This window comes from Loxodonta africana, chromosome 13 (genome assembly GCF_030014295.1).
Source record: "Loxodonta africana isolate mLoxAfr1 chromosome 13, mLoxAfr1.hap2, whole genome shotgun sequence".
NCBI lineage: Eukaryota > Metazoa > Chordata > Mammalia > Proboscidea > Elephantidae > Loxodonta > Loxodonta africana.
The window spans coordinates 36,135,887-36,280,065 of NC_087354.1; the positions used below are offsets into that span (position 1 = coordinate 36,135,887).

Genomic DNA, 144,179 nt, shown 5'->3' on the forward strand with positions numbered 1-144,179 from the left:
ACCAAAGACACAAAGTCAATTTGAGTCCAAGAGACAGAAAGGGCCACATAAACCAGAGACTACATCAGCCTGAGACTGGAAGAACTAGATGGTGCCTGGCTACAACCAATGACTGTCCTGACAGGGAACACAATAGAAAATTCCCGATGGAGCAAAACAGTGGGATGCAGACCTCAAATTCTCGTAAGACCAGACTTAATGGTCTGAGACTAGAGGGACCCCAAAGGTCATGATCCCCAGACCTTCTGTTAGCCCAGGACTGGAACCATTCCCGAGGTCAACTCTTCAGATGGGGATTGGACTGGACTGTGAGACAGAAACGATACTGGTGAACAGTGGGCTTCTTGGGTCAAGTAGACACATGAGACTATAGGGCAGCTCCTGTCTGGAGGCAAGATGAGAAGGCAGAGAGGGACAGGAGCTGGTTGAACAGACATGGGGAATATGGGGTGGAGAGAAGGAACATCCTGCCTCATTGGGGGAAGAGCAGCTAGGAGTACACAGCAAGGTGGTTGTGGGTTTTTGTGTGAGCGACTGACTTGATTGGTAAGCTTTCACTTAGAACACACACAAAAAAAAAAGTGCTCCACCTCTAATTACTGAACAGTTCCCCTTCCCCTGATGTGACATGCCACCTCTCCCCTAGGCCAAAGTTCAATCCATGCATTGGTCTGTTTCTGGGAACCCTAGTATATCCCATCAAGAAATCTGTCCATTGGCTAACGACACGGTATTTTAATTAACACGGCTTCATTATGAGTCCTAACATCTGACAGAGCAAGCCCTCTCCTCCCTGCTCCTTTTCTGAAGTGTCTTAGTCCTTTATTCTGTACCATTTAGATTCATCTCATCAAGTTCCATGAAAAACCTGATGGGATCCTGATTGGAACTGCTTTGAATCTATCTGAGGAGAAATGACATCTTTATGACATTGACTTCCTGTCCATAAACATGTCTCTCTCTCCATTTACTGAGGTCATATTATCTCTTAATTTTTTTTTCTTAGGTAACACACACTGTTAATTTCTTAGGTAACTTGGTATTCTGATACTCTTATAAATGTTGTCTTGTGGTATTCTAGTTGTTATTGGAGCAAAGAAATGCAACTGACTTCTGAACATTAACATTTAGCTACCTAACTAAATCCTACTGTTTCTAGTAATTTTTCTCTAGATTCACATAATTTGCAAATAATTCATGTTGTTCTTTCCTTTCTACTTCCTATTCCTTTGTCCTGTCTTACTCCACTGGCTAGGACCTTCAACACAAGTGTGAACCTAAGCAGTGATAAGGGGCTGATAACAGGCAGCCAGCCTTTCGTTCTGACTTTAAAAAGGAATTAGTCTTCTCTTTTCGGAAGATGTTTACTTTTTATTATTATAATTTACATAGACATTATCAGCTTAAGGAAATGCCTTCTAGTCCTCATTTATGGAGAGTTTTTATCACAAATGGGTGTTGAATTCTAATACTTTATATGAATCTACTGAGATGGATAAGTAAAGTAACAAGTAAATAAATTTAAATCTAAAATATGTATTATAATATACTGCTTTCATCTGCTTTACATAATTTATCATGTTTAGAAAGGGTTGGCTGCTGGGTACATTTGAAAACCTCAAGACAAAATGATCTCTTAAGGGTCTTTCTACTCTACAGTTCTCCAAATGCCTGTTTCAATTATGCACTTTCAGTTGCTCTAATCAAGAGGGGGAAAAAAAAGCTTCTACTAGACGCTAATTCAGTGTGGCAGAGTATAGAACAGGGATTCAGACAAGGGCTAGAAAAGATGGCAGAAAGAAGTTCTTGGCTTTGACAAAATGCTGACATCTTCAATTTACAGGAACATAAGACTACCTTTTATCATCATTAGTCATAAACAGAAATGAGACAGACAGTGAATAGTAGTACTCTCACAAAATTAGGCAAGTACAAAACTAAAAGACTAAAAGTTAAAACAAACTACCCAAAAAGAATCACTGGGAAAACAAACAAAAAAATCATACAAGGAGTATTCTGGTTTTCCTTTTTATTTAATCAAAGACTGGTGGATAAACATAAATACAGCACAATTACTTCAGATCATTCTTCATACTGTATACACGTAGACTGATGAACGTATTCTGAAAGAAACCTGCAGTCAGCAATGAAATGCAAACAGCTTTTCCTTCCCTTGCTCAAAAAAAAAAAAAAAAAAAAAAAAATTAAACCACACAAACTTAGAATCTCATCAGCACACACTTTCTTGTGACAAATGATTCAGACATAAATAGTGGGTGCAAAGAAACTATATGCTAACATATGTATAACCTTTGTTAATGAAAAAACAGAAGCAGCCATAATGATTAAGATACATTCAGTTACTGATAACTAGTTGTGCCCTAAGGGGCATTATCAAAAGAGAAATCGTGCTGCAGAGAAAAGCTATATATACATACACAATGAGAAAATAAACTGCAAGATTAACGCATGCATGTTTAATACTGAAAAAATCACAGCCCTCCAAAATTTCTCCACGTTTGTTATAAAAAGCCCTCTGCACTCAACTAAAATTAAAATGATCTTAAAAGGATAATACTTGTAAAGTTTACTTAAGTCTTTTTAGCCACAGAAACTGCAATGGAAATAAAAGTTCAGAGTCATTTTCAAAACAAAAAGAAAAATCTATTCTTCTGATGACATGCATGATTAAAGGTCTATGCAAGATACATTGCTCTACATTCCCAATGACTAGGAAAAAAAGCTCAAGTCAATTTTTAGTTTGCAGATGGTCAAAGGATTTTGTATTCCAGCAGGAGTTCAAATCTTCTGGATCTTTTCACCAACAACTACTGGGTTTTCTTTTCTGATTTTCTCAGCAGCATCAGCTTTGTAATTGTAAGAGCAATTGTGCACATCTGAGTAACGGTGTACACCACAGTAAACATTTCCACACCGGCATTCAAACCCTGAAAGTGGATTAATATACATATGTGAGTTGCATGGAAGGTGTAATTAGCATAATTAAAGTTAAACAAAATCACGTACTTAGGGGAGCAACCTAAAGAATCACTCTAAGCTAACAAACAGCCTCACGACCTAGTAATGTTCTCAAAATTCACTAGCTGGTAGCTTCATTTCTCATTCGTATCTATAAAGGTAGGTCTTTAACCACATCTTTTTTTCTGAGCTCACTTCTTCACCTGTGACATGGCCATAATTACTTCTTATCAAAAACAGGGTTGTTAAACTGAAAACGCAAAATATTTTTCAAATCCAAATATCACAATGTGAAAAAAAGCATACTATCAGAAAACATAAAATGTAATTAAGACCAAATAAAATCTGTGCAAGAACTGTGAAAAAATAACACTTTGCCCATATTAGCTTTCCTTTGCCAGCCCCCAATGGAGATGCGAATTCTACTTTGGCTGAGTTAATAGCAGAGCACAGGACTTAGAGGCAGGTTGCCTAAGTTTGAATTCACTTACTAATGAAGGCAAATTACTTAGCCTCTCTGTGCCTTGGATTCCGCAACTGTATAGCTGGAAGGATTAAAATGAGTACTGTATTAAGTGCTTCACATACAGTAAGCACACAATAAATGCTACTTATTTTGGGGAAATGTCCAAAGAGTTGAAGCCAAGAGAGATACATAATGAGTGTAGATAGTTTCTGTGTAAAACAAGTCCTGCTCTTCCAAAATTAGGTTTCTATGGAAGGGTGGAAATGTTGGAAAATGCAGCCTAGAAACCAGTATTTCAAAACAATGACGTCTGGTGTCAACTTCCTGTACCACATTTTTTAAATGTGGTAAACATATTCAATAACTTCAAAATATATTCTATAACTTCTTAATAATGAATAAAGAAATGAAGCCAATAATAACACTAATAAAATTAGACAGACGAGTTGGACGATATGAAGAGGATTAGGTCTCAGCCTTCTAATTGTGAATTCCAAGAGGTTATGAGACTATATTTGATACTAAATATGGCTATTTAAAAAAATTCTTATTTGCTCATGTTTGTATTCTTTAATTAAACAAATTCGCCAAAGTTTGGGTTACAGTCTGGGACAGTTTTAAACATCTTTATATGTTGCTGCTGGTGCTGTCAGGTGCTGTCGCATCAGTTCTGAGTACAACAGAACGAAACACTGCCAGGACCTGCACCATCCACACAATCATTGCTATGCTTGAGCCCAGTGTTGCAGCCACTCTAACTCCTTTCTCTCCTCATGTCCAATCCATTCCTGAGCCAGAATAATCTTCCTAAAGCATAGTTCTACTCAAAATCGTATTTTCTCTTCAATGCCCATAAGTCAAATTTTTATGCGAAGTATTCAGTATAATGCCTGGCAAAGTAAACACTCAGTACAAGGTAGCTATCTATGGCTATCTACATGTTGTCAGGAGGGACCGGTCCCTGGAGAAGGACATCATGCTTGGTAGAGGATCAGTGAAAAGGAGGAAGACCCTCAATGAGATGGACTGACACAGTGACTGCAGCAATGGGCTCAAGCGTGACAACAATTGTGAGGATGGCGCAAGACTGGGCAGCGTTTTGTTCTGTTATACATAGGGTCGCTATGAGCCAGAACCAACTCGACAGCACCTAACAACCACCACCAACATCTACAGCTGCAGTATCCCTAAGTGGTACAAATTTAACACACTCGGCTGCTAACCGAAAGGTGGGAGGTTTGAGCTGCTGGTCTGCCTCAAAAGGTTGCCAGTACCCAGAGGCATCTTGGAAGAAAGGCCTAGCAATCTACTTCTGAAAAATTAGCCACTGAAAACCCTGTGGAGCACAGTTCTACTCTGACACACACAGGGTCACCATGAGTCAGGATAGGCTCGATGGCAACTGTGTGTGTTTTTTTCATCTACAGCTGCAACTGCGCTCACCAATTAACCACAGTACTCTTCATTAGCCTTATCTCTTGTTTCCTGACTGACTGCAGCACACAACCACCTTCTTCACACACTCTGTACTGCAGCTAAATGCCCCATCCGTAGTCCCTGAACGTGCCCTATTTTCTCCTTTCTTTAAATTTTTATTCATGTTATTCCTTCTGCCTGAATACTATTTCTATCAGTTGTAAGTCCTACCCGTCACTCAAGACGCTGCTGAAACATTCTACCTTCAAGATACTCCCCTTCCTTTTACGTAACTCCGTAGCCCCTTCCTTTTAACTCTGTTCCTAGAATTCCATTAATACTTAATAATCTTTCTTTACTAAATACTTCCCAATATATTTTTTTCTTCCTCTCCTAACAACACTGCCATCTGGCAGCTATTTTATAATAGCCAACACGCACTGATATTATGTGGCAGCCCTGGGCTAATCCTTAAAATGCATTAGCTCACTGACTCTTCACAACCATATAATTACAGAATTATAATGTAAAATTAGCACTATTCTACGTACAGTAACTACTTCATAGCTTTCCTTGTACCTTAAAATATTCTCTCTCATACCTAATTTCTGGCTCCTTGAAGGCAGGAGCCATTCCTTTGTACCCTCATAGCACCTGGTAGGGTGACCTTACTTATCTAATATTCTCAAACTCAGATGAAATGAGTTTTTAAAAGAAAGGTTACTCATTTCACTTTAAGACATATAATTCAAGCTGTTTTTATTTCTTTAAGAAAACACAGAAATTGAAGTGCCCACAATATTCTCTCTCATGGGTACAAAAACTATTTTAATTGAAGTCAGTGACAGTAAAGGATGCATTACTGTAAAATATAATCCTAATTTTAAACCATTTGATTTGAGTCCTTACCAGTAAGTCCCACTTTCTTCCTGCACATGAAACAGCGATTCTTTTTTTGTTTTGGTTTCTCAAGTGACTTGTTTTGCTCTTCGGATGGCTGCTGTGCGGTATCTGGTACTGAAGCTGACAAAAACAGGAAGGTGGTAAAATTTAACTATTCAGTAAGATTTTAATATCTGGGTGATTCTTGGCCCCTACCTCATCCCCACTGATCCTTGTTATTCAGAGGACATGTGAGGAATTACTCATTTAATAGCATGGAAAGATGATCACATTAAATTACAAAGTAGTTTAGATAATATGGCCCCCTTTTTATAAACTATATTTATGTATACACATGCAGAAAATAATCTAAGAGAATATATACTGACATGCTAATAGTGGCTCTAAGCAGTGGATTTTCTAGACTAATTTCTTTTGGTTTAACTGTATTTTCTAATTTTCCTAATAATTATGTATTAAATCAATAAAAGGTACACACACACACAAATACTAGTTGAGTATTCTAAGGGAGTGTGCAAAAAAGTGGCCATATGCATACTTCTAAATATTGTCCAGGGTCAGAACTATGTAGGTTTCTCAGAGAACAAGAAAACAAAGGTGAAATCAAGAATCCATAGAGTACTAAGTATGTTTAAAGTTCTCAGAATGTTTCACATAAAAGGTTTAAGATGTTACGTATAAGATAAATTGATGTATTTTTAGTGCTGAAACCAAGGCCGGCTGCACCAAGATTCAGGTCAAATTACTGTCCCGAAGTAGTGTGTCCCCTCCTGTCACTAGCCTGGCTCTCCTACTGCTGTCACCAGACCTTGCAGGCATCATATCTTGCACCAAAACAGTCAGTGGCTTGCCATCAATCAAGTTCTTAACCTCTCCGAGTTTATCACCAGCTAGGCTTTCCTCAGGAACCCACTGCTGACCCACTCTACACTGGGAATATGTCACGCACCTTTGCTTACACCTTTTATAACCTGTTCAAAAGGACTTCCCTTCTCTCCTTTATTGATCTAGTTCCTCCTTCTTTAAGGGCTGGCTCAAAAACCCCTTCTTCCAAGAAGTCTTCCCTCAGTCCTCTACAGCTTCTTACTCTAATTACCCTTAAGACTCTTAATACCTGAAACTAAAAAACCAAACTCGTTGCCATCAGGCCGATTCCAACTCATAGCGACCCTAAAGGAGAGAGAAGAACTGCCCCGTTGGGTTTCTAAAGAGCAGCTGGTAGATTTGAACTGCCAATCTCTTGGTTAGCAGCCAAGCTGAGCTCTTACCCATTATGCCCCCAGGGCTCCAAGACTCTTAATAGTCTCTACCAGTACTGAGCACTTCACATGTGACCCGTCACACATTGCATCCCATCATCAGTGAAAATTTAATGATGTCTTCTCCATTGTTTAAAAATTTTTGATGGCTCCCCACTAGCCCCAGGATAAAGCCCAGAGGACCCTCATGATTATCTTTCTTTCTCCAGCCTCATCTCTCACCATTCCTCAATGACATTCTATGTTTCAGCCATGCTACCTGAATTTTCCCTGAACACATCAAACGGTCTCTCACCTCTGGGCTTTTGTACAAGTTTTCCTTTCTACATGGAATACTCTTTCCATGTGCTTCTCTCATCCCTCTCTTTATCTGGCTAACTCCAGTGTAATGTGTCTTCTTGTTTAAGCTTATATCATCAATTCTCACACTATTCCCCTCACCCCCAAACCTTGGGATGGGAAATCCTAACTATGTGTCCCAAGAGTACTTTATACACTGTATACTTCCCTGTTTGACTTACTCTGACTTAACTGTGAATTCTTTGTGGGCAGGAGCCTGTCCTTTTCAGCCCTATTAACAGTTTCTATACCACTGCCTGCTACCACATAGCAGACACTCAATAAATATCTGCTGAATTGAATTAACCGAGCTACTTACCTATTTTATTTACATGCCTTGTTGCCCCAACTACACTGTAAGCCCACTGAGAAGAAGAGTGGTATCTTACTCCCTGTTTCAATCTCCAGTACCTGGCACAGTGAACTACACATAGTAAATACTCAAACATTTTATGTAATGGAGGCTAAGTTGCTTATGTTAACACATGATCTCATATGTTAATAAAATATGATGAATGGCAAAATACTACAAACTAACAAGTAAATATGTACTATCAAAAGACTCCATAGTATGACTACTCAGGCATGCTGAGGCTAGAAGGCAGATAGTTCTACAAATATAAACATTTTATTTTTTGAATGAGAACACAAATAAACCCTTTTCTTTTCAATAAATATTTCTAGAATATAAGCTCTGTGTTTTATCCCCAGCCCCTTTCTGCTATGCGTTCAAATCCTACTGCATATTTCAACAAAGACAATTCACGATAATAACCCTAAGGATCTGTGTAAGGCAAAATGGTCTCTTTTTAAAATGTAAACACACAATCTCTAAAGGTAAGGATCAGCAGATAATCTAAAAGCTGATAAACTAGGGCTCAAATTTGGAACCAATGAATATTAATTATATACCCATGAGAAGCAGGTAAATCCAGCTTATCTAAAACTAGTGGGTGACAGCCTTAATTTAAACATTCACCAAATGAATTATGGCAAGATGATAGATAGCTCTGTAAAAGTCAATGATTCACAGGTATTATCCCCATTTCCTCAGTTTATAGATGAAATCTCAGATCAAAGCACGCCCTATTAAATCCCAGTTATAGAAAGTTAATTTGGTTTTTTAAAAAGGGCCACACAGTGGACTAAAGGCCAAAGGACCATAATCTTACTGGGCCTGAAACATATAAGTCAGTTGGCTTAGAACGAGGTAGTTTTTCATATTCTGAAATGAGAATTGAAAACAGAGATAGGTGACTGCTACGTTGCATCCATTGGTCCTAATGGACTATTTGGGAAGCCTGTGGGATAGCATAAAGGCTGTGATACAAGCTGTACAGCACTCGCTAACTTAATTTTTATGGGAATCCCAATGAGACAGTCTACTGGCCATTACTGTTAAGATACTTCGAAAAGCACCGGACAGGTTAAAATTAGTTTAACTACCCACATGGAGGATCACATTCAAGAGGAACAAGGCCCTCTGCTCTGGGTCCTGTAAGGAAAAAAAAAAAAAAAAGAAAAAAGTGCACAAATATAACAGTAAGTATGCAACTATTTAGCACTATGTGTTTGGAGGCATATTTATATACATGAAGAAAAATAAAACTGAAGGTAACATTCATAGGCAAACCCCAAACATCATCTTAGTATGTACCTGCTTGGTCTCAGCAGTTAGACACAGTATCTATGTAATATATATACCCCTTCCCTCAAAGAGTCAAAGCATTTTGAGGTCAGGGACTATTTCTGTTCACTAGTATACATCCAGTGTCCACAAAGAGCAGGTGCTCAATAGATACTTATTGAATGAATGTATACTTTTACAGTGAAGGCTGAGATAAAATTCATTTCTGCTCTCTGGACCTTATTTTCTTATATGCAAAATGAGGAATCGGATCAAATGATCTTTAAGTTATTCCTAGTTCAAAAATTCTGTACAAGAATATTTTAAATGCTCAAGAGAAAAAGAGCCCTCTGTAGTAGCAGTGTCCAATAGAAACATGAGTCACATATGTAATTTGGTATTTTCTAGTAGACACATTAAAAAGTAAAAAGAAACAGGTAAAATTAATTTTAATAAATATATTTCATTAAATTAATAATGTAATTAATATATCAAAATATTGTCATTTTAAAATGTGACCAATACAAAAATTCTTTTACTTTTTATTGGACAGAGCAGCTCCATAGAGGAGATATTTCTATTAACTATCCGGGGGCAAAAGCTGTTACATTCATTCCTAAAACCCAACTTTGTATCATCTTAAAAAGAAAATCTTCAAACTGGTTCTCTCTCCTATCTATCAACTGGATCCAAACACAGTAATTTTCATTATCTGGTTCCAAGTAGCCTTTCCAGCTTTAGTTCCAACACACACTTGCCTGAACCAGGCAGCTCCAACAACTGATCTTCTATTTCCCAAATTTCATGTTTTCCTGCCTGAATGTTTTTGCTCTCACAATTTCTCTTCCAGGAAAATCCCTGTTCACTTTCCCATGCCTATTTTTTTCTTTTCTTTTCTTAGATATAATTCACATACCATAAAATTCACCCTTCACCACGAATTTCAGGACATTTTCATTCCCCCCAAAAGAAACCCCTAGTCCCCCATCCTCCTCAGCCCTTGGCAAACACTCATCTACTTTGTCTCTATGGATATGCCTATTGTGGATATTTCATATAAACAGAATCATGGGACTTTTTGTACCCTGCTTCTTTCACTTAGAATAATGTTTCCAGGATTCATTCATGTTGCAGCATGTATCAGTATTTCATTCCTTTATCTGGCTGAATATTATTCCATCACATGGACATACCACATTTTGTTTATCCATTCATTAGTTAATGGACCTCTGGATTATTTCCACTTTTTAGTTATTATGAATGATGCTGCTACAAGCATTTTTGTACAAGTTTTTGTGAAAACACATGCCTTCAATTCTCTTGGATACATACCTAGAAGAAGAATTGCAAGGTCATATGGTAACTCTGTTTAGCTTTTTGAGGAACTGCCAAACTGTTTTTCCAAGTTTTTCATTCCCACCAGCAACATATGAGGTCCCAATTTGTCCACATCTCTGCCAGCCCTTGTTGTTATTGATTACTGCCATCCTAATGGCTACAAAGTGGTACCTTACAGTTTTGATTTGCAGTTCCCTGATGGTTAATGATGTTGAACATCTTTTCATTTGCTTATTGGTGAGGAGATATATCTATTCAAATCCTTTGGCCACTGGGTTGTCTTTTTATTATTGAGCTGTAAGAGTTCTTTATATATTCTGGATACTAGATCCTTATCGGATATGAATTTGCAAGTAGTTTCTCCCATTCTGTAGGTTATCTTTTCACTCTATCGATAGTGTCCTTCGAAGCAAAAAATTTTTAATTCTGATGCAGTTCTACTCATCTATTTTTTCCCTAGGTGCTTATGCTTTAGGTGTCAGATAATAGCTAAGAAACCACTGCCTAATTCAATTTGTGAAAATTTACCCCTACATTTTCTTCTAAGAGTATAGTTTTAACACTTACTTTTAGATCTTCGATCCGTGTTGAATTAGTTTTTGTGTATGGTCTGAGGTAGGGATCCACTTCTGCATGGGAATCTGAGAGGCTGTCCCAGCATCATTTGTTGAAAAGACGATTCTTTCCCCATTCAATGGTATTAGCACCATTGTTGAAAATCAATTCCCCATAAATGTAAGGATTTATTTTTGGACTCTCAATTCTATTTCATTCATCTATATGCCTATTCTTAAGCTAGTACCACAAAATCTTGATTACTATAGCTTCTAGTAAATTTTGAAATTAGAAATTGTGAATTCCCTTTGTTCTTTTTTTTTCAAGATTGTTTTGGCTATTCTCATTAGCCTATTTTCCATTCTTCAAAGCCAGACGAAATCTCTGACTTTTAATCCACACAGCTTTCTTAAATTAGTCCAAGGAGACTGCATCCCTCTGATTGCTCTGAATCACTAGTTTGACAATTTGGCTTTATATGAAGTCAGGAACCCTCAGAGTTTAAAGAGCCTGAAAATTTCAGTTCAACCTGCACCCAGTGCAGTGATCCCCTCTACACTGTCCCTGACAACACCTCAGCTTTGTTAGAATGCTTTGCTGAGGGAGAGCTTACTACCTCAGAAATTATTTCTCTCTGCTACTGGAGAGAAATAATGTTCTGAGAATAGCTTCACAATTCTTATTCTAAGCCTCCTGTAACTCCAAAATCATTATAAAGAATAAGCATATTCTTTGCAGTTTACAAAACTCATCTCACCTTCATTATCTCACTGACTTTTCATACCCTATATAAAGACAGACATGATTATTAGTCTCCTTCAAAAGTAATGAAGGCTAAGGGAAGTTAAGTGGGAGTATCAAGTACTTACACATCTGCTGTATGAATGCAGAACCTCTGAATCAAAATTCCACACTCTTTTTGCTATGACTCAAGATCTGGGGTACTAAGAGGTTAATCAAAGTTAAGCATATTGTTCAATAAAGCGGGCAAATATATATATTAAAAAAATATTAGAGTACACCAAAATGCTTTAAAGTTTTTTTTTTTTAAGCTAGCTTTTCTAAACTAGAAACCTGAATTACATTCCTAAGTGACACTGTGTGAGCTACTGCTATTTTTTAAATTAAAAAGCATAATTAAATGAGAACCACGCAGCAGCAATCCGTTAAATTCTCAGCTAACTAGAGAAACATTCTTCAGAGTCATGAGGTCAAAATGAAAGCAGTACCACCCACCTGGTGGCAGCATATCTTAATTATAAGCAGAATACCTACAGAGAAAAAAAGGCTACTTCAGGGACACTATCCTGAAAATTCCAATAAAAATGTTAGGAAATTCTGGTTTAGGTACACAGATACTGCTCATATACATGCTTCCATTTGGGATGGTCTTTCTAGCTAAATAAATGTCCTCTGAGGGATGTACATGCAGTGATAATAGAAGAAAAGAGATACCTGGCTAGCTCACCAAACCAGCTGAACTTATCCCAGGATCTGAGGTGAGCTGGACGTGGCATTAGGAACACACACATCCATGACCCTATCCAACTGTCTAATGGAAAGAATACTAGCCTAGAGTCAGATGACTCGGTTTCAGTTCCAGCACAAACGACCACATGACTTGAGTCAAGAGACTTTTTCTCTTTATGTCTCTTTTCATCCTTCTATTAAATAAATTTAAAAAGAAATTCTGTGTTTGTGCCTGTCCAACAGGGAAATCATAAGCATGTGTGTGTGTATGTGCAATAAATGAAGAACACATTCTATATTCAACAGTGTAAGCTAAAACTTTTTTTTAAACTAAAGCTGTTAGAGATTTTACACATTGAAAACTAATACTCTCAAATTCAAATGAAACTTATAACTGGTTTTCAAAGACTACTAAGCTGAAATTATGAATGCTTTTTTTCCCAGGCCTTTAAAAGTTAATACTTATTTAATCTAAAAGTAGTTCAAACTATACATGGAAACGGAGTCTATAAATTTTTAAAACCTTCTGTAAATTCTTCCAAAATGGTCTCATGACCACCTTTTGCATCCATGTACTCAGGGCTAAGAGAGGACTATATTGTTTTCCGTGTACCATAAATGGTACAAAAGTACTTCGTATTATGATAGTTCACCAACCTACCATGTTCACTGTAAAACAACTGATACTGTATCCTTCATCTTTATACTTTTTTTCCACTGTCAACATTCTAAAACTTATTTCCCAAGACAAAAACATTTTCATAATTAAGAGACTGTTTTCATTCCTCCTAACTTATCTCTCAACACTGCTAAGCAACCTCCGCCTATAGATACTCTCTTTTGGCACTGTGACCAAAAAAACTAACCAGTTAGCTCCACAGACACATTCAAACTTCCTGAGGCATCAAATTGCTGGGCTGAGAGCTGTGGGAACTATGGTATCAGGGAACATCTAGCTCAACTGGCCAGAAGAAAGGTTATAAAATGTTCTACATTCTACTTTGGTAAGTAGGTCTGGGGTCTTAAAAGCCTGTAAGTGGCCATCTAGGATACACCACTGGCCTCACCCCTTTGGGAGCAAGGAAGAATGAAGAAAACTAAACATATAAGGGAAAGACTGGTCCAAAGGACTAACGGACCACATCTACCACAGCCTCCAACAGGCTGAGCTAGTACAACTAGATGGTGCCTGGCTACCACCACTGACTGCTCTGACAAGGACCACAACAGAGGGTCCTAGACAGAGCTGGAGAAAAATGTAGAACAAAATTCTAACCCAAAAACAAAGACCCAACTTCCTAGCCTGACACAGACTGGAAAAACCCCAAGAGTATGGCCCTTTCAGCTCAGTAATGAGGCCACTCCGGAGGTTCACCTTTCGGCCAAAGATTGAACATGCAATAAAACAAGACTAAAGGGGCACACCAGCCATGGGACAGGGACTGGAAGGCAGGAGGGAACAGGAAAGCCGGTAATAAGGAAACGAGGGTTGAGAAGGGAGAGTGTTGACATGTAGGGGGCTTGTTAGCCAATGTCATACCACAATGCATGTACTGTTTGATGAGAAACTGGTTTGTTCTGTAAACCTTCATCTAATAATTAAAAAAAAAAAAAAAAAACTAACCAGAATCTAGATAACTAATTCCTCTGCAACTTTGCCGGCCCCTTGTTGCTCCTCTTGTTTTTAACCTCTCATTTTTTAACCTATGTCATAGACTTCCAAACCTCAGGCATAATCCTGACCACTCCACACATTTAAACGCTTACTATCCTATCTACAACCTCCAACTGAGCCCTCTCCCTTTGAAATTTGATCACTTATAACCCACTGTATCTAAAATGAAGAAGCCCTGGTGACGCAGTGGTTAAAAATGCTCGGCTGCTAACCAAAAGGTTGGCAGTTAAAGCCCACCGGCGGTCCATGGGATAAGGATGTGGCAGTTGGCTTCTGTAAAGATGCACAGCCTTGGAAACCCTGTGGAGCAGTTCTACTCTGTCCTATAGGGCTGCTACGGGTTGGAATTGCCTCAATGGCAATGGGTTTGGTTTTTTTTCTTTTTTTTTTAACATCTAAAATTTTGTCTAACCACACTGCCACTACAGGTAGTTCCTGACTTACAACAGGATTCCACTCCAACAACTACTCCATTATAAGTTAGTTCTGACGTACGCTGAATACTTTTTTAGTTTAGTTTTCATTATTTCCCCCAGTGCCGTCGAGTTGCCTTTTATTGTCAGTATCTTTATAAATCCAATCTTTGTCTTTGGGTGTTGGAAACATTACATCTGAGAATAATATCAGCTAATTACGTGCTGCAACACTGCATGTTCTCCATATTACTAACGCTAAAAAAAAAAAAAAAGTACACGCACACCCTAAAAGCGGATAGTCATTAAGTGTGGTGTGTCATAACTCAAATACATCACAAGTCAGGGACTACTTGTATCATAAAACTGAAAGCTTTAGCATCACCCTTGAGTTCTCATTTCCTATGCCCAATGAATATCTAAATTTTGTGACATCTTCTGTTTCTGCCCTTCCTTAAGCTTTTCTATTAAAAAAAAAAAAAAAATTACTCACTTTAGTATTTATAAATTTATGATAATATGCTAGGTGGACTAGAATATTATGTTACCTACAGAAATAGGCAAATTATGCCAGGCACTTGTTGAATCTGAAATCAGAACAAACGGTGTTAGCTAGTTTGGCTAAATTAAAAATTAAACAAATTTAAGCTAAAACTGTCTGATGTATCTACTGCCAGCATGTAAACACCATGCACAATGGGAGGTTTCACTGGTCAGGGTATCTTCTCTCTTTAAACCGTGCCACAGACAGAATGACATATTGCTTATCCTTGGGGGCTTGTTTTCCAAAGTATTCCTCTTCTGTTAATACACAGTTTCCACATACTGGCAGACTATAACTGATTAAACATAGGTTATTTAACAGCCTCCTGAATGGTGTCCTCTGCACTGTCTCTGCCCACTAAGAAAGCTTACCACCACTTTGATCCATACAATGGGGACATAAAAAGCATGGGCAACAAGATTGGAACCATTCCCGAAGCCAGCTCTCCAGACAGGGACTGGACTGGACTATAATATAGGTAATGATACTGGTGAGGAGCTTCTTGACTCAAGTAAACACCTGAGACTATGTGGGCAACTCCTGTCTGAAAGCGAGATGAGAAGGAAGACGGGGCCAGGAGCTGGTTGAATGGACATGGGGCATACAGGGTGGAGAGGAGGCGTGTGCTGTCTCACTGGTGGGAGAGCAGCTAGGAGTACACAGTAAGGTGTATATAACTTTTTGTATAAGAGACTGACTTATTTGTAAACTTTCACTTAAAGCACAATAAATAAACTAAAAAAAAAAAAATTACAGGTAAGAACATGAGGTACCGTGCTATGAATCTAAGTAACTGAATGGGACTATTACACTCTAAGTCACAGAACGGGCAAGTGGAGTGACTGCCAGCCAAGTTACAGTGTCTCCGACAATTTAAGTAAAAAAACAGGAGAAACAGATTTCCTTCAAATCAGCAGTCCCACTTTGCCTGGAGACAAAATAGTTTTTGGATTAAACTGGCCAAAATAACAAGACAGAATAGTATACCACCACTACCTGTTCATTTAATTATATTTCTCAAACACATTTTGAATTTTCTATGTTTGATGCTGATGATATGTATGTAAGTAGGAAATGGCTCTCAACATTTCAGTCAATTAAATTCTTCAGGATATAAAATACTCTCTTCATAAAGAAAATAAACACAAAAATATGCCTTTAAAAAAAGTACATGGCCTAAAATACTCAAACGTTGGGACAGATGACAAAATACACGCTAGTTCATATACAAACCTTGGAGATCTTCTGTTTCAGGTGCTGCTTTGTCCAGAGATGTGCTGTCCACTTGGGAAGATGCTACAGATTCTGATAAAAGGGACTGATTTGATACAGGGCTAGAAAACCAAAAATATTTAGATTTAAAAGATGATCTCCACAAGTGAATACTAACTAAAGCGATACTATATAAGAAGAGTTCAACATATCTAAACAGACCATTAAGACAAGAATAAACAGGTATTTTTTTAATAACTTAAGCATAACCATAAAGCTTTGAAACTAGAGACCAATTTGGATCAAAAGTCTACTGCTTTAGAAACAAAGCAATAGTGTGTGCTTTTGGTATTTCAAGTACCACGTGAATTCATTAAATGAAAACCAGCACGATGAAGACATGCTTAAGGAATCTCAAGACAAAGTTTTAAATGATATACTGGTAGTGGAATTGAACATCTACTATCATGAATTGGGGGGGGGCAGAAGAGGGGGGAAACAAAAAACCCCACAGAATAGAAACTTGGTATTTGCTTACTAAGATAATAAAAACAAAACAAATATTTCTACACTTTCAGGCTTTTTAATGATATAACTTCAAAATTAAAAAGAAAAAAATGTACTATGATACAAACCAACATGGTTACAACATCACAGTATTTAACAGAACCTGTGATAAAATTGTATTTTTTAATACAAAGTACTAATAATTGCAGAATAAGATTAAAATTTTAAGAACTAACTTAACATGCTTCAAAAGGACTTCGGGGGCAGGTCAGAATATATGATGAGGAAAAATGAGGGAAAAGAAGTCTGAAAAGGAAATCTGACATAACAGACAAACTGCCCTTAATAAAAACAATAAAAACCCTTTTTAACCAGTCAGTAAAAATCAGATAGAAAAAACTGCTCCGCAAGTGGCATTACTATAGTTTTCCTTAATAGAACTCATCAAATGTGAAAATATCCTTTATTTTTCATTAGCTTTCCAATTACAGTTCAGAGACTACAGCTTACCTTGGCTGCATAGATGAAGACGTAAAGTCTAATGATGACTGGGCTTCTGGGACACTGCCATCTGTGCACTGAACTGGTAAAGACTCAGACAGACTACTGACAGAAGTTGCTGTAAGAGTACCACACTTCATATTAGCGATTCCGTACTCTGGGCAGTCTAAGACCTTATCTAAAAAATCAAGATAGATTTTCCAAAAATACAGTATACAGGTTTTGTTTTACTTACTATATAATGCTGGTTTCATTATTTTTAAAAAAATTTCAAGAGTTTGCCAATAAAAAATGTGACTATTAATGAGGAAGGGAACCATGTATAAACTGTATATAATTTATAAACTTAACTCCTACTTCTCACTACTGAGTATCACCCAAACCCAAAACGTTAACTCACCAACACCTTCCGAGAACTAGCGTACAAGTGAGATATTTAAAACAAAAAATAATTTAGAAGTGGACATAGATTCAGAATTAATATCTGTGCTTAGCACATTAGGTTATATCATTTTCCCTGTACTTCATATAGCAGAAATGCAGATGGCCATTTAATTAAAGAACAACTATTTGTATTCATTTGAAAAAAGGAATACTAAAATTTGGAGACATTTCAATGAAATAGTTCTAGTTTCTGGCTTGAAAATGAAACAAGACCTCATACAAAATTTTAAATGAACTAATAACAGTCTATACTTCCATTAACCACAAAAATCTATACACTCAACCATTAACCTACAAAAGAACTTAGATGAATACTTCTGACATTTTCCTTTTGCAAATCTTATACTCAAAATCCTCGTGATCCTTCTTCCACAACTACTGAAACAAAAAACCCGTTGCCATCAAGTCTGACTCATAGAGACCCTACAGCACAGAGCAGAACTGCCCCATAGGGTTTCCAAAACTGTAATCTTTACAGAAGTAGGCTGTGACATCTTTCTCCCATGGAGTGGCTAGTGGGTTTGAACCGCTGACCATCTGATTAGCAGTCGAGAGCCTAACCAATACACCACTAGGGCTCCTTCATGGAAACAAAAGCCCACCTCAATTCTAAGAAAAGCCTTTGATTCAAAAGGCACGAAGAACCCAAATGAACTGGGTTGAATATCCTTACTTTGAGTCACCCCACTAGACTCCTTCCTTCCAAATGGAGTAGGGCTTTCTCTAAAGTTAGCTGTGGCTATCTATAATCCACTCTTTTGTTCCGCAACTACCCTGGCTGCAAGTCTCCTAAAGAAAAGAACCAAGGTCGTCTTATAGCCCTCGGTATCTTACTTTACAAGACAGCTATATATGTATTTGAGGTTTGTCTATTTTAATCAGGTGAAAAGAGTTCTGCAGCACAGTAAAAAGAAAAGACTATGGAAAGGATTTATAGTATACCTACTCCTCACCTATCAACTATCTCGTTATCCGACATTTCACATTTACAACAATAGTAAAAAAATTATCTATTTTGCGCCTTAATGTCGTATGTCTAGCAGTAACGAATGCTGAAGTGTAACGCTGGCTGTGATGGTTAAGGTTATGTGTCAACTTGGCTGGGCCATGATTGTCAGTAGTTTGGTGCTTATGTAGTGATGTAATTTGGCAGTTATCTAATGATGCAGTCATCCTAAATTTTGTGATCTCATGTGATCATGCTCCATTTTTGCATAACGCCGATTTTCACCTAACGACTTGGTCTTTGGAACCTAACTGTGTCAATAAGTGAGGGGTGTAGGTACTTTCCATAGGCAAAGGTACTCTTGTCCCTGTCTCCCCACTGCTGATAATCACAATATATAATGAGAAATTTTACAGATATAAATGTGGTACTATAAGTACAATACTCATAACCTAGCCCTCAACGAGAGCTAATAGGGTCGCTATGAGTTGGAATCGACTGGACGGCACTCGATGGGTGGGTTTATAGGTACAATATGAGGAGGAAAATGTATTAAGAAGCACCAGTCTACTAACCAAGTACATTTCAGTACAGTGTCTTAACCGACTTACTTACCAGGTGGGCTTATTCTACCATTACTACTATTCTGCCTTTGAAGATGTTCTTTATAGCATACGGAACACATGCCATTTGTACGAGGATTTCCATAAAATCCGCAGCCAGTGGAACAAAGCATAGGCACTTGGCTGTGATTAGTTTCTTGAGCCATGTTCCTCTGTTGCACACCTGAAATTTATACAGAATTAGCAAAGAATTCAGACACAAAACTGTAATCATACATTATCCAAATCTGCTTTATATAATAAAGGAAAACCCCACATATACTTCCCCTAAACCACTCTATATAGCTGTCCCAAGAACTAAGGGTAGGGCTAAGAGAGAAAAACTTAGGATCAAAAGAACACACACTGAACTTTCATCTCATACCAACTCTAAACAAGCAGATCTGTGCTGAGTCAGAAAGAATAAAGAACTCTAGAGAAAGGTATCTGTTCTGAAGACTGTACCACCAGAATGTTTTAGAAAATCCTTTTAAGTCTAGTTAAGTTTGGAGCCTCCTAAAGAGAAATACACATTTTAAGTTTCACTATATATTGCACTACTTAATTTCTAAGCATTTAAACTTTTGCTCCAAGTTCAAGCATTACCTTAAGTAATTTATTTCTTAAAAAACCATTTAACATAATATCCGTGCTGGTGAGGATATGAAGAACTGGGTAGAAGACTAGTAAAATGAGAAACTGGTATAACTTTTCTGGAAAGCAATTTAGAAATTCATCTCAAGAGCCTTGTAAAAGATTGCCCTCTGAACCAATCACTCTCCTCTAAGGGTCTTATTCTAGGGTATAATCAGAAAAAGAACAAAGAATAATATACAAAATGTGCTTTTACAGCATATTTATAATGTTGACAAATTGAAAATAACCTCTATGTCCAACACTGGGAAAACAGATTTTTTTAAAGCATAGTACATATTTCGTATGCAGGCATTAGAACTATTTTAGAATACTTTTTGATAAAGGAGTAAAATGCTGATAATGAATGAAAAGTATATAAAATATGTCGCTAGTTAGGACAAAAGGAGCATCTATCAATCATTACAAAGGATAGGAAAGAAAGTATCAAAGGGTGGCAAAGCTAACGGTGATTTTTTCAGATTCATGCCTTTCTGTACTTTTTGGGTTTTCTTAAAATACAGATAATGCCGTTTAATTGGAAAAAAAAAAAATACATTGTTTAAGTATTTAAAAATACAACACAAAACTAGGTAGCCAGAGAAGTCAAGTCAACCAGTAAAGTGATGCTGTGACTGAGGAACCAGTATGACGGCAATCATCAACTTTAGATGGAAGAGCCCTACATTCCATTTTCCCCCACAGAGCGCATGAATAACATGACAGAAGGTAATAACAGGCTTTTCTTCTTATTTAAAAAAGAAAACAAAACCCCCTAAAGGTTACTCCAAAATGAGTGTATGTGTATGTACAGATGAGTTTATGCACAAAGATCATGAAGAATGAGACTAATGAAAAGAGGAAATGTTGTTTTGATATGGAAATTTCCTTGAATTGTTAAACACTGAAGGGAAGCATTCACTGTTACTGTTACCAGATTTTTACCTCACCAAAACTATGTGAAAAGACAGTTTATTGGGGGAGTTTTAACAAAGCAGCAGGGTTAGCATTTGCCTTTAAAAAATGCTAACACTGCTGCTTTAGAAAGCATTTTTTCTTTAGCCTAGGAATACAATTTGGCATCCTGCATTTGTTCAGGATTTTTCCACTCATGTTCCTAAGGGATGTCGGTCTGTAGTTTTATTTCATAGGGTCTTTTTCTGGTTTTGATTATCAGGTTAATTGTTCAAGGTCAGCAGCATGGATGGAGCTGCGATTCAACCCAGGTAGTCTGGCTCCAGAGTCCATGCTCGCAATCAGTGGTCTGTGGATCCCTGGGAAGGTCAAAGCTATTTTCATGATAACACTAGTTATCTGCCACGTTGACATTTACACTGATAATGTAAAAGCAAAGACAGGTAAACTATTGGCACTATATCAAGGAGTCAGATCAAGATAGTGCCACCAAACTGTACTAGCCATTACTGTATTTTTCATCACCTCATCCTCAGAGTAAAAACCGTTCATTTGATTAAATCTTGACCCAGAGTACATGTCTTCTTAACATTCTTCATGATAAACTAGAAAGTATACATAAAAGCATTCTTGCTTTATGATGATTTTCTTTAAAAAGTATTTGTGCAACTGTTCAAGTTGAGAGTTGAAATAGTTGCTTTCTTCAAGGAACACAATTTTTATTTGAAAAAAACTGACAAATTCTGGTTATTCAGACTTGGGTATATGGCAGACATTTTCCTGAAAAATGAAGTCAGCCTATCATTTCAAGGAAAACAACTACAGTAAAACCTGTGAAAGCCGGAAACTGTGTAAGGCAGAAACCTGTCAGAGAAGGAAAACTCAAAACTAAAACGAGGTAGGTTTCTTAATAGAGAATGCTAGTAAGCACCCTGTCAAAGGCCAAAACCTTGTGAGACCCGGAAAAAGAAGACAGATCCGGCTAGTTCTGGCTTTCACAGGTTTCACTGTAATAGTATTTACTGCCAAGGACAGAACTCAAGCATTCGAGTTGAAAAAAGTTTCAACAAGTGTCTCCAATCTGGATTACCTGATACTATACCAACATTCGCAAGATCAGCATAAATCAGTGAACAAGTAGTTTCCAGGTGAGCAAGCTATGACGGTACAAAATTTTTCATGAACAAGAGATTCATTCAAAGTGAAAGGAAACAACAAATTTTAAAATAACAAAGGACAAAAAGTCTTTTACATGGTTTGGGATTCCACATTGCAACTATCCCTTTAAGAAACTACCAATTGTCCTGAGGGACTGAGTTCCTGGACTGAGGGCTGGGGACCATGGTCTGGAGGGACATCTAGCTCAACTGGCATAACTTAGTTTATAAAGAAAATGTTCTACATCCTACTTTGAGTAGCATCTGGGGTCTTAAAAGCTTGTGAGTGGCCATCTAAGATACTCCACTGGTCCCACACCATCTGGAGCAAGGGAGAATAAAAAAAACCAAAGACACAAAAGAAAGATTAGTCCAAATGACTAATGGACCACAACTACCACAGCTGCCACCAGACTGAGTCCAGCACACCTAGATGGTGCCCCGCTACCACCACCAACTACTCTAACAGGGATCACAATAGAGGGTTCCGAACAGAGCTACAGAAAAATGTAGAATAAAATTCTAACTCACAAAAAAAGACTAGACTTACTGACCTGACAGAGACTGGAGAAACCCCAAGAGTATGGTCTCCAGACAACCTTTTAACTCAGTAATGAAGTCACTCCTGAGGTATACCCTTCAGCCAAAGATTAGACGGGCCCATAAAACAACACTAAATGGACACACCAGCCCAGGGGCACGGACGAGGAGGCAGGAGGGGACCGGAAAGCTGGTAACGGGAAAATCAAGGTGGAGAAGTGGAGAGTATTGATACGTCGTGGGGTTGGCAGCCAATGTCACAAAACAATATCGTGTATTAACTGTTTAATGAGAAATGAATTTGCTCTGTAAACCTTCATCTAAAGTTCAATTAAAAAAAACAAACAAACTACCAATTGTCAAGTTTTGGTGCAGTACCAAAGGAGAATACCCCCTATTATCTGAAAAGGTTGTGAGAATACTTCTCCTGTTTCAGCTATCTATCTGTGTGACCCAGAATTTACAACACTGTAACAAATTGAATGCAGAGGCAGATATGAGAATTTTGCTATGTTCTATGAAGCCAAACCATAAAGAGATATGCAAAAATGGCAACAATGCCTGCCACTCATCTCACTAAACCATTTGGGGGGTGGTGGTGATTTTTTGTAAAGTATTTTTAAATAAATAAACAAATATTTTTAAAAATTTCTCAGTTTTAATTTCTAATATAAATACTGTTAGATATAACCCACATAAACAAAAGTTCTACAGAGTCCTCAATAATTTTAAAGACTGTAAAGGTCCTGAGACTAAAAAGTTTGAGAATCAATGGCTGTAAACCATGGATTCTCCATGCAGGTGATATTGTCTGCAAAAGGCAAATAGAGATTCTTGGGGGAAGGGGCAGAAAAAAACTTTTTATGTATAAAGCACAGATATACATGCAATACATAAACAGATACACAGTATATTTGTGGAATTAAAATTTTAAAGAGATGGGGGGCCAATTAGAAAAAAAATCTAAAAAGGCTTCTTAGGGGAGCAATAATGAAAAAAAGATAAACACTGATCTAAGCTACCAACGGAAGCCTTGGTGGCGTAGTGGTTAAGTGCTACGGCTGCTAACCAAAAGATCAGTAGTTCGAATCCACCAGGCACTCCCTGGAAACTCTACTACAGGGCAGTTCTACTCTGTCATATAGGGTCGCTATGAGTCAGAATCAACTTGATGGGCAACGGGTTTGGTTTTGGTTTTAAGCCACCAAATATGCTGTACTGCTATTAATGATACTAACATAAAAATTAAAGGAAATTTCCCCTCTGACACTGATACATTGTTTAGTATATGGCTAAGAAATCACAAGTATCCAAGAGAGATAGTAAATATCCTATTTCTATTAAAAACTCAAGTAAATGGTCATAGGTAAAAAGCAAAATATGACCACCAATCTTTTATACTACACTTAATACCTAGTTTTTTTAATACCTGCTTTAGAAGAACAAGGCTAAAATTCAAAACATGTAACACTAGCAATTTCCCAAAGTCAAACTGCCCTGCACAAAAATAAATGAACAATGATTTTCATAGTCAAGAGCTTTCTTGTGAAAAATTATCATCTCTAGCAGATAAAAAGCACAAAGGATTTCACAGGTTACTTAAGAACAACAACAACAACCCTTTATTTACTAATCTTTAGGCTACAAAATGTACCTTTACATAAGATTCAGAAAGATCATAAACCACAAAAGGATATCTTAGTTTACCTCTGGGTGTGGTGACATGCATGGAGTAGCTTTGGAGAAGCTAGAAGACCTGCTTCCCACTGCTACTGCACCTTTTGGGTAGGTACACGATTTGCAGGGTACATCAGTCTGGCACTCAAATGCTCAGGGAGAAAATGAGATAAGAGAAGGGAACGAGAAGGCAGAACAATTCCTTAACTGCTGTACTGTGGAATTTATAAAGCTACAAATCCAAGGAGGTGAAGAGTGAGAATACAGAAAAATTGATTGGTATGGTCCACGGATTGGAGAGAATTCATAAAATGTGAATTCTGACCCTTAATAACATTCATAATCAAAACCACAACCATGATCCTCTCTAAGCCTCCAAACAATACTTAATATTTATTGAGAGTTTACTATGGGCCAAGAACTATTTTATTTATATTATTTAATTTAATTCTCTCAAGAACCCTATGATGTTGGTACTACTGGCATCTCCATTTTAAAAATGAGGAAACTGATATTCAATATGACTTAGTAACGTGCGCAAGGTCACATATCTAGTAAGTAGCTAAGTCAGCAACTTTATCTAAAAAAACGAGGAGAAAAACTGCCAAAGTCCATCCTATCCCCACAAACCTATAATTTTGTGATCATCCATGTATTTTTATTCTTTTCATTTAAAGATAATTTAAAATGTCACTCATTTATTCACCCTTAAGATATTATGCCATCTTAATTAGCTAATTAAACCAATTTCTTGACAAAATTTGTTTTTCCTTTAAGTCTTTTTACCTAAGAAATCCTCATCAGCATAAAAAAATTGAAGATCAAAATTGTAAGACTGCAAACAAAATGTATTATAAGAATTCGGACAAAAGAACAGCAAATAAATGAATGCAACAGAGTCCATTAAACTTCCCGTGCTTTATTACCTAGAGTTAAGTCACCAAGTTCCAATAATTTTCATTCTGAAATGTCTTGTGCTCATTTCTTTTCAATTCCTATACAGGTTTTTCATTAGTTCACACCAGTGTTATCTTAACAGTTTTTGCTTTCTGTTTTACTGCCTCTCCTCCGAATCGATTTAATTAAATTCCTCTAAGACATCCAGTTCATCATATTCTCTTATTTTATAATTGCCCCAGAGAAGAACACCTGACCTAGCATTCACACTCTACATAATATTGCCCCACAACCAACTAAAGGGCTTTCCACAATGTGACCTCTGCAAAAATTCTCGCATGCCCTTTCCACCCCAGGACATATGTATATTGCCCATATGAGAGCTGGTAGATTCCATGCTCTGAACTCTACGGCAAATCACTGTATGCCACCAGGAAATACTAGTCTCAAATACCTGATGTGTTATTAAACTTCTGGAGGTCTCAGCTCCCTAAGAGGGAGCTAATATCTATATAACCAGATCAAATAAGAGAATACATATAGAAAACATCTAAATAGTGCCTTGCACAGAGGAGAAGTTCAATAACTGCTTTTACTCTGCTTTTCTTAAAAGTAGAGTCCTTTGCTCCCAGATGTTTGAGATGATGTTCATTTCTGGAAACAAGCTTCTAGCTCAAACTGCTTCATTCTTAGTAAATGCTGTCCACTTCAGCACTTCGCCTATAATAATCCTATCTCAAGAAACGGCTTAAATTCTATTTCTTCTGGGTACATTTCTGCCTACCTCAATACTTGTTTCTCTGCTCTGTATTCCTAAAGAAGCCACCCCTACCACCCTTTTGGGGAATTAATCAACTGCTTCATGGGTATATAATTCATTTACCCAACTAAACTCTTAAGGTTCTTCTTCAAACCCCTGTTAATACCTAATACGAACTGCCACAAAATATTTTGTTGAATAGATTTCATTATTGCTAAAAAGTATTCATGTCAACTAAAAGATGGTTATTTTCAGTTGAAAAGGAGACAAAACAGGTTGACGAAAAATGTTTCATGCTTCAGTACTTGTATCTTACATACTGAAACAGTCAACAGCAAGACTACTACTGCCTACTCAACTAGAACGACGAACAACCTAAGCCAGTTAAAGAATGCATACATGTACTTTTTCACTGTATTGTTTTTTTCTCTCCTCCTGAACTAGGAGTTAATCCAGAGATGTTGCAAACCTGGTTAAATCTAGCCCACAAGCATGTTTGGTTGGCTGGAACATATTAATGTTTTCAAAAAATTGTTAGCATTAGAAAATTGGGGAAACCTCACATAAAAATCCAGATTTCTAGCTTCTCTTGAAAAACCGGGAGGCCTAACAACAGTGGGCTGATGTTCACACAATTAAACTCATCAACTAAGGTGCCTTTTAGACTGGGCCTGTACTTTCCAGTTCAAGGTTATCTTCAACTTTCAGTTACCTGACTGATCTAATGTATTAACATCTAAGTTTTCAATCTCTATGCTAACACTTAAGACCTTTCCAATCTGGGATCTCTACTGTTAATTTTCGGAAAATAAACACATACACACATCGTATTTTTACGCAAATAACATACGACTTCTAGAGTAGCACATAAAATACATTGGTATAGCAGTGCTTACGAAAATACCTCGTGGGGCGAGGGCATGGATGGCAAATATAGAAGGCATGTGTTATTTTAGTAAAAACACAGCACATAACATGTTGAGTTAAACAAGGATGCACACGAAACCTCAAAGCAGTACTGCAGGCACAAAGTTGTTGTTAGGCGCCCTCTAGTTGATTCCGACTCAGAGCAACCCTATACACAACAGAACAAAACACTGCATGGTCCCACGCCATCCTCACAATTGTTGCTGCCAGTGTGTCAATCCATCTTGTTGAGGGTCTTCCTCTTTTTTGCTGACCCTCCACCTTACCAAGCATGATGTCCCTCTCCAGGGACTGATCCCTCCTGACAACATGTCCAAGTCTATGTGAGATGCAGTCTCACCATTCTTGATTCCAAGTACAGCAATCTGGTTGTACTTCTTCTAAGACAGATTTGTTCATTTGCACAAAGTGGTAAGTCCAATTTTATTTATTTTTTAATCACTGGGGAAATAACTATTCAGAATTGGTTAATTCAGAGACTTCTCTTTGTGATTATATCACATGGAGATACTGAGAGAGCAAGGAAGTACAGTACAGTGGTATACCCTACTATAATTTTAAAAAATAACAATTGATCAAAAGAGGAAGACAGTTCTGAACATTGGAACCTACCAGCTATCATATGGGCATTATACATAGGTCGGTGGTTAGGAGGGCATGCAAGAACCTTTGCAGAGATCACAAAAAAGTCCAGTAAAGTTCGTAAAGCAACTAGATCAGAAAGTATGACTTGATATCAAACACCGGGAAGAATGTTACTCACTTTCATAAAAGTATAGGGGCTTTGGATTAGGGTTCCTACTGTACTGAGGATACTTTGTAGTTCTCTCTCTCTGTATAGCAGTCCCCAGTTCCCTACGTCAGACTGTCTTTCCTGCTGTTGCTTGGGCTGAAAGACAAAAAGGGGCGAGTCTGGCTAACATGAGGATAATATCTTTGGAACATCACATATTCTTTCCCAGTCAATAATTAATTCATCACTTTTAACACATTATATAAAAAGATTAAAAATATATATAAGAGACCCCAAAGCTAATTCTAGTAAACACAAACCTCATTTTCCCAGTTACTGCTGCAAGGAAAGTTTCCACTGACTAGTGTGATAAATCTCACACTTGTTTACAGCTGAAGACAGGTAGAAGAACTCTTAGATGGCTCGCATTTACTACTTGTCTAACAATGTTTAAAACAGGGGTTGTTTTCTGTAGATGTTCAGACAGCAAATATTTTAGACAATTCAACTCTATCACTGGAGCACAAAAGCAGCCACAGACAATATGTAAACAAATAAGCATGGCTGTACTGGAACAAAACTATTTATGGCCACTAAGGGAGTTCTTGCATAGTGGTTAAGTGCTACAGCTGCTAACCAAAGGGTCGGCAGTTCGAATCCACCAGGCGCCCCTTGGAAACTCTATGGGGCAGTTCTACTCTGTCCTATAGCGTCGTTATGAGTCGGAATTGACTCAACGGCACTGGGTTTGGTTTTTTTAAGGGAGTTCTTGGGTGGTATAAATGGTTAAGTGCTTGACTACTAGCCTAAAGGTTGGTGGTTTGAACATGCCCAGAGGTGTCTTGAAAGAGAGGGGTCACAGTCTCGAAACCCCTATGCAGCAAGTTCTATTCTGCACACAGGGGATAGGCTCGAGGACAACTAACACGGACACTAAAATTTGAATTTCATATAATTTTCAAAAATGTCACAAGATCTTATTTTAAAAAAACTTTGTTTTTGTTTGACTCATAGGCTAAACTAAAACAGGCAGAGGGCCAGAAGTTTGCCAATCCCTGGATTAAATAAACAAATGACTTTAATGTAATCATCACTACAGATGATGCTGGGGGGCTAGGGAGAAATGAAACTCAAGTATAGGTACTATTAACTGTGGGATTCCCTAAATTAAGGCTGAATGTAAAATTTAAGTATTATTTGCTCCTGCTAAGGCTCATCTGCCGTAGTTAAGTATATACTATCACCCTGGTGGTGTAGTGGTTAAGTGCTATCGCTACTAACCAAAAGTTCAGCAGTTCGAATCCGCCAGGCGCTCCTTGGAAACTCTATGGGGCAGTTCTACTTTGTTCTATAGGGTCGCTATGAGGCGGGATGGACTCGACGGCAGTGGTGGGTTATCACTCAATAAAGGGGAAGGAACTTATTAAAGGCATTATCTCATCTAAATCTGTGTTCTCAGACATGGCTTATATGGAGAGCTGCGGCTATAACGTGATACATGGCAATAATGCTTTTGATATAAACCCACCTCTATTTAGCATACTGTTTTCTACTTATAGAGTCTAAATAAATCTGTGGTTTCTTAATAACTACAAAGCTATTAAACAATTGAGCCTGAAGAGTATCTGTATTTCTGAAGCAGACAGCTTTTGTCTGCCTAGCATGTTTTCCCTCCATACCCCTTCAGGTAACAAAACCTCTCTTTCATGTGGCAAGACCATTACTTCATTTGGTTTGGATAGGCCTGGACCCTTCTCCCCAGACCCAGACCTGCCTAAGGGATGGAACACATGAACCAAGCCTGGGCATATGATTCAAGCTAGGCCAACCAGTCGTCCTCTGGATTTTACAGGCACAAATGGGAAAGATGCACACTATTCTCTGGGACCACCAATTGTGTAAGCCTGGTGCTGCTGGTCGCCATCACTGACACAAAGCAGAAACAGCTTGCTTAAGAGTTAAAAGGACAATAAAGTAAGCAAAGTTGAAATGGGGCTGGGAAAGAGAATCAAGGGAGAGATGGTTGAACTCCTGTATCTACCTTGCTGAAGCAACTCTACAGCTTAGACTTTCCAGTAATATGAGATAAAGTCTGTTTTTGCTTCAATTTGATTTGGTTTTCTGACACTTGCTACTGAAACTCTCCAACCTAAGAGAACAATCAATGCATATCAAAATGGATGATGCTGCACTAGTTCAGTCAAGAGATATCTTGCCATAAAGTAAAAGAAGTTACTTTAAAAATAGGAAGTAACAAACTCCCACTCTCATTTTCCTTTTAGCATATAAAAAAGTACACAAGTCCCAAGTCTAAAGCTTGATGAATTTTCACAAATTGAACACAACTGTGTAATTGAACACAACTGTGTAACTAGCACCCAGATCAAGAAAGAGAATATCATCAGTACTCCAAAAGCCCTCTCATGCCCCTTTTATTACTACCTCCTCCACCACTACGCTGGCTTCTAACACTCAGATGAGTTTTGTCTATTCTTCAGGTTTTATAAATGGAATTATACGGTGTCTATTTTTTTTTTATCTTCATCTCACATACTTTGGACAGGTACTCAGGAGGGACTAGTCCCTGGAGGACATCATGCTTGGTAGAGGGTCACTGAAAAAGAGGAAGACCCTCAATGAGACAGGTTGACACAGCTGCTGCAACAATGGGCTCAAGTATAACAATGATTGTGAGGATGGTACAGGACCAGGCAGTGTTTCGTTCTGTTGTTCACAGGGTTGAAAATGGTCAGAGCCGACTCGTCATCACCTACCACCACCACCACCACACACTGTGTCTGGCTTCTCTCAACATGTTTGTGAAATTCACCCATGCTGCTGCATCTAAATATAGTTCATTCATTTCCATTGCTTTATAGTATATTCCATTTTATGCATTTACTCATTCTAAAGTTGATAGGGATTTGGGAACTTTCCAATTTTGGACTATTACAAAAACTGCAGTTAAAAGTATTATCGTATGTATCTTTTGATTGGTATATATACGTATTTCTGTTGGATGCTGGGTATATATCTAGGAGTGAAATTGCTGGGTAATAGGGTATATGTATGTTCAACTTTAACAGACATTGCCAAATAGTGCCCTAAAGTGATTATACAAACTTACACTACCCTGGCAATGCAGTTATTTCACATCTTACCGGTACTTAGCATTGCCTGCTGTATTGGGCTGTATGATGGCCCCAAGGATATGTCCACGTCCTAATCCCTGGAATCTGTATTACCTTATATGGCAAAAGACGTGGTTAACGACTGAGTGGAGCTTATCCTGGATCATCCAGGTAGGTCCTAAATGCAATCAATGTATCCTTATGAGAGAGAAGCAGAGGTAGCTTTGAGACATACACAGAGAGGAGACACACAGATGGCAAAGTGTAACTGGAAGTACAGACTGGGGTGATGCAGCCACAAGCAAAGGAATGCTGGAAAAGACAAGGAATGGATTCTATCCTAGTGACTCCAGAGAGTGTGGCCCTACTAACACCGTGATTTTGGTCTTTTGGCCCCAGAACTGTGAAAGAATAAATTTCTGTTTGGGATAATTTGTTATAGCAGCCCTAGAAAACTAATACAACTGCCTATTTTTAACTATTCTTATCGATGTGTAGTGATTTCTCATTGCAGTCTTACAATTTTCATTTCCATGAAGACTAAAGTAGCTGAGCACATCTGCATATGCTTACTGGCTATTTAAGTATCCTCTTTGTACATTTTTTCCACTGAATTATTTGCATTTGCTTAATATGTTACCTACTCTGTGGCTTGTCTTTTCATTCTGAATGGTATTCTGAGACCAAAATTCAGATTAAGATGAATTTTGTCTAACTTTTCAATTTTTCCTTATAGTTAGTGCTTTCTGTATGCTATTTAATAAGCCTTTGTGTACCCCAAGGCCATGAAGACACACACTTATATTTTTCTTCTAAGTTTTATTATTTTACCATTTACATTTAGATCTGTAATCCACCTGTAATTTATTTTATATGGAATGAGGCAGAGGTTAAGGTTCATTTTTTTTCTTCGTATGGACATCTAATTAACCCAAAACCATTTACTGAAAGACTACCCTTTCCCACTATACTACAGTCTAACCTTTTATCCATGAATCAAATGGCCGTATATGTATGGATCTTTTTTCTAGACTCGTGGTCTATTCTACTGGCCTATATGGCTATCATGTTTTAAGTTACTATCGTTTACTAACACATTTGGATTCTTCTGTATCATCTTTATCTTCATACAGATTTTAGGTTCAGTTCTCCAATTTGTTTTAAAAAAAAAAACCCAACCTGTTCGGACTTTTACTGTTGAAACTAAGATGTACAAGCAGAGTATATCCCTCAATTAATTTAGGACTCAAGTTCCCAATTATGTTTTGTAGTATTCAGTAGAGAGGTCTTACATATCTTTTCTTAGATTTATTCCTAGGTATCTGTTTGTTTATAATCTATTGTAAATGGCATCTTAAGAAAAATCTCATCCTCTGTTTGTTGTTGCATAATACCAAGTCTCCAAGATGGCCTCGCTGTCTTCTGGCATCCAGACCCTTGTATAGCCCCGTCCCACACTGTATCAGTACAGGTCTATGTGATCAACAGAATCCCAGTGATGGTATGTCACTTCCAAGTCTAGGCCGTAAAAGACACTGTAGTTTCTGCCTTGCTCTTCCTTGTGTTACCCCACTCTAGGGAAGCCAGCTACCATGTCGTGCAGAGAGGCCCACATAGTAAGGAACTGAGGCCTCTGGCTATTAGAAGCAGCTCCACCAGCCCTGATCAAGCCTTTGGATGACTGCAGCCTTGTTTGACATCTGGACTGCAATCTCATGACACATTCTGAGCAAAAACCACTCAGCTAAGCCACTTCTATATTCCTCACGCATGGAAACTATGCGAAATAATGTTTGTTGTTTCAAGCCACTAGGTTTTGGGATAATTTGTTATGCAGCCAAGTGATAATACAGTTGCTGGTATATGAATAGATTTTTTATACTGACCTTGTATCTAAAAATCCTGGTAAATTCACCTGTTGATTATAATAGTTTGTCTGCAGACCTGGATTTTCTCAGTATGTGATTATGTTGTCTGCAAATAATGACATTTATTTCTTCCTTCCCAATACTCATGTTTCTTTTTCTTGCCTTATTGTACTGGCAGGGACCTCCAAAACAATGATGAACAAAAGCAGTGATACAGTAGGCGTCCTGTTTTTGTTCTTGGTCTCAGAAGGAAAGCTTTCCATATTTCGCCATTAAGTATTATGTTGACTATAGTTTCCTCTTGTAAACAACTCTATCAGATTAAAGAAATTCCTTTCTACTCCTAGTGCACTAAGCTTTTGTCATAAATGGTGACTGGATTTTATCACAAGTTTTTTCTGTATCTATTGAGATGATCATATGAATTTTCTCCTCTTTTTCGATCAATGTGGTGAGAGTTATATTGATTTTGGTGAATGTTAAATCATCTTTCTATTCCTGCAACATACCCAACTTGGTCATTATGAATTACACTTCTCACATATCACTGGATTTTACGATCGTTCTCTACTGAACCCACTCTACTCCTACCACTCCAATAAAACTTGCCTCAAGATCACTAATGACCTCCAGGTTATTAAATACCATACAAGGTCATTTCTCAGTCCTCATTTAATTTGACCTCACATCAGTATTAACTACAGCTATTCACGCCCTCCTCAAAACACTTCAATGAACTACTACTTTCCCCTAGTTTTCTTCCCATCTTTCTGATGTTCCATGTCTTTTCCTGGTTCTTTCTCATTTCCAGAACCTCTAAACAGTGGAGTGTTTCTGGGCTCAGTCCATGAATCTCTTCTATTCTCTGCCTGCTATACTTATAGATTATATCATCCAGTCTTCTGAAAGTCTTATTTCAAAGTGGACTTTTCCGCTTAAGTCCAGATTAGCATATCTAATCCCTTACTTAAAATATACTGTTAAATGTCTATCAAATACTTCAAGCTTGCCCAAATTCCTAATAAAACCAGCTCCACCTGTAGTCTTTCCCATATCACTTAATGATATCATCCTTCCAGGTCAACAAAATGGAGTCACTGATAACCCTTTTTCAATTCCTCAGCAATTTCTATCAGTTCTTTGTTCACAACGTATACAGAAGCTGATTACTCTTCACCACCCTACTGTCACATCTTGGTCCAAGAACTTGTCCCCTGCTTCTAGTCTTATCCTCCTATAGTCTATTTTCAATACAGCATCCAGTGATCCTGTTAAAATGTAAGCCAAATCACACTGCTTGCTTATTCAAAAGCCTCCAATGGCTTCCCACTTCACAAAGAGTAAAAGCCAAACTCCTTACCTGACCTAAAGGCTCTCCATAATCTTGCGCCTCCCATTACTTCTGACCTCCTCGCCTGTTCCTCTCCCTATCATATATACTGCCAAGAATACCAGGCGAGTTCCCATCTCAAGGCCTTTGTACTTGCTGTGCCCTCTCTATCCTCCAGAGATCCTTTTGGCTAGGCTCTCACAACTCCTTCAGGTCTTTGTTCAAATATTATCTTCTCAGGGAGGCCTTCCCTTGCTACCCTATATAAAATTGCCCCCGGTGTCCCTAAATTACCCTTTCCGGTTTTATTTTTCTCCAATGCCCTTATCTCAGTCTTTACTATCAAATTATACTTTGTCTCTCCATTACTAAAATGTTACTTCCATAAGGAGAAGGATTTTGCCTATTTTGTTCAATGATGCTTAAAATAATGCTTGGTACACAGTAGGCATTCAATATTTATAGAATGAATAAATGCTGGCAATGAATTGCCAAGAAGCTTTGCCAACCCCACCCAATTGCATACCACCACTAGCATCCAAGTATTTATCCCAAGGCAAGAAACCAGAACAGGTTCTTTTTAAAGAAATTGAATTTGGTGTCTGAGGGGAGACCTAGGTCTGCCAGCAGGGTCTGCTACATTCAGTTAGGCAGTTTTTGTACTCCATGATGACGCCCAGCGTCATGCTCCCACCTTTTGGGCATCTTTTCCCAATTCAGTCTACTCAGAGAGGGGTTCCTTTAGCAGTCCAGCTAATTTAGCATTCCAAACATTATAATTTTTTATGAGTAAATTAAGTTGTAGTCAATTTTACGTTCTCAAACTGACCTAGGTTCCGTATTACATACCTTAAAGAATTAGAATACGCTACATATAGAATTCTCTACACAAAGCTACTCAATGTTCTTTTTTGAAAAAGCGAGAAAAGCCAACTCAAAATTCTCCTCTTGGCTTCCACATTCATGAATATTTGTCCATTTCTCAAAAAGACTAACATTTAAAACAAGATCCACATACATAAGATCCATATACTTAAGCATTCTCTTCCTTCCCTCCTTTGACCTTAAAGCTTAAAGGCTTTCTCATTCTAGTTTCCTATCCACATACCCTAAATTGTACTCTACCTTGACGGAATCTGAGCATAAAGCTCCTAATCTGCCTCCCTTTTCAGAGGAAAGGTCAACTGAAAAAACTGATACATGAATTCAGAGGTACAACTGCCAGCTACTTATAATAATCAACACTGTCCTTCAACGTGAATTGAAATATGAACAATGAACAAAGAATATCGTCTATAAAAACAGAAACACTGTAACATAAGAGAGGAAAAACAAATTAAACACTCAGAACAATTATTAATTTATTTTTTTCAGATTAGGGATTGATGAACTTTTTCTGTAAAAGGCTAGCCAGTAAATACTTTAAGCTTTGTGAGCCATGTGGTCTCTGTCACAACACTCAACTCTGCCTTGCTATCGTGAAAGCAGACATAGACAATATGTAAAAGAATGAGCATGACTGTATTCCAGTAAAACTTTCTTTACAAGAAAAGGCATTCCGTCAGATTGGACACACTAGCCAGCTGGATCTGGCCAGTGGACCATAGTTTGCCAACCCCTGCTCTAGATCAATGACAAGCACATAGGAGGTACTCAAATGTATGTGGAATGAACAAGTAAATAATTTTCAAAACACTTTAGCTGGAATATTACCAAGGAAGACACAGTAAAAGTCTGAGACTGTAAGTCAGTTTTACCCTCTTCTGTCATAGCGTTTTTATTCAAGGATGCTTTGATACACTTATTTACCAGATATCTGATTGTGGTACCTATCACTCTGCTAGGTACTGTAAGAGACAGAAGTTTACGGTACACGGTTCTGCCCATGAGAATCAACACAAGCAAAAGGATAGGAATGTAAACGTCTGATTTTCACGTATTTGAACAGATACTACATCTAACTCAATGATTACAATATTCCTATCAGTCACAAAAACACGAAATGCTAAAAACACACACACACACACACACAAACAAAATGCTAAGAAGCACCAAAAAACACAAAGTTCTGGGATTTATCACTTTACCTTCATACAAAAACCTACTGCCGTCAAGTTGATTCTGACTCATAGCAACCCCATAGGACAGAGCAGAACTGCCCCATAGGGTTTCCAAGGAGCGGCTGGCTGGCCGGCCTTTTGGTTACCAGCCAAACACTTAACCACTGCACCTCCAGGGCTCCTTACCTCACAGAGGTATGGAAAAATGTATCCCCAAAATGAATGCAGAATATTCCAGATACTGATTTCTCTACTTTAGTTAAAACGTAGTATCTTGAGGGGAGGAGCAACAAATGTATTACGAGAAGAGGCATAAATATAAATGTCTGCAAAACAACTGTTATTTACACAGGTGAACTTGATGTGTAGTATGGCACAGTGGCAATATCATGATAAACGGAGACCATATTGAAGTTGTCAAGGATTTCATTTTCCCTGGATCCACAATGAACAGCTATGGAAGCACAGCAGAAAAGAAATCAAATGACATATTGCACTGGGCAAATCTGCTGCAAAAGACCTCTTTAAAGTGTTCAAAAGCAAAGATGTCACCTCAAGGACTAAGGTGCTCCTGACCCAAGCCATGGTATTTTCAATCGCCTCATATCCATGCGACAGCTGGACAAAGAATGAGGAAGGTCGAAAAAGAATTGATGCATTTGAATAACAGTGAGGGTGACGAATACTGAATATATTATTGATTGCCAGAAGAACAAACAAATCTATCTTGGAAAAAGTACAGCCAGAATGTTTCTTAAAAGCGAGGATGGTTAGACCTCACCTCACTTTGGACATGATATCAAGAAAGACAAATCCCTGGAGAAAGGATTATGCTTGGTAAAGTAGAGCGTCAGTGAAAAAGATGAAGACCTTCAAGGAGATGAACTGACACAGTGGTTGCAACAATGGGCTCAAACATTGCAACGACTGTGAGCATGGGGCAGGACTGAGCAATGTTAAGTTCTGTTGTACCTAAGGTTGCTAGGAGTCAGAACAGACTCCATGGCACCTAATAACAACACCACAGCATAGTGAAAAAAACAATGGACTGACTTAGCTTAAAGTTATGATTCTGCTATTTCCTACTTGGAAAACATGGTCCTCATATGAAGAAAGAAATGATACCTATCCTTTCTAATTCACAGGATTTGCGGAAGGATCGTATGGTACAGTGACTGTGAGAACACTTTATAACCCATAAACAGCTATATATAGAGCTCAGTTCAGAATTAGGTGGCTTATTTAAGTCAAACATCTGCAGCTAATCATGACAGCCAGAGTTGCAAACTCTCTGCGGCAGTCATAAATCCAAGATTCCTTATTTACTCACAGCTCACAAAGAACAGGTACGTAAAGTGACTTTACACGCAGATAGTGAGTCATCACTTACTAGGAGATCCCTTTGAATCCACCTCACGTCCACCTGGAAGACACCACTTTCTTGTTTAAAGTGTGAGGGAATGGTCTCTAACATCTTCCTCTCAAAAGTTTATAAAATGATGCATCAATTACTCTGGATAACTGCCAACAAATATTTACCAGATATTTATACTTAGTACTTACACTTGTGGGGAACGGTAACAGTGAGTATGTGGTCTACTAGGGGCAAGAGTTCCATGTGCCTGGAATACAGCATGGTGGGAAATGATCCCAGAAATAGAGTAAAGCCATATCATGAAGGCTTTGTACTCACACTAAGAAGTCTAAACTTAATCATATATGCAACAGGGAATCTCACACCCTAGAACGAGAAGAGGGTTTAACATTCACTACCATTTTTTATATACTTCATGTTGTTCTGAAAAGGATTTAAGATGATTTTAAAAATATTCAGTATGACAACATGAAAATGGAAAGTGTCAAACAAACGGAAAATGGCAGAAAAAATGAGAAGTCAAGAATATTGTCAATAAACATCATGCATGACCATAAGGATCTATGTAACTGCTAGACAGAAGACTCCTATTTGACTCTGTCCTTCCTACTAGCTAATGCAAAGAAAAAAATATAACTAGGCTCAATATTCAGAAGACAAAATCAACTGCTCAGAAGTACAATTAAACCTGATCCTGATAATACAAGAGCATTTCACCCACAGTTCATATGTAGTACAAAATATATAAAGTGGTCAACAATTATCTCTACAGTAAAATACAAATTTCTGGGGCTTGTATTACCTTTCAATATATACTTTTCAATATAAACTTTAGTTGATGGCAAACTTCAGCTGAATGCTAGTCTATAAGAAGCTAAAGAGTGAAAAATACAATCTTAAACATATCATTCATGCTTGCAATGTAGGCAATCCTTCATTATCTTTATTTCTCAGAATTGTGCTTTTGTTTTATCAAGGACCACTGAGGCAGAAGAACAGGGGTGGGGAGAAGACTGAGAAGGCAGGCTGGGCCACAAAGTCCTACTTCAGGCAGAACAGTTCCTTTTTAGTACTTTTACGCATCAGGTGTCTGCAAAAGATTTCATTTGAACAAAGAGTTTCAAAGGACTAAAACAAATTTGGAAACCCCATTCTAAGTTCCTGATTAAGAGCATACAATGCTCAACCTAAGTCAATCTGGGGTAGAGTAAATATATTATCAAGAGCACTTTAGAGCTTACATGACTAGGCCACCAGCTCAATTACACGGACACTACCCTCTGAATTAAAATGCTCTGAGCAGCAATCAATTCATCCTGTCAAGTTTTCCAAACTTTTTCCCTAATTAAAAACTTGGCTAAGAAAGCTACCTACCTAGATATGTATCAGTGAGCACTCACTGAAAATGTCAGCTCTTGTTACTATTACTGCTATTATGGTACTGAGGAGCCCTGGTGGTGCAGAGGTTGAAGTGTTCAGCTGCTAACAGAAAGGTCTGCAGTTTGAACCCACCAGCTGCTCCACGGGAGAAAGATGTAGCAGTCAGCTTCCTTAAAGATTTACAGCCTTGGAAATCCTATGGGACAGTTCTGCTCTGTCCTATAGGGTCACTATGAGTCGGAATTGACCCGATAGAAGTGGTTTTTTGGCAGGGTTTATTATGCACTAGGCACTGTGCTAAGCACTTTATGTCGGTTATCTCATTTAGTCCTTACTATATCCCTAATGAGGGGGATAACATTACCCACACACACACATCTTCTTAATCACTTAAAGAAACTGAAGTTAGACATATGCCAATCATTGCCTCCCTGCTTGCATTCCCTTCTAATAGAATCTGTACTACCTATAGCTCTTAGCTCTTCTGTCCTGTTGGTACCATGGGATAACCCCTCCCTCCAGACAAGTTAATTAGACCTAGTTGAATACCTGACCCAATGAACCAATCTAAAGTCTGGGAAGGAGATACAGTGGAGAACATCAAATCCATAAGCATATACCAATTCAATTCCATAAGACTTTCCATAAATCCTTTTAATAGTCCCCTTTCTCTTCAGTTAGAATGGATTTGTGTTCCCATAGGTTCTGGTCTCTGATTAGAGTAGTCCCCACTAAACAGTGAGTTCTTTTAGAACATAAGACCACGTTCATACTTCTTGGTATCTCCCCTAACACCCAGAATATTTCTAACCACACTGTAAAAGTGAATCCAGACTACTTTTGGCCTTTAGTACCTAAACAGATAAAATTCTTATCCTTACAATAAAACCATTAACTGATGCCTAGTTCTTCCCGAATTAAGGTACGACTCATAACACTGCTAGTCTTCAAAGGTGCTTCTAGACTAGAAAAATACTACTATCATTTAAATATAAAAATTAGTCTGTTTCCATAAAGCACACAGACTGCTCATTTTAATCCAAGAAGTAGTCACTGCTGACAGAACTCATGCATTTCAGTGCTGCCTGACTCACCTGTCCATTCCTTTATCTAAAAATAACATTATGAATTTTGTAAATTACTTAAAAATCACTTTCCCTAAAACTAAAAAAAATATGCCTAACCGTCACCAATTCTTAGAAAATATTTTTGCTTCCTTTCCAGTTATGTTGTGGAGTTACAGCTGATAGAAGAGCTAATCTTTCATGTGCACACAAAATAGTGCTGTCTCATCAATGTCATATGTAATGTAAACACATTTCCTAGATTTAGATTCAACTATCTACAACAGCACTGTCCCATAACAGTGGCCACATGTGGTTACTAAGCATTTGAAATGGGGCTAGTGCGTGCAGCAGCCTGAGAACAGAAAGTAAGGACTTCTATTCTACTGCACTGGGGATATCTCTAATGATACCTAACTGAAAATACCTTACTTTGTGATTTCCAAATTCTTAATCCTAAGGCCTTAATATCTGTTAATTATTTTGAGGGTTTATAATATACTACCTAGTATTCTTCCATGGCAAGGAAGAGAGGCTTAATAATGATGATAATCACAGTTTGCATGTATTGATGACTCACGACTACCCTATAAGATAGTAAATTATTACTATATTATTTTACAGATTAGAAAATTGAGGCACAGTAATCTGCTCAATACCACAGGACCATCAAGGATCTGAGCCCAGGCGCCTTGACTCTAGAGCCTGTGTACTTAACCACCATGTTACATGGCCTTAAAATAGCTCAGGAATTCCATCCTAATGCATACTGCATAATACAACAGTAAAAGATGTACATTTCTAAATCTAAGTAAAATTCTATCATAGAAGTGGATGCAGGATCAATGAGAGGCCTACACGATAGTGGTGAGGTAAACGATAGGGCAGGGCAGAGGAGGCAGAATAGAAGCAAGAGTTTTATGTATGGTACTCACATACTTCTACTTGTACTTTCTCTCCTAGCAAAGTGAATTAGCTTCTTAACACTTTCCTCTAGAAGAGTAATATAGAACACAGGGAATCATCTCAGTGAGATAAAAGGAGAAAAAGAATTTGGAGAGCAAGTTATTACCTTAAACTTTTAACTCCAAATTGTATAGTTATAAAAGGCTTCTCCTGTTCCTATTGTGTCTGTTTAATCTTATTTTAAAAATCGAAGTTTCATTACTGTGTTCCAAAGGCTTCCTTCAACCTTGAATTTTCTCTATTTTTGATACTAATTAAAAAAGACAGAGGAAAGAAGCATGCTAGAGTACTGTAAACAAAATACCAGCACCAAACTAAACTCAGCTTTTTAACGGGAGTTAAATCTCACATTACATATCTTAAAACTTCATTAAGGTGAGATTTGTCATCATTAATCAAGGAGATTATAAAATTTCTTCTGTAGAGCTACTGAAAGATCAGGAACTAGATAACCTTTGGAAACTCAGAGAGCGCTGCAAATCTACTGGCCAATACAGAAAAGAATTGGGCAAATTGAAAACACTCCACCTTTAAGTTTTTCACTACTTTTGAATGCAGCTACATGTATCTCCTTCATTTCTGTCAAACACCCTCCAACACTTTCATAACAGTATCTATATTCAGTGTATATTTTTCACATGTTTTCTAAATATCTTGTCCCTCAATGATTCTCAAAACAGTCAATTCCAGTTTTCCTTCAGCCAACACGTTTGGATGTGAAAGAGAAAGCAAATTCATCTCACTGCAAACGCACCATGCAAGTAACATTCGTTCTAATCCTCATGTAACAGTTAACAAGATTTTATAAATATCTAGATGCTCATGATTTTGCTCAATGCAATGTTTTATATTTGAATCACTGCAATGTTTTATACTTTCATCATTCCATCTGTACAAACCATGGAATCTTCTAAACGGGGCGTGGAACACATTCAATTAAGATTTGTACTCCTAAACCCATGACAGTGAAAAAAAAAAAAACAAAACGGGAAACTTGAAAAAAACCCAGAACCCCCAAAATAGATTGTTAATGTGATAATTTTTTTAAGTACTAAGAAAAGAAAAAGATCTTTTTTTCCTTCAACATGATTTATATTATAACCAACCAAACCCAGTGCCGTTGAGTCGATTCCAACTCACAGTGACCCTACAGGACAGAGTAGAACTGCTCCACAGAGTTTCCGAGGAGCGCCTGGCGGATTCAAGCTGCTGACCCTTTGGTTAGCAGCTGTAACGCTTAACCACTGTAACGCTTAACCACTTAACCAGTTTCCTTATACAGCACTTAAAAAAAATAAGTTGAAAAGTTTAAGACTTCCAACTGTACTTAGGGACCAAGAATTCTCTTTATTTTGAAGTATATCTGCTCTCTGATGAAAAGAAATTGAACTATCTAAAAATATTAGCTTTTGAAATTATTAAAGTTATTATTTTCAGAAGCAATTTTCTATATGAATATCAAACACCATATCCCTAGAACACATTTTTTATGACTCCTTGGTCAGAGTATCAATTTAAAAAGGCTGAAATCAACTACAAAATAATCACCCAACTAAAGAATTAGAATCTTTTGCTTCACAATACTAAGACTAGTAATGCAAATTCCAATGCTTAGAATAATTCTAAGGATACATGTTCACTATGATACTCAGTTATGAGTGTTACTGTTCAAAAATATTTTATACCACCCACTCCACCCTCATATCCTACCCACCCCTCCCAAAAAAAAGACCTAAAAAATGTCTAATCATGCCGACTTAAGTGTACCTTCAAGTGCTTTAGATTAAAAAAAATTTTTTTTTAATTAAGTTACTACGTCCAATTACATAGGGTTACAAGCTTAAGTCTCTACTCACACAGTTGAGGTTGATGAGCAAACAGCTGTCCTGTATCTTGAGACAGACATTAGCTTCCTGCCTTCCCTATCCTCATAAGCAGTTACTTAAAGTTTGAGTTTTATGCAAGAAAACATTTTAAAGCCTTCAGTGTTTTACTGCAGCAGACTTCAGATTCATGCCTGTAACACATTTAACATGAAACACAGTTGAAACAGTTAAAATTTATTATGCAGCACATTTTAATCTTCTAAAATTTTAAGGAGTGCCTTTACTATTATAGCTTACATAAAAGGGGCTGTTAAGTTAAAATTAAGAAATAAAAATATCCCATTCAGTATCTGACACCACTGAATACTACTATAGAGGTATGTGACTTCATCGTATAGACCCTTCTTCACCTGGCCACAGGCTAGGTAGGCAAGAATTTCGTTTTAGAATCATTTGTGCCCGCAGGACTGGGCAATGTTTCTTTCTATTGTACACAGGGTCACTATGAGCCGGAAAGGACTCAAAGGCGCCTAACAACAACACCACCAGAACTGTTTTACTTAGTTTCATCATTTCCTCATATTATATGTGTGGGCGCAGTATTTACATGGGTGCATTATTTGAGAAAGCTATCACAGTAATTTATTTGGATAAGAATTACCAAAAGATAAAACTAATAGATAAAAGTTTGATGAGAAACACTATATACTGACACTCTTAAAGCATCTCCCCCAAAGTTAATTACAAAAGGAAAACCACTAACTTCTAAAGGGAGGGCCCTGGTGACATCACATTAATCAAAAGATCAAAGTTAATATCACTGATGAGGGGAGAAATGGACATATGACTACTGATGTGATACACGGAGAGGCACAGACCATCACATATGTAGCATTCCTGCCAAAACTACGTTTCTACTTTAATCATGAGGAAACATGACACAAACCCAAATCGAAGGAGATTCTACAGAATGGTCTGTCACTATGTGCACAGCTGTGAGGGACACAAAGATGTAAGACACAAATCCAGTGACTCTTATCATTTAGAAGGGTGAATAAATTAAGATATTATTACCCATCTAATTAAAAATGTTAATACTGAATAATTGATATGTTTTAAATACCATGATCAGTTTTCTATATTCTGCTCATTAAGAACACAGTTGATAAAACAAACACACAACACCACACCAATTTTTTTCTATAAATTCTCTCTGATTATCTTGGTTAACAGTGATTTGGCAGATAAATATTATCTTCTACAAATGGGATAGATATATATAAAAAAGAAAGCTAAATATAAAAGCATTACTACTAGTCAAAAACAAAGCACAAGTCACTTTGCTGGCCAAAGTAAACCATGTAATTTTCAGGTCATTATCTTTTGATCACACTACATTCTAGGAGCCATCTGTCTTAGACACCATTGTATTTCTAGCATGTGGCACACCTACCCAGAACAGGCACTAAATGTTTACATAATAGATTTAACTTATGACTTGCATTTATCAGCATCACAAAAACAAACACAAACCCTGAACCCCTGTATGTCCACTATAAGAAATCCAATGGTCCATGTAAAGCTCAAATTACCAAAGTGTTTTCCATCTTTAATTTTTATTGGATCAATCAAGGGATGCTTTAGCAGTGTAGAACATACTAATCAGGTCTAAATTAGCTCCTTCCTAGGCCATTAAAGAGTCATCAGTAGATTAATCTATGATAATCTAAAAATAGCCTGCCAAATGACAAGTCCCTGTTTGTTAAAAACCAGTAAGCCAATTGTTGATTCCAACTCACATCAACTCCACATGTGTCAGAGTAGAACTGTGCTCTACAGGGTTTTCAATTGCCTTTTTCAAATTCCATAAGTCGATCTTCTGAGGCACCTCTGGGTGGACTTGAATCCTTTCCGTTAGCAACCCATCGTGTTAACTGTTTGCACCACCCAGGACTTCCTTTGCTTGTTAAGACTTCCCAATTTTTGTAAATTCTCTTCACGAATTTAACAGCAAACATAGGTCTTTTAAGAAAAACATTCCAACAAAAACTGTATGCAAGTGCAATTGAGTAAGTCCCCTTTTTGCACCATTAAAGCAGGCTACATGTGTACTTTCACTACTTCTAATGCTGAATAAAGGAGGTTTGGTGGTACAGTGGTTCCAGAGCTTGGCTGCTAACTGAAAGGTTGGTGGTTTGAACCCACCAGCCACTCCATGGGAGAAAAATGTGGCGGTCTGCTTCCATAAGGATTCACAGCCTTGGAAACCCTATGTGGCAGTTCTACTCTGTCCTATAGCGTTGCTCTAAGTCAGAATTGACTTAACGGCAACAGGTTTTTTTGGTTTTTAATGCTGAAAAAACACAAGCAATTTGACTAATTTTCAAGTCTCCCTTAATTAGGGAAAAATAGAAGCACATTAGTTTTAAAACCACTCAGGAGTCAATCACACCTGAATCTGCACTGATCTGGTTTCAACATTAGTAAGATCACCTTGATAACTGTAAGTCCCTGTGTTAGTGATATATGACCTACAAATTGTCTGACAGGTCTTTAAAAAAAAAAAAAGTTAGCCAAGATCAGGCTTTCCTCTTCGGTTTCTGTGTGTAGTTGTAAAAGCCACAAAATAAATTGCTGGGCAACATACTCTTTGACCCCATTCAGCATCCAGATGAAAATTGCTTCCACTTCACCAAGAATGGGCCCTATAATGACTTCCCTATTAGTCTTAAAAATCTGCTGGATGAAGTCCAACTGGCTCCTACTCAACCAAAAAGGTATCAACACATTGCTTGTAAGTTAAAGTCTCAAAAACCTAGACAGCGTGATTCAAAATTTCAAGATAAGTGAGTTTAAAAAGTTGGAGTTTTCCTGGATTGATCACTAAACATGGATTTCCCTAAACAGCCTTCGGATCAGTGTTTCTCAAATATCATGGGTTAATGACATCAGAAAATTACAAATTCGTAGGCCCCAACCCATACTTAATGAATCACTCAAGCTGGGTCCCGAGATTGTTGTTAGGTGCCTCTGTGTCAATCCTGACTCACAGCTACACCAGGTGAGAGTAGAACCACCCCATGGGGTTTTCGTGGCTGTAATACTTATGGAAGGAGGTGGTTTACTCTTTCTCACAAGCAGCTGCTGAGTGGGCTCCAACCACCAACCTTTCCATTAACAGCCAAGCACTTAACCATTGCTCCACCAGGGTTCCCTGGTCCAAGGATCAGTACTCTCTATTGATGCCTCAGCTGCTAACCAAAAGGTCAGCAGTTCGAATCTACCAGCTGCTCCTTGGAAACCCTATGGGGCAGTTCTACTCTGTCCTATGGGGTTGCTATGAGTAGGAATCAACTCAACAGCAATGGGTTACTGATGCCTCTAAATTATGGTGTTGGTGAAGAATACTGAATATACCACAGACTGCCAGAAGAACAAACAAATCTGTCTTGGAAGAGGTACAGCCAGAATACTCCTTGGAAGTAAGGATGGCGAGACTTCGCCTCATGTACTTTGGACATGTTATCAGAGGGGACCAGTCCCTGGAGAAGGGCATCATGCTTGGTAAAGAAGGAAGGGAAAGAGAGGAAGACCTTCATCGAGATAGACTGTCACAGTGGCTGCAACAATGGGGTCAAACACAGCAACGACTGTGAGGATGGAGCAGGACCAGGCAATGTTTTGTCCTGTTATGCACAGGGTTGCTATGAATCAGAACGGACTCAATGGCACCTAACAACAAGAAGCTCCCAAGGGATTCTAATGTATAATATGTTCAAGTTTGAGAACCACTACTTTAGATACATGGAGTCGATGGGTGATGCAAACTGTTAATCACTCAGATTTTAACTGAAAGGCTGGAGGTTCGAGTCCACCCAGAAGCATGTCAGAAGAAAGGCCTAGCGATCTACTTCCAAAAAAATCAGGCACTGAAAACCTATGGGACACAGTTCTACCCTGATATATATGGGTCGCCACAATTTAGAATCAGCTCGACAGCAACTGGTGGTACTTCAGGTATATAATGGAAAACATTACTTTAGCAAAGAGCACACAATACGTATTTACAGCTGAAAAGAAAATAATTTCAAATTCCTGTGATGGTGATAACTTTAGAATAATTTCGGTCAACTAAAATAGGCCAAAGGATACATCTCCCAACCCCTACACCTCACTGTCCCCCAAAAGAACTGTTCAAAAAAATCCAATGATTTCCCACTATAAACTTCGCAAAATTACTATTTGAAATTTTAGCAAATGTTTTTGCAGGCTAGACATAAGAACATATGGCTAGTACTAACTATAGTAGCTGATAGGAACCAAGCGTAAGTTTTACTTTTTCACCAGTTTTTAATAAGCATGGTGTTAAAATAAGGATAATATTAATAGAGACCCACTACACAGATTTGGGGGCATAAAAATTATGAGTAAAATTTTGGGGAAGTGGAGTTTAAGGTCATAGGGAGAGTTTAACAAGAAGATAAACAAGTAACCAAAACCAAACCCACTGCTGAGTAGATTCCGACTCACAGCAACCCTAAAGAACAGAGATCTGCCCCATAGAGTTTCCAAGGCTGTAATCCTTACAGAAGCAGACTGCCCCATCTGTCTCCCAAGGAGCAGCTGGTGAATTTCAACTGCCAACCTTTCAGTCAGCAGCCAAGCACATAGCCACTGTGCCACCAAGGCTCCCAAGATGATCCACCTTGAACTACTACTGCTGGGGTGATGATGGTTCATTTTACATGCTTAACTCTGAATTGCTGGAGAAACACTGTGAAAAAACTGAAAAAGAACATGGGATCTTCCAATTTCAAGATTGCAGAGCAAAAACGTTTCTCTTCTCTCTCAAAACTCATGCTATAACAAGCAGAACAAGATGTAGGAACATAAACTTTGTCTTCAATGAAACAGGAGCAACCGTAATCCTGAACCACAATATATTTATGATGATGGTAAGTGAATGAAGGAATGGCAAACGACTTACCAAAGAGAAGAAAAGCCAAATATAAGTAACTGATGGAGGGAAAGGTGCCAGTGTGAGCCATTTGTCCCATAGAACCATTGGAGTTGTCAGGAAAAGTTTGTATAAATAAAATTTACACCTCCGCTCTATTCACCAGTCCCCCTCCCACATGAAAGAGGTCAACCAACCAACAGAAAAGTATCACAGAGAAATAAAACTTCCAAGAAACTGTACATAATCACCTATCAAAGGACATCTGCTGGAAAGAGTAAGACCAAGACAACCACCATCTGGAAGAAAATAGGTTGGTTTTATTTCCATTTTGCAGATAGGAGAGATACGCAAAGGGAGGCACTGTACTAGGCACTTTACATACCATCTCAAAATTTACGGAGTTATACTTTTCAGCATATCACATTTAAAGCATGCATGCAATATCCATTTCTCAAAATCTTGGAAGCTACACAGGCAGCTCATTCAATTTACAGCAAATGTCTCCCACATAATCTAAATGGCAAAGCCAGTCCTCATCAGCCTCCCCCCTAGTTTGTGTACCTTAGCTATAAATGAAAAGGTTATGCAGGGCCAAATGCAGGTGTACAACTAAGGTTCCTTAAGACCTAAGGGGTAAAGTGCAAAAGCTGTAGCAGCTAAAAAAAAAGAAAAACCAAAAAAGCCATTTTGAAGAGAAAAAAATCTCTGGCTTTACTCTCTACCTCAATTATTTCCAGAGGGTGAGGACCTCTGAGAACTGAGTTTTATCAGCTTTTCACTTGTTTATTCATTTTTTCATAAAATAGGTAACATATGCAACACATAAATAAAACATTTTGACTTCAGAGCCCAAAGAGAATGTATCTATACCAGTATTAATCCATTATCTTCACGTTTTGCAGAGGATGAGAACGTCTACAGTTAATTTTGGAGCCCTGGTGGCACAGTGGTTAAGCATTTGGCTGCAAACCAGAAGTAGGCAGCTTGAATCCACCAGCTGCTCCACAAGAGAATGACGTGGCAGTTTGCTTCTGTAAAGATAACAACCTTAGAAACCCTATAGGGCAGTTCTACTCTGTCCTGTAGGGTTGCCATGAGCCAGAACAGACTCGATGGCAATGAGTTTGGTTTTTGGTTGGTATGTTTAAGAATGAGAACTTTACCTTTTTTTCTTTCTAAATTTTTAAACCAACTATTCTTCAATAAATGTTGCATCGAAAAGATGGAATGCCTATTCAGGATACATACTCTGATTAGGCCAAAGTAAATTATGAAATAATTAGGCCCCTTGGGATTATAATCTTTAAAAATGCTCAGCTGTGGCTAACAGCTGATAGAAACCCTGAGGTACAATTATCTGGCTGCCTACACTCTATGTACTTTCAACATTACTTAATACCTTTTCATCTCTTTTATTCTAGCTGTTTAAGGAGCAAGACCTAACAAATGACAGGCAATATACAAAATATTTTACCAGTGGTACAAAATAATTCTACCTCTTCCTAGCAATCAACACTCAGTTTTCTTTCCTTCTTTCTTAACATACTGCTAAAAAACAGTCACTTAGATGTATTTACCATATTTTCACACACTGCCTTCTATGTTTGTTTGCCAACTGCTTCCTCTCCCCTCCCCCCCACCCCCGCCCCAGTATTTTTGTAAGTGCCACTATGCCAAGAATTCTGGCTAGGATAAAATAAGTTTGTCTTCCTAAAGTCATTCATACATACAATTTTTGTTTTGTTTCAAGGTATACTATAAACTCAAAATCAAATGACCACAATCATCAAGCCAGGATATCATTTTCTCCCTACTAATAAACACCCTGAATTATGTAGCACTCTAATTTTTTTTTTTCTAATTATAAGAATACCCACTCTCATTACAAGAGTTAAAAAACCCAGTGCCCTCGAGTCAAGGTACTGAAAATATAAGATGACTTTTCTGATTTTTCAATTGAATAATCACTACAAATCATTCATTCTTAATTTGAGAAATAAGTTTTCAGAACTATCAGAGAATATAAATTTAAATTGAAGAATGTTATCAGCCGCTAACAGTGTCACAGTGCAGTATTAAATGTATATACTGACACTTGGGATCTGGTTCTTTTTAGAAACAATGAAGAACAAGCCCAGGATACTGATGACAAATCAGCAATCTTTAGCTTTATTTTTCTCTAACATATCTCACTCTTGGTTTTTATAAGAAATAAGACACCATAAAAGAAATAAGGTAATTTTATCTGAATGGAACTCTTTTGTGAAAGCAAAGTGACAAGAGATTCTAACAACCCATTTCCTTCAAGGGCACATATGATCATCATGATAAAGCTATCAAAGTTATTGGAGGAGTCATATATGGTTGGAATTTAATAATATACAAACCATCAAGCATTTGGAGCCTTCAGAGATTCTTGCAGGGCCCTGCTTTCTCATTCACACTTTCTCTAGTTTCATGTGCATCCATCCCCCCAACCCCATACTCTGATGTAAAATCACACAACAGAGTGATAAACCACACACATCTGACTAAAAAGACAATATAATATTAATGAAACTTACTTTGAAGGTATTTCCTTTAATCACTTCTCCTCCCCCTACTTGCCAAATGGGGTCACACCCTATGGAAACCACATCTTTTAAATCAAAACCTAAGATGTGTGATATAACAACAAAACCAAAAACCAAACCCATTGCTGTTGGGTCAACTGCAACTCATAACGATCCTATAGAACAGAGCAGAACTGCCCCATAGGGTTTCCGAGCTGCTGGATTCGAAATTCCAACCTTTTGGTTAGCTCTTAACCATATGCTACCAGGGCCCCCGATACTAATAACACGATAGTATATATTATTGAAAAAACATGCATCTTTATTTGGGGCGTGGGCAGAGACATCAGGCTACCTGAAATTTCTGTGCTGCTTCTAGTGTGTGACCCTGTATTTTATGGATGCCAAAATGATGAGATTTCTAGAATATTCCAGAAAGTCTAGGAAGTCAATAAAAAAGAATATTAGAAAACTGGGATGCCCAATCTCCTGTCTGGAGGGGAGATAGGAAGGTAGAGAGGGTTAGAAACTGGCAAAATTGTCATGAAAGTTGAGACTGGAAGGGCTGACTCATTAGGGGGAGAGTAAGTGGGAGTATGGAGTAAGGTGTATATAAGCTTATATGTGACAAACTGACTTGGTTTGTAAACGTTCACTTAAAGCTCAATAAAAATTATTTAAAAAAAAAAACTGGGATGCCCAAAGATGTACAGCTCATGGAGCCATATCCCAAAATCCTATCACCTGTTCGATACCTTTTAAGTACTCTAGCTCAGGTTACAAAGCTCTAACTAGCAACTATGAGTACATGTCTCCCAAATATGACCCTAGCTCAAATCATTCTCCTGGGTTCTCTTTTTGCTAACTGCCTACTAGATAGACATTCATTTAGATGCCTCCCAGGAAAAAAGATCATGAGGTGAGATACAGGGCACAGTGAACTAAGAAAAACTAGCAGTAGTTAAGTCGGAGGAGCAAGACATGATAAATAGAATTGAGAGAGCCAACAAAAAAAAAGTTTTACCTGTACTGTCTCCTCTAACCTAAGGTGGAAATTATCACCACCCCCATTTTAGAGATGAGAAGCTGAGGCTTGCAGAGATTATGGAACTTGCTCAGGTCACATAGCTAGTTAGGTGGTAAAGCAAGGATCTGAACCCGGATAATCTGACTCCAAAGCCCAAGCACCTGTATGTGCTGAAGTCCTAAGAAGAGATGAGATGTAGATTCTGACAGGTGAGGTGTCGTCACTGGTCAATTCAAGACACATTTATTGACCATTAAGTATGTGTTGGAGTCCTTGGGTGGTATAAATGGTTAATGCACTTGGCAACTAACAAAAACGTTGCAGTTCAAATCCACCACCCAGAAGTAACTCGGAGGGCCTGCAATCTACTTACGAAAAATCAGCCACCGAAAACCCTATGAAGCACAGCCCTACTCTTTGACACATACAGGGTCGCTATGAGTCTGAATCAACCGGACAGCAACTGGTAAGTATGTGCCAGGTACTCAAGAAACAAAAAATGTCTATCTGGGTTCAAATTCTTGCTTTACCACTTAATAGCTACGTGACCTAAATAATAAATTCCTGAGCTATTGTGACCTGAATAAGGAATGACCACTATTCTCAGAAAGAGACAAATTAACAAGTCACAATATAAAATTAAACCATATAAGTAGTAACAAGGAAGAGAAATCATAGACTAGAGGGAATGATAACCTCTGTCTAATGGAAAGGAGAATTATTTTGCTTAAAGAGATGTGCTGATTAACACTTTGAATTAGAATAAAGAAAGGCCATTCCAGGCAGAATAAAACATGATACCATGATTCCACATAGTGTACTCAGGGAACAGCAAGTAGATTGATAGTACAGTATCTAGGCTGCTAGAGTTAGGCCAGATTCCAGATGAATAAAAAAATAATGAGCAATATACATAGTCCAAGCATCTACAAAGAAAGTCAAAATCCAGGCTAAAACAAATGGGCAGGGGGAGCCCAGTTAGCGTTAGCAAACCCCGTGCCGTCGGGTCGATTCCGACTCATAGCGACCCTATAGGCCAGAGTAGAACTGCCCCATAGTTTCCAAGGAGCACCTGGCGGATTACAAACTGCTGACCCTTTGGTTAGCACCTGTAGCACTTAACCACTACACCACCAGTTAGTGTTACAGAAAAGGGTATTCCATTTTCATAAACATGGGAGTCCACACAAATGATCAATCCAAGGTAAGCAGCTGGAGTGTAGAACTACGTCTTCATATGAATTCACCATGTATTTGAATGGAAGAACACAAAAATAAATAACGCATGGTCCCTAGCCTTTAAAGATTTCAGTTTCAGTATAATTGGAAAATGTGTTAAATTATTACTAACCAGAATGATTAACAGTCAAAGAGGTTATGTGTATGGCATAATGGCTGAACAAAAGGAGTTTCTGAGTAGGTCTCTCAGGAAGATGGGAAAAACAGCGTACCAGGCAGAGGCATGCAAAAGTGAACAGAGGTGTGACATGGTGTATCTGTAGAAAATGCAAGTAGTTTGGTAAGGCTCAAGCATAGGGTACAAGTGAGGACGCGGTGAAACATAAGGATAAATGTACGAGTAAGTGCAAGATCATGGTGGGCCTCTATTATAGGTAAAAAAGCAACAAAGGAAAATCCTCCAAGTGTTGAGAAAGAAGAGAACATAGAGGCGTGCTGTCCAATAGAGTAGCTACCAGCAATATGTGGCTACTGAGCACTTGAAATGGAGCTAGTGGAAATGAGGGACTGAATTATTAATTTTAATTTATTTAAATTGACAGAGCCATTATTGCCTGCCATATCAGAGCTGATCTAGAGCACATGTAAAGGTAATTGCTTTGTCCAGGAAGTATATATCTTCCAAAAAGACAAGGGAGAAGACAAAGATACAGGTGTTTATACGTTAGGAGAGGTGACAGAAAGTTGAGGACATTCACATGATAATATCAATGATTTCTAGAAAGTCAGAGACAAGTGTGAGGTCAAAGCCTTGAAGAATGGAGAAGGCTTGAAATAGCCAGTAAGAGGAAAGGGTGAGGGCTATGATCAAAAGGACTGCCAAGTCTAAGCTGAAGTTGTAAGCTGTTTAAAAAAAAAAAAAGCTATTTACATTATTGGCACAATTGGTAAAACAGAATATGGAGAGTGGATCAAATAGCAGTCCTGCATAAACTTCCTGATTTTGATAACTTACTCTCATTATTTAAGAGAATACTCTTGTTCTAAGGAAATACACAGTAAAGTGTTTAGGAGTAAAACAGTAAGTCTCTAGCTTATTCTCAAATGATTGAGAAAAAAATGTATATATATATACACATACATATATAAACAGCAATATGTAAAAAAAATTGGCATGGGGCGCTTACAAAAACATCTCACGGGAGAGCGCAGCTGGCAAACAAACATAGAAGGTGCACATTATTTGCGTAAAAAAACAGTATACAAGAGAGTGTGTACATATATGCCAAAAAAAAAAAAAGGGACAAAGCTGAACAATTGGGGAATCTAAGGAAAGGGTATATGAGAGCTCCTTGTACTACTCAAGCAACTTTTCTGTAAAGGCTCGGAATTAAATAAAAAGTTACAGAAAAACTCATACTGGTGTCAAAACATAAAACTGTGTGATTTTCTTTAGTAGCATGAAGCACCTCAGGTTTAGAAGGAGAGGATATAGATGGTAGAACTGGCCCAAGGTTGGGAATTAAGAATATTGGACGAAAAGTCACTGAAAAGGAAAACTGGAGCTAGAGCAAAGGAGGAAAAAAGTGGGATTGAGGCTGGAAATCTTGATAAAGCTTAAAGCTTAGTGTGGTGGTAAAAGGTCAGAATTAGAATGACAGGTTACTGCCAGGAAGTAGGATATTAATAGGAAAGGCAAATTAGCCCGAGAATTCGAAAGCACCTCACAGACAAAGACTGACCATACCAGTCTCTGCTGAAGAGGAACAGCAACCAGAACTCTCGTGTACTGCTGGAGGAATGTAAAGGAAGATAGCTGGGCTATTCTTAGAAAGCTAAACATGTGTTAGTTGTCTTCTGCCCCAGTAATTCCACTCTAGGTATCTACCCACGAGAAAACATATGCCATACAAAGACATACACAAATGTACATATAGCAGCATTATTCATAATAAGCAAAAGGTAGAAACAATACAAATGTCCATCAACTGGTAACTGGATAAACAAAATATGGTGTATCTACACAATGGAATATTACTACTCAATAATAAAGAACCAAACCTCTGACAGATGCTACACCATGGATGAACTTTAAAAACACTGTTAGGAGAAAGGAGCCAAACACAAAAGATCACATATTTTATGAATCCATTTATAGGATATATCCAGAAAAGGCCAATCTATAGAGACAGAGAGCTGATTACTGATCACTTAAGACTGGGCATGGAAATGGGAAATGACTGCAAATGAGCATTAGGGATCTTTTTTGAGTGATGGAAATGTTCTAAAGCTGGACTGTGATAACTGCAACTCTACAAATTTATTAAAAATTATTAAATTAAATATGTAAAATGGGTGAATTTTAGAGCATGTAAAACATACTTCAATAAAGAAAAAAATTTCACCTACCAAATTAGAAATTATTAAAAATCAATAGTACTTATTGGTGTAGATGATGACGCCCTTTTCTAGTGATCGGTCTTGCCTGATGATGTGTCCAAAGCAAGAAAGCCGAGTCTCAACAGCCTTGCTTCTAAGGTTGTATTCTGGTTGAGTTCTTCTAAGGCAGACTTCTGTTTTTTGACACTCCTGGTATATTCAATATTATTCACCAACACTATAAATTCAAATGCAAAAATTCTTCTGTCTTCTTTTGTCACTGTCCAGCTTTTAGCATGCATGAGGCAGCTGAAAACACCATGGCTTAGGTCAGGTGCACCTTAGTCATCAAAGTTGACACCTTTTTAAAACTTTAAAGTATTCTGCAGATTTGCACAATGCAATACATCACTTGATTTCTTGACTGCTGCTTCCACGGACGTTGATTGTTGATCCAAGCAGAATAAAATCAGTGACAATTTCAATTTCTTAACTTACCACGGTTGGTAAAGTAAAGGGTCAGCAAAAATGCGGGAGAACTTTAATGAGATGGACTGACACAACAGCCAACTATCTTAGTCACTCAGTGCAGCTGTAACAGAAATACCACAAGTGGATGGCTTTAACAAAGAGAAATTTACTCTCTCACAGTCCAGTAGGAGAGAGTCTGAATTCAGGGCACCAGCTCCAGGGGAAGGCTTTCTCTGTCAGCTCTGCAGAAAGGTCCTTGTCATCAGTGTTCCCTTGGTCTGGGAGCATCTCAGGGCAGGAACCTCAGGTCCAAAGGATGCGCTCTGCTCCTGGTGCTGCTTTCTTGGCGGTTTGAGGTTCCCAACTCTCTGCTTGGTTCCCTTTCATCTCTTGAGAGATAAAAGGTGGTGCAGGCCACATTGCAGGGAATCTCCCTTTACATTAGATCAGGGATGTAGCCTGAGCAAGGGTGTTACATCCCACCCTAATCCTCTTTAACCACAGGCAGAGATTGTGATTTATAACACACAGGAAAATCATAAAATGGAGGACAACCACGCATGACTTAACCAAGATGACACATTTTGGGGGGACACAATTTAATCCATTACACCAACAGTGCACTTAAACATATCAATGATCATGAAAATGGTGCAGGACTGGACAATGTTTCCTTGATAAACATAGGATTACCATGAGTTGGAGGTGACTCAATGGCAACAAACAACAACACTGGTGTGGGTGCAGAGAAACTAGCCTTTTTTTTTTTTTTAATTTTTTTTAGGGAGACGATAAAGTAGTACAATTTTTCTCCAAGACAACATGTAAAGGTTGAAAATGCATATACGTTTTAGCCCAACAATTCCACTTTTAGGAATTTATCCTAAGGACATAATCATGGCAGCACTGTTTATTAATAAAAAAAAAATAAATAAACCCAAAAGTTAAAATAATAGAGGGTTGGTTAAGTAAACTATGGTACCTCATAAAACAGAACACTACGTAGCCAGTAACAATGATGTGGTCACTTACTAGACTTATGTAAGCATCTTCAGGGCAAGGGCTAGTTCTTTTACTGTTATATTTTCAACAACTGGTATACTACCTGGCATATAGCAGACATTCAAATGTTCTGAGTGAATACAAAATATTTAATTACATGGAAAGATTTTACAATATACGCTAAAGTTAAACATGCACACATACATACAACCTGGGTTTTAGAAACAGTATGTACATTATGATCTTCCATTCAAAAAACTGAAAACATGTCACCATGTGTATAGGGAAAACGCTAGAAAGATATAGGCAAAAAGAAGTTTTAAAAATTTCATAAGTAGAAATGCTTCAAGCAATGATGAAGTCCAAGGCTTGGTGAGTTGCTAAAGCTCCGTGGAGACAGAGGTCATGGGAGTTGAAAAAATGAATTTACTTTGAAGCTTGAATTTATTTATTCAACAAATATTAATTATACACTGTTCTAGGCTCTGAGGAAACAGAGGTAAACGAAGACAACCAAAATCCCCACATATGCGGAAATGAAAAGTCACCTGGATGGCTGAATGAAAAGGGAAACATAAGGCAGGTGCCAAAATTCTCAATGAATGTGGGAGAATGGTATAGAGAAGCTAATGAACAGGAATGGCAGCCTTTACAGAAGGATCACAGAGGTTTTTTGTCTGGAAGAGTAATGGGCTGAAAACAACAAACCAAACCAAATCCATTGTTGATTCCAATTCACAGCAACCCTACAGGACAGACTAGAACTGCCTCGTAGGGTTTCCAAGGTGCAGCTGGTGGATTCAAACTGCCAACCTTTTGGTTAGCAGCCGAGCTCTTAACCACTATGCCACCTTGGCTCAGATGTCACTTCTTTTTAACTCCTTAGTGTAGAGTATGGATAGTGTGGAGTATGGAAGAATGAGCAGCCACCACTTGAGAGGACCACAGGAAGAGTAGTGTCCCTTGGGAAGAGTAAAGCTTCATTTAAGGCTTGGGACAAAGAAGTATTCTGAGAACGGTTAAGTATCTTATTTACTACAGAGAAGAGCTCTAAAGCAAAAGATGGAGGAGGAGTAAACTGCATCTGGTATGGAACCAAGGGGGCATGATGGAGATTAACTGACCTCAAAGTTCTTAACCAGGTTCAGGCTGCAGTATTTTGAGGCCTGATGATGTAACATGACACTGACCCAGTCCTCAGGGGCTGGGACAGCATGTCTTATTTATCTCTATAGCCTCCAAGTCTAATGTAAGGCCAGATCTGCAAGCTAGTACAAACAAAAATCCTCAATGATTTGACAAGAAAATCTTAAACCTCAAAATTGAACATGGTTTAGTAATCGGTTCCAGAAAACAGCTTTGTGTGAGTTAGACATTTCTTTCAAGGGAACTATCATTCTCTTTGTCAACATGGCTTAACACCTTAGTCGTTTCTAACTTGTTCCTCAAATGTAAATTAGTAATCAGGTCCCTCCTTAATATTTCCCACCTGACCATTTTATGCCACTACGCCTGGTTTAGGCTCCCATCCCTCCCACTTCTTAGCCGTTTATGCCTCAGTTATCAGGTATATCTCCTAAGTCTCCCTGTTAATCTCTTGTCTCCCTGTTTGTACTGAACTCACTTCCCCTGACTACATTCCTGACGGATGGGCTTGAACACTGTGGGTATCTTAAAATGGTCAAGAAGTAAACAGAGAAGCAGAGTGCTATATATTAAAAGTCAGAGCCTGGTTTCAAATTTCAGCTCCATTTTCTACTAGCTGTGCAACCTTGAACCCCCAAGCTACCACGCCACTGCCAAGTGATACTTGAAGCAAACAACATGATCAGACCACTCTCCGGATCAACGATCTAAGAGTCCGCCAGTACTAATAGGATCTACTCTGCCTGCCTACCCAGCCTCATTCTCTTGCCACTCTTCCTCACGGGCCTTGAAGCTCTAAAGCTCCATGCTCTTACACCTCCACGAACATGTTTTTTTCTCAAGTTGTAAGGCCTATCCTATCCACACCCCTTTCACTCATTCTGGTTAACTGAGATTCATCTTCTAAATCTTAGTACCACCACTTCTTTCTCCATAAAGTCTTCTTTTACTCTCTCTCTACTATTAAAACCTGTTCTTTTTCTTTCTTATATCACCTAACATCTAAATTCTCTGCATACGTCTCCCCCAAAATATCAGATTTTTTTGCCTAGGCATAACACTGACAAATTTGTGACTCTCTGTGATTGTGGATACCACCACCAAGCTCACCGGGCTGTTGAGAGGTTTGAAAAAATGTATGTAAAGAAGAAAACATGTGTAAGAACTAAGACCATAAACCTTTTAGAAGAAAACGGATAAAGCTTCAAAACCTAGTTTTTGACAATGGATTCTTAGATATGACACCAACAACACAACCAACAAAAGACAAAATAAACTGCACTTCATCAAAATTAAAAACATCAAAATATCAAAGGGCTTTTATCAACAAAACAGAGAGACCACCTACAAAATGGGAGAAAATATATCGTAACCATATATTCAACAAAGGTTTTATATCCAAAATACATAAAGTACAACTCAAAAACAAAAAGACAACTCAAATTTTACAACGGGCACAAGACTTAACAGACATTTCTCCAAAGAAGATACATAAATGGCCAGTAAGCACATTTTGAAAAGACACTCAATACCATTAGTCATTAGAGAAATGCAAATCAAAAGCACAATGAGATACCACTACATACCCACTAGGATAGCCCCGGTGGCGCAGTGGTTAAGAGACTGGCTGCTAACCAAAAGGTTGCCTCTTTGAATTCACCAGCCGCTCACTCCTTGGAAACTCTATGAGGCAGTTCTACTCTGTCTTATAGGGTCGCTATGAGTTGGGATCGACTCGATAGCAATGGGTTATGGGTTAGGATGGCTAAAGGAGCCCTGGTGATGCAGCTCTTGAGCATTCCACTGTTAACCAAAAGGTTGGTGGATTCATGGTAGAAAGACCTGGCAATCTGCTTCCATAAAGATTACAGCCTAGGAAACCCTGTGGGACAGTTCTATTCTGTCACGTGGGGTCACTATGAATCAAAAATCAACAACGACAGAGTAGCTAATATCAGAAAAGCAGAAAATAGCAAGTGTTGGCAAGGATGTAGAAAAACTGAAACCCTTACCCACTGCTAGTGGGATTGTAAAACGTTGCAGACATGTGGAAAATAGTTTTGTGCTTCCTCAAAATGTTAAACATAAAATTACCATATGACCCAGCAATTCCACTCTTAGGCATATTCCCAAAAGACCTGAAAGCAGGGATTCAAACAGGTACCTGTACACCAAGGTTCACTGCAGCGTTATTCATAATAGCCGAAAGTTGGAAACAGTTGATGTCCATCAACAAAATGTGGTATATACGTAACAATGAAATATTCTGCCATAAAGAGAAATTAAGTTCTGTTAACATACTACAACCTGGATGAACTTTGAAAACATTATGCTAAGTCAGACACAAAAGAACAAATATTGTATGATCGCACTTAAACAAAATGTCTAGAATAGGTAAATACAGGAGACAAAATTTATTAGTGGTTACCAGGGCCTGGGGGGAGGGGAGAAGGGGAGTTATTACTTAAGGGATACTGAGCTTCTGTTACTGTTGTTAGGTGCCACTGAGTCAGTGCCAACTCAGAGCAACCCTGTGTACAACAGAATGAAACACTGCCCAGTCCTTCGCTATCCTCACAATCGTTGTTATGTTTCAGCCCACTGTTGCGGCCTCTGTGTCAGTCAATCTCATTGAGGGTAGTCCTCTTTCTCCCTGGCCCTCTAACTTATGATATCCACCTTCAGGGACTGGTCCTTCCTGATAACATGTCCAAAGTATGTGAGACAAAGTTTCGTCATCCCTGCTTCCAAGGAGCACTCTGGCTGTACTTCTAAGACAGACTTGTTCGTTCTTCTGGAAGTCCATGGTATATTCAATATTCTTCGCCAACACCATAACTCAAAAGCATCAATTCTTCTTCCATCTTCCTTATCCATTGTCCAGCTTTCTCATGCTTATGAGCCGATTAAAAATATCATGGCTTGGGTCAGGTGTACCTTAATCCTCAAAGTGACAACTTTGCTTTTCAACACTTTAAAAAGGTCTTTTGCAGTAGATTTGCCCAATGCAATAATACACTGTTTCATTTCTTGACTATTCCTTCCATAGGTATTGATTGTGGATCCAAGTAAAATGAAATCCTTGAAAACTTTAATCTTTTCTCCGTTTATCATGATGTTGCTTATTGGTCCAGTTGTGAGGATTTCAGTTTTCTTTATACGGAAGTGTAATCCATACAAGTCTTTGATCTCTATCAGTAAGTGCTTCAAGTCCTCTTCACTTTCAGCAAGCAAGTTGTCTTCTGTGTCTCGCAAGTTGATAATGAGTCTTCCTCTAATCCTGATGCCACGTTCTTCATATAGTCCAGCTTCTCGGATTATTTGCTCAGCATACAGATTGAATAAATATGGTGAAAGGACACAACACTGACCATACCTTTCCTGATTTTCTGTCTAGGGAGATGAAAACCACTTGAAATGGATAGTGGGATGGTTGTATAATATTGTGAATATAATTAATGTCACCGAAGCATACGGTTAAAATGGCAAAAAAGGAAGAAAGCACAGTACATAATAGGTGTTCAGGCCATCACCATTTTTATCTACACCATATCCATGTCAGAGGAACTGTTATAAAAGAAAATTAACGGAGGTGAAGACAGACCTCAAATAATTGATAAATTTCTAAGAGGAAATTCTGATTTTGAGTTCACAGGAAATCAAAGAACCAGAACTTGTAAACTCAGCAAAAGCAGGGGGGGTGGGGGGAGAAGCAATAATCCGATTCTCATGAAACCTTTAGGGGCCTGGGATTCTACCAATTTCTATCATTTGATGTTCACTGATATAAAAATAATCCTTGTGATACTCCTCTGTCAATCTTTCCTACCTTTCCCAGGGGGTCACTTGAAAGTGATCCTGAGATCATAAACCAAGGTTTAGGAACATTAATAAAATTACTCAAGATTATCACAGAGCTTCATAAATAAAAACTGGCAGTCTCCATCCCTTGAATTTCTCTCCCTCTCCAAGCAAACCTGCATGCCAAGTTCACGCTCTGGTGTCAGACTTCTCAATTTGAATTCAGACTCTACCACTTTACCAGTTGTTTGACTATTGTCAAGTTGCTTAACCTCTCTATGCCTCAGTATGCTCATCTGTGAAATGGAGATAATAATATCCACCACATGATACCATTGTGAGATTTTAAAAAAAAATAGTGTCTGACCCAGGGTTCCATAGATGAGCTAAAACTATTACTAAATTAATTGTCCCAACACTGTTTTCACCACTTCTCTGCACAGAAGTATTCAACAGTTCACTACTGCTCATAGTCACATTTCCTCATCCTGAGTAACCTCCAGGCCTCTCCCTCACCTCTCAAGAATCCCAGGAGGCTGAGGCTTAATAATGGACAAGTGAAAAATTATATGGCACCTCCTGAACCAGGAAAACTTTGGTGGGAGAATTTAGAATCCCTTTCTTTACCATTTCAGGGTTGTCCTTCTGTACTTGACTGGAATAAAGCTTTGGCTTTACATCCAAATTTTTTTTTTAAAAAAAAGAAGGCTGAGTGTTACCTGGGAAGTCTCCAATATATCTAACAAATCTTCAAGGTATGTCTCTGATTTCATTTTATCTAATTTCCTGATTATCCCACCTTATGGTGATCCTTCTCCCCACTGTGCTTCTACAGCAATCATTTATATGTAACAGGCGATCATTTGGCACTTAGACAATACAGACTTATCCAATAAAAAACACTCTAAATTAAGAATCTGCTTATTGAAGCAATTATTTTAGATAATTAACAGACCTTTTCAGTGTAAGTTTTGATTTTAAAATAATCTGCCAAGAATAATTTTTCATACTAAAATAAATGTTTTATGAAGTTCTACAGCTACAGAGATTTGGTACTCATTTAGAGAAGAGACACACTATGTATTTTAGATAATTATCTAAAATCTTCAGAAAAATTATGTACATATTCTGTTTATCAAAGCTAAGTAAAAACATTCTTTCCAAGTTATTGAATGAACTGTCATTTTGCATTTTTATTATTTAGAAAAACAAGACAGTTTTAGATAATAAAATATGCCAAATTAAAACGCTAGAGAGTAGAATGGCACTCTAAAAAAAAAAAACTGCATTTTTATTATTTAGAAAAACAAGATAGTTTTAGATAATAAAATATGCCAAATTAAAATGCTAGAGAGTAGAATGGCACTCTACTCTCCTTTAAGTACCTTTAGTACCAAAAGACCCAACAGATGGGGATATTACTGTTCAAAGGAGAAATCTTTGATTAGTAAAAACATTCCTGCTTTTATAACAGGTGATCATAGATTTTATTATATTAATAAGCCTATACCCCCCATTGCAATTACCTTTAACTCCCAGCTGTAGTTAAGGGTTCAACCCCTTCAAAGAAACTTTACCTATATTCCCAAATGCTTATCCATTTGATCTTTTTTCTTTACCATCAAGTTGCTTCCATAGTTATAGACAAAAGGGCTATTGTTTTGGTCCAATGCAGATCCTTTGGCTTTAAAATATGTTTTTTAGGGGGGGAGGGCCTTGCAGGGAAAGAGAGAAAGAAAATTAAAATGATTCCAAATTAACTATCACTCAGTTTACCCTTAATTTTCCTTTTACTGAGGTTGGCTTCAGTATTTAGCTTTTTTAAAATTATGTAATATTTGATACAAAATAATATATGTAGCCAGATAATCTGTAGAGATTATCTGATTTGTGTTCACAGACAGATGCTTTATACACCTGGCGGAAAAAAGAGCACAAGGTCCAGTTATTTATGGAGGTCATTAACATTTCTAACAGCTAAGATAAAGTGCTTTCACACTTTGCCTAATCTTCCTCTTACATAGGTTGGTCTCAAGCCTTTATTAAGTGTGAGGAATTCAACAGCTTCAAAATTCAAAACTAACCACATAGAGTGGAAAACTACCCTTATTTTTCCTGTGTCTCATTCTTATATCTTCTTACACTCTGGAGATGCTGAAAGTGCCTCATGTCTTTTTTTGAATGCTCCAAAAAATTGTCAGAAATGCTTTCTGAAAATGCTTGTTTTCCTAAAAGCAGTTTTAGACTTAGGGAGCAAGTTTTGTGTATGCCCTAAAAGGAGGAACGGCGAATAGTTGGTTATGGAGTAGTGTGTGGGTGGGGGGGGAAGGATGAGGAAGCAAGCAGGGGCCAGTTTAGGAAGGTTCAGTGGTTATGAGAAAGGACTTTGGTCTGGCATGCCTCAGTTCAAAGTGTGCTAGCCAGTTAGCTAAGGCAACCTTGAACAAACTAGTTAGCCTTTCTAAATTGTCTCACTTGCTAAATGAGGTCAACAATACCTAACTCATTAGGTTTGGGGACTACCTGAGAGCATGTTTAGTGTAGAATTAGCTGGCATTATTATTCACCCTAGGTAATTAAGTCAAAGTTCAAAGGGCAACAAAGAGTCACTAAAGAATTTTAAGGAGACAAAGACAGACATGGCTGCATAGTTTAGAAATGGAGAGGCAAAACTGAAACTCAAAGATCAGTTAGGGGGCTGTTTTACTCATTCATGTGAGAAACTACAGCGGCTTGTGCCAAGGTGTGAAGCAAAATAGCAGATTCCAGAGATACTGAAGATTTAAAATTGACAGGACTTTGGGGTTAACTGAGGGTGAAGGAGAAGAATGAGATTCAGGTTCTGGCTCTGATGGTCGTACCATCCTTTACTGGAACAAGAAGAAAAAGGGGGTTTGAGGACTGCTGTTGGGAGGACAAAATAAGGAGTTAAGTGTTAGCCTTGCTGGATTAACACAGGCATGGAATAAACATTTAGTGAGCTCAAAAAATATGGATCTGGAGTGCAAGAGAAATATAGGAACTCCAGATACAGATCTGGGGAGCAATAAAATACACAGGTCGTTAGCTGAAGATATGGGACTAGGAAAAGGGGGGAGGGGAGGAGAAAAGGTCAGAAGTCTATGAAACTCTAATACTTAATGACTGAAGGAGGAAAAATCTGCAAATGACGCAGAGGTCACAAATAGGAGGAAGTCCAGGCAACGTCATGAAACTCAGGGGAAGAGTTTCAAGGAGGAAAAAGTAGTCAATAGTGCCTTCCAACTGCTGCTGAGAGATCAAATAAGCACTTACAAAGATCCACAGGGCTAGGAAAAGGGATAAGTACCCAGGGTGATTATACTGGGAAAGGAGGAAAAAAAAAAAAAAGATACAAAGAGAGATAGAAGGATCTGCTTTCTTCTACCGAAATGCTGCTAGCCACAAAACGTTCAAGTTTATTTCTTCTAGTGTCATCCAAACACAGAAAACCAAATTCAGTCAAACAGCCTCTTAAACATACCAGTTAATGAATGAGCATGTCCTAAGTTATCAAGAAAAAAGTTACCTCCTAAAACATTTACCTAATTTTATAGAGAAGCCATATAAGAAAAACCTTACAAAACTGTTAAGTTCCCCTATTACAGAGAACAAAGAGATCTTATAATATTAAGCCACTGGTTCTAGGTTCTTTCAAGTTCTTACCAGGTTAATGTCCATTAAAATTTTTCCTTATGTTATTCCTTAACCAAGAAAATCACTGCACTCCCCTTAAATAGCAATTAACAATAGAGACTTTGAATACATTTAATATCCCCTCTGGATCAGTTTTTCCCCTTCATTCTAAGAGAATAAAAGACAGCTATTACTATTCATATCCTATCCCTATTTCATGGTATTTAGGCCCATTGAAGAGATTCAGAAAACTGGTTTTCTTTATGAAGCCAGCCTACTAAAAGGATACATCCCAGTTCTATCAACCAGGACCAGTACAGCTGATACTAGAACTCAAAGTTCTAGTGTTCCCAAAGTACCAAAACAAAACAGAAAAACCCAGTGCCATCAAGTCGATTCCGACTCATAGCGACCCTACAGGACAGAGGAGAACTGCCCCATAGAGTTTCCAAGGAGCGCCTGGCAGATTTGAACTGCCGACCCTTTGGTTAGCAGCCGTACCACTTAACCACTATGCCACCAGGGTTTCCTCCCCAAAGTACAGCAGTAGGTAAATCTTTACCTTGGGTACTCATTAAAATTTAATATATGGCCAAACTTGAAATGGCCTTCACTAAAATCGTTACATTTACTTTATCTTCACCTCTACCTAGCAGCAATAAAATTAGATTTTGTTAGGAAGAAAAGCAATACGGCTCTCAAATTCAGAACAAGGGAAATATCTGTGATATAAATATTTAAACATCAGCCCAAGTTTTAAATATGTAAATGTGATTCATGTTATATCATGAATAGCGATTACCGATATTAATTTCTGACACACAGCAAATTTAAATACGTCAATAATGTATTTCCTAATAATAATTTCATTGATTAAAAGTCATCAAACACCTGTAAACCAACAACAGAAAATTTAAGCTTTCTCTTTTATTATGAATGTTAAGAAAATTGAAGTATCTGGAAAAATCAAACTTTTCAGCCATGAAAAACGATTTAGACATTAAAAAAAAAAAAAAGTTCCCTGAGACAAGCACAACGCTCAAAGTACCAAACTTTAGTTCTAAAAGTCAGCCCTAAGTTATCAGTAAATTGGAAAAAAAAAAAAAAATTACAGAAAATAAGTTAAATCATTTAAATTGTAAAATATACTAGGGTTTCAGGATCACACATGCTCAACTACCAGTTACATCAACGAGTCACAGCTCAGGCCACGGCTTATCACTTGCCTATTAGTAAAGCAACACTTTGTCTTAAATTTTGCTTTGAAAAAAACACTTTACTCTGGAACATCAGGCAAACAGTTTATAAACCCAAACTGTTTCCGCCTGTTCCATTTAGCAGACTAGCTGTTAAGAGTCTACCTAATCAGCTGCCGCTGCCAAAGGAGGTACGTTCTTAGAGACAAACGACCTATGTCTAATATCACTGTGTATACGTGTGTGTTATCCTGCCTTTAACTGCAAACTTATGAAATACTGGAAAGGTGCTGACATACCATTTTAAAACCTAGAACTAAACATGCTAATTCTCCATTTCTGTATTATAAAAAAAAAAAAAATCAAGATTCAAAATGCATACATAGCCACAAAGGCGATTCAAATCTGTTTGGAGACAGGTAATAGTAATATTAAGCGGCACTCTAGCCCCATCTCTAAAGACATTTCTGATAGATTTTCTTGGAAGAAAATATTTCTTCTGATATGTTATTACCAGAAGAAGCACATTCTAAGGAAAGCTGGCTTGAAAAACCACCAAAACCAAAACCCATTGCCCTGGAGTCTGTTCTGACTCATAGAGACCCTATTAAAAAAAAAAAAAAAAACCCAATAGCCGGTATAAAATATTAAGCCCCCTACTTACTGATAACAACACATATAAAAAATAAATTCAGTTTCCTTCAGATGATTTTAATGTCCAGAATATGGATTCAGATCCATCTACATCTTGGAAAATGGGAGTTTAAAATACACTATAAGTTTAGGCAAAACCTAATCAGCACGTCAGAGCACTTCATAGGCACATTTTAATAGAAAATTTAAGGGGCTACCTACCTATTAGAATTACGAAGCACATTCTGCTGGTGGCTATGTGAGTTGGCCAAACCTTTTAAAAAGCAATTTGGCCACTAAAGTATTCATACTCTTTGATCTAGAAAGCTCACACCAGGGAATTTTTCCAAAAGAAATAAATCTTAAAAAAAAAAAAAAAGGAAAATACTTCAAAGCTACACATAGAAGCCTGTTCAACACACTGCCACTTAAAATGGTGAAAATTAGGAACAACCTAAATGTACAACCAGCAAAAGACGAGGTAAATTAAGGTCCATCAACTTAAGAGCTATCAAAATTAAAACTGATATAGTTAAGTGAAATATATATATGTATATATATATGTATATATATATAACTGCACTTATTTACAATTATGGAAAATACAAATAAGGTAAGGCATAGAAGGAAAATGAGACCACTACACAATAATCTTTCTGTGGATCTGTGGGTAATTTTTCTTGATTTTATTACTATTATAATGCTGTTGAAGCAACAGACAGGATAGGAAAGCAGTGATTTAAAAGCCTCTGTGTGATCTGGAACAAGTAGCAGAGGTTGTAGAACAACTATCAGAGCAAAGAGCAACAACATAAAGAAAACAGTCTCTGAAGAAAAATTCTGGTACTGACACACACTAGAATTATTTCCTAAGTAAAAAAGGCCAATACATTCACAGATACTTTTTAAAAAAGTTTTGGTAGCCTGCCTATAGTTTTTAAAAATATAAATTCATTCATTTCCCGTTTCAAAAGGCTGTTAACTACTTATCTCCAGCTTTGAAATAAATGAAGAGTTTGAATGAAAGAGAAAGCAGTTTCACCTTGTTCTCTATGAAATGAATCAATGAACTTTTTAAAAGCAAAGTTAAAACCATGAATGTATTAAAAATGTCAACATATTACTAAATTTAAAATGTATTATATCGAAGTTAAATGGGGGCGGGGTAAAAAAAGAAAAACAGGTGGCATTTAAATCCCTTAAAAAGAACAAATCTAAGCTTACCACCTTTACCTCTTTCAGCTACGTAATAACATCTTAAGTTTGAGGAAAATGACATATCCAACAGATCTCCTCCTCAAGATGTCATTTATAAAAACTGACGAATGACTGCTCAACCATCCAGTCCGGGATAAAGGTCTGTTATTGGAAATTATTCTAATTCCATTTTTTTTTAATGACACTCAAATTCTGAACTGAAAATAATCATAGAAGAAAGTCAGTTTGATTCTCTGAACACCTATTTCCTGTCCAAACAGCCCTTTTGTTCTGCTTCCCTGCTAAATTTTAATGTTCGGTTTGCATCAGAAAATGGAAACAATGACAAAACCTAGCATACACAGAAACATAAAGCAGCAAAAGTGTAAAATAAATAATCATTAAAAGATCAGAACAAAAATCCTACCAACAAAACCTCCACAATTTTCTGTTTGCTTCACCTCAGATTAACTTCACTTGAAGCTGTACTCCAAGGCAACCAAACCTGAATACCAAGCTCCACCTTCTCCAATTCTAGTGGCTAAAGAGCAAAATCTCCTCCCCGTTAGTGAAACAGATAATTGTGATTGGATACAGCTAATATCCATTATTTTAAAGAACTTTTCCTCGCTAGCAGGTTAGGTTAAACACACTAAAACCCCCTGGATAAGCTGGTTTCTTAAAGACACAGTAGGTCATGTTTCAGTTTTTCCATCACATACAATTTGCTTATTACTCTTTTGTCTAGGTGAAAAACATACAAGTAACATAAATGAAAGTCTCCCAGAAGCAGCTTTATTTACAGTTCAGTGTCCAATTGTTTAAAATATAATTCTTTTAACCTCAATCATTTGCTATTTTTACAAAGTCATGAAGGTAGTTTTAAAAAGACAGATTTCCTTTTTCAACAGATCTCACATTTTGTCTGAAAATTTTAAAACAGCAGCAGAAAGTCTATTGCAAAATTTTGCTGAAAAATGGAACAAAGTTTTTTTTTCTCTAAGACTTAGAAAGAGAATAAGACCATAATGTAAGTCAAAATATACTGCACTAAGATAGTGAAAGCAAAAGGTTCACTTCTAAGCTATCTTTTAAGTTCTGACACGTGAGCGTCTTGCCAAGGTTAATGCTTATCCATTGTAAACGAAGACCTAGAAGGAAAGGCAACTTGTTCAATGACATGTTCTGGTATAAAGTTCAGAAAGGTTGCCGTTTTTGTTTTTTAAAAAAGGGTGCTAACTATCTTGCACCCTACTTGAGTGCTACTTCAAGGTGGCATGGACACCCTAAGGTGCAGCTGAAGGGTATATTCTTCTTAAAGTACTAAGATACATCAAAACGGTATATTTTCTACAGAGTCTGAAGAGATACTATCCAGGTACTCTGATTTAAAAAAAAGGGCAGTCACTTTATACATTACTAAGTTTGCTATATTTTACTGTATAAGTTTATATGTTTTAATTAGAAACACCTTTTAGTAGGCTGGCCCATCAAATATTACTCAAATACTAATCATTATCTGATCAATTCAACAGTACATAATTTGTTTACTAAAGTATAACTTTCCCCTCTACCAAAAACACTGAGTCCTTTTTAAAAATTCAAAAATAAAGCAAATTAGAGTGGTTTCTTTTAAAAATACTTGTTCAATAGGTATATATTAAAGACTTTTTATTTAAATTTATGGTTTTCCAAATTCAAATTCTTGGAAGCATTTTTCCTCAAAGAAAATTCATATATTAGAACAACACAAAGCCAACAAACTTGTTTTGAATACAAAGAGAAGTCTTCGTATCAAACGGAAAATTCACATAATTGCAACCTGACATGAATATGGAGCACTACCCTGCAGAAGCCCAAACAGCTGCATAATCCATTATGCCCATTAAGTGGACAAATTGAAAGAGCCAATTCACAGAGGTCTAGTCCCAAGATCCTTTGCAAGGATTCACTGCTTTGAATGCCCAGCACTTGCGAGTCAAGTTCAGGTTTTCTTTCCTCTGTGAGGACGCTCTTGCAAAAAAGAACACTGGAAGCAAGAAGAGGTACCAGAGCAATCAGCAGAAAGGATGCATATTTTGATTTAGAGTGTAAAATGTGAAGAAAATGTATTGTAGATGGCTAGAAATTTTACAGGGTTATACAAAAACAGATGGCAAACATTATAACCTTAAAATTTGGCAACTAAATATTGGTCAACAGTTACGGAGACCAAATAAACCTTTGCTCTGACACCAATTTTTCACTTCAAGGATAATCATCTGTATGAAACAGACACGTATTACATGCACTAACGTATTACCAAATCTACTCTCAATCTGCACCTAAGAGAAAACAAAAGAGGAATATAGAGCTAGCTATTCTGGATTGTTCAGGGATCTCCAGGACCTAGCTGAAAGAACTGTGAGATGGTAAGTATTCTTTTAGGTGGCATAGAGGTTAAAGTTAAGGGTGTTTTATTATGTTTCTAAATCAGCAGCAATGGAAAACAACAAAAATAAATAAAAGGAAAGCAGTACCACAACAATAAAACTTATAACTAAGATTTTATGAAAACAATATTGCTTCATAGAAACAAGAGGACTGCAAAAGCTCCAAGACTCCCTGATAGTATGTGACAATATCACTTTTTGAACACCAAGTATTCAAAGGATGTATTGTATATCCTTTGTGGGAACCCAAAGGATTTTTCCCCAAACATTATCAGCTAAAACAGATTTAAAAGAGAACAAAATACTGAACAACTTGGTGCCATTTCACTTATGATTAAAAAAAAAAAAAGACCTTATATAATCAATATCTAGGCTACTAAGAACAACCTTTGGTAGAATATGTACAGAGCAGGGTGAAAATTTTCTCTGACTCTTAAAGGACCGAAAAGAGCTCAAGCTGCTCTTGCTACAACTGAAATGAATCCCAAGGCATTCCCCGTGGACACCAGAAGTGGTTTACGCAGTACTTGATGAAAGGACCACCCTGCCGTGAGCAAAACATGACTGGGGTCACTAAGAATGTAAAAACAAAGTCTGAAAACCACAGTCTACTGGGGGAAAAACATATTTTGAAAAATATTTCCCTGATAAATACACACTGCCTACAAAGTGAGGTATATATTTGTATTTGCTACCCCTGACACACAGCTTCTAACTCATGAAGGGGAAAAAAAAAATTTTTTTTTTATATATGTAAGGGTGGGGATGATAATGGCCCATTCCACCAAAACAATGAACACAACGAAACATCAAAGAAACATATAGATAATAAAGAATAAACCAAGATGATAAAATAAACCAAAAAAACCAAACTCGTTGCTGTGGAGTCAATTCCAACTCATAGTGACTCTACAGGACAGAGCAGAACTGCCCCATAGGATTTCCAAGGAGCACCTGGTGGATTCGAACTGCCAACCTTTTGGTAAGCAGCTGTCTCTCTTAACCATTACCACACCAGGGTTTCCATCCTTCTACAAAACAAAGTAAACTGCTTTGTGTAGACCTAAAAGGATCATCAATATTACCAGTATATCTAGACCAAAGTATAAGCAAAGAACAAAGCATTCATAGTCCCCAACTAAGATTTAATAGTCACAAACTTTCATGTGCCAAATAACAGACCTGTGGATCATCTAATTAAACAAACTGCTAAGCATAGAAAATTGGGCAGAAGACAGAATTGGCAGACCTTAAGATCCCTTTCTCTACTTAGCAGCCATGTTAAAATAAGCAAGTGAAATTAATTGTGGTAGTACACAATACATATCACTAAAATATCATTGCTTCAATACGTGACCAATATTTTAAAAATTAAAACATGTTCATTCATTTTGGTACTAGAAATCCAGTTCATATTTTATTTTATACTTATACCCAGACCCGTCTCAATTCAGACTTGCCACATTTCAATAGCCAGGTGTGGCTATTTAAATTTAAATAAAAAATGATAGCCATTAGCCATGTGACTATTTAAATAAATCTCCATTACTGCAGACTATATTTCTACTGTCCTACACAATAACCACTAGTTACACGTGACTATTTAGCACTTGAAATGTGACTTGTAAGACTGAAGAACTTAATTTTTAATTTTAATTAATTTGAGTGTAAATAGCCAGAGTGGCTGATGGCTACCATACTGGAAATTGCAGCTCTAGAGAAAGAAACAGACACTAAAACAAATCACACACATTTAATGAATTGCAGTTGTCAGTAGGGTTACCCAAAAAATGCCCAATATGAATAGAGCACTTAAAGTCAACAGGAGGGCCTTCCCTACTTTAATGCAACAAGGAAGAATTCCTTAAGGAAAAAACACTTAAGCAAAAGAATAGCATATGTAAAGGGCTTGAATAGAAAAAACCCAAAACCAAACCCGTTGCCATTGAGTCGATTCCGACTCTTAGCGACCCTATAGGAAAAAGTGAAAATACACTATAAATAATTAAGAAAAAGGAGCAAGATAACCTAAGTTACCTGTAGGAGACTGATTTAGATCATTTAATCTAAATTGGATGGGGGAGGAAGGAAGTAGCCCTACAACTTGGAAACTATACCCTTTGCCATCAAGTCGATTCTGATTCATAGGGACTCCAAAGGACCGAGTGGAACTGCCCCAAAGAGTTTCCAAGGAGTGACTGATGGATTTGAATTGCCGACCTTTTGGTTAGCAGGTAAGCTTTTAACCACGATGCCACCAGGGTTTCTGGAAATTACAAGTGTCTCCCAAATAAGTCCCGAAATATAAAGCTTGTGCCACTCTCCTCACTCAGTAAACTCCAGTCATTCTGACCTCCTGTGCAATCCTGAATCAAGCCAAGTAATTTTACATCCGCTCTGTGCTAAGCAGTTGCCTTCACTTGGAAACTTCCCCTAGCTCCTTCCTGACCTAATACTCAGAATCACCTTTCCAAATTTCCTACACGGGGCAACCTTTGGTGCAGTAGTCTGGTTCAAAGATGGAGCATGAGGCTCAAAATCGTTTGCAAGGCACATGGAGTTTTTTAAAAACTCAGTTTGTCCTAAAAAAAAAAAAAAAAAAAAGAAATGTTCTGACAGATGGGGGAAGCAAAAGAAACTCCCCCCGTCAGAGTTTGGCACCACTGCTAAGAGTAAATGTTACATCCTCAGAAAGACATTCTCAGAATAGCCAATTAGCACTCTCCAATCTGTATACAAACCAAACCCAATCCAATCCACTGCTGCCAAGTGGGTCCCAACTTATAGTGACCTAGAGCAGAACCGCCCCATAGGGTTTCCAAGGAGCAGCTGGTAGATTCAAACTGCTGACCTTTTGGTAAGCAGATGAGTTCTTAACCACTACTGCCACCAGGGCTCCTTGATCTCTTTAAAAAAAAAAAAAAAAAAATGAAAGAAAACAAACCCATTGCCCTGTGAGTCAATTCTGACTTACAGAGAACCTATAGGACAGAGTAGAACTGTCCCATAGTTGCCAAGGAGCGGCTGGTGGATTCAAACTGCCGATCTTTTGGTTGGAAGCCATAGCAACCAACCAAAAGATCAGGAGTTCGAATCCACCAGCGCCCCTTAGCAACTCTATGGGGCAGTTCTACCCTGTCCTATAGGGTCTATGATTCGGAATAGACTCCATGGCAACAGGTTTGGTTTTGGGGTTTTTTTTGGGTGGTACAAATGGTTAAGCGCTTGCCTACTAACCCAATGGTTAGTGGTTCGAATTCACCCAGAGGCACCTTTGAAGAAAGGCCTGGCATTCTACTTCTAAAAGGTCAGAGCCACTGAAAACCGTATGGAACACAGTTCCACTCTAACACACATGGGGCCACCGTGAGTCAAAACTGACTTGACAGCAACTGCTTTTTTTATAAAGTAGTAGCTTTATTTCAAGGCAATAAGAAAAAGAATAATTTTTTTTAATGGTGTTGAAATAACCGGTTAACTAGGAAAATAAATAACATTATTTCACTTCACGTTATATGTCAAAATAAATACCAGATAACAGAAAGAGATAGATGTGAAAAATGAAACCGTAAAAGAACCAGAAAAAAAGTTATCTGTACGGGAGAATTCTTTAAATATAAAAACAAAGTAGAAACCATGTTGTTATTGTTAGTTGCCATCTAGTAGAGTCCGACTCAAGCTAAGGGAAGAAAGTATTAACCTAGATTTATTAAAAGGTAAAAATTCATATTAAAAAACACTGTAAGCAAATAAACAGCAAATGAAGAGCTAGGAAAAAATATTTTAGTTATGACAAACGTGTTACTACCCTAAGTATATAAAAGGAGTATCACAAATATAAAACACTCCCCAAAATGGGCAAAAGAAAAACTAGAAAATACCCAATATCCATACCTTTATTCATCACCACAGTTGATTTTTAAAAAATGTATAGTAATTCCTATGAAATAGGAAGGACAGCTGGAAGTACAGGACTCAATATTGGTAAAGATAAGGAGGAAATGTATCTTTTCTCATACTTTTGTCATTATACTCTAATTTTTGGTTAAACTTTTAAAGGACCAATGGGCAGTATTTATGCAAAGTCTTTAAAAAGTTCATACGTCGACTCAAAAATTCTACAACTAAGACTAAAACCAAAAAAACCCAAACCTGTTGCCGTAGAGTCGATTCCGACTCAGAGTGACCCTACATGACACAGCAGAACTGCCCCACTGGGTTTCCAAGGGGCGCTTGGTGGATTCAAACTGCTGACCTTTTGGTTAGTAGCTGTAGCTCTTAACCACTATGCCACCAGGGTTTCCTCAAGAAATAAATCCTAAAGAAATAATGAGAGATAAATCCTAAAGAAATAATAAGAAATCCAAAGATTGAGCTCTTAAGATGATCTTCACCACACTAAAACAGAAAAAAGGATAAAACAGCACAAGCTACACACAATAGATGGCTAGTCTAATTACAGAGCTATCTTAAGATGAAATACTACATACCCTTTAAAAAACATATTAATAAATGGGAATGCAGTTGTGGGCATCAGGAAATCCCTGCTCTAGAGTATTTTATATTCAAGCAGGGGAGAGAGACAATAACCAAACAAAGAAAAAACAATTTCAGATAATAGGTTCTATGAAGAAAGCAAGCATAATCAAGCTTGGTCAGCAAAGATGCTCAGTAAAGATATCTCTGAGGGGTGACATTTGAGTAGAAATCTGACTGAGTGTTCTAGACAGGATGAACAGCAATTTTAAGGCAATAAGCTTGGCATGTTCAAGGACCACAAGAGGCCGGTGTACCTGGAGGTGAATAAGTCAGGAGGAAGAGCGGTAGAAGACAGGTCTACGAAGCTGGCAAGGCTAGAAAATCTAGGGTAGTACTGTCCAATACAGTAGCCACTAGTCACTTTTGGCCACTGAGCACTAGAAATGTAACTAGTCCAAATTGAGATAGACTAGAAGTGAAAAGTCGGAATCCACTTGATGTCAATGGATTCAGTATGGTTTTCTGGAAGTGAAAAATACACACTGGATTGGGAAGACAGTATGAAAAAAGGAAAGCAAAATATCCCATTAATAACTTCTTATTTACATGTTTAAATGATAACATTTTAGGTTAAATAAAATATACTTCACCTGTTTCTTTTCTTTTAAGTAATGTGGCCATCAGAACACTTTAAATTACTATGTGGCTCCCATTGGACATTTGCTGGCTAGGGTATCATAAGCCATAGTACAAAGTTTGAATTTTATTTTGTGTACAGAAAAGCCACTGGAGGGTTTTGAACACTGCAGTAAGATAATCTAATTTACACATTTAAATGACTATGCTCCATAGGAGTAGCCAGAGTAGACTGCAGAGGAGCAAAAGTTGAAGCAGAGATACCAGTTAGATGACTACTGTACCATCTTACCACCACCTGTCTGTCAGTTTGTTGTACTGTGGTAGCTTCTGCACTGCTGGAAGCTATGCCACTGGTATTCAAATACCAGCAGGGTCACCCATGGTGGACAGGTTCAGTGGAGCTTACAGACTAAGACTAGGAAGAAAGGCTTGGTGATCTACTTCCAAAAATTAACCAGTGAAAACTTTATGGTTCACGACAGAACACTGTCCAAGTTGTCTGCTTTGGACATGTCATCAGGAGGGATCAATCACTGGAGGAGGAGATCATGTCTGGTAAAGTAGAGGGCCCGCGAAGGAGATGGATTGGCACAACAGCCACAATGATGGACACAGTTATGAGGATGATGCAGGACTGCGCAGCCTCTAGTTCTATTGTACGTAAGGTCACCATGAGTCAGAGTCCACTAGACAGCAGCTATCTATCTACACCTAATACTGGTTAGAATTCAACATTTAATTGTTCAGGATACGAAGAATACACAGAAAGACCAGGAGTATGCTAGCCAAAAATGGTAACAATGGTTATCTCTGGTAGTATTATGAATGACTTTTCTCTGTAATTTTTCTATTTCTTTTGAAAGTTCCCAAAACAAAATACATTACCCTTATAATCAAATAAAAAATTAATTTTTTAAAGCAGGATAATACAGCCCTAACAAAACATTCTGATTATTTGTCTGAAAGCTACATATACCACAAAAAATGAAACCATCTCACACTTTCAGATAAAAACAGGTTTTTCAAAGCCAAACATAAATGCATGTTACACACAACCTTCTATCTTCAGAAAATTAAGGAAATATTGCTACCTAATTTGTGTCACTGCGTTGCTGTTAGCATGATAAATAAAACAGATCCCTCTGGAAGCACACCTTGAGGGTATTCCTAACTTGAGGATAAGAAAGGAAAAAAGACTTAAATGTGTGGTTGACATTTCCTGGAATACCCACTACATTTCTTTCTCCAAAAATGTTCCAAAAGACACATTCACTGTAATTCCACAGAAAAACATCTTGGTCCTAATTGCTTCTCTAAAAGGCTCTGCCACTTGATATGTGTGTGCTTCCTTAACTACAGTCTGTGCAAAACTGGTATGATAAGGGGCAGCCTTCTTTTACATAAGTATGCTAAAGCACAAGAGACATTTTAATTAACTTGCCAGAGATTAACAGCAGGGTGTAGGAGAGAAATAGAAAGAATGATTTATTTTACACACAGTCAAGGTTTTTTCCTACTAACCTACCACTTTTGCACTGAAAAAAGGAAACAGCAAATAGTGCCACGCTTTTTATAATGTGATTTGCAAATGAAGAGACTATTTATATATTGATTAACAGGGATCTGCTTCTAAGCAAGTGTTCAACAACTATGAACCAATCACTACGGTATGAATATTCCATTTAAATGCAATACAAAATCCCAGTGTGATCCGTTCAATTTATTCCTAGTATTTCAATCCATTCTATGCTGGCTACCGAAAACAGTCTACTCTAAATTTACAGCTACATATTTACTCTAGAGACACTCTAGCACTTGTGCACCGGGAGCCAGAAACAATGTATGTTCATAGAGCACAGTTCTTAATAGCGATAAAACCAAAAAGAAAAACCCACAAACAACTTAAACGTGCACGAGTTATGGCAGATTAGCACAATATCATACAGCAATGAAAACGCGTGAAACACAGTTGCATGCTATTTTTATAAAAGCAAATTAAACACACTGTATTTGGGCATGCAAATATATGTGGTGAAACTTTTTTAAAGAGGCGAAATGATAAACACAAAATTCACTAGACTAAAAGGATTACTTCAATGCGAAGAGGCAAAGAAACTCCTGAGTAGATGCATGTTTTGGCAAAGTTCCAGTTCTTGCCTGGGTGGAGGGGTCCAGGTTTTTTACTATGTTTTATGGTTTTACCTATATGGCATTAAGAATATTCCTTTGTTAAGTGTTTAGATATATTTTCTGATTACTCAGGGACTTTGAATGGCTTTATTGAGGTATGACTGACACACAATAAACTGCACATGTTTAAAGTGTAAAATTTGGTAAGTTTTGACATATGTATACACCCAGTAAATTGTCAATACAATCAAGATAATAAACAAATCTATCACTTCCTAAATTCTCCTTCTGTAAGTTTGTAATCCCTGCCTCCCTTAGATTTTAAAATGTAACAGAACAAAAATGAAAACTTGTTTTGTAAACTTAAATATGTATATTTTGCAAAAAAGAACACTTCGCCCACACATCCTGAAGACTGTATGCAACCCGATACCTAAGTGCCCTAATTGGCGATGTAATTACTACATAACTCACCTTACACGTTTAAGGTATTTTACACGGAAAAATCAAATTCCGGACTCAATAACACTTCAAAGCCCTTCAGATGGCTCGGTTTTCACCGCCAAACACTGTAATATCAATTGTCTACGTGTAACTCCAAGGCCCTAACTTCCTCAGAGCGGTTAGCAACTTTCTCGCTGGGGAGATGAGTCCTCGGGTTTTAAATCTGAGATTAGTGCTACATCACAGAAGGACGTCAAAATAACTTCAAACACAACAGCCTTATGCACTTCCTTAGCTACCTGTTTACGCAGCTAGACACAAACTTGAAAACACTACTTCAAAAGAGCTGAAAAAATATTCGGAAATCCTGAGTAAACAAAACATCCAGCGAGACGAGGACGCACTCCCGTCCCCTCGGCCGGTCCGAACGCTCCGACGCGCCAGCCTTCCCCCCGCGCTGGCGCTGGAGACACCGCAGGTGCAAAAACGTCCCATAAAGGACCTCGGACGCGGAGAGGCGGGGCGGAGACACGGCGGGTTCTAGTGACAGGGACGCGCCGGGTGCCCGGGCCCCTCCGACCCCCGCCCGCCAACTGCTCGGCATGGGATCCGGGCGGCGAGCGTCGCCGGCCGCCGCAGGGAGCGGGACATTCCGGCCGCCCTGGCGCTGCCACCCGAGCGAGCAGCCGGCCCGGGACCGCGAGCGCCCGGCGCGCGCTTCCGAGAGAGCCAAGAGCGCCGGAGCCCGCCCGCCGGGTCCCAGCCCCTGCCCCCGGGGCCGGGAATCCCCTCGCCCCTCGCCTCAGCGCGAACGCCCGGCCAGGGCCCGCGAGCCAGCCGCGGGCTCACCACCTGCTGCGCCGGCCGGCTGCCCTCCGCTTCCGGCTCGCCGGCGCCGGGAGGGGCCGGGGGCGGGCCTCGCTGCCTCTCGCCTCAGCCCGGTGGGGGAAGGGATCGGGAGGGGGAGGGGCAGCGCCGAGCCGGCCGGACCCCACAGGCCGCCCTCCTCACCTGGCGGCGGCTCTCTCCGCCTGACGTGCTGCCCGCCGCCGCCGGTCGCCGCCGGTGAATGGGGACAGGTGAGGCCGCCGAACCCCAGCTCGCTCCGGCCCCGCCGCCGCCGGCCCCTCCGTCCGCTGTTTATTAAACTTTTCTGTTTGGTTGTTCGTCCTGTGACGCAACCGCAGAGGAGAGCCCGGGATTGGCGGACGCCAGGCGTTGACGCCGCACCCCCCGCCCCTGTCCTCTGCCTAATTATTACCGGCCCGGGCGGAGCCGCAAGGCGGAGGAGGTGGGGAGAGGCGGGCCTAGGGCTCAGAGCTCGCGACGATTGGCCGGAGCGTAAGAGAAGAGGCGGGGCAAAGTGAGGAAGGCGCTCCTCCTCCACTGCCCCCTTCTTTGCCCTCCCTCAATGGCCTTTCCTGCCACGGTCTCTCTCCTTTCTACTCGGGCGGGAGGGCAGTACTAGGGGTCCTGCGGAGATTTAAACGGTCTGGAGATGGAGATTCAGGTTCCTGTACTACCTCACCGGGAGCGGCGTGCTCCTGGCTCAGGATTAAGGCGTCAGAAAGAGCTGGCGCTCCACCTACCAGTTGTGCAAGACGGAATTGTGAGCTTCTCTCCTCACATGCAACCCCGTGCTCCTATCTTAGCTAGCGCAAAGTCCGAGTTCTGGGTGCGTATTGGAAGGCAGTACTCTGCCCTATCCTGAGCCAGGATTTCGGAAGAGAAGCAAGACTAGAAGCGTGCTTCCACACGTGTGCAACAGGCACATGCACGGGCACACAGGCCCCCACGAGTACCCCCTGCTTCCAGCTTTTTTGCAAAAGCTCGGGTCTCAGTTCCCAGCTGCCTGGTGCGGATCGTGATGCTGCGCTGGGGTAGAGAGTGATGAAGAGGATGGCTCTCCCGAGGCTTCTTAGCCTTGGGGCTCATGTGCAGCGTAAGCAAGAAGTATGTGACACCTAGTTGGAGTTCATTCAGCCCAACCATGAGTGAGGGGTTCGGATGGGAACGACAGGCAGGCGGGGGACAGAGTCCTGAGGATCTTTATTTTTAAATTTGATATTTGGTTCGCCATGGATTTTTTCTCATATTTGATTTTTAAAAATATGGTATTAAAATATTACCTTGATTACTGAGTTTTTTTGTGCCACCTTAAATGTGCCTGAGGTGAGTGCATCACTCGCCTCCCCCTAGTTACGGCCCTGAGGATTCATAGCTCAGTTGGGGAGGGAGGATTTTGACAAAAGATAGGGATCTTGCAATGAGCCTTTGCATAAAAAAAAAAAAAATTTTTTTTTTTTTTGCATAAGAAGTGGTTAATTATGGAGAAGAGTCCCTGGGTGGTGCAAACAGTAAACGCTGGACTACTAGCCTAAAGGTTGGAGGTTCAAACCCACCCAGAGGCACATCAGAAAACATGGGATTCCGGTGAGTCAGAGTTGACTGGATGGTAAGGAGGACAGAGGTGAAAAAGTTTTTCAAGGCAGTGGCAATGGCTTCTGGAGCTGTTCCGGAAACAGAAGGAAATGCTTTCTTGCTCCCCTAAAGAGGCAGGAACATACAGTGCAGGTTTGAAGAACAGGGTGTGCTGTGTTGTGAGGTGTGTAGATGCAGAGGTGATAGCTTCTTCAGGGGAATAGGTAAGGAATGTAATGTGTAAAATTGAGCCTGATTTAAGTAATAGGAGCAGGAGAGTGGCAAGCTGCAAAGCGCTTGATCAGGCCCTGAAGGCATTCAAAATGTTTTTTAAAAAAGCAATCAAATTTAATTAAAACAAGCACTGGCTAACCCAACAAAAGAGGATTTTTTGTTTGTTTGTTTTCCCAAGGACATCATCTCTGGAAATGGAGATCTGTTTAGACAGATAGCTTTAGGGTCAGTTATTACAGGCATTGAAAGCCAAATTAAAGAGGAAACTTTACTTAGCTGGGCGTCTCCTCACGTGGTTTCTCACAGCATGGAAGTTTCAGGAATATAAGGAGCGAGAGTGAAGCTCCCCCCTCTTCTAACCCCTTTAGACTTTGCTTGGAAATCACCCATGGTCACTTCTGTCATATTCGCTTGATCAAAACAGGTCACCCAACCCAGTGCCGTCGAGTCGATTCCGACTCATAGTGACCCAAATCAAGAAGTAGAGAACTATACTTCACTATTTGAAGAAAGGAGCTTACAAAGAATTTGTGGCCATTGTAATCCACTTCACCACCCTACCTTTTCAATACTGTTTCCAAGGAAGGGCCCACCCACTTCTGACACAAGTGGGAACTGGCTAGGGGAAGGGCCAGAACAGAAGTACCTTTAAAAAAACTTTTCAGAAACTTCTGCTTATAGGGCTTCCTCTAATGACTTTTCACCAGTCTAGAAACCAGAGATTCTCAAGCTTTTTTGGTCTCAGGATCCATTATTTATTAAGGACCCCAAAAAGTTCTTGTTTATGTGGGTTATATCTATATATTTATTCTTAGAAATTAAAACCGAAAAATTTTAAAAATATTTATTAATTCATTTAAAAATAACAGTAACACGTTAACATAAGGACATTTTTTAATGAAAAAACTTTTTCAGGATATAAGTTAGAATAGCATGACGTTACTTTTTTGCAAATCTCTTTAACATTTGGCTTAACAGAAGTTAGCTTGATTTGCATCAATCTGCTGCAATATCAACATGTCACGTAGCCTCTGGAAAACACTATACATCATGAGAGAATAACAGTGACAAAGACAAATAATGACAATGTTATTATGATGGAGCTCTGGTCGCACAGTGTTTAAGAGCTGTGGCTGCTAACCAAAAGGTTGGTAGTTCGAATCGAAACTAGCCGCTCCTTGGAAACCCTTTGAGGCAGTTCTACTCTTTCCTGTAGGATCACTATGAGTTGGAATCGACTCTGTGGCAAAGGGCTAGGTTTATTTTTATTATTATTTTGATACTTATGAAATAATACTAACTCATTATTTGCCACTTTCCCTGAAAGGGGGCAATGGTGGTTCAGTGGTAGAATTCTTGCCTTCCATGTTGGAGACCCGGGTTCAATTTCCAGCCAATGTACTTCATACTGAGCTACCACCTGTCTGTTGTTGGAGGCTTGCCCAAAAATTAGCACATGTTCCGATCCTGTTGTATAAGGGGTCACCATGTGTTGGGGCCCACTCAATGACAGCTAACAACAAAAACAATTATGAAAATAGTTTTGATCTCACAGGCTTACTGCAAACAACTTCAGAACCGCTGGTCCAAACCACCATCATGATAACATATCCATTGCCGTCCAGTCCATTCTGACTCATAGTGACCCCATAGGATTTCCACAGGGTTTCCAAGACTGTAATCTTTATGAAAGCAGACTGCCACATCTTCCTCCTTCGGAATAGCTGGTGGGTTTGAACCACTGACCTTTAGGTTAACAGCGGAACACTTAACCACTGCCCCTCAGGACTCCTCATGATGACATAATGGCTTAAAATTGTTAAAAGGTTACTATACTTGAAGAAGGTTCTCAGGTAAGTAGCTCCCTCAACTCATGGACAAGCTTCTCCCCATCTCCTACCATTCATTACATTCATAATGCCAGTCCTATTCATGACCTCAACATTATGCGTGTATTGTCTGCTTATCCTTACCAAACTCCTATTCATCCCCCAAAACCCAGTATAAATTCCTGTTTCTTGGTGAAGACTTTCTTGAATCCTATAAGAAAATTAGGGCTCCCTATAAAAAAAAAAGAAAAAAAAATTTTTTTTTTTTATGGGGCAGTTCTACTCTGTCCTATAGGGTCTCTATGAGTCGGAATCAACTCAACGGCACTGGGTTTCTTCTGTTCTGTGTTTTCTCACTTTATTTCTGCTTGTCTAATAGTACTTATGTTAAAGTGAAATTTATCAGTCTGTATGTTTGCCTTCTCCCTGGTATGCAAGAAACTAATTTTTCTGAAGTTTGATTTCTTTTTTCCTACTGGTTTGAGATAAGGATGTAAATTGGTTTATTTCCAAATCTCTGACCTATTAACAGAATGTATCCTTCCTTTCACTATGGTTTTGTGCAAGGCTTTCTTTATCATATATTAACTTTTTCTACATAATAGATTCTAGACCTGGGCTTTTCCCCTAGTCTTGTTAGTCTCGTTCAGCAGTGTGTTTTTGCTAAGACCTCTGCTATTTTAATCACGTTGCTTTATAGTATGTTTTAATATCTACTAGAGCTCGGCTTTTCACCACCCATTGCTCTCCTTCTGAATTTTATTTGAAATTCTGATGTGTTTATACCTTCAGGTTAACTTTAGAATAATTGTGTCAGTTTCCCAGAAATACCCTGCCAAGATTTTAATTGGGATTGCATATGCCTGAAACAATTTGGGGCAGCAGAGCCAGAAATTTGCATCTTCACAGTGTTTGGATGGTCCGTCAAGAAATCTGCTGAGGTTTTTTTCATTTACAATCTTCTTCTTTTTTTTTTGACTCTCAAATACAATGTATTTCTAAAGTCTGGGGTAGATTCAGGCTTGTTCAGCCTTCCAGGATGAAGTGGGAAGACAGGAATCTCCAAAGTTCCTGCCTTTGTATCATCGATTGCATTTTCTTGTTGGTTGAAGTCTCCAGGACCTGTTTATGTCTTACATAATAAGGAAAGAGCTAACCGTCTCCTGCTATCCCCCCATGTTGTTCCTTGATAGGTTTTCCCAAAGTTGTAGAGAAATTTAAATAGCGAGAGAATATAAAGTGAAGTATTATAAAAACAATTTGGTTTAAAATAATACAGATAATTTTAATTTTGCTTCATAAATTATTCTCCTGAATAAAAGTGTACTTGTTACTGAATTAAGACATAGACCGAGGTACAAGTACCTCTTATGATTTTTATGATAACACATTCTTCCCATCAAAGAGGACTCTACATAAGGCAAAACCTACCTCTCAACTTAAAAAAAAAAGCACTTTTAAACCATGTCCAAAATGGAATTTTGCCAAGTAACACCCACGTATTCCATGACTTAATTTTCTTAGCCAGGACTGGCTACCTGCTTCGAAGAGGTCACAACCTTGAAATCCCTATGGAGCAGTGCTACTCTGCACACACGGGGCCTCCATGAATCAGAATCAACTTGATGCCAACTAACAACAACAAATTGTAATTACTAGCTACCCCCAGTCTGTCAGTGGAGGCTTGCCTGTTGCTATGATGCTGAACAGGTTTCAGAAGAGCTTCTAGGCTATGACAGACTAGGAAACAAGGCCTGGTAATCTGCTTCCAAAAATCAGCCGGTGGAAACCCTGTGGATCACAATGGTCTGATCCACAGCTGATCATGGGGCTCTACGACTGATCGTGGGGATTATGCAGGACCGGGCAGTGTTTTCATTCTGTTGTGCATGGAGTTAACATGAGGTAGAACAGACTCAACAGCAGCTGATGACAACAACAAGCGGAAAGATGTATTCATTGACTAATAAAAGCTAATAAACCCAGTACTGATTGGTTATTTATGTTGAGTCCTGTGCTAAGCATTTTAATTGTATTATTTGACAAAAACATCCCAGTACCCACACGAATATAGTCAGCTTATTTTTGGCAAAGGCACAAAGTCAATTTCAACGGAGAAAGGATGGTTTTTCAACAAACGGCACTAGAATAATTGGACTTCCTTATGGAGAAAAAAATGAACGTTGACAGAGATCTTACACCTTTCATGAAAATTCACTCGAAATGGATCATAGATCTAAGTGTAAAAAACAAAACTGTAACACTTCTAGAAAAAGATATAGGAGAAAAATCTATGCACCTTTGGTTTGGTGATACACCAAAAGCACAATCCATGAAAGAGAAAATACGTAAGCTGGATTTTTTTTAATTAAGTACCTTTGCTCTGCAAAAGGCACTGTTAAAGAGGAAGAGAACACAAGCCACAGACTAGGAAAAAAATATTTGCAAAACACGTATCTGATAAAGGACTTATATCCAAAATACACAAAGAAGTCTTAAAACTCAACAATAATTCTCTACGAAAGATGTACAAGTGGCCAACAAGCAGTTGAAAGCATGCTCAGCATCATTAGTCATTAAAAAAAAAAAAAAATTTTTTTTTTTTTATTAGTCATTAAAAATTAGGGAGAGGCAAATCAAAACCACAGGGAGGTACCACTTCACACCCATTAGGATGGCTATTATATACATATATTTTTATAAAAAAGGCAAATATCAAATGTTGGCAAGGATGTAAGGATCCCTGGTAGTGCAGTGGTTAAGCGCTTGGCTGCTAACTGAGAGGTCAGCAGTTCAAACCCACCAGCTACTCCTTGGGAGAAAGGCGTGGCAGTCTGCTTTCATAGAGATTTACAGCCTTGGAAACGCTGTGGGGTGCCCCACAGGGTTGCTATGAGTTGGAATAGACGACGTCATCAGGTGGCAAGAATGTAGAGAAATTGGAACACTTGTATGTTGCTGGTGGGAAAGTAAAATGGTGTAGCCAATGTGGACAACAGTTTGGCCGTTCCTCAAAAAGTTAAACATAGGATTATAATATGATCCAGCAATCCATTCCTAGGTATGTACCCAAAAGCCTTGAGAGCAGGGCCTAAAACACTGCACACCAATGTTCACTGTAGCATAAGTCACAATAGCCAAGAGGTAGAAACAACCCAAGCGTCCATTAACGAATGGATACACAAAATGTGTGTATATATAAAATGAAATACTATTCCGTTATAAAAAGGAATGAAGTTCTAACGTACTACAGTGTGGATGAACCTTGAAAACATGCTAAATGAAACGAGTCAGACACAAAAGGACAAATATTGTGTGATCCCATTTATATGAAATAGGCAAATGCACAGACGCAGAAAGTAAAATGGTGGTTACCAGGGGCTGATGGAGGGAGGGATAGATAGCTGTTAATGGTTACAGACTGGGTTTGGAAAAAAATAATGGTGGTCATTATACAACGTTGTGAGTGTAATTAATGTCACTGGATACTAAACATTTGTTATTAGGGAAATACAAATTAAAAGTACAGTGAGATATTAGAATGGCTAAAATAAAAAAATCTGACAATGTAAATTGCTGGTGATGATATGGAGTAACAGGAATTCTCATTCATTGCTGGTGGGAATGCAATACAGTACGGTCACTTTTGAAGAGTGCTTGGCAGGTTCTTAGAAAACTCAAAATGCTCTTACCATACAATCCTACAATCACTCTCCTAGTATTTACCCAACTGGTTTGAAGTGTATCACATTCAATGTTGTGCCATCATTACCACCATTTGTTTCCAAAAAGTTTTCATCACCCTGATCAATAATGTGCACACAAATGTTTATAGCAACTTTATTTATAATCCCAAAAATCTAGAAGTAACTAAAGTGTCCTTCAATAGGAGTATGGATAAACTGTGGTACACCCATAAAATGCTATGCTATTCAGTGATAAAAAGGAATGAACTTGTGTGTGTGTGTGTTGAAATCTTTTATTTTTTTGTACTTTAGATGAAGGTTTACAGAGCAAACTGGTTTCTCATTAAATAAATAATACACATATAATTTTGTGACATTGGTTGCAAACCCCACAACAGGCTGTTTTGACTACAGTAGTTGTATAGCAGGTTCTGAGGTCAGGTAGTGGTAGTCCTCCTACTTTATTCTTCTTCAATAGTGCTTTACTTATCCGGGGCCTCTTCCCTTTTCATATAAAGTTAATGATTAGTTTTTACATCTCTTTAAAGAGTGTTGTTGATATTTGAATCTGGATTGCATCATATTTGTAGATTGCTTTGGGTAGAATTGACACTTTCACAATGTTAAGTCTACCTATTTATGAGCGTGGTATGTTTTTCCATTTATGTAGGCCTCTCTTGGTTTCCTGCAGTAGTATTTTATAGTTTTCTTTGTGTAGGTCTTTTACATTCCTGGTTAGATTTATTCAAAAGGAATGAACTTTTAAGCCAGGCAAAAACGTGGAAGAAACTTAAATGCATACTGCTAAGTGAAAGAAGCCAATCTGAAAGGACTGCATACCGTTTCATGACGTTCTTGAAAAGGCAAAACTATAGAATTGGTAAACAGATCAGTGGTTCCCAGGGGCCCAGGAGAAGAGGTTTGGAGAGGTGAAGCACAGGGACTTTTTTCAGGTGGTGAAACTACTCTGTATAGTACTGTAATGGTGAATATATGACACTATGCATTTGTCAGAGCCCACAGAACTTTACAGCACAAAGAATGAACTTTATGCAAATTTGAAAAAGTCATGAGTTCAGTGGATCCCGACTGTGACAAAGAATCTGACTATAACACAAACGTATGAAAAATCTCACTGAAGATTGGGGGGAGGTGAGGGATTGCTAACCTAATAACTTTGGAAATGAGAGGCGTTTATAAGATTAAAGGCAAAAGGTGCTGTACTTCCACGCTGTACTCTGGTTGACAAAGCTGTTTTCCACAGTGGTAATAACTGCGGCTGCTAGCTGGAAGGCTGGAAGTTGAAGTCCACTCAGGGATGCCTTGGAAGCAAGGCCTAGTGATCTACTTCTAAAAAATCAGCCACTGAAAATCCGATGGAACACAGTTCTACTCTGACACACATTTGCTTGCCATGAGTTGGAATTGACTCAATGGCAATTGGTCTGCTTCTTACAGGTTAAGAATTCCAAAAACACTAGGAATTGAACAGTTAAGTAAATAAGTGGAGGAGAGTGGGAGCCAGATTTCTCACTGTTGGAGTGAGAGGTTACAGACAAGGGGAGAAGATCAGAAAGATCCACGTGGTACTGGATTAGAGTTGGAAGCATCGGTATGAACTCGTGTTTAGCGTGATATAGAGACAGGTGGGTACATATAGGTTAGTATATACACATGTATTTCCTTGGTTTCTCAGCTGAGAAGACCTAGAAGCAAGGACACTCCAGTAGCAATGAGCACATCCAGCACGTGGATCTTGGTTTCCAATACCATTCTTTAATAAAAGGAACCAGGGATCCTCGGCGAAATGGCTGCTTCTAGAACTGAGGCAGGAAATGCACAAAATGAGCCTGGGGTGTCTTGCAATACTAGAAGTAAAGAAATGCTCAAAAAAAAAAAAGTAACAATAGGGATATATCAACGGGACACAAGAACCTACTAAAAGAGCTCTCAATGGCCAAAACGGGAACAATCTGAGCAATAAAATAAAGAATGTAGTATTGGATTGTAACCCAAAGTATAAGACAAATGTCTGTGGCTCCATGCTCATGTAAAAATAAGTGGTTAAATAAATAACTCTGTGGGGGAGAATAGACAAATGTCCTATGCAGAAGAATTCCAAGTAATTTATGCAGATACTCTGCCCTCAAGGATGTGGAGCATAACACTTCACTCAAGTGTGGGCTGTGCATATAATGACTTCCTGAAAGAATATTGTATGGAAAGGGAGGAAAAGAGTAACTTTACAGTGGAGAAACCAGACAAATACTACCTCTACCAGGTGATCAAGATCAGCATCAATGGTGATGAGTCCCATTGATGGTATGTACCATTGATACGATGTGATGACGATAGCATTTCTGTGATCTTTCTCCCCAAAACCCACAAACCCAGTGTAACCATGAAAAGAACATCAGACAAATACCAATCAAGGGACAGTCTACAAAATATCTGGCCAGTACTCCTCACAACTCTCACGGTCATCAAAACCCAGGAGCGTCTGAGAAACTCACAATCTAAAGGGGCCTAAGGAGACATGACAACTAAATGTAATGATGTATCCTAGATGGGGTCCTGGAAGAGATACAGGACATTAGGTAAAAACTAAGGAAGTTTAAGTAAACTATGGACTTTAGTTAATAATAATGTATCAATATTGGCTCATTAATTATGGCAAGAGGGCTGTGGTGCTTCATGGTAGAATTCTCACCTTCTGTACAGGTAGACCTGGGTTTGCTTCCCAGACAATGTACCCCATGCACAGCCACCACCCATCTGTCTGTCAGTGGAGGCTTGTATGTTTCTATGATTTTGAACAGGTTTCAGCAGAACTTCCAGACTACGTGGGAACTAGGAAGAAAGGCCTGGTGATCCACTTTCAAAAATCAGCCAGTGAAAACCCTATGGATCACAACTGACCTGCAACCAATTACGGGGATGGCGCAGGACTGGGCAGTGTTCATTCCACTGTGCGTGGGGTGGCCATGAGTCAAGGGTTGGCTCTATGGCAACTAATAACAACAATTGTGACAAATGTACCATAAGATGTTGATAATAGGGGAAATTGGATGTGGGATATATGGGAAATTACTACCTTTATAACTTTTCTGTAAATGTGAAACTGTTCTAAAATAATAATTTTATTAAAAAAAAAAAAACCTCTCAGTAACCACTCAGACACTCCTCAGAACAGAAAACCTTTCTGTTCTCCATTGAACTCGCATGTGTCAGTGACCTGCCTTGCTTGGGCCTTGGGCCAATAGACCCCACTAGTGACCAGTGGTAGGGTGTAGCTGACTCAGTGAGCAAGATGGATGGATGCCCAGCTATGACTTGGAATCTAGCACTGAGGTGAAGAGGACGGGGTGCCAGATATTTTCCTTTTACCTTGTTGAGTCCACTTTTTCATGTTTTTCTCCCCAACTCTGTGCCCTGAGAGGCTGACCAATATGGACTGCCTTAGTGAACATCATTGCTCTTTGGCCTCTAGTTGTGCTTGGTCTCTGGGGATCACTGGTAGGAGATGGGAGGGAGGGAGGAGTGTGAATTTGGGGTATTTATTCTTGGTTCTAGCCTTGCTAGGTCACAGAGAGTTGGCTATGTTCTTCTACTGAAGGCCACAGCTCCTAACAGTGGCCCTTTCCATTCTGCTACTCTTCCCAGAATCCAGTAACAGCTTCCTCCCTTTTATCAGCCCAAACCACACCCTCCACCTTAGCACTGTGTATGCAGATTAAATGTAGCAACTAGCAACCTCACCGGTGTCCTGGGTACCAGGCAAATATGTGTTTATTCACTGAGGACCCTCAATAAATGTTCTTTAAATGAATGAACAAGTCAATGAAACATGAGACCCTTGTGACAATACAGCTATGTGGTTAGAGCACCCGGCAGTCAGTGGTGAGCTCAAACCCTGGCTCCTTCACTCACCAGATGAGTGATCTAGGGCAAGTTGTTTAAATTCTCTAATCTTCGATTTCTTACCTTTACTGTGGACAATATCTTCTATACTAGGTTGATTAAATGAAAAATAGTCTATGCAAAATGCTTAGCACAGAGTCTGGCACAAAAATAAGTGTTGAGTAAACAGTAGTTGTAAATGTTATCTAATAAGTTATCTAATCCAGTCGTGACTAAAATTAGATAGTCTTTTGCAATAGACAAATGAGTAAGGACACAAACAGACACTTAGCAAGCAAGTACAGTAATCGGCAAGCAAAGTTGTCAACATGTTCAACCTAGCAAATACGCAAAGAAACCGTGAGATACCGTGTCTTGCCTCCAAGATTAGAAAACTGTTTTAATAATACTCAAAGCTGGCAAGAACACAATGAAACAGGGACTCTCAGTCACTCATTTTGAGCTAAAAAATGCCAGAATATATGACTTTTCAAAATGTAAAATGCATCTACCTGTGACCCAGTGGAGCCCTGGTGGCGCAGCGTTGAGTGCTAAGCACCTAACCAAAAGGTTGACAAATTGAATCCACCAGCTACTCCCTGGAAGCCCTATGGGGCAGTTCTACTGTGTTCTACAGGGTCTCTATTAGTCGGAATCGACTTGATGGCAGCGGGTTTGGTTTTGGTTTTTATGATCCAGTAATTGTACTTCTGATAATTTAGACCACAGAAATAATTATACAAAGGGATATGTACAAAGATGTTCCTAACAACACTGTTTGTAATAGTGACAGATAGATAGATAGATGATAGATAGATAGATGATAGATAGATAGATAGATGATAGATAGATAGATGATAGATAGATAGATGATAGATAGGTAGGTAGGTGGATGGATGGATGGATGGATGGATGGATGGATGGATGGATGGATGGATGGATGGATGGATGGATGGATGGATGGATAGATAGATAGATAGATAGATAGATAGATAGATAGATAGATAGATAGATAGATAGATAGATAGATAGATAGATAGATAGATAGATAGATAGATGATAGATAGATACCTGTTGCCATTGAGTCAATTCCGGCTCATAGCAACCCTATAGGATAGAGCAGAACTGCCCCCATAGCATTTCCTAGGCTGTAATCTTTACAGAAGCAGACTGCTGGGGAGTTTGAACTGCTGATCTTTTTGATTAGCAGCCGAAAACTTAACCACTACTCCACCAGGGCTCCTTCCAATAGATAGCAAAAACAAAACAAAAAACTCATTACTATTGAGTCAATTTCGACTCATAGGGACCCTATATAGATAGAAACAACTGAAGTATCCATCAGTTACGAATGCCTAATTAAATTACGATGCAGTCATCCTATAGATTGCTATGTAGCTGTTAAATACAACAAGTTATTCTCCAGGGCTGCTGCATACTGGTGTGAGGTTATTCACCACACAAGGGAACCACAGCCAAGGGGGCATCACTTACATCTTAGACGTGTACTGCGATCTGAGAGCTCGAAGGCCCTTAAGAGTTAGTACTGGCACACATGGCCGTGTACACATTCAGGAGACAATGCATTCACTGGCACACACATGAGCATGGATCTACAACCTGTCTCACATGTATTCTGGGAGCCCACCACAGTCCCTTCTTGTTCACCTCCTGCCTCAATTCCTGTCCCTTGTCCAACTCCGTATCTCACGTGAATCCCTCGTCTGGAGATGAAGAATGCGCTCTCTAGAGGGCTGAGCACCCCAGTGTCCAGGGAGTTCAGGGTGTAAGTGAGTGATAAGGTGCCTATGTGTGCACAGCCAGGCGCTGCCATGGCTCTGGAAAGCGCCCCTGGCAGAGCTGGTCAGACTGTGCAAATACGCACTAACTTAAAAAAGATTTTATTTGAGGAAGGAGCACCTTTTTCTTAATCTGGTCAAGGCATTGAATGGGCTAGTGATGGCCTTGTTGATTTCTAGAAGGAGAAGGAGGGAGAACATAAATTGCAGAACAATAGGTATAATGTGATTCCAGCTAAGTAAATATGTACATATATGTAAATGCATAGAAAAGAGACTCTTGCTAGCAGCTCTCACCGGACGCCGGAATGTGAGTGGGGTGAAGAGGGGAAGGCAGACTGTGAGGTTTTGCTCTTTTTTCTTTATAGTTTGAATTTTTTACAATGTGAATGTATCCATGTGTTACTTGTATAATTTTAAAAAATAAGGTAAAATTGGGAATAACACCAACAACAAAGAAATGGCAAAATGAGGTTCACCAACTCTAGCCGTTCAGTAGTATATTTCAGCTTACAAAGAGTCTATAATAAGGCAGAAGAGAAAGTTCTATGGATATGACAATATGTCCATAATACATTTAATGAAAATGAAATGGTAAGTTTCAGAAGAGTACTATGTTCTAATCACATCTGTGTTAAAAGCATAAACGTGTACATACTATACATAAAATAAACACCTGGAAAGATAGACACCAAGTTGAAAATAGTGGTTATTATTGCTGACCCATGGGTTTGGGTGGTGACAGGAAACTTAATTCTGAAGGGCTAGCATTTTTTATAATGAATACACATTTATTTCAAATAAATTATGTATTAAGAGATATCTAAATTACATGTATGTATGTATATATATCTATGGATATATATGGACTCCTGGTGGCTCGGTGGTTAAGAGCTCTCTTGGCTGCCAACCAAAAGGTTGGCAGTTTGAATCCACCAGCTCCTCCTTGGAAGCCCTGTGGGGTAGTTCTACTCTGTCCCACAGGCTGGTTATGAATTGGAATCAACTCGATGGCAACAGATATGTGTATGTATATATGCACCTAGGAAAATAGATGAGAGATAACCCAAAGTGTTAACAGTAGTTTTCTCTGAGTTGAGTAATGAGATTATGGGTGATTATTATTATTATGAGCTTACATTTGACTGTGTATTTTAACATCTGACAATTTTTAAAAACCAAAAGGTAAAAAAGAACGAAAAGACAGAACTAATAAAATTGTATATAGTATAATCACTGGTTGGTGAAAATCAGTAAAATATTTGCACGTGGAAGAAAAAACACCTGGGAAAAACTATAATTAGTGGAAATTTGAATATTAAGATTTTCCGCCCTCCTTTTCAGAATTTTCCAAGTTTACTATTATGAATGAGTCTTGGTTCTGGTACTCAAAGAAAGGATGCTCTTATTTTTAAAATAATAATAAAATTAAGTATGCTCAAAGATCATCAATTTAGGGGTGAAGAAATTTATGGTCAAGCATGGCGTTTGCTGTCAAAGGGAATGCAGGTCTGGGGAGCCCTTGCTGGATGGGTTCCAGAGCTCCTTCCATTCTCCCTCCAAAGCCACCATTTCATTCCCTTTCTTAAGTTTTGAGAGTGAAAAGTAGGTGCCTCTGCCGGAAGTCTCCTTACAACCCAACTAACCGACGGGAGACCCCCCAGTGGCCTCCAGCTCCCGGTTGGTTTATGCTGTTGAGGGCTAGGGTGACTGAGGTCCAACATCCCTGAGGCAGTGACTGCGTAGTCCCAGTTTTCCTAGGACTTTTCCAGTTTTAGCACTGGAAACCCCTCTGTCCCAGAAAAACCAGGACAGCTAGTCACTGTATGAGGAATTATGCTTGCAAGAACATTGAACTAGGAACTGGGAGGCCAAGGTTCTCACCCAACTCCCTGTGTGGTATGCTATTTCGCCTCTCTAGGCCTCAGTTTGCTTATCAGTACAACAATAGCACCCACCCTGACTCTACCTTAAAGAGTCATTTCAAGGAACAAAAGAAAACAATGTAGGCGAAATTGCATTCTAAATTAAGGGTTATGTTCATCTAGGGAGTCAACTGTCAGGGTAGATTTTTTCCTTGGAAGAATTAACTGGAGCTATGGAGCATGCCACAATTGTGTATTCTTATCACAGATTGCTCTCCATTTTTCTCCTTGACACCTCTCATGCCCATCTTGAGAAAGGTAGACAGATATCTGACTGCTTTGAAATTTGCTCACGGGCCCAAGCCAACAAGTCTCCAGCTTTAATGAAGTGTGACTCCCCAGTGGTAGCTCTGGGGCAGAGGTTGATGAACTTTTTGTGTAAAAAGTGAAAATAGAAAATACTTCAGGCTTTGTGAATCGTATGGTCTCTGTCAAATCTACCCAACCGGGTGGTTACAGTGCAGAAGCAGCCGTAGACAATACATAAAGACATTCTCAACTGTAGCACTATTGAAATTTTGGGCTGAGTAATTCTTTGTTATACTGGCTATCCTGTGTACTGTTAGATGTTTAACCTCCACCTGGCCTCCACCCACTAGATGCTAGTAGTATCCCTCAGTTGTGACAACACAAAATGTCTCCAGACAAATGCTCCCTATGGGGTTGGGGAAGAGTACAGAATCCCCCCAAGATGAGAACTACGATGTAAAGGAATGAATGTGGCTGTGTTCCAATGAACCTTTGTTTACAAAAACAGGTGGGTTGGGTTTGCCCTGTAGGCCATAGTTGGCCAACCCCTGCTGCAGGCAATGGGGACTGAAGATGCCAGTTCTGACCTATAGCTTTGTGGATGGGACCCGTGGTTGGAGAGTGATGAGGGCATTTCAGGAGACCCAAAATATTAAGCCAGATTTCCCTTCTGAAACCTTGTCCCTTGGACCTAGCCAAGTCCCAAGCCAAAGATCTTCGCCACATCTTAGGTTGCTGGAGTTCTTAGAGTTTGTTGAGGCAGTGCTGCTGTCGCGGTTGAGAAGGCTTAAAGAAGCTTTAATATTTTTACTGTGCATCCCAGTTAGGGTTAAAGGGTTTCAGGAAAGAGCGGTATTAGATGCCATGCCACACTTCCCTGGCTTTCCTCGTAGTTTTCTGCTTTCTTCCTCACCATTTCCACAATCTTCAACCAGCCTAGAAGCTATATTGCTGAACCTTCAACGATTTCCATTTGGTAGCCAAAGCATGTTAGTCCGTTTCATGTGGAAAGTGATTATGTTTCACGCTTGTCAGTCAACCCTCTTTGCCCTGACTTGTAGAAAGAGAAGGGAGAGGATGCAGGGGAGGGGGGCACCAGACTCCAGAGGGAGGAGAGGCTATCGCAGAGGTTACCATGGAAGGGCTGGTTAGTGGTGACCCGGCCTATTGCCCTCCACGCTGGGCATATTTCACTTCCTGAAAGCGCCAGCTAATAGGAGCTGCATGGTAATTTACATCGAAACAGGAGATAGTTTCCTTGTCACACTGTGCTCAAAGGCTGAGCCCTTACCAGTTATATTTGAAGGAATGACAACATGAGTTACCCTTAGGGAAGCTAGTTTTCCTAAAAGCCCTCAGCAGGGGGTTGCAGAAGGACCTTAAACGACGGTGGCAACCAATGGTACCTACCTGCAGGCTGGCCACCTGCACCATGCAGGAATCAGTTGTCAATTAGAGCAATGGTTCTCAAATTTGTGTGTGTATCAGAATCACCTGGAGAATAATAGCGACCTCAGAGGCCCAGGCTTGTTGAAGCAGAAGAGGGGCTGGGCCCTTACAGGTTTACCAACTTCCCCGGGTTATTCTGATTCCAACCAGAGTTTGAGAATTGTTGGGTTGAAATCTTGCTACTCAAAGCGTGGTATGTGGACAGGCAGCATCAGCATCACCTAGAGCTTGTTAGCAATGCAGCATCTCTGAGCTCACCCCAGACTTATGGAATCATCTGAATTGTCATTTAATAAGATCCCCAGGGAATTTGTGTGCACCTTACTACTCTGTCCTATAGGGTCGCTATGAGTTGGAATTGACTCGACGGCAATGGGTTTACAGTCTGAGAAGTCCTGGGTGGGGTCATAAACTGACTAGGCAGTGGATTGGCCCCAGAACAACGCTCCAGGCCCCAGGAAGAGACCTAAGCTGAGCAGGACCAGCCACCAGGATTAGTTCAGGGCAGAGTGACACATGTGAACTGATAGAAACAGAGAAGAGTCCAGTCAAACAGAGGGAGGGAGAAGGAGTGGTGTGTCATTCAAAGAAACGGATCCTGGGTCTGGGCTACAAAGAAATCTTGGGGAGCAATACAGGCCTCCCTCCACCCTGGCCAGAGGCCAATTACAATAGGCTCCATGCATCCATTTGCGGGGACTCTCACAAGCTGTCTGTGCTTTGCCCAGGCTTTCTGCTTCAGGCCAATGACTGGAAGCTTTACTAATGAATATTATTTTCAGCTTTCCAGTCTGAGGACAAAATTCAGATTCTCTGTTTTGCACACCCTGGCATCCAGCTTGCACTCAATGGTGTTGCTCCAGGAAACTCTCTGGCGACTCTGCTCTTGACCATGGGCCCCTGCCAGCATTGCTTCTCGCTCCTAGTTGTGTGTAGGGAATAACGCATTTGAAACAGTCCTAGGTGGTCTTGAAGACAGCCTCCTCTATGTGACTTCCTGTTTCTGGGTTCTGCTAACCGCCCTCTCCACTAGTCCTCAGGCCTAAGCAGTAAGATCTCTATGGCTACTTACTGCTGGGCACTGAGCTATCCCTATGGTTCCCCTATAGACCACCAACAACTTTCTAAATGGCCCCTCCGTAAATAAATTTTGCTCACATTGTTCTGATTTGACTATGCCACCTGTTGGGACCTTGAACGATACAATTAGGAATGTTCATTCCCTTCCAGGGAGATCTTAGCCCAACCCACCAAGGTGCCAACAGGATAAACTCACCAGAATCTAGGAGTCCAACATTAGAATAAGAGATGCACAATAAGGGGCTCATTTCTTTACAAGAAATGAGTATGCAGGGAAAACTTCCTAACATTGGGCAGGACCCTACCGTATCGGTAACAAGACATCTGGAAGGGAGTGAGCATCTACCTATCAAGGCAGATACCTAAGCAGCACCTAGAGGCCCATGTTATCTGCAGAGTGTAGAAAAACATGCCCTTCCCACACGGGTGGGAGGCTGGGCTCAGTGACCCAGACAGTTCTTCCCAGCACTGAGTTCGTGATTCTACAAATAGCCCCATGCTCCTCCCACGCCCTCTTCACAGCTCTCCAGGGACTCAGTCGTTAGCTGGTGGTATATGTGCTGATTGGGAAGGAGAAGAGGGAAGATTGGCACTTGGCTTGGTGCCTGTTTTCACCTCCTCAGCTGGCTGGCTGTAACTGACCCTGAAAGTATAGCTCAGGAGGAAAGGCAGAGCCCACAGGAGTTGCCAGCTCAGAGATTCAGAAATGTCAGCAGATTTCCCAGAGAGGGTATCGGGTACAACATGCAGCAGGATCCTCATTTAGGCAGCTGCCAGACTTCAGACCATGGGCCACTGGGCAGCCAGCACACTGGAGGGGGATACCCCAGCACCAGGCCATATGAAGTCTGAAGAAACAAGGCCACCTAGGGTGGAAGGGCAGGGTGCTGTCAGATACTGTCCAAGGGGTCTGGGCAGCCTTATAGGGTTCCCATGAAGTAGAAAAACGAGAGCTGGGTTTCAGGCTTCATGGGTGCTCCAGGCTGTTCCCTAGGGTTTAGAGGTCCTGAGTTCAACTGGCGATGAATAAGGCTTGAGGGGACACATGGCCTGAGTCAGTGACTTGATTTAAGGCTTACTGAATGGAGTGGCCAAGACCATTCCTAACTCATTCATTATTGAGCCCCTGCTCCATGGAGTGCTGTGCTACGTGCTGATAGAGTGATTATAGGACCAGCGGGGTCTCTACCCTCCTTCACGGAGCTCACAGCTGACCTTCCTGCCGAGGTGTAGCTGAGTCAGCAGCCAGGAGTTTTTAGTGGCCTGAATCTTGGGAGCTGGGGCACGTAATCAGAGAGACAGGTGCTGACAGTAAAGTAAGATCCTTCCCCACAGCTGTTAAGGGCACGCCCTCTATTACCCTGAATCCAGACCAGCCTCCCTGGAATGTGTGCAGACAGGCAAGTGCAGCAAAGGGCACAGATTTTAGGATGGCCACATGTCCCATTTTACCCAGTGCTAAATGGGGACAGCTGGTCACCCTAGTACAGAGTGGTGAGGCCCAGGGATTGAGGAAGAGTTTTAGTCCTCAGGCAGCCAAGAGTAAGTAGGGGCAAAGTCAGGCGTAAAGTCATTGTTGGCCCCAAGGCAAAACCCAAAGGCTGGATTCCTGAGAGTGTGAAGGTTGCAGGGTTGGTGTTTGTTCCCAGCAGCTCTGAGGGGCCACACAGCTGGATATTGGGGGAACAATTAGTCAGTGGCATCTCTGACCCAGATACCTCCAGTTCTGTTTCTTTAGTCACTCATACATGAGGAAATGAATTCAAGAACACTTAAGATCAAATAATACGTTTAGGTTTGAGTGTCTGCTACCGGTGTCCCCTGGTGCTTTGTTCTCCTATCACCTTGGAGTGTAAATGGTTATTATTTGACTGTCTTTCTTATCCGATTCACCCACAGAACGAGGAGTCTGGTGACTTAGTGTCTAGCACATAATAGGGACTCACTAAATGTTTAATGAATAAATGTATGAAGTTACAATCCAGCTGTTACAGAAAGTAGGAGCCAAAAGGGCAGAATGAAATGGTGAGACAGTGATAATTTTGAAAAGCGGTAAGTCAAAACAAGAGGGCCAGAATAGATACGATAGGAAGTCTGGTCTCAGGCAAGCAAACAAGCAAAGAGGCCTTCAGACTAGAACCTCACAACTGACCATAGGGCCTGTGTTGCTCGATTTCCTGGCAAAGTTTCTGTTTGTTTAGGGGCCTCCCCTCCAGCTGGTCTGACGGCCAGGCCCACTGTTCTCTCATTTCTCCAAAACTACATTTGTTTCCACAGACCAAGAGTCAGGCACTGGGTTGGGCATTGGCAAGGGGCAGAGGCTAAAAGAAAAGGGACCACTCCTAGGGGTGTATGTGTCCCAGGAGAACTCAGCCCAGGAACACACACAGACATACACATACACACAGAGAGATATATACACACACAGACACACACACACCCAGGGACACACGCACATACTTATATACAGCCATAACACAGTAAAGAAGCATCAGGTGTGAGTGTTTCATTTTGGAGACCAGTGGTGTGACCTGCCAGGTGTAAGGCAGGCCTTTTACAGCAAATAGAAGGATGCCATCCATGGGTGACCTGGGCCTGCCCCGCTGTGCCTTCCTTGTCTCTTGCACCTGCTTGCTACCTCTGCCAGCTCTGGGCTTGTCTCTAGACATGACTCCTGCATGCAACTGGCACGTATGTGCTCCACTTGGCTCTCAGCCCCTTCTGTGCTGACTGATGCTGGCGGTTGACTTGTGTTTTACTCACTACAACTCCACCCTCTCCTGCCTGCCTGACTTTGATGTTTTGGTGTTTTCTTCTCGTACCTATCAACTCATTAAATATTTATATGTAATATGTCCTCTGTGTAGGCAGTGGGCTTGGTGCTGGGGCTATCCTGGCAAACAGACAGGTTCCTGTGGAGCTCATTATGGGGGAGGAGGGGGACAATGACCAGTTGCTTATATACACTGTGATAAATGCTATGATGGGTGTTAAGCACCTGTGGTTATAGGGTGGAGTAGGGACTGGAGGTGCACAAGCCTGAAGTATGGAGACCAGCCGTGGAGTAGGCTGTGCCATGAATTATACCTTCATTTCTTTATTTGTTCATCACCAATCCCTTCATTTATTCATCGATTCATTGAAACACCTATTAAGTGGCCGGCACTTTGGGCATACAAAGATAAAAAAAAGGACTAGGTCTTCTGCCACATTGGACTCCACAGTATACCCTGCTCCTGTCTGCCCCAGGGCCTTTACACTCACTGTTACCTCTGCTTGGAAGATCTTAGTCCCATCCTCCTTTGCCAAGTTACCTCCTTTATCCTTCAGAGCTCAGCTCAAAGGTCACCTCCACAGGGAAGACTTCCTGGCCCATTGACCAGTTCAGGGCCCCATTATGATGCTCTCTTAATACCCTGTGATTTTCCTTCATAGCACTTATAATTACACTTTTTTTTTTAGTGGAACTATTTCACTAATGTTGGTGCCTCAATCATCTCTGTCAGGGACTGATTTATTATAGTATTTATACTGCCTGACATATGTCAGTGCATTTAATAAATACAAACTGGATGGATGGATGGGTGGGTGGGTGGGTGGATGGATGGGTGGGTGGGTGGGTGGATGGATGGGTGGGTGGATGGATGGATGGGTGAATAGATGGATGGATGGATGGATGCGTGAATAGATGGATGGATGAATGGATGGGTGAACAGATGGATGGATGAATGGATGGGTGAACTGGAGCTGAGGCAGACTATAGGCAGACTGACCCAATAATCAGGGCTGAACAGAGATGAGAATGGGTGAACAGGCCAAGGCAGCAGAAGTGGGAAGTCTGAAGAATGGATTTATAGGAGAGAATCTGCAGGATTTGATCCCTGGTTGACTATCACAGGTGAAACAGAAGGAGGAAAGCAAGGAGAAAACCAGGGTTCTGACTGGGGGGCTAGGGAGATTGGATATACAAAAGGGGATGTTTGGAGGTATGGGATAAAGAAGATGAGTTCATTTTCGGAGCTGCTGAATTTGAGATATCTGTTTTTCTCTTTTTTTTAATTGTAGTTAGAATGATATTGCACTAAAAAAATTAACTGCACAATTTCAATGGCTTAACACAATAAAAGTTTATTTATTTTGTCCCTGTGGTAGTCGAATGCCAGTGTTTGGGCTTAGCATGGTAACGTGGTGGTTTAGGGACCCAGGCACCATCCGTCTTGTGGCTGCACCAAAAGGCCTGTACACGTTCTCCTGGGGCCTTGGAGCTGAGGGGGAAAGAGAGTAGAGAATGCACACCTGATTCTGAACCCCTTTGGTCCGGAAGTGCCACCTAGCACTTTATGAGGCAGAGTCTACACCCCAAGTTAACAACATCAAACTCTTGCTTTCTTAGACTCCCTTGAGGACAAGCATAGGTACATGGCCTAGGCTCAGTCGTTCAGACACTTTCCCCCAGACTTTGATTTGGAAGCTAATGACTCAAAGAAGTAGCAGCCAAAGAGAATACATCTGGATGAGGGAAGCAGCAGCAGTGCCCACCGCTGCCAGTATTCAAAGGCTGTGGTGGCAGCTGTCTCAGCCGCAGCATCCAATAATACCGGCTCAAAATGCTATGCCTGTGTCCACTGATGGCAGTTCTGTGCATGATCTTTGACACTATTCCTTGCTATGTTGCTTTTTCAGAGATCTTGTGAGCCGCTCAATATTTAATAAAAATTTTTTTCTGCTTCAATGAGCCAGAGTTGTTTTCTGTTGCTTGTAACTAAAAACTTGGTCTTACACAGGCCAAGTATAAATGTGCAGAGAGTAGTTGGATATACAGGTCTAGAATTTAGCAGATCTGGGCCACAGATATCCACGGAAATGGACTGAAGCCATGGGATTGGATAAGATTGCTCCAGGAGGCTGTGTCATGACAACGGAAGAGGGCTTTGCCTGGAGACTTGTGTCGAGTTCACTTAGCCAATTTTCTGCTTCTACTTTTTTTTTTTTAAATTGAAGTGAAAGTCACATAACATAAAACCAATCATTTAAAAGTAAACAATTCAGTGGCATTTAGCACATTCGCAATGTTGTATAACCACCACCTCATCTAGTTTCAAAATATGTTTATCATCCCAAAAGGAAACCCCGGTACACATTAAGAACTTGTTCCCCTTTCCCCCTCCCTCTAGCCCCTAGCAACCACCAATCTGCATTCTGCCTCTATAAATTAACCTATTCTGGATATTTCATATAAATTGTATCATACAATACGTGACCTTTAATGTCTGCTTTCTTTCCCTTTGCATAACGTTTTTGAGGTTCTTCCATGTTGTAGCATGTGTCAGAACTTCATTTCTTTTTAGGACTGAATAAAATTTCATTGTATGGATAGGCCACAATTTGCTTATCCATTCTTCTATTCACGGGCATTTGGCTGCTTCTACCTTTTAGCTATTGTGAACAGTGCTGCGATGAATATGCAGGTACATGTATTTGTTTGAGTCCCTGTTATCAATTCTTTTGGGTATATACCTAGAAATAGAATTACTGGGTTTTATGGTGATTCTGTGTTTAACTCTTTGAGGAAACCCCAAACTGTTTTTCACTACAAGTGAAACATTTTACTTTGCCACCAGCAATATACAAGGGCTCCAATTTCTCCACATACTTGCCAACACTTGCTATTTTCCATTTTTTTAAATTTATACTAGCCAACCTGGTATAAATTTTTGCAGTTTTGATTTGCATTTTTCTAACAACGAATGATGTTGAGCATCTTTTCTTGTGCTTGTCAGCCATTTGTATATATTCTACGGAGAAATTTCTACTCAAGTTTTTTGCCCATTTTTTTAATTGGGTTATTTGTCTTTTTTTTTTTTTTGGTGAGTTGTATTGTGCTTCTACTTTAATGATAGGGCTTTTTCTTCTTGAGGCTGCCCCAGATGACTTCAGCCATTATGGTGATAATTACAACCCCACTTATCCAGGGTGTAATAGTAAATACATGACATGTGCTGCACCCTCTTTGCCAATGCTATCCTAATGCCAACAACCTCTGGTAGTCACAACAGGAATTTCTACTCAGTAATAGCATTTTTTTTTCACAATGAGCCCAGACACAAGCCTTAGAACCCTTTTCAACATAGCAGTCCAAACAGCCCTAATATATCCATGGAAGTTGGTTTCTGAGATGTAGCCTACTTGATAGTTTAGGCCTATAGTTTTACAGTTTACACAGCATGTTCATATCCATTATCTTTATTTGCTTTTCTCTACAGCCTGATGAGATAGTAGGTACTAGGCCTGTTTTACAGATGAAAAAATTGGAATCTCAAGGAGTTAAATGACTTGATTGATTACACATATAAATCATGGCAGAGTCAGGATTTGAACTCAGGGAACCTGATTGTAAATCCCAACCCTTTATCTATACAACCAGGTAGTCCTCACCTCTGCATCCTCTAGGGTACAAGAGCATTGTACTCTAATTCATTTGAATGCATCTCAGGAAACAGAGACAGTCAAGGCAAGTTGAGAAGCCTCCTCAGCTGGCCCAGCAAAGAGTAACGGCTCATTTGGTTGGGAAATGTTATATTTCAGATAAAGCAGCCTCCCAATCTCTAGTTGGAGTGTGGGTAAATCCTTGGTTCAGTGTTCTAAGAAGCCACAGGTGTATGCCAATGAGGGGTGGAGCACAGTAACCTCTAATTGTCCAGGCAAGTAGGCCTTGAGCATCTTGAATGTTGGGCCATGGGAGCAGAGTTATAGACACTGAGATTTAGGGACAGAATTTTGTTCAATAAATCATGATTTTTTTTTTAAGTAAACATGTTCTGATCTTTCAAGGACACACACTGAAAAGAGTGAAAAGACAACCTACAGACTGGGAAAAAAATCTTTGGAAATGACATATCCAATAAGGGTCTAATCTCTAAAATATATTGTCGTTGTTAGGTGCCATCAAGTCAGTTCCAACTCAGAGCGACCCTATAGGACAGGGTAGAACTGTCCCATAAGGTTTCCAAGGAGCAGCTGGTGGATTTGAACTGCCGATCTTCTGGTTAGCAGCCTGAGCTCTTAACCACTTTACCACCAGGGCTTCCTAAAATATATAAAAAAAATATATAGAAAACTTAAACAATTCAACAACAAAAAGACAACCCAATTAAAAAATGGGCAAAGGACATGAACAGATACTTCACCAAAGAGGACATTCAAGCAGCTAACAAACACATGAAAAGATGGTCACAATCATTAGCCGTTGTTGTTGCTGTATGTATAACGGAACAAAAACCCTGCCAGGTCCTGTACTATCCTCACAATCACTGCTGTGTTTGAGTCTGTTGCTGGAGCCACTGTGTCAATCCATCTCATTGAGAGTCTTCCTCTTTTTTGCTGACCCTCTACTTTACCAAGAATGATGTCCTTCTCCAGGGACTGGTCCCTCCTGATAACATGTCCAAAGTCTGTGAGATGATCTCTTGCCATCCTTGCTTTTAAGGAGTATTCTGACTGTACTTCTTCCAAGACAGATTGGTTCCTTCTTTTGGCCAAACCCAAACTGACTTCTGTCAAGTTGATTTTGACTCATACTGATCCTGTAAGACAGAGTAGAACTGCCCCATAGGGTTTCCAAGGCTGTAAATCTTTATGGAAGCAGGCTGCCATGCCACATCTTTCTCCCAAAGAACGGCTGGTGGATTGGAACTGCCAACCTTTCAGTGAGCAGCTGAGCACTTCAACCACTGTACCACCAGGGCTCCTTGTTTTTCTGGCAGTCCATGATATATTCAATATTCTTTGCCAACACACCATAATTCAAATATACCAAGAACACAATTAAAGGGAATCTTGACATGTTGTGAAAAATGTAACTAATGTCACTGTACAGAAATTGTCAAATGGGAATCTAATTTGCTGTGTAAACATTCACTGAAAACAAAATAAAATATTATTTTTTAAAAAAGGACACACACCAGGCCCAATTAAATGCACCAAACCGCATGTGGTGGACACATGATTTGTATACTTATATCCATTCTGAGAGGCTAGAGCCAAAAAAGGAGCCCTGGTGGTGCAGTGGTTAAGCACTCAGCTGCTAACCCAAAGGTCCATGGTGGTTCCAAATCACCAGACACTCCTCAGAAGAAAGATGTGGCAGTCTGCTTCCGTAAAGAGTACAGCCTTGGAAACCCTATGGGGGCAGTTCTGCCCTGTCCCATAGGATCGCTATGAGTCAGAATCGACCTGATAGCAACAGGCTCGCCTTGGCTTGGCTTAGAGCTAAAAATGGCATTTTCCAGACCCCCTTGCACCTAGACTACAAGATGTGAATTGCTTTCTACTAACCAGATATATTGGAAACCCTGGTGGCGTAGTGGTTAAGTACTATAGCTGCTAACTGAAGAGTCTGCCAGAAGCTCCTTGGAAACTCTATGGGTCAGTTCTACTCTGTCCTATAGGGTCACTATGAGTCGGAATTGACTCGACAGCACTGGGTTTTTTTTTTTTTTTTTTTTGGTTTTTAACCAGATATATTTGCATGTGACGCTGAGTTATGTAGGGGGAGAAACACAGCAGGGATTGTGCCGGAGGCTTTATGACTCCTGATTCAGAAAGTAGCTTCCTGGAGGTGGCTGAAGTGGCAGCTTCTTTCTTCTGAAGCTAGTTTAGTTGGTCATGAGAAACAGGAGGTCTCTGGGCTTCCCAATTCCACGTTGTGGTTTGAGGAGTCCTTCCTGGATCCTGATTCCAGCGTCTGTCTCTTTAGTCCCCAGTGGTGTCACTAGAGGGTTTGGACCATGCTGTCAGAGACGGTGACACAAAATGACTGTCTATAAAATTTTTGTGCAGTGTTTTGGCGGAAATCTATTATTTTTATAAAAATAGCTCTGTGGTTACTTATAGCAACAAGAACATTTTTCGTAAGCCCAGCTTACATGTATCAGTACACCTACAAGGCTAAAACCGTATGCTAATTCACTGTTTGAAGCTTCCAATGTGCCCTGCGGAAGCCGTCATTATTACCCAATCACCGCGATGCTCCGAATCACGTGGTTTTGTCTATACCGCTACAAGCCCCCCGTGTTGTTTTCCTCGCTGCGGGTGTTTTTATAGTCACTGATTTTGTCACATTTTCTGGTGTTTTGGCTACAATATTGCTGTAGTTAGTATTTGTGAAACTATATCAGTAACTTTTTGAGAGTGAACTAGTCATTAAAGGAAAAGAGGAGTGAATTACGATTTACCGGTAACATTAGTATGAGAAAGATTACTAAGAATTCTGTATGGTCTGGTATGGAAGTAGGTCCATGGGGGGAGGTATTACGGATCGAATTATGTCCCCCCGAAATGTGCATCAACTTGGTTAGGCCATGATTGCCAGTATTGTGTGGTTGTCCATTTTGTGATCTGATGTGATGATCCTATTTGTTGTTAATCTTAGCCTCTATGATGTTAATGAAGCAGGATTAGACACGGTTATGTTAATGGGACAGGACTCAATCTACAGGATTAGGCTATATCTTGAGTCAACCTCTTTTGAGATATAAAATAGAAGAGAAGGACCTCATCATCACCAAGCAAGAAGAGCCAGGGGCAGAGAACATCCTTTGGACTCGAGGTCCATGCGCTGAGAAGCTCCTAGATCAGGAGACGATTGATAAAAAGGCCCTTCCCCCAGAGCTGGCAGGGAGAGAAAGCCTTCCTCAGGAGCTGGTGCCCTGAATTCAGACTTCTCACCTCCTAGACTGTGAGAGAATACATTTCTGTTTGTTAAAGCCATCCTCGTGTGGAATTTCTGTTTTAGCAGCGCTAGATAACTAACACAGGGGGTAACACCATGAGTTACTACACAGGGCAGCACCAACCCTAGTGATGCCATTGTTAGCTCCTCCAATGATTCTGTGATCTGTTTTTAGTACTTAATAAATACCTCTTTGTTTAAACTCACTGGGGTGGCTTCTGTGTTCTGCAGCCAAGCACTTGACCAATATCCATGCCTGGTAGGAATGTATCTGCCTGCATCTGGGTTGTTCCTGGAACTCCCAGGCCTTCATAGAAGTGAGCTCTGAGCACTAGGGTTGTGCTGCTGCTCTAGCTGAGTGAGTGTTCTCACTCGGAAAGAGAAACCAGGCCCTCTGGAAGTTAGGCGGCTTCTGGTTGAGCAGGTAGCTACTGTTCCTAAATATCTGTGGTGCTCCTGGAAAGAAAGAAGAGAGCTGTACCTTGAGCACCTCTTTCAATCACTGTGACCAGGGGGCTGCATTCTATATACCAGCAGTCCTTCAGTCCCACGGTTGGGTATGGAGAAAGAGAGAGAGACAGTGTGTGTGTGTGTTAATACTAAAGGACAAATTCTTTGGGTCCTTAAACTAAACACTGGTCCCCTGGGTCATGTAAAGTAACTACTGGACCTTGTTGAGAAACCCAGAGTTGAGGATAACTCTTGGTTTCTGTCTCTGAAACGGCCTGTGTTGCAGCACCACCTGAAATTTGACCTGCAGCAGTCTCCTGGCCTGGAGAAGAAGGGATGTGGAAAATATGGCTCTTAGCCCAGACAGCCCTGAGTTTCTACTGTGTAACCAACTCTACACTTACCACAGAAGCAGGCCTTGGCTTCTGGCCCATCTTCTCTTCCCAGGGATCTAAGATGCTGGCAGAGGTGTAAAAGTCTTTGTTAGTAGGTTTCTCCCAGCCTTGGGATCCATGCCACAAGAGGTCTTGGACCAGAGACCTGTAGCCTCAGCTTACTTTTGCTTCACCTGATCCCAGAAGAACCGAAGGTTCTAGAGGGGAGAAGGAATTGCAGGCTAACAAGATATGAATGTCTGACTTTTATTTATTTATTTTTTTATCTTTGATGCTCCTTGAGAGTCATTTGACCCCTTTTCGGGGATAGGGCAACTTTTCTAGGACTGAATAAAACACCTCCCCTCCAAGGAAGAAATACAAATCAGGTGATCGTGTGTTTTGTTTTTAATTGGCCCTTTTCCTTCCCCCCACCATCCTACTCCCTGTCACCTCAAGAATGGGAAACTAATGTTTCTGTTCCTAGAGAATTGGGTTGACTTTTCTTTTAAGTCAATTTTATTAAGGTAAAGTTTGCATACACACACACACACACACACTTAAAATGCATCCATTTTAAGTATACAGTTTGATGAGGTTATTTTCATTTCACTGAGTTTTTTTAAGTGTAAATACCCATGTAACTACCAGCACAATCAAGGTATAGAGTATTTCCATCACCTCAGAAAGCTATCGTGTCCTCCTTTGCAGTCAATTCCTGTCTTCCCCCAGCCCCAGGCAACCGCTGGCTTGCTTTCTCTGCCATTACAAGATTAGTTTTACCCATTCAAAAATTTCATATAAACAGAATCATACAGTATGTCCTTTTTTGTGTCTGGCTTCTTTTGCTTAGCATAATGGTTTAAAATTTTATGTGCTGTGTGTGTTGGTAGTCCCTTCCTTTTCATTGCTGATTAAGATTCCATTGTATGGGTATATCATTTTTGTTTACCCATTCCGTTGTTGATGGACATTTGGGTTATTTCTAGTTTGGGGCTCTTATGAGCAAAGCTGCTATGAATATTTGCGTATGCTTCTTTGTGCGGGCATATTTTTATTTCTTTTAGATAAACTACATAATGGTAGAATTGCAAGGTTGTATGATAAGTTTGGACCCCTGGTGGCATAGTGCTTGAGAGCTTGCCTGCTAACCAAAAAGTCAGCAGTTTGAATCCACCAGCCATTCCTTGGGAACCCTACAGGGCAGTGCTACTCTATCCTATAGGGTCACAATGAGTTGGAATCGAATTGACGGTAACGGGTTTGGATTTTCTTGTTATGATAAGTTTAAAAGGAGCCCTGGTAGTGCAGTGGTTAAGTGTTCGGCTACTAACCAAGAGGTTGGCAGTTCAAGCCCACCTGTTATTCCCCAGGAGAAAGATGTGGCAGTCTGCTACAGTGAAGATTACAGCCTTGGAAACCCTAAGGGGCAGTTCTACTCTGTCCTATAGGGTTGCTATGAGTCAGAATCGACTTGACAGTGGGTTTGTTTTTTGTTTTTTTTATAATTTTTATTGTGCTTTAAGTGAAAGTTTACAAATCAAGTCTGTCTCTCACATAAAAACTTATATACACCTTGTTACATACTCCCAATTACTCTCCCCCTAATGCGAGCCCGCTCTCTCCCTCCACTCTCTATTTTCGTGTCCATTTCCCCAGCTTCTAACCCCCTCTACCCTCTCATCTACTCTCCAGGCAGGAGATGCCTACATAGTCTCAAGTGTCCACCTGATCCAAGAAGCTCACTCCTCACCAGCATCCCTCTCCAACCCATTGTCCAGTCCAATCCCTGTCTGAAGATTTGGCTTTGGGAATGGTTCCTGTCCTGGGCCAGCAGAAGGTCTGGGGGCCATGACCTCCGGGGTCCCTCTAGTCTCAGTCAGGCCATTAAGTCTGGTCTTTTTATGAGCATTTGGGGTCTGTATCCCACTGTTCTCCTGCTCCCTCAGGGGCTCTCTGTTGTGTTCCCTGTTAGGGCAGTCATCGGTTGTGGCCGGGCACCATCTAGTTCTTCTGGTCTCAGGATGATGTAGTCCCTGGTTCATATGGCCCTTTCTGTCTCTTGGGCCCGTAATTACCTTGTGTCCTTGATGTTCTTCATTCTCCTTTGATCCAGGTGGGCTGAGACCAATTGGTGCATCTTAGATGGCTGCTTGCTAGTGTTTGAGACCCCAGATGCCACTCTTCAAAGTGGGATGCAGAATGTTTTCATAATAGATTTTATTATGCCAATTGACTTAGATATCCCCTGAAATCATGGTCCCCAGAGTTTGGTTTTTATGATAAGTTTATGCTTAACTTGATAAGAAATGGCCAACTATTTTCCAGAGTGATCTTACTATTTTATACCCCCACCAGCAGTGTATGGAAGTTCTAGTTCTTCTACATCCTCTTCACACTTGATATTGTCAGTCTTTTTTATTCCAGCCATTCTAGGCAGTATGTAGTAGTATGTCAATCTGGTTTCAATTTGCATTTCCATGGTAACTAAAGATGTAAAACTTCTGTTCATACGCTTATTAGACATTTATATACTGGTACCTATTGTAAAATGGCTAGACAAACCTTTTTGACCATTTAAAAAAATTGGATTATTTGTCTTGTTATTGTATTGTCAGAGTTCTTTATATATTCTGAATATAAGTCCTCTGTCAGATACATGTATTGCATTTTTTTTTTTTTTTTTTTTGCCTTCCCGTCTGTGGCTTGTCTTTTCATTTTCTAACGATGTCCTTTGAAAAGGAGATTTTAATTTTGATGAAATTCAATTTATCAATTTTTTTCTTTTGTGGTTTGTTTGATGGGCTATTTTGTGTGTGTGTGTGTGTGTGTGTGTGTGTGTGTATGTATGAAGTGATCAGGCTCTTCCTAATAGGAACTCTAGGGCGATGGTAAGATAAAATGAGAGAAAAGGACATTTGGCCTGGATAGGAACTTGGAAGGAGCCCTGGTAGTGAAATGGTTAAAGATTCAGCTGCAAACCAAAAGATTGGTGGCTTGAACCCATCAGCAGTTCTGCAGTAGAAAACTCCTAGCTATTTCTTTCTATAAAGATTATAGCCTGGGAAACCCTAAGGGGCAGTTCTATTATGTCAGATAGGGTCCCTATGAGTTGAAATGGACTCAATGGCACACAACAACAACAGGAACTTAGAGGAGCCTAGGAAGGAAGGAAAAATCGAGAAGGAGGTTTCAAATGCCAGGAACTTTAACCAGGAAAGTGGAAAAGTGGAAACAATAATATTAGTAAAAAAACAGAAACTAAAAAGAAACAAACAAAAAACACACTTGCCATTGAGTTGATTCCAATTCATGGTGACCCCACGTGTGTCAGAGCAGAACTGTGCTCCACAGGGTTTCCAAGGGCTGATTTTTCAGACGTGGATCACCAAGCCTTTCTTCCAAGAAGCCTCTGGGTGGGCTAAAGCCTTCAACTTTTCAGGCACCAGCCTAGCAGTATTGCGTGCTTACTATATGTCAGGCTCTGTTGTAGAATCTCCACTTACACAATTTTCACAACAACCTTGTGGAACAGGTGCTATTGTTTAGCCCTGCTTTAATGATGAGGAAACCCTGGTGGGTAGTGGTTAAGAGCTACAGCTGTTAACCAAAAGGTCAGCAATTCGAATCTACCAGGTGCTCCTTGGAAACCCTATGGGGCAGTTCTACGCTGTTCTACAGGGCCGCTATGAGTTGGAATCGACCCAACGGGCAACAGGTTTGATTTTTGGTTTTTTACTGGTAAGGAGACTGAGTCACAGGGAGATTAAATAACTTGCCTAAAGTCATATAACTAGTAAGTGGAAGAGCCAGGATTTGAACCCATAAAGTATACCTCATGGCTTTTAACCACTACACCATGCCTAAGTAGGGCTCCTGGCTGGTAAGTACTTGGTGAATAGGCTTAAAAAAACCAGCCTCAGGAGCTCTGCTTGAGAAGTCAAGAATCATGATCCACTGGTGCCCTCACCAGAGGACCACCCAGGCTACATATTAATGAGTTACTCAGTTGTCACCTAAGGGGGAACTAACGTGAATTTCTGGTACCACCAGATTCAAAGCAATATTTCGTGGCACACGGAAATACACAGCTCATACCCAAAACAGGCTAGGGTGTTGGACGACAGCTAGACCTGCTACTTGACCACTGCCCCTGCCCCCTACTCCCCGCCCCCGTGAGTGTTCTCATGGGGTTTTACCTTTAACTTCCCACTTTCTGAAGTTTATTTCCATCCCTGCCTGGGACTTCCCGCAGTCCTGGACACTGATCTCTGTATCTGCTGTCTCCTAGCTTTACCTCTAGCCTGTCTGTATCATTTTGGTCCTTTGCCCCTGTTTGTTCCCCAGCTCTGCGGGACTTCTTCCAGAAGCTCACAACCCACTGCTCAACCTCACAGGCTGAGGGCTGGGAGAAGCCAGGGAATACGGGGCTGGTTCTGGGCTTCCATTCCATTTTTGCAGTTCGGGTTGCCGGCTACTCTTTACAAAGATGTGAAAAATTATACACAGTGAGCAGACTTCAAAAAAGCATTCGAAGAGACAAAACTTTTTTTATTTCACTTTTTTAAGTCATGAGAAAAACCTATACATTTGAGATCATTATTCCTTCAGAGAATCAGGATAGTGCCTGGCTTCTTTGGAATAGAAAGAATAGCTGTGTATAAACATTTACAGATAAATAGTTGACAAAAAACAGAGGAGAGACTAGAGAATGGGAACAGAAAAATTATTAAGTATAATTAAAATACTTCTCTCTTGAAAAGTCTGAGGTAAACAAGACTTCAGGAGGTTCAGAGCCAGCAGATAATTGGATATAATGTAGCTTGAGGGCTCAAAGGAGAGAGATGAGTTATTGGTAATTATAAATGACTGAGTTTCAGCTTGGCCACTTACATCTTGTTCTCTTCAAAGTCATGCAAAATGTATCAGTGCATCAAATTAGGAAGGCTCAGCTTTTGACCTATAGTTACAATCACCTCAGTTTTCTTGTGACTGAATATGGAACAATTAATTCCAACTAGAAGGAGCGGGTCAAAAAGGTCAAGAACCTGCAATTAGATGTGTCCATTGGGTGCCTGGCTGTGGAAACTAGGGAGGGTGTTGCTAAGCAGTGGGCACGGTTCTAGGTGAATGATTGACACCTGGGAACAATGGTACAGCATGATTTGGGGGGGGGACACATCCCCCTACAATAACATGCCTCTCTCCCAACATTTTGACTTCATTTACTGATGTCATGCCAATATCCTGACCTTGCAGAGCTGGGAAGGAATGTATTGGCAAAAAAAAAAAAAAAAATTGGACAAAATATGATGGTATGTGCAGCTGGTGAAACAAATCAGAATTTTATTATTTTGCTATAGTAAAATTCTGTTTTCGCTTTCATTCTATCAGGTCAAAGACCAAAAGCAAAGACAAACTCAGTCCTCCCTGGTGAGAGGCACACAGGAATGGGAAGGCAGGAGCTGGCAGTATCCGGAGACCAGGAAGGATTCACAGGCTTTAGAAGGGCTGGGGGCCAGGCAGGTTAGCAGGACAGAGACCCAGGCAAAGAGTTTAGGTCCCTATGACACAGGGACTCTAGGATAGAGAATCAGCAGCCAGACTGCCTTGGAGCTGAAGCCCCTTCCTTAATGATCCCAGGGCTCCCTAAGTCTCCCCTGTCTTGGAACCTGGCAAAGGGAATAACATGCAGATGGGAGTCAGGGGGCCACAGCAGTGGGGGACAGGGAGCCAGAAGCCTGGCAGGTGCTGACATGATCAAGGACGAGTGGTCAGCTGACTTCCTACTCACCGGTGTGTACTCTTCTTCATTAGCTCACTTTCCAACTCATTTGAAGGGTGTTTGCTTATATTTGGTGCTCTTACTCACCTAATGATGGTGAGAAGAGGGTTTCCAAGAAATTCAGCTAATCCAAGAACTTTGTGCGGAGGAGTTGAGATGAAAGGGCGTGGCTGGGGAGAGGGCTTGAGGAAACCTATCTAGACTATAGCAGGTCTCTATAATGTAAGGCTCCTCTATTATTCCTTTGACACCATAATCCACAAGGGTTGTCTATGGAAAATCTCTGGGAACAGTTTGAGCTTTTTGTATTTAGTAGCAGCTGGGACCCAACCTACCTGTGAGATCACCTCATCCAACTAATTACCATAATTGCTGAATCCATTTGCTGACCTTGGTCTAGCCTCAGTAATGGTGATGAATGGAGGCATGGAGCCAGTCAGTCAGCAGTATTTAAGGAACATTTACCAGGCATAGGAGTACCTGGGTGGTACAAATAGTTAATTTGGCTGCTAACCAAAATGTTGGAGGTTTGAGTCCATTCAGAGGTGCCTTGGAAGAAAAGCATGGCAATCTATTTCCAAACATCCCAGCCATTGGAAACCTTATGGAGTACAGTTCTACTCTGACACACATGGGGTTGTCATGAGTTGGAACTGAATTGACAGCAACTGGTAATTTGTATCAGGCATAGAGTGCTATCTAGGTTGCTATGGGCAGGGCTGGATTATCCAATAAGCAAGGTATGCATAGACCCAACTGTGCCTTCCCACCAATCTGCAGTTCACAATTTCATCTGTCCCCCACTATGTCAAAGATGCAGTGAAACTCATGTGAACTTGCTCACCACAGATTAGCACATAAATAAAATTAACCCTGTGCGTACCTTGCTCCGTGCAAGCTGGTGCATACTGTGCTTGCCGGGTCATCTGTCCCTGGCTGTGGGGGATGGCAAAGAAGCCAAAGATTTGGTAGCGGATTTTCTTTCAGAGCCTTCTAATTTGAGTTGGAAAGGAAGCATCACACAGACTTGGGGAGTCTGCTGTTGGGAAAATGCCTGGTGTGTACTATCATTTAGTTCCACCTCTGAAATAAAGTGGCACACCCTTACAATAGTTATTAAAAAAAAAAAAAGCCCTAAATACAGGAAAAAAATAATAAAAGGAGAGGCTCCCCCATCGACGAGGTGGAACTTTATGCAAAACATCAAAGAACTTCCTTCCACTAGCAGACACAGTGCCCTCTTGGCTGGGCACCCAGGTGTGGGGTACAACTTTCACAGTCATATGTGGTGGCTCTATTTATAGTGCTGCATAATCTGGCCCCAAATTATCATTCTGGCCTCCTCTCCCACTTCTCTCTTCTTTGTTGTGGGGCCAGGAGACAACCCTCCATGCCTCCACCATGCCATTAACTCAGCGTTCTAGGTCCGTAAAACCCCTGCTTCTCTTCTCTACCTGGTGAAGTTAGTTCCATGTATTCTTTTTTGTTCAGTAATTTTTAAGCCTCTTTTTTTTTTCTTCTTAATATTGTGAAATATAACACTGACTCAGAAAAGTGTGTACAACATAAATTCACAGCTCCATGAATTCTTATAAAGCAACAATCCAGGTAACCCAACACTCAGGTCAAGAAGTAGAACACTCCTAGCACCCAACACTGGCCTCTTCCCCTTCCACTCCTCTCGCCCCTCCTCAGGCCTTTTCTAGTTACAATCCTCTCTCTCCACCATTCTGACTTCTATGGGAACCACTTCCCTGCTTGTCTTTTTCTTTTTACCATATAGTAATGCAACCCTAAACTTTATGGTTTGGTTTTTAAACCATATATAAATGGAATCATGTAGTACGTAGTCTTGTTTCTAACTCCTTTGGCTCACTTTATATTTTTGAGATTTATCAGGTGGTTGTGTGTAGCTGTGGTTAGGTTACTTACAATGTTGTATAGGTTTCCATTGTATAAATATACCACAAATTAACCATTCTACCGTGGATGGGCATTTGGATTCTTTCTAGTTATTTTGATTATGAATAATGCTGCTCTGAACATTCTTTTGCATATGTCCTGCTCTATGTGTACATGTATTTCCGCTGGCTACCAACCTAGGAGTGGGATTTCTGGGTCTTAGGACATGTATGTTGTCAACTTTAATACATACAGCAAACCAATTATTGTACCAGAAGGTTTCTATTTCCAGTCAATTACAACCCCCTCCCTAAGACAACCAGTATTCTAACTTTTATTTATATGTTTTTCCTCCTATTATTAGACATTTCAGGTGTTTCAGTCTTTGGCTATTATGAATAAGTTGCTATGAGGACTCTTACAATGTCTTTTGGTAGATACAGCACAGATTTCTCTTGGTCATGTATCTATGAATGGGGTTGCCCAGGTCATGGTGTTGACATATGTGTAAAACATTCTAAACCTACTACTACCTTCAAGTCGATTTTGACTCATAGCAGCCCCTATAGGACAAAGTAGAACTGCCCCCATAGGGTTTCCAAGGCTGTAATTTTTACGAAAGCATTCTGCAACATCTTTCTGCAGCAGAGTGGTTGGTGGGTTGACCTGTGTATAGATACTGCCAAATCTTTTCCAAAGTGATTATACCAATTTACACTCCCAAAAGCAATGCAAGAGAGTTCCAGTTGCTCCAAATCCTCATCAACAATTAGTAGTGTTAAACTGTAAATTTTAGCTGTTCTATTGGATGTGTATCATTTTGTAGTTGAATTCACATCCCTAATGAGTAATGATATGGTGTACCTTTTTATGTGTTTATTATATCTTTTTTTAAATGAAGTTCCTGATCAAGTCTTTTGCCTATTTAAAAAAAAAAAAAGTGGTTTGAATTTTTTATTAATCTGTGGAAGTTCTTTACATATCGTAGTTATGAGTCCTTCGTGGAATACGTGTTTTACAAATACCTTTTCCCAGTCCATGGCTTGCCTTATTACTCTTAAATAAGGTCTTTTAACAGGGGGTCCCTGGGTGGCACAAATGGTTAAGCACTCTAGTACTGAAAGATTGGCAGTTCAAAAACCACCCAGAGTCTTCCAACTCATGTTATATAGCTCTCCATTTATTTAAGTTTTCTTTAATTCCTCTGAATAATATTTAGTTTTCTATAGAAAGATTTTCTACAAAAAGGTTTTCTACATCTTTTCTTAGACTATTGCTATATACTTGATATTTTTGATGCTATCGTAATGGTATTTTTTTTTAAACCCTCTTACTATGGAAAATATTCAAATGTACACAAAATAAACAGAAAAGTTTAATGAACCCTATATACATATCATCCAGCTTTAACAACACCCAACATTCTGCCATTCTTGTTTCATCTAAACCTTCCCCCCACCTCCATTCAATTATTATTTGCTTACATTTCTTTTTTCTTGAGTAAAATTTAGATACACTGAAATGCACAAATCTTGACTACACAAATTTTACAAATGAATCTCCTTGTTTAAAGGAAAGCCGTGTAAGATATAGAACATCCCTATCATCTTAGAAAGTTCCCTCATGCCTCCCTTTCAATCTCTCCTGACTCCAAAGTAACCACTGTTCTCATTTCCTTTTCACCTTAGTTTTCCTATTCTAGTTGTCGTTAGGTGCTGTTGAGTTGGTTCCCACTCATAGCGACCCTATGCACAACAGAACGAAACACCACCGGGTCCTGCGCCAACCTTACAATCATTGTTATGCTATTCTAGAGCTATGTTATGTTATCCTATTCTAGATATCCATATAAATGGAATCATACTGCATGCATTCTTTTGTGTCCAGGTTCTTTCTCTTAGCAAATGCCTGTTAGATTCATCCACGTTGTTGCATGTTTGAGTAATTCATTCCTTTTTTATTGCTGAGTAGTATTATATCGTATGGATATACCACATTTTTGTTTATACTTTCTTCTGTTGATGGATATTTGGGTCGTTTCCAGATTTTGTCTGTAATGAAATAAAATTGCTGTAAACATTTGTGTACAAGTCTTTTTGTGTGTATGTGTATATATATGTTTTCATTTTTCCTCTGTAAATGCCTAGAGGTGGAATTGTTGGATCAAAAAGGAGAGTATATTTTTCCCTAGGATTTTATTATGAAAAAATTCTAACATGCACAAAATCAAACACATTTTACAGTGAATGAAAACTTGTATACCTAGTAACCAGATTCTACCATTAACATTTTACTCTACTGGTTTCATCAGGTATTTATCCATTTTTTCATCCCTCTATCCATTGATTGGAAACACCGGTGGCATAGGGGTTAAGTGCTACAGCTGCTAACCAAAAGGTCAGCAGTTCGAATCTACCAGGTGCTCCTTGGAAACTCTATGGGGGCAGTTCTACTCTGTCCTATAGGGTCTCTATGAGTCATAATCGACTCTGTGGCAGTAGGTTTGGTTTTTGGTACACATTGACTGGAGCTCTGGTGGCACAGTGGGTAAGATCTATGGCTCCTAACCAAAAGGTCAGCAGCTCGAATCCACCAGCCTCTCCTTGGAAACTCTATGGGGCAGTTCTACTCTGCCCTATAGGATTGCTATGAGTTGGGATCCACTCAACAGGTCAGGTCAATGCATTGATTAAGGAGCTCTGGTGGCACACAAAGGAGCCCTGGTGGTGTAGCGGTTAAGCGCTTGGCTGCTAACCGAAAAGTTGGAGGTTTGAACCTACCAGCTGCTCCATGGGAGAAAGATGTGGCAGTCTGCTTCCGTAAATATTTACAGCTTTGGAAACCCTATGGGGCAGTTCTACTCTGCCCTATAGAGTCACTATGAGTCAGAAATGATTCAATGGCAATGGTTGGTAGCTTGAACCCACCCAGCAGCTCATCAGGAGAAAAGACCTGGCGATCTGCCCCCATAAAGATTACAGCCTAGGAAACCCTATGGGGAAGTTCTACTCTGTCATATTGGGCCACTATGAGTCAAAAATTGACTGGACCGTACCTAATAACAACAAACAATATCTGTTGATTAATCCATTTTATTTTGGTGAAGTGTAAATTTCAGACATTTGTACACTCCTTTAGAGTTCTTTTTAGAGTTCAGCATGCATATTAGGAACTAAATTTATTTCCTTATAGTTTTTTCTTTTGATAAAAATTTACAGTCAATTAAATGCACAAGTCTTAAATGTACATTTGCTCAATTTTGACTAGTGCATATGTAAACTCAAACTTGCATCAAGATATAAAATATTGCTATCATCCCAGAATATTCTTTTATATCCTTCACAGTCAATTCCCACTTTCTCCCCTGAGAGATAAAATAACTCTTTGAATTTTTTTTTTCCAACCAGAGATTAGTTTTACCTTTTCTAGAATGTCATATAAATGGAATTAAACAGTATTTACTTTTTTGGTAAGGCGTCTTTCACTCAGCACAATGTTTTTGGCATCCATCCATCTTGCTTTCTGCATCAGTAGTTTATTCTTTTTATTCCTGAGTAGTATTACTTTTTTTTTTTTTTTATTACATTGTATGTGTATATTCCAGTTTGTTTACCTGGCATCCTACTGATGACATCTGAGTTGAAAAGGGTGCTAACAAAAATTTTCACAAGATTTTGTATAAACATATATTTTTAATTTTTCTTGGGTAAATACCTAACAATGGAATTGTGAGTCATATGGTAAAGTGTACTTTTAACTTTAGAAGAAAATGCCAAACTGTTTTCCAGAGTGGCTGGATCACTTTACGTTCCTACCAGCAAAGGATGAAAATTCCAGTTGCTCCACGTCTCCATCAATATTTGGTAAATGTTATTTTCTTAAACAAATAAAAAAGGAATGAACTACTCAAACACGCAACAACATGGATGAATCTAACAGGAATTTGCTTATTGCTGGATATGAAAATACAGCAGTTTTTTGTACATTGACCTAGTATTCATACAGTGACCTCATTATATTTGCTTATTAATCCCGATAAATTACCTATTGATTCTTGTGCATTTCGATGTACATATTATCATTCTTGAATGATGACAGCTTTTTTTGTTTCCAATAGTTGTGTCATTTATTTATTTTTTCTTAGCTTATTACACTGGCTAGGCTTTATATCAGCCAGTTCCTTTCAGGGAAAGGAATTTTTGCCAGGTGGTTTAAATGAGGAGACTTTAATGAAGGGACTGCTTTCAGAGATATAAAGCTAAAAACCAGCTGAGTTGAGTCTGACTCACGGCGATCTCTTGTGTGTCAGAGCGGAAATGTGCTTCATAGGGTTTTTAATGGCTGATTTTTCAGAAGTAGACAGCCTTTTTTTTTTTTTTTAGTTTAGACAGCCAAGTCTTTCTTCCAGTGGGCCACTAGGTGGACTTGAACCACCAACCTTTTGGTTAGCAGCCCAGCACTTAACAATTTACACCACCCAGGGGCTCCTACAGAGATATAGATGGCATTAAAGGAACAAATAAGTGATGGTAGAGCCATCAGTGACTAGAAACAGCAGGAAGCTTTTACCGTGTTCGGGCTGAAGAGCACCCAGTGAGAGCTGGGGTTAGGGAGCAGGAGTCACCCTTTGACAGTGGTAGTCCCGGAGAATGGTTGCTACAGCCTGAAAAGCAGGGCTGGGGTAGGGAGGCAACAGCCCAGCCTATCTCTCCTACCTCTGATCTCCACTGGTTGAACCCAACTGGAAGCCAGTTGGCAAGAGAGCACCAGCAATGCAGTTCACCAGGGTCAGCTCCTGGTGTCCCGAGCAGGGCAAAGAAGGGCAGAGGATGAAGCTGGGGTGTGTGCTGAATGGAAAATAGCCAGCAGACCCCTGATACAATGCTGAGTAGAAGTAACGACGACAGGCACTCTCATTTTTCAAAGGGAAAGCTTTCAACATTTCATCATTAAAGTACGATGTCTGCTGCAGCTTTTTTCTGTAGATACCCTTTATTAAATTAAGGAAGTTCTTTTCTATTATTAATTTAAATTTTTCATCCAAGATGGGTATTGCATTTTATCTAATGTTCTGTACTTACTGACCAAAAAAACCCCAAGCCCACTGGTATGGAGTCATTTCCTACTCATAGCGACCCTATAGGACAGAGTAGAACTGCTCCATAGGGTCTCCTAGGCTGTAATCTTTATGAAAGCAAATTGCCAAATCATTCTCCTGCAGAGTGGCTGGTGGGTTCAAACTGCTGACTTTCTGGTTAGCAGCCAAGAGCTTAACCATTATGCCACCAGGGGTCCATACATTTATTGAGATGATCCTACAATTTTCCTTATTATGTTAATGTGGCAAATTATACTGAATAATTTTAAAACATCAAACCAACTCTGAATTTCTGGAATAAACCTAACTTCATCACGGTGTGTACATCAAAATTACTCACGGCTTCTCAGCTGTCCCTTCCAGAAGTCAGTAAATGCCTCCATGGGAGAAATGGCTCAAACAATAGACTCAACTTTCTGCATTTTCTTCCTCTCTTGTATTTCGGCCCAGTAATATTTACAGCCTCATTACCTCTCTACTGTCCTCAAGCAGGTGTTCTAGTTGTCCTCAACACGAGGGCTGTTCTAAATCACTTAGTCCACCATCACTGAAAGTAGAAACTCGACTCCTACATATTCTTCAAAGTCCAGCTGAAATGCCACCTCCTCTTTGAAATCCTTCCCTACCTCACAGTCTGTATAATTATCCCTTTCCATACCTGCCTCCTTAGCTCGATTTTAAGATTCTTGATGGGAGAGGCACATCGTGGCTATCTTTGTGGTTATAGAGTCTGTCATTATATGGTATGGGGTCAATGAATGTCTGGCAAACCTAATGACTAAATCCTTTAAGAGAAACATAAAATCACAGAACTGGAAAAGCTCTTGAAGTCACTATGTCTTGTAGTGAGCTTTGTTGTTGTCGTTTTGTTTTTTAAAAGCAATAGAACTCTTCTTTCAAATGAAATCTTATGCAGAACACACTGTACAAAATTCAGAAAAGTGGAGGTTCTCTAATGGAGTTGTGGGTGTTGGGGAAAATAGAGCCCCAGTCCTTCAGTCCTCCATCTATCCCTCATGGGAGTCCCTGAGGCACTTCTCTAGAAACCTAACCCAAAACCAAATCCATTGCTGTCGAGTCGATTCTGACTCATAGCAACCCTATAGGACAGAGTAGAACTGCCCCCATACGGTTTCCAAGGCTGTAATCCTTATGCAAGCAGACTGCCATATCTTTCTCCTGAGGAGCAGCTGGTGGGTTTGAACCACTGACCTTTTGGTTAGTAATCAAGTGCTTAACCACTGTGCCACCAGGGGAGTGGTATAGAAAACTAGTGCCCTGCAAATCAGTTTCAGTTCTTTTGCTTGGCACCCAAGATGTCTTCATACCCTGGGAAAAGTCACCACAGTGGGAGATTAGGAGTTGTGGAACCGGAGATGGGAAAGGAAGACCACCAGCACAGTGCTTCATATCTTGGCTCATTCACAGTCAGGTCTTTTTTAGGTAAGAGTACACATGAAACTGAGGATCTAGAAACTGGTTTCCTTAGAACACTGTGCCTGGCTACTCTTTGGAAAGTACTCCTCAGAAGTACACATTCCACATGTGCCTGACTTTTATTCCTATCTCTTTGGCCCTCTTTTTGGGTGTCATACAGGAGCTCTACTTCTAGAAGCTCACTAGCAATGTCAGGGTTTCCCCTGGGTACTGCCCTTTGCTTTTTTTTTTTTTAATTAACTTTTATTGAGCTTCAAGTGAACGTTTACAAATCAAGTCAGACTGTCACATATAAGTTTATATACATCTTACTCCGTACACCCACTTGCTGTCCCCCTAATGAGTCAGCCCTTCCAGTCTCTCCTTTCGTGAAATTTTTGCCAGCTTCCAACTCTCTCTATCCTCCCATCCCCCCTCCAGACAGGAGATGCCAACACAGTCTTAAGTGTCCGCCTGATATAATTAGCTCACTCTTCATCAGCATCTCTCTCCTATCCACTGTCCAGTCCCTTTCATGTCTGATGAGTTGTCTTCAGGAATGGTTCCTGTCCTGTGCCAACAGAAGGTTTGGGGACCATGACCACAGGGATTCCTCTAGTCTCAACCCGACCATTAAGTATGGTCTTTTTATGAGAATTTGGAGTCTGCATCCCACTGATCTCCTGCTCCCTCAGGGGTTCTCTGTCGTGCTCCCTGTCAGGGCAGTCATCGATTGTGGCCGGGCACCAACTAGTTTTTCTGGTCTCAGGATGATGTAGGTCTCTGGTTCATGTGGCCCTTTCTGTTTCTTGGGCTCATAGTTGTCGTGTGACCTTGGTGTTCTTCATTCTCCTTTGCTCCAGGTGGGTTGAGACCAATTGATGCATCTTAGATGGCCGCCTGTTAGCATTTAAGACCCCAGACGCCACATTTCAAAGTGGGATGCAGAATGTTTTCATAATAGAATTATTTTGCCAATTGACTTAGAAGTCCCCTTAAACCATGGTCCCCAAACCCGCGCCCTTGCTCCGCTGACCTTTGAAGCATTCAGTTTATCCCGGAAACTTCTTTGCTTTTGGTCCAGTCCAGTTGAGCTGACCTTCCATGTATTGAGTGTTGTCCTTCTCTTCACCTAAAGCAGTTCTTATCTACTAATTCATCAGTAAAAACCCCTCTCCCTCCCTCCCTCCCCCCTCATAACCACAAAAGTATGTGTTCTTCTCAGTTTATACTATTTCTCAAGATCTTATAATAGTGGTCTTATACAATATTTGTCCTTTTGCCTCTGACTAATTTCGCTCAGCATAATGCCTTCCAGGTTCCTCCATGTTATGAAATGTTTCACAGATTCGTCACTGTTCTTTATCGACGCGTAGTATTCCATTGTGTGAATATACCACAATTTATTTACCCATTCATCCGTTGATGGACACCTTGGTTGCTTCCAGCTTTTTGCTATTGTAAACAGAGCTGCAATAAACATGGGTGTGCACATATCTGTTTGTGTGAAGGCTCTTGTTTCTCTAGGGTATATTCCGAGGAGTGGGATTTCTGGGTTGTATGGTAGTTCTATTTCTAACTGTTTAAGATAACGCCAGATAGATTTCCAAAGTGGTTGTACCGTTTTACATTCCCACCAGCAGTGTATAAGAGTTCCAATCTCTCCGCAGCCTCTCCAACATTTATTATTTTGTGTTTTTTGGATTAATGCCAGCCATGTTGGAGTGAGATGGAATCTCATCGTGGTTTTAATTTGCATTTCTCTAATGGCTAATAATCGAGAGCATTTTCTCATGTATCTGTTACCTGCCTGAATATCTTCTTTAGTGAAGTGTGTGTTCATATCCTTTGCCCACTTCTTGATTGGGTTGTTTGTCTTTTTATGGTTGAGTTTTGACAGAGTCATATAGATTTTAGAGATCAGGCGCTGGTTGGAAATGTCATAGCTGAAAATTCTTTCCTAGTCTGTAAGTGGTCTTTTTACTCTTCTGGTGAAGTCTTTAGATGAGCATAGGTGTTTGATTTTTAGGAGCTCCCAGTTATCTGGTTTCTCTTCATCATTTTTGGTAATGTTTTGTATTCTGTTTATGCCTTGTATTAGGGCTCCTAAGGTTGTCCCTATTTTTTCTTCCATGATCTTTATTGTTTTAGTCTTTATGTTTAGGTCTTTGATCCACTTGGAGTTAGTTTTTGTGCATGGTGTGAGGTATGGGTCCTGTTTCATTTTTTTGCAAATGGATATCCAGTTAGGCCAGCACCATTTGTTAAAAAGACTATCTTTTCCCCAATTAACTGACACTGGGCCTTTGTCAAATATCAGCTGCTCATATGTGGATGGATTTATATCTGGGTTCTCAATTCTGTTCCTGCCCTTTGCTTTTTTGTAGCCCATGTTACCCCTCCTACTTGGGTAATCTCAACCTCTTCCAAGACTTCAGAACTATAAATACATAATGACTCCTAACCTCTACCTGAAACACCCCTCTTAAGCTCCAGACCCACTGTAGCCTCCTGTGAACGTTCCGTAGGTACCCCAAACTCAGCCTGTCCTAAGCTGATCTCATCTTCTCCACCAAACATGCCCTTCCTAGATTTCTTAACCTTAGTGAGGGTATCCCTTACTTGACTCTTCCTATTTCCTTATTCTCGTATCATTGGTCACTTGGTCATTGGTTTTGATTTCCTAGTGACGCTCAGATCCATCTTTTCCTCTCCATTCTCATTATCTCCACTTTAATTTGGGACCCGAGCATGTCTCCCCTAGTTACAAAAGTGTTACAAAATTTCAAAAGCATCCTAACCAGGCTCCATCATTTCTGGCTCTCTTCCACCCAGACTCTCCTCTGTTTTTGGGACGTTTCTTCTAAAATGCAAATCTGACTCGGTGCCCATTACCTACAGGATAAGGTCTACTCTCCCTAGTATGGCTCAAAGACCCTTTATGGCCTAGACTTTCCTCCTCTGGTTGTTGATTGGAGTCTGGAAATATTAAATCCTTTGCAGTTCTCCCACCTTCTGTTCTCTTTCCACCCCTCTCCCTCTGCCTCTATCATCCATCCACGTCTCCTTCTCGGCCTGGCAGACTCCTATGCATGCTAAAGCTTCCGCTCCATTGTAATCTCATCTGGGAAGCCTTCCAACTCACCCCGTGTTCCCCTTTATCAGAGCACTTGGCACGTGGGATTCTGATCCTCAGTGCCTCTGGTTGTCTTCCTCACTAGGTTCTGAGCAACTAAAGAGCCACATCTTCCCTCCCAAATCCCCAGTGCATAGCAAAGAGCTGTCATAGACAAGGTCCTCCTTAAAATACGAAGGAAGTGTGTGGCAGGCACAGCAGACCCAGCCACCCAGATTTGCAGGTGTTTCCCCATAAGGAGTTGCTATTGCCACTTACCAGAGACTTCTGGTTTTCTCATTCCAGGCTGAGCCTTTGGTAATGGTGGCTATAGCCATTTCCAGCCCCATGTTAAGCACAGAAAGAGACAAGGGAGCTCAGACTCTGCAGGGGTTCAGTTTCTCTGCTGCAGTCCCATGTGAAAACACGAGATGGCGCCCTGCGGAGGCCTATTGGTAGCCTCTTTTTCCTGCCCAGGCCACCAACAGCCAAACCAAACCCTCCCCTCCCCTCGGTTGCCGTGGAGTGGATTCCGACTCATAGCTCCAGTATAGGACAGAGTAGAACTGCTGCATAGGGTTTCCAAAGAGTGGCTGGTGGATTCAAACTGCCAACCATTTTGATTAGCAGCCAAGGTCTTAACTGCTCCACCAGGGCTGCCCACCAACAGCAGGGGCCACCAAAATCCAGAGTCACTGACAGGATTGATATTCAATTTGTTTGTTATAATGAATAGAACTAACGAATGTTTGCATTTACTCATTGACATCCGTAGGTGAATTTAAGAAAAAATTTTAAGCAACGTTTTTATCTTTATGTTATAGAATCACACAGCCCTGGTTTTTAATTTGGACTCTCCTACTTATTAGCTGTTACCTATTCAGTTCTGGGCCTTGGATTTCTCCTCTGTGAAACAGAATTAGTAATACCTCTTACGAAGTTTAAATGAAATAAAATTTAGTAGGTTCTCGGCAGAATGCCTGGCACATACTAGATGTTCAATAATTTTTTTTTTTCCTTTTAAAAGTCGTTATATCACCTTATGTACCTCCTAGACCCTCTGTTTTGTTTTAAAACAGCTTCTATATGTGTAATTGCTCCTTATTCTTGCCTAGAACTCCTTGAGGGCAGGACTTGTCTGAATTTTCCCCATCTTCAGCACCCAGCTCAGAGCTAAGTCCATAGCAAACATTCAATAAATATTCAGTAAAAGGATGATAGTTTTTTAATAGCATTCCTCCCTTCTCCTCCCTTAATATCCTTTTCCTGGGCAAGATAAAATGCTGAGCTATTCAGGTCTAAGTTCTTGGCTATTTTTGCTTAAAACACACAATGAGAGAAATACAGCAAAACTTGAACTGGTACGTTTGCTGCAAGTGACCCCAAAGCCCGTCTGCGTCCGCGCAACTCCTACATCTCAAGGGTGTGAAAAGAGCCAGGCAGCCTGTCCGGAGTCGGGGGGTTAGAAAGGCGATCCTTCTGGGGCAGACTTGTCTTACCCTTCAGGCAGACATTTGATCACCTTTGTGGGCAAGAGACCTGGGCTTGGCTGGCCAGGAGGGTAAAGAGCAGAAAGGGTGAGTGGGCTGGCATCGCCTCCTTTCAGTTTGGGCTCCCCTCTGTTATCCTGCCAGCCCCTCTATTCCTGTGGGAGGAGGCCCAGGCATCTCCCCTGAGAACATTCTCCCTGGCCTGGGGTGAGCTGTACCTTCATGTGGAGGTGCCAGCCCATCCAGATTTGAAATGGGGAGCAGCCTCAAGTTCCCTCTGGTTGAGGGAAGAACTGACTGAGCACATGACTCTGTGCTACAAACAGTTCACCAGTGAGTGGCAATCGAGTTGTGAAGAGCTGCTTTGTGTAGAGGCTCTGAGGTCTTCAGACCTCTGCTTGGAGCCCTGGCACTTCCTCAATGTGCCCAAAGTGCTACAGAACACAGTCCACATAATGAAACAAGGAGAAATATCCTCTGACAATTAATTCGTCTGTACCTGGAACAGCGGAGTCCCTGGGTGGTACAAATTGTTAAGCACCCGTCTGTTAACCGGAAGGTTGATTGTTCAAACCAACTCAAAGGCACCTTGCCAGGAAAGGCCTGACGACTGCTTCTGAAAGTTCACAGACATGAAAACTCTATGGAGTGCAGTTCTACTTTGACACAAGTGGGGTCGCCATGAGTCAGAATTGAGTCAATGGCAACTGGTACCTGGAGTAGGTACCTAATGGGGGCTTAGCGGTAGAGCAGCCCCAGGGGGAGGCCTTCTTACAACCCCCAGCTTGGCCAATATTTTCTGTCTTCCCCTGTCTGACTTTTGTTTCTTTCTTCCTTTCTTGTTTTTACGTATGTGATAGTTCAAATGACTGAGAAATGGGAAGTGGGAGTAGGAGATTCTGGAAACCACCCCCATACTTTTCTGATGCTGAAGTTTTATGGCTGCTGATAACCGTTGCTGGGGATAGGGGTGGAATTACCAAAAGTGATAAAGGGAGGGAGTTTCCTTTGGAAGGCACCTTTCATTACACAGGAGGGATAACCCCCACCCCTAGGGTATTAGAAAATAAAGGTCTTAAAGACACTCAAATTCAATGGCACTTCTACTCTTTAAAAACTTCTTTACTGTGGAAAATTTTAAACATATGCGAAAGAGTATTAATGGGGACCCCCATAGGTTTTCACACAGCTGCAAAAATTTCCAACATTTTCACATCCTACTTCATCTCTCCCCCAACTTTTTACTTTACTTTTGCTAAAGCAGAAGCAACTCTTATTTTAGGAGTCTATAAAGCACTTTAAAAAATCTAAGATGGAGCTGGCAGAGAATTTGGAAATGTGCTGGTCTAACTTTTCTAGAGAGAAACTGAGGCCCGGAGAGGAAGCTGGGCATAGGAAGTCTGAGGCTGAGCCTGGACTAGAAACCAGGCCTTTGGACTTCCCGAGCCTAGGGCCCTTCCTGCTCCAGGTAAGGAGCAGCCACTGCATGTTGCAGCAAAATCTACTGTGAAGGAGGGAAAGTGTGAGGAGAACGCTGAAAGACTCATAAATCCTGAGAGAATAATGAAGCAGTTTACACTGTACAGAGCTTTAGAGTTTGTAAAACATCATCGTTTTGATTAGTACATTTGATCCCGCAACATCTATGAACGATACGTGCCATAGAAGGGGAAAAAGAAATTCAGGAAGGTAAAAGGATTTAAGTCGGTGCAGGGCCAGGCTAGCACCCAGGTCTCAGAATCCCTGTCCCAGCCCAGGGCCTTTCCCTCTGCTAGGCTGCATCCCTGCAGGAAGGTGGGGTGCTTCAGAGCTCTGCCCCATGCTCTCTGGGACCTGGTGGACTTGGGAACTCAGGTATCCCTTGCACTTTTGCCCTGAGAGGTAAAATCAAAGTGGGTGTGAAGGGAGGAAATCTGGCCTCTTTATGAGATCCAGACATTGCTGAGATGCATTGTGGGTTCTGGTTTAAGACAGGCAGCAGGGAATTCCTGAAACTCAGGGACACTTTCCGTAGTACTAGTGGCTGAAGGTGATAGAGGCAGAGGGAGGGGATGGAGTATTCCAGCAGCCTTTGGGGATGGAGGGCTATGGCGTGACCTGGAGCGAATTTTTCCCTCACGGCCCAGACGGGCAGCATTGTGGGGCAGGGCAGAGATAGCACCTTAGCGTTTCAGGCAGTGTGAGGGCAGCTTCTGAGGGCTGTGGCGATCAAGTCAACTTTGCCCACGCTGTCCTGCAAAGTACTATATTCACATGTGCTCTAAGTCCCAAATACCGAACTTTCAAAGGGTCTTGGGACATACAGAAGTTATGGTCAGCAGAGGAGAGGCTGCTGCTTCCCTCCAGTGCCCTTAGGTAGTGGAGTGTTGGGGCAGTGGAGGAGGCCTCTCTGACTGAGGGTTTACTGTGGGCCAAAGTCCTGTGCTAAGTATGGATAGAGATAGATAAGAAGGTTCCCCAATGGTGCAAATGGTTTGTGCTCAACTGCTAACCTAAAGATTGGTAGTTCAAACCTACCTGGTGGTACCATGGAAGAAAGGCCTGGCAATTTGCTCCCATAAGGACTGTGGCCAAGAAAATCTATGGAGGAGTTCTATTCTGTAACACATGGGGTCACCATGAGTCAGAATTGAATGGGCAGCAACAGGTTTGGCTCCTGGTTTTTATATTTTATAGATACAGATAGATAGACAGACAGACAGACTATATATATTTTGCTGAGTGGTGCAAGTGGTTAACATTCTTGGCTGCTAACCAAAAGGTTGGAGGTTCCAGTCCACCCTGAGATGCCTCAGAAGAAAGGCCTGGTGATCTACTTCCAAAAAATCAGCAATCGAAAACCCTGTGAGCACAGTTGTACTCTGACACACATGAGGTTGCCATGAGTCAGAATTGACTTGACGGCAACTGGTCTATGTATATGTGTACATACACACATATAAAAAATTTTTTTTTTATATATATATATGTGTATATATATATGTTGTTTTTGTCGTTAGGTGCAGTTGAGTCGGCTCCAACTCATAGTGACCCTCTGTACTTCAGAACAAAACGCTGCCTGGTCTGGCGCCATACTCACAATAGTTGTCTTGCTTGAACCAATTATTGCAGCCACTGTGTCAATCCATTTTGCTGAGGGTCTTCCTCTTTTTCACTGACCTTGTACTTTACCAAGCGTGATGTCCTTCTCCAGGGACTGATCCCTCCTAATAACAGGTCCAAACTATGTAAGACATAGACTCCTCATCCTCACTTCTAAGGAGCATTCTGGTTGTACTTCTTCCGAGACAGATTTGTTCTTTCTTCTGGCAGTCCGTGGTATATTCAATATTCTTCGCCAACACCACAATTCGAAGGCGTCAGCTCTTCTTCGGTCTTCCGTATTCATTGTCCAGCTTTCGCGTGCATCTGAGGCGATTGAAAACACCATGGCTTGGGTCAGGCAAACCTTAGTCCTCAAGGTGACATCTTTGCTTTTCAACACTTTAAAGAGGTCTTTCGCAGCAGATTTGCCCAATGCAATATGTCTTTTGGTTTCTTGACTGCTGCTTCCATGGGTGTTGATTGTGAATCCAAATAAAATGAAACCCTTGACAAACTCAATCTTTTCTCCATTTATCGTGATGTTGCTTATTGGTCCAGTTGTGAGGATTTTTGTTTTCTTTATGTTGAGGTGTAATCCATACTGAAGTGTGTGGTCTTTGATCTTCATCAGTAAAGTGCTTCAAGTCCTCTTCACTTTCAACAAGCAAGGTTGCGTCATCTCCATAATGCAGGTTGTTAATGATTTTTCCTCCAATCCTGATGCCCCGCTCTTCTTCATATAGTTCAGCTTCTCAGATTATTTGCTCAGCATACAGATTGAATAGGTAGGGTGAAAGGGTACAACCCTGATGCACACTTTTCCTGATTTTAAAACACGCAGTATCCTCCTGTTCTGTTCGAACAACTGCCTCTTGATCTAAGAAAAGATTCCTCAGGAGCACAATTAAGTGTTCTGGAATTCCCATTCTTTGCAATGTTATCCATAATTTGTTATGATCTACACAGTCGAATGCCTTTGCATAGTCAATAAAACACAGGTAAACATCTTTCTGGTGTTCTCTGCTTTCAGCCAGGATCCATCTGACATCAGCAATGATATCCCTGGTTCCACGTCCTCTTCTGAATCAGGCCTGAATTTTTGGTAGTTCCTTGTTGAATACTGCCGCAGCCACTTTTGAATGATCTTCAGCAAAATTTTACTTGTGTGTGACACTAATGATATTGTTTGATAATTTCTGCATGCAGTTGGATCACCTTTCTTGGGAATAGGCATAAATATGGATCACTTCAAGCCAGTTGGGCAGGAAGCTGTCTTCCAAATCTCCTGGCATAGAAGAGTGAGCGCTTCCAGCACTGCATTGGTTTGTTAGTTGAAACATCGCAACTGATATTCCATCAATTCCTGGAGCCTTGTTTATTGACAATGCCTTCAGTGCAGCTTGGACTTCTTCCTTTGGTACCATCGATTCCTGATCATATGCTACCTCCTGAAATGGCTGAACGTCAATCAACTTTTTTTGGTATAATGACTGTGAATTCTTTCAATCTTCTTTTGATGCTTCCTGCATTGTTTAAAATTTCCCCATGGAATCCTACACTATTGCAACCTGAGGCTTGAATTTTTTCTTCAGTTCTTTCAGCTTGAGAAATGCCAAGCATGTTCATCCCTTTCAGTTTTCTATCTCCAGCTCTTTGTACGTGTTCATTATAATACTTTACTTTGCCTTCTCAAGCCACCCTTTGAAATCTTCTTTCAGTTCTTTTACTTCACCGTTTCTTCTTTTTGCTTTAGCACATGACATTTGAGAGCAAGTTTCAGAGTCTCTTCTGACATCTATTTTGGTCTTTTCTTTCTTTCTTGTCTTTTTAATGACCTCTTGCTTTCTTCATGGATGATGCCTTTGATGTCATTCCACAACTCACTTGGTGTTCGGTCATCAGTATTCAATGCACCAAATTCGGGGAATTCTCTGCTGCCTGTCCTGAACCAGAATCCGCGATGCGTCTCAGCAATGTCTGGATCTCATAAAGAGCCCAGATGTTCTCCCCTTACAAAGCCACTTTGGTTTTACCTTTCAGGGCATCTGTGGAAAGAGAGGATGGAAAAGCTCAATATCATCAGTCAGAACAAAACCAGGGGCTGACTGTGGAACAGACTGTCAACTGCTCATATGCAAGTTCAAGTTGAAACTGAAGAAAATTAGAACAAGTCGACAAGAGCCAAAGTACAACCTTGAGTATATCCCACCTGAATTTAGAGACCATCTTAAGAATAGATGTAGTCGATTTGATTCCTGTGTATTCCATCTGCCGAGGTCCACGTGTATAGTTGCCGTTTATGCTGGTGAAAAAAGGTATTTGCAATGAAGAAGTCGTTGGTCTTGCAAAGTTCTATCATGTGATCTTGGCATTGTTTCTATCACCAAGGTCACATTTTCCAACTACCGATCCTTCTGTTTCCAACTTTCTCATTCCAATCACTAGTAGTTATCAATGCATCCTGATTGCGTGTTCGATCGATTTCAGACTATAGAAGCTGGTGAAAATCTTCAGTTTCTTCATCCATGGCCTTAGTGGTTGGTGCATAAAATTGAATAATAGTCGCATTAACTGGTCGTCCTTGTAAGTGTATGGATATTACCCTATCACTGACAGCACTGTACTTAAGATTAGATTTTGAAATATTCTTTTTGATGATAAATGCCACATCAGCAAATGAAGATCCTGAAAGCTTGACTCCATCCATATCATTAAGGTGGACTCTATTTTGAGGAGGCAGCTCTTCCCCATTCGTATTTTGAGTGTCTTCCAACCTAGGGGGCTCATCTTCTGGCACTATATTAGACAATGTTCCTCTGCTATTCATAAGGTTTTCACTCACTAATTCTTTTCAGAAGTAGACTGCTGAGTCCTTCTTCCTAGTCTGTCTTATTCTGGAAGCTCCGTTGAAACCTGTTCAGCATCATAGTAACACACAAGCCTCCACTGACAGAAGGCTGAGAATGAGGTTCATTGACTAGAGAGAGTATATATTAAACCGTGACAGTACATACAATATACATTTGTGTGTGAAGTGCCAGTTTGTTTGCTTTTTTATATGAACCACTGAATAAGTAGGCTTTAAAGTCTGTTTTAAAGTAACAAGGCTGATCTCTTCAAAATTCCACATGGATCAATCTGCCTAGTAGTAACCAAATATTTAATCCTTCTGACTCCAACTACTAACTGTGAGTTTCCCCTCTTACATGCAAGACTGCTGAAAGGATAGCTGCAGAAAAGTCATGAACAGCTAGCCTGCTTGCAAAAGCCAAATACTGCCAGCACTTCCCAGGTTTTCACAAAAATTTCACTTTTGCCTTAGGTATACTATTAGCAATATTATACGGGATTTATTTTAAGGTAGTTGCAAAGATGCCGATAATGGGCATTTTTCCTATTTACAGTCAGTTCTTGGAATAGCTTCTTAGTACATTGAAAGTAGCTGGTTTTTGCGTGTGTGTGAGAGGAGGGAACTCAGCAAAACAAAAGCACGTCTTCAGGTCATTCACAAGGTAAAAGAATTATCTGTTGGACTTGACATCATTCCCATACTCTCTTACTTTCCTACTTCCTTCTCAAAAAAGTTAGTCTTCCCTTCCAAAGAAATATTCTTCATAAAGTCAAATGGATTTCCTACCATGAAAATCTTGCTGAAACCTAGTTGCAATACAAGTCTGTGTGCCACAGATTTCAGGTGTTGTTGTTGTTAGTTGTCGTGGTGGAGCTGATTCGACTCGTGGTGATCCCACGTGCACAGAGTAGAACAGCTCCATAGAGTTTTCAAGGCAGTGACCTTTCGGAAACAGATTGCTGAGGTGCCTCTGGGTAGGTTTGAGCCACTAATTTTCAGGCTAGAAGTTGAGAGCTTAACTGTTTACACCACCCAAGGATGATATAAATTCAGTGTAATGCCTCGTTAACAAGCGATTCATTCCAATAAACCTGAAAACAAGGCCTCAGGTTTTCCTGTCCTAATAACACTGATAATTATTTCTTTTATTTTTTACTCTGAAAGTCCATATAACACATGTTTAAATATTAGACAGGCAAAGTTAGTGCAAACCTCCTCTCTGCTAGCAAGTTAATTGGAAAATGGGATTCCAGGCCTTAATCCTTGTTTCTTGAGGCAAAGTATCTTTACAAAATCATCAGAAAAGAAGGTGTTCTCCACTGCCTCAAGGCTATAACCTGTTTTCCAAGAGTAGCTTCTTTGTTCCCAGTCAGGCTCCATCAGCCTTCTTCTTTACATTAGGCATCATTTCAAGGGCATCAGAAAGAAAGCTCTCTTTGGAATCGTTAATGTAAGTGTCAATAAAGAGTCAACATTTCAGAATGCAAGCTTTTCCTGTCACCTTGAAGTGACAAGAAACATCATGCTTCTGCAATCTGTACTTTTTGATTAAATCACCCGCCAAGTTTTCATGACCAGCCCATCACTTAGAGCAAAGAAAGCCAGACCCTATGATTTAAAACAAACGAACAAAACTCTTTCCTCAGGCTTCAGGGCTTCCAGTGCAGAATGTCCTTGGAGAGACCTACCTCCTCGACTGTCCTATAAGCTTTCTTCTTGCACATCTGCCAAATATCATGGTATTATAGGAAAGATGGCACACAGGCATGATTTTCTTTCAGTCATGGTTCATCCTCCACACGGTGGCAGGTACTTTTGTTTTAATGGGCTCAGAAAACTCCTGGAAGATCTTCTTATTGCTCTTACTGGTGAGGAACTGGCAACGTGTTCTCCTTATCTGCCAGGCTGAGCCTCTTCAATGGGGAAAGGGGACCAACTATTGCTGGTGGTCAGGTGACAGTATCTAGAGAGTGATGCCAGGAGGCATGGAGGAGGGGATGTGTGTACAAAGTGAATGGAAAGAATGGGTTGTTCTGGGAAGAGTAAACTCTAAGGCAAGAATAGAAGCAGAAAATCAGTTGGGAGGCCATTGCATTTTCCAGGCAAGAGATGATGGTGGTTTAAACTAGATTGGTAGCAACAGAATTAGTTGGATTTGGGATATATTTTAAAGATAGAGCTGTTAGAATACACTGATAGATTGCATATGGAGTGTGAGATAAAAAGAGAAGTCAAGAATGGCTCCAAGGGTTTTGGGCTAGGTGGATGGTGATGCCGTTTGCTGAGATGAGGAACACTGTGGCAGAAATAGGATAGGGGGCAGGTGAGAAATCAAAAGTTTAGTTTTGACGTATTAAGTTTGAGATATCAATTAGATGTTTAAGTGGAGAGGTTAGGTAGACATTTAGGTATACAAGTCTAGAGGTCAGAGGGAAGGCACGCTGGACATATAAATTCTAAAAGGCCTAGAATTCTGAATAAGACCACAACAATCCACACCTGCCATACCTATATTGGTCTGAGCCAAGAGAGAATCCAAAAGTTTCTTCCCTGCTCTTTTCCTCCACACATTGCCATTGGCCATAGTTAAGAAGGCCGTGCCTGCACAAGAACAATTTGCTGGAATGGTGGGGAAAAGAGCTAAATGGAGTGGGCTCAAGAGAAAATGGGATGAGAGGAAACGGAGAAAGAAAGTACAGATAACTCTTTTAAGGAGCATTGCTATAAAGGGCAGTAGAAAAATATGATGGCAGCTGTAGGGAAAAGGGATTCAAGACGGTTTTTTTTTTTTTTTTTCATTTAAGATGAGTAGAATTTCAAAATGTTTATCTTGCTAATGGGAATGATCCAGCAGTGAAGGAAAAATAGTTGATCTAGGAGATTGTGCAGATAATTGCAGGGCAAGTCCTGGATGAGAAGGGTTGGGATCCAATGCCTTCATTGTGGGGAGGAGAGAGAGTTGCTACCCAGACCATATTGAATTAAGCCCCCTGGAAAGTGCAGTTCTATTAACCAGAAGAAGAGAGAAGGGGTGCTGGGAAGGGAGAAACCCCTGATGCTTACTACACCTCCAACTTATTACAGAAACTGCTCTATTCTACTACGAACAGTGTTTTTCTCCTCAGGAATGTTTTATTCTCACTTTTAAGAATTTTCTCAGTGGAGTCTAAGCTTGTTCTTCTCCATGTAGACTATATTAGGGAAATGTATTTATTTGAAGTCCTTTAGTCACAACTTTAACTCTGACAATAAGAAGAATTTATTGGAAGGACTTTAAGATATTACAGGTACCTAAACTATAAAAAAATGGGAAGGAACAATCAGAACTGGAGACTTGAAGGCTAGGATGAGTTCCCTGTCCCCGTCTGTCATCTCCTCTCATTCCTGCAAAAGGGCTTTATTCACTTTACCAACTTCCTTCACATAGTGAGAAACAGTCATTAAAGCTACTGGGTCATACAGCCCATAACTTGTGTACTAGAGAGGGCTGTTATCCTTGCTTTGTTATAAAATAAACAAAAAACTTGCAGAAGGGCCCTGACTGCCTCTGATAGGGTCACATACCTACCCCTGAGTTGATCAACTGGCCAGGGGTTACAGTGTTTTGTAAAAAGCTGGCACTTCCACTTTGAACCATGTGATTGGAGTTGGTGAGTGGAAAAGTTTCTCAGAAAAAAGGAAGTGCTATTTCTAAAAGAAGGGAAGGGTGCAGGGCAGATAAAACAGTAGATTTGCTATAATAACCAGGTCAGGAAAGATCCATGTTTTTCTTTACCAAGGGAGGGACTGCCTTGGTATGTGGTGTAATAGTTTGGATTATTCAGCAGTTGTTCACTTCCCTTCTCCTCTCACTAGAGGGTTGGTCACACAACTTGCTTTGTCCAAGGGGGGTGTTAAGAGATGTGACTCAAGCGGAGGCTTGAAATGAGCTTTGAGGTTGGGTTTGCCCTCTTGTGCTTCTGTCATTTCCATGAGAAAAATACACCCCAGGAAGCCCTCTAGTCTCAGAAGAATGAGAGACATGTGGAGCAGAGCCAAATGAGCTGACCCACTGCAGTGCGATGAATTGCTTTTGTAGGACTTTCTAGCCATGGTCTTGTAACTCCCACCAAATGATTCAGTGGGACCATGGTAATAAGGTATATGGAATCCTAACGAGGGCATTGAGCCATCCCAGAGGCGGGAAGGGAAGGATCTCATCACCACCAATGAAGAAAAGCAAGGAGTGAAGCGTTGTCCTCTGGATCCCTGCGCTCAGAAGCTCCTGGAACTGAGAGAGGGGGAGAGAGAGAGAGAGGGAGAAAGGGAGGGAGAGAGAGAGAGAGAGAAAGAGGGTGGGAGGGAGGGAGAGAGAGCGACAGCACAGGGCAGGGGTGGAGGGGCCAGAGAGATGTGTAGGTGCAAGCACGAGCACGGCCGAGAAGAGGCTGTCCTGATGGAAGAAGTGTATCCAGCGCATTCCGCAATCTGAATTGTAACCTGTTACTTCACCTGTAAACCTTGTAATCGTGAGTATTGTCTGCGAGTTCCGTGTGGCCCTTGAGACGAATTATGGAACCCGGTAGAGAGTGCCACAGGAGGGATGGTTTGTGTCAGAATTGGTAAAGATGGTGGAGAGAGGAGGCATGTCTGACCTCCACCTCATAGGAATCAGCCTTGGGCTGTTGATCTTGAATCTCCTTCCCCCTCGTGAAGCTAGAGGAGGTCAGATGCCGCCTCCACGCCATTTTTACAACCACAGACCAGGAGCTTGAGGCAGAGTTGCCCCAGTTGGATGTGCAAGCTCGTAGGCATGATACTGAATGATTTTTGTGATATGGTACTGAGTTTGGGGGAAGCACTGTTGTAGTAATAGTCAATGGATACAGCTAGTAATAGAAATCGTAGTCCTCATTGTCAGTCTGAAGGCTTCAAGACAGAGTTTGGAAAAATCAGGCAATTCCTTGCATTCTGCGCTTTACACTGACTTCTCCTGAGAAGGCCTCACCTTTACAAACTCTTTAAGGCTTGAATAATGGCAATGCTTGTAGGATAAAGGTCATCTTTCTACTCTCTCCTCAATGCTACTTCTGAGCCCTTGAGCCACTCCTATTTTCCACCAAATCCGGTCAAGTCTGTCCTGTAAGGGTCTCTAAAGGCTTTCTGCTCCTCTTTAATTATTGCTGTTATCCTGGCTCAGGTCTTACCTCTCACCTAAATTACCTCAAGAGATTCCTAGTACTCAGAACATATAAAGAACTCTTCAGCTCAATAATAAGACAGACGACTCATTTTTTTTTTTTAATGGGCATAAGATTTAAATATACACTTCACAAAAAGAAGATTTGCAAATGTACAATAAGCACAGAAAACATTCAACATTATTAGCCATCATGAAGATGCAAATTAGAACCACAGGAAGAAAAAAAAAAAAAGAAACTCATTGCCTTGAGTGATTGTGACTCATAGCGACCCTATAGGACAGAGTAGAACTGCCCCATGGGGTCTCCAAGGTGGAATTTGAACTGCTGACCTTTATGGTTAGCAGCCGTAACTCTTAACCACTGCTCTACCAGGGCTCCACAATGAAATACCACTAAACACCTACTATAATGGCTAAAATTAAAAGATTTGATAATACCAAATGTCAGCAAGGATGTGAAGCAGAACTCTTATATGTTGTGATGAGAGTGCCAAATACAGTAACTTTGTACAGTAACTTTGGAAAAAAGTTTGGCAGTTTCTAATAACGTTAAGCTCACCCTTACAAAAACCAAACTAAGACAAAATAAGCCACTTACCACATGATCCAGCAATTCCACCCCTAGATATTTACCCAAGAGAAATGGAAATATATATCCATGCAAATATTTGGACAGCAACTTTGAAAAACCGTTTGGCAGTTTCTTGTAAAGTTAAACACACACTAAACCACATAACCCAGCAATCTCAGTCCTAGGTATTTACCTAGAAGAACTGATACTTATGTTTATAAAAAAAAAAAAAAAAAACTGTATGCAAATGTTTATAGCAGCTTTATTCATCATGCCAAAAACTGTAAACAATCCAAATGTCCATCAACAGAAGAATGGATAAACGAATTATGGTATGTCCATGCAATGGAATATTACTCAGCAATAAAAAGGAATGAACCACTGGTATACTCAACAATGTAGCGTAATCTCAAAATCATTGTGCTAAGTAAAAGAAGCTAGATACAAGAGGGCACATACTAGTTGCTTTCATTTTAATGGAACCCTAGAGTAAAAAAATCTAACCTATTGTGATGACAAGCAGATCAATGGCCCATAGCGAGAGGGTAGTATGTGATGGACTGCAAAGGGACATGAGGAAACGTCTGGGGGTGGTGGAAATGTTTTATATTTTGATAGGGATGCTTACATGGGTGTTTGTATTTGTCAAAACTCCCCAAAGTGTACATTTAAATTAGGTGGATTTTATATTTGTAAATTACACCTCAATAAAGTTGATTTATTAGAAAAGGCTCTGTTATTCCTGACTCCAGTCTCCCTAAGAGTCAATCCATTAGATGTTGTACTGTCCAAATAAAAAACAAACAAAAATTCCAAAATACCAGCTGCCATCAAATCAGTTCCGACTGATGCGCGACCCTGTGTGTGTCAAAGTAGAGCGGCATTCCATCAGGTATTTAATGGCTGGTTTTTCAGAAGCAGATTGCCAGGTCTTTCTTCCAAGGTACCTCTGGGTGGGTTTGAACTGCCAGCCTTTTACTTAGTTGCTGAGCCCTTAACCATCTGCACCACCCAGGAACTTCTTACTGTCTGAATAACCTTCCTAAAATGCAGATCTGACCATGTTACTCTCCTGCTTAGAACTCTTCACCAAAACCAAAACCAAGGTCGAGTTGATTCTGACTCACAGTGACCCTATACCCACTGCCGTCGAGTCGATGCGGACTCATAGTGACTCTACAGGAAAGAGTAGAACTGCCCCATAGGGTCTCCAAGGAGCGCCAGGTGGATTTGAACTGCTGACCTTCTGGTTAGCAGCTGTAGCTCTTAGCCACTACACCACCAGGGTTTCCAGAGTAAAACTGCCCCATAGGGTTTCCAAGGAGCGCTGGTGGATTCAAACTGCTGACCTTTTGGTCTTAGAACCCCTCACAGGCTCCTCATATTTTACGGAGTCCATTCCGAACTCCTAGCTCAGTACACCAGACTGCTACCACCTGAAGTCAGCCACCCTCTCCCAACTCATCCACAGCCCTTGATTCTACACCTGAGCCTCATCAGGAACATGCTTCTTGATTCACCCCTGTGTACACTGACCAGTGCTATGCTTTTTGCCTGGTGATATCCTATTGGTCTCATAAGAGACCGATGTCATCTCAAATGTCACCCTCCTCTGGGGAGGCCGCCTTTCTCCTCCAGGTTGGCTTGGCCACACCCTTCTTGGAACCTTCATGTCATTTTTTGTTGTGGCACTTAACATTCTGAAGTTGAACCCCATACCACTGTGAGCACTGTCTTAACAAAACAGAACGCTCATATATATATCCCTGAAGCCCAGCACAGGGCCTGACAAGTGGTAGGAGCTCAGTAAAGATTACAGAACAATCGTCTGAGTGAGTGGGTGCATGAGTGAGTGAATTCGGCTCTCTATACTTTGCTCATCAGTGTATTTTGAGGCCTTGGCTCTCACTAAGAATTGCCCTCGAGGGGCCCGGTTTCACTTACCATCACCAAGGTCTTCTGTTTCCTTGGTTTGTGTTGAATCTTTGCCATTCTTTTTAGGGCAGTGGAAAGTCCAAGGCTGTCTACCCAAACCACTTAAATGTCTTATCCAAATAACCTTTCCTCTGGTACTCCCCCCGAAATGTCATTTGGGGAAAGGAAAGAAAATTTTGCTTTTGCTTTGCTGAACTTACCAGAGACACTGAGAAAGTTTCAGCTATTTCAGCATTAGTGTGAATATGAAGCAGGCCATTTGTAAAGTACTCAACATTATGGGCAATTCTAAGAATAGAATCCAGTCAACATCTATCAGTGGCTTTCATGTGCCAGATACTGTGCTGGGTCTTCTGAAGGAATCAAAGACAAGTAAGACAATCCTTGTCCTAGGGGAGCTGCCAGTCTAGAGACTAGCGAAGGGTACAAGGAGCACACCAATAACTGCTGCATAGGATACACCAGAGATCTTCTATTACATAAGCAAAAATTTCCATGGGAACTTTTTCCTGGCTAGTTTGAGTTAGGGAAGGCTTCATTTGACAGGGCTTTGAAGATGGGGGAGGAGTTAGAGATGCAGGAATGAAAGAGAAAAGGCATTCCGGTTAGAGGTGACAGGAAGTACAATGTTCCGGAGCCAGGAAAGCACCAGGAAACGTCAGGGCAGGGCAGGCAGCGCAAGGGTCTAGAGTGGGGAGCTTAGATTGAGTAGGCAGGCTGAGAGCATGAAGGGCCTTTTAGGAGTTTGGGCTCCTCTATGGTCGACCTTACGGGATCCTGAGCTGGTTAGTGGGATGATCAAAAACCAAAACCAAACCAGTTGCCCCTGAGTCGATTTCAACTTGTGGTGACCCCATGTGTATTAGAGTAGTGCTGTGCTCTGTAGGGTTTTCAACGGCTGATTTTTCAGAGGTGGATTGACAGGACTTTCTTCCAAGGCAACTCTGGGGCGGGGGGACTCAAACCTCCAACTCTTCGGTTAGCAGCTGAGTGTGTTAATAGTTTGTACCACCCAGGGACTCTGTGGGATGACCAATGGGTATTCAAAGGGTATTCAAGTAAGATTCAGAGAGAGTAAAAGGGGCTGGGTTGAGCACATATCTGCACATCCAGGAGAAGATGAAGAAAGACAAATTATTGATGTTTATGTATTGTACTCAGATATTTTAATTCATGTGGGATCATCCATATTTTAACCTTCTTCCTGGCTTCCTTTCCCTTGGCTTTCTTCCTGCCCTCCTCTATCTTCTTCTTCATTTTATTTGTAGCCCCTACAACCTTAGTTAAAACATTCCACCCAACTAGCCAGGTTTATTGCCACATCTCTCCTTCTCTCTCTGCCTCTCACACTCCTTCGTTCTCAACTAGTGGCTCTCTCCAGTCGATCTTCAGCCTCACTCTCAAATATGACAGAAAACTTAGAGAAAATCCTACTAGCTTGTTTTGATCATAAGATCTCCCAGAAATCAGTCTTCTCAGGTAGAAACCAAAATCCCACCAGGAGCCTCATTACACTGGGCCTCTGGTTTTCTTGATGGGGAATGAACTTGCCACCACAGTGTTTTCCGATTGTCAAGGCTTGGCCCCATGGGAACAAGAGAGATAACAGGGGGAAGGACATGCAGGTGGTTTCTTGTGGTTATTTCCCCCGTCTCCTTTGTGTTACTATTGATGACCATTACTGTCTACAGAGGCCTTTGAATAGGAAAGTAATCATGACACGCTTTGAGAAGACGAAAACCAAGTGTGGGAATTCCCCTGAGTCACCACCTCTAAAGCAGCCAAAAGCCCAGCATTGCCCTTTCAGGTTCCGCCTTTGGGGAAAAAGGAAGTTGGCCTTAGTTGCCTCCCCTCAGGTCACACAGCCAGGACCCAGGTCCTGGGGCTTGGATTCCCCTGGTTACTCAACAGCCATGATGGCTTCAGAGTTCTTCCCTTCTATCTCCCATCAAAAGTTATACCTTCTGTCAGCCATTGTTCTCTGCTCACTGATCAGAGCAGGAAGCGGACTAATAACATAATGGGATCCCTGCAATCAGGAGGGAGAGAAAATGAGACCTCCTCCTAGGCAAACTTGCCTCGACCTACTTAGAAGACTTCTGTCTTGAGAGGGCTGTAATCCAGAGGATTCTTAGCCCCATAGCAACCTGGTGGGAGCAGGGCTGGATAGGCAGCCTTTGGTGTATCCCCTGGATCGCCCAAAGGTTAGAGTTACCTCCCTGCTTTACCAATCCCCAAAATTGTATGAGGTGAAATCGATTAAATTGTACATAATTGTGTCTGTAAGTGTCCTTGTATGTGAGCTGCACATTGTGGCAATTTTAAAACATGGCTGCAAATTCTGTGATACTCTTCCTTATGGAGAGAGGCGTTCTATGCTCCCTCCCCCTGAATTTGGTGGGCTTGGAGGTCCAGTAATTAAGAGACCAGTTGCTATCCAAAAGGTCACCAGTTCAAACCCACCAGCCACTCCTTGGAAACTCTATGGGGCAGTTCTACTCTGTCCTACAGAGTTACTATGAGTCGGAATTGACTCGATGGCAATGGGTTAGGGTTTGGTTTTGGTGGTTACTTCTGCCAATACAGTAGGGTGGAAATGATGCTCTGTGACTTCTGAGACTGGATCATAACTGACCATTCAGCTTCTACATTTTGTACTGAAACATTTGCTCTTGGAGGCGTGAGCCACCATAGGAGAAGTTCGACCACCCTAGAGGCTGCCCTGCTGGAAGACCGCAAGGAAAGGGTCTGAGATACGTGAAGAGAGAAGCATAGCCAATCCCCAGTTGTGCTAGCCACAGCTTTTTGACCCATTCCTGTTAAACCCCAAACATTATGGAGCAGAGATGGGTTTTCCCTACTGAAGCCTTCCCAAATTTCAGGTTCATGAGCAAAATATGTTATTATTGTTTTGAGCCACTAAGTTTTTGGGGGTAGCCTGTTATATAGCAAGAGACAACTGGAACGTACATGTATAAATGTGACAATTATTGTAAGCACGATGAATATACATGAGATTGTACTTCACGTATACATATATGATAATTGCAGTAATGCAGCCCGAAAAGCACTTTACAAATAAAAGAAGTTGCTAATTAATTATTAGAATAATTTGTACTCCTCTTAGGGTTATTCTCATGACAAACAAAGTAGTTCCCTTGGTCCTAGCCAGGACTCCATACTTCTTCAGTAGAAAGGTCTAGACCAAATGAGCATAGGAAAACCTTGGCCAGGCCACAGGGGCAGGTGATAATCAACACACTCCTTCCCCTCTTCTTCCCCCTCCGCCACTAGCCCAACATAGATCAGTGTCACACATGTGGATTTCCCAGAACCTTACAATTGTTCTGTGGCCTGAAAACCTGGCTCTGTGGCCTTAGCATGGTCCCATGAACGGCCCCCATATTTGAAGTTACTACAGCAACCAGGCCTCCTGTAATTACTCCCTTCTCCACTTTCTTTGACTGCCTATTATATGGCATAGTTGAAATCTTTGAGGGCAAGTATTTTTATCTCCAGCACCTAACACAGTGCCTGGTACATAGTAGCAGCTTAGTGTATGCTCTTGAAATATTTGAATATATATATGGTTTCCAGACTCCACCCCTTCTGGTTCACTCTTACAGTGTACTCAGGTGGATTTATAATTTTATACAAAATCCCAGATGTGGAAAGAGTACCTCGGAGGATAGGGAACCATGAGTTGGTCCTTATGGGCCTGTATACTAGACCCCTGTGAATGCAGACTCAGGTTGTAACAGCATTGAAAAAGGACGCCTCCCTATGTGTTCATACTTAGTTCATGACTAATAACTTGCCTCTGACCCATACTTCCCTCCACCCACTCCACCCAACTCTACCCCAGCCTTTTTGCACTTCACATACAAAGAAATATATCTTCTTCTTCTTTTTTTTTTGGTGGGGCGGTAAAGAACTTTTTGTCCTTCTCTCTCCCACAATATTTAAGAAGTTTCAAGGCAACACATTTTTGGATCCAGAAGGTCAGGAATATAAAGCTCTAAATGTAGTTGGCCCCAGTTGTGGTATAAGTACACTTCATTTGTTCAACAAAGATTGACTACCACCCTTTCCTGGGTCTGGTTTCGGCCCTGGGGAGACAGGAAGAAAAGATAGACCCTGTCTTCAGAATGCTGAACTGCAACTCTGAAGCCACACGCAGGATTGTAGTGTGGTGGGAGAACTCACTCTTCCCATTCTTTTGCTGGTTCTTACGATGTGCAAAGATGATTTGAGGAGAGAAAGCAGCCTGCTCTTGGCTTTGTGCCTCTGTGCTTCTGTGGGCCTATGGGCATAGTCTAAGAAGGCACAGGCTAACTTTCCAAGGGGAAGTCCTGGAGAAGTGGCTTCGCCAACTATCCATATGCTCCTCTGTTTTACACAGGTCTCATGTCAATATGGTACTCCAAGAAGAAAATGCCAAGAGGGTATTAGATGCCCGAGGGATTCATTGGGGTAGATGTCTGTAAGGGAAAAAGGGAAGGGAGCTGGAGGAAGCTGGGAGAGCTGTCAGACAACAGACCTTCACAGGCCTGATTTCCATGAAGAAGAGAGGGTAGGAAGAGTCTTAGACTGTAGTGCAGTCTAAGAAAGTTCATCAAAGCTGATGGGGGAGTCATTGAGCCAAAGCCACTCATCAAAGGAGGGTGACTTACAGGAATGGGCCATCTTAGTATTCTTGTTAGGCTCAGTTGGTGGCTGAGAACAGCCTGTGGGAAGCATGGCCTCAGTGCAAACTCCTGGTAGATTCAGAGCATAGCAGTGGGGCCTTAGTCAATTACACTTCTGCAGTAGGAGGTCTGAGAGGCACATTTTCATGGCCACCACAAGTCCCTATTAACCAGGACTTT

At 40.2% G+C, this 144,179-nt stretch overlaps 1 protein-coding gene and 1 pseudogene across 4 annotated transcripts; both read right to left on the reverse strand.

Annotated features, from left to right (window-relative positions):
- Positions 1-2,014: 2,014 nt before the first annotated feature.
- Positions 2,015-78,896, reverse strand: ZFAND6 (zinc finger AN1-type containing 6). Of its 4 annotated transcripts, XM_064267206.1 has the most exons (8): positions 78,768-78,875; positions 42,466-42,626; positions 19,210-19,380; positions 17,214-17,322; positions 16,218-16,318; positions 8,813-8,857; positions 5,771-5,884; positions 2,015-2,948 (listed from the first exon to the last, which is right to left on the reverse strand). In XM_064267206.1, the coding sequence occupies exons 3-8, from the start codon at positions 19,361-19,363 to the stop codon at positions 2,800-2,802; spliced, it is 672 nt and encodes a 223-aa protein (XP_064123276.1). In that variant the 5' UTR covers positions 19,364-19,380; positions 42,466-42,626; positions 78,768-78,875; the 3' UTR covers positions 2,015-2,799. The 4 variants fall into 4 exon arrangements, with proteins under 4 accessions (XP_064123276.1, XP_064123275.1, XP_064123277.1 ...); XM_064267205.1 differs by lacking the exon at positions 42,466-42,626 and having other exon boundaries at positions 78,768-78,896; XM_064267207.1 differs by lacking the exons at positions 42,466-42,626; positions 78,768-78,875 and adding an exon at positions 77,787-78,327.
- Positions 78,897-127,465: 48,569 nt separating this feature from the next.
- On the reverse strand, positions 127,466-135,922 carry LOC135227259 (ribonucleoside-diphosphate reductase subunit M2-like; annotated as a pseudogene).
- Positions 135,923-144,179: the final 8,257 nt, after the last annotated feature.

Coding starts and splice junctions, on each gene's coding strand:
- ZFAND6 (XM_064267205.1), bottom strand. CDS start 19,363: ATGGCTCAAGAAACTAATCACAGCCAAGTGCCTATGCTTTGTTCCACT. Junction 8,858..16,217: donor TGAAACAGAAGATCTCCAAG/GTTTGTATATGA, acceptor TTTTCCTTACAG/GACCCAGAGCAGAGGGCCTT. Junction 2,949..5,770: donor GAAGAAAGTGGGACTTACTG/GTAAGGACTCAA, acceptor ATCCACTTTCAG/GGTTTGAATGCCGGTGTGGA.